General features: G+C 40.7%; 1 protein-coding gene and 1 non-coding gene across 4 annotated transcripts; one reads left to right on the top strand and one right to left on the bottom strand.

Moving 5' to 3' along the window:
* Nucleotides 1–11,308: 11,308 nt before the first annotated feature.
* LOC132509061 (U6 spliceosomal RNA) lies at nucleotides 11,309–11,413 on the bottom strand. The gene has a single exon (XR_009536881.1). It is a non-coding gene; the product is annotated as a U6 spliceosomal RNA (small nuclear RNA).
* Nucleotides 11,414–22,708: 11,295 nt separating this feature from the next.
* Nucleotides 22,709–119,139, top strand: KCTD12 (potassium channel tetramerization domain containing 12). 3 transcript variants are annotated; one of them, XR_009536864.1, is made up of 4 exons: nucleotides 22,709–23,869; nucleotides 116,408–116,655; nucleotides 117,532–117,677; nucleotides 119,079–119,139. XR_009536864.1 is itself a non-coding variant. In XM_060129638.1 (1 exon), the coding sequence occupies exon 1, from the start codon at nucleotides 22,911–22,913 to the stop codon at nucleotides 23,889–23,891; it is 981 nt and encodes a 326-aa protein (XP_059985621.1). In that variant the 5' UTR covers nucleotides 22,709–22,910; the 3' UTR covers nucleotides 23,892–24,839. The 3 variants fall into 3 exon arrangements, 1 of the variants encoding a protein (XP_059985621.1); XR_009536865.1 differs by lacking the exon at nucleotides 119,079–119,139 and adding an exon at nucleotides 117,784–117,841; XM_060129638.1 differs by lacking the exons at nucleotides 116,408–116,655; nucleotides 117,532–117,677; nucleotides 119,079–119,139 and having other exon boundaries at nucleotides 22,709–24,839.
* The last annotated feature ends 2,757 nt before the right edge of the window (nucleotides 119,140–121,896 follow it).

Below are 121,896 nucleotides of genomic sequence, written 5' to 3'. Positions count from 1 at the left end.
TAATCAGTTGAGTATGGCAAGGGAGATGGGATATTGCTCCCATGTTTATATTACATTGTATGGCAAGGGTGAAGGAATTTTGCACATGTAATTAAGGTCCCTCATCAGTTGTCTTTTAATTTGTCAAAAGGGAGATTATTCCAGGTAGGCCTGACCTAATCATGTGAGCCCTTTAAAAGAAGGCCTATGCCTTCCCTGCACTCAGAGACCACAACCAGCAGAGAGACTTTTCCTTTGTTGCTGGCCTTGAAGAAGTAATGCTCCAGGAATTTTACAGCTACAAGGCAATAAATTCTGCCAAAAACCTAAGGGATTTTTCCCTTGTTTTCAGAAGGGAATGCAGCCAAGCCAACACCTTGATTTCAGTCTTGTGAGAACAGCCCCAACTAAGACATAACCAGACTCCTGACCCATGGGAATTGTGAGATAATCAGTGTGTGTTGTTTAAAGCTTTTAAGTTTGGGCTAATTTCTTATGCAGCATAGAACACTAATACATTGATGTCCATGTTGTTACTGTAACCTCCAGGCTTCTTTTACATGAGCAAGAATTAAATTTCTTCCTTCTTTAAGCCATTGTGATTTTAGATTTTCATTAGGCATCTTAACCTAAATTTAACTGATTCATTGAGCAATGAGGAAGGACTTATGGAAGATCAATCATTTGTGGTTGACCTTGAAAAATGAATACAGTTTTAGAAGGTGGAAACTGGGTGGCTGGACGTAGAAAATCATTTTCATGGGACAGAATGAATAAAGTAGAGTAGTAGGTATTTTGAAGAAAAAAAGAGTAATTCAGTTTCACTAGATTGAGTGAGGTGAGGATAGAAAGGTAGATTAGAGCCAAGTCACAAATCCAAATGAGCTTGGGGATTATTTTTCAAGCACTGGAGAACATGGAGATTCTCTGACCAAGGTAGTAACATGATCAGAGCTATGACTTATTTTCATTTAGTTATTTATTATTTGTTTATTTATTTATTTATTATTTTAAAAATAGAAGTATGTTTATTTACAACAGTGTGTTAGTTTCAGTTGTACAGCAGAGTGATTCAGTTATACAAATATGTACGTATATTCTTTTTCAGATTCTCTTCCGTTACAGATTATTACAAGATAGTGAATATAGTTCCCTGCACTATACAGTAAATCCTTGTTGTTTTTTTATTTTATATATAGTAGTGTGTATCTGTTAATCACAAACTCCAAATTTTTCCACTTCCTGCCCTTTCCCCTTTGGTAACTGTAAGTTTATTTTCTATGTCTGTGACTCTGTTTCTGTTTTGTAAATAAGTTCATTTGCATCGTTTTTTTTATATTCTACATATAAGTGATATCATAGGATATTTATCTTTCTCTGTCTGACTTACTTCACTTAGTATGATAATCTCTAGGCCTATCCATGTGGCTTCAAATGGCAATATTTCATTCTCTTTTATGGCTGAGCAATATGCCATACAATGTAATATAAACATGGGAGCTGAGTAATATTCCACTCTATGTATGTGTATGTATATATGTGTATGTACATATATAATATCTTCTTTATCCATTCAACCGTTTTTCAATTAATTAATTAATTAATTAAAAAATTTTATTGGAGTATAGTTGGTTTACAATGTTGTGTTAGTTTCAGGTGTATAGCAAAGTGATTCAGTTATACATATACATATATTCATCCTTTTTCAGATTCTTTACCCATACACATTATTATAGAATATTGAATAGAGTTCCCTATGCTATACAGTAGGTCCTTGTGTTGGTTATCTATTTTATATATAGCAGTGTATGTATGTTAATCCTAAGCTCCTAATTTATCCTTCCCACCGATGTTTCCCCTTTGATAACCAGAATTTTGTTTCTGAAATCTGTGAGTCTGTTTCTGTTTTGTTAATAAGATCATTTGTATCATTTTTAAAATTTAGATTCCACATATGAGTGATATCATATGATATTTGTCTGTCTTTGTCTGACTTACTTCACTTAGTGTGATAATCTCTAGGTCCATCCATGTTGCTACAAATGGCATAATTTTGTTCTTTTTTATGGCTGTGTAATATTCCATTGTATATATTTACCACATCTTCTTTATCCATTCCTCTGTTGATGAACATTTACGTTGCTTCCATGTCCTGGCTATTGTAAATAGTGCTACAATGAACATTGGAGTGCATGTATCTTTTTGAATTAGAGTTTTAGTCCTTTCTGGATATATGCCCAGGAGTGAGATTGCTGGATCATATGGTAGCTCTATATTTTGTTTTTAAAGGAACCTCCATACTGTTCTCCACAGTTATGCCTTATTTTTACAATGCAGTATGAGTCAGTTCTCTTCTTTTTTTTTTAACATATTTATTGGAGTATAATTGCTTTACATTGTTGTGTTAGTTTCTGCTGTATAACAGAGTGAATCAGCTATACATATACATATATCCCCATATCCCCTCCCTCTTGCATCTCCCTCCCACCCTCCGTATCCCACCCTTCTAGGTGGTCACAGAGCACTGAGCTGATCTCCCTGTGGTATGTGGCTGCTTCCCACTAGCTATCTATTTTACGTTTGGTAGTGTATATATGTCAATGCCACTCTCACTTTGTCCCAGCTTACCCTTCCCCCTCCCCTTGTCCTCAAGTCCATTCTCTACGTCTGTGTCTTTATTCCTGTCCTGCCCCTAGGTTCTTCAGAACCTTTTTTTTTTTTTTAGATTCCATATATATGTGTTAGCATACAGTATTTATTTTCCTCTTTCTGACTTACTTCACTCTGTATGACAGACTCTAGGTCCATCCACCTCACTACAAATAAATCAATTTTGTTTCTTTTCATGGTTGAGTAATATTCCATTGTATATATGTGCCACATCTTCTTTATCCATTCATCTGTTGATGGACACTTAGGTTGCTTCCATGTCCTGACTATTGTAAATAGTGCTGCAATGAACATTGTGGTACATGACTCTTTTTGAATTATGGTTTTCTCAGGGTATATGCCCAATAGTGGGATTGCTGGGTCATATGGTAGTTCTATTTTTAGTTTTTAAGGAACCTCCATACTATTCTCCATAGTGGCTGTATCAATTTACATTCCCACCAACAGTGCCAGAGGCTTCCCTTTTCTCCACACCCTCTCCAGCATTTATTGTTTGTAGATTTTCTGATGATGGCCATTCTGAGCGGTGTGAGGTGATAACTCATTGTAGTTTTGATTTGCATTTCTCTAATGATGAGTGTTGTTGAGCATCCTTTCGTGTGTTTGTTGGCAATCTGTATATCTTCTCTGGAGAAATGTCTATTTAGGTCTTCTGCCCACTTTTGGATTGCATTGTTTGTTTTTTTGATATTGAGCTGCATGTGCTGCTTGTGTATTTTGGAGATTAATCCTTTGTCAGTTGCTTCGTTTGCAAATATTTTTCTCTCATTCTGAGGTGTGTCTTTTCCTCTTGTTTATGGTTTCCTTTGCTGTGTAAAAGCTTTTAAGTTTAATTAGGTCCCATTTGTTTATTTTTGTTTTTATTTCCATTTCTCTAGGAGGTGGGTCAAAAAGGATCTTGCTGTGATTTATGTCATGGAGTGTTCTGCCTATGTTTTCCTCTAAGAGTTTGATACTGTCTGGCCTTACATTTAGGTCTTTAGTCCATTTTGAATAAATTTTTGTGTATGGTGTTCAGGAGTGTTTTAATTTCATTCTTTTACATATAGCTGTCCAGTATTCCCCACACCACTTATTGAAGAGGCTGTCTTTTCTCCATTGTATATTCTTGCCCCCTTTATCAAAGATAAGGTGACCATATGTGCGTGGGTTTATCTCTGGGATTTCTATACTGTTCCATTGATCTATATTCCTGTTTTTGTGCCAATACCATACTGTCTTGATTACTGTAGCTTTGTAGTATAGTCTGATGTCAGGGAGCCTGATTCCTCCAGCTCTGATTTTCTTTCTCAAGATTGCTTTGGCTATTCAGGGTCTTTTGTGTTTCCATACAAATTGTGAAATTTTTTGTTCTGGTTCTGTGAAATATGCTATTGTAAAAATGCTATTGTAATCTGATAGGGATTGCATTGCATCAGTAGATTGCTTTCTGTAGTACAGTGCTTTTAACAATGTTGATTCTTCCAGTCCAAGAACATGGTACATATGGTACATATCTCTCCATCTGTTTGTATCATGTTTAATTTCTTTCATCAGTGTCTTATAGTTTTCTGCATACAGGTCTTTTGTCTCCTTAGGTAGATTTATTCCCAGGTATTTTATTCTTTTTGTTGCAATGGTAAATGAGAGTGTTTCCTTAATTTCTCTTTCAGATTTTTCATCATTAGTGTATAGGAATGCAAGAGCTTTTTGTGCATTTATTTTTTATCCTGCTACTTTACCAAATTCATTGATTAGTTGTAGCAGTTTTCTGGTAACATCTTTAGGATTCTCTATGTGTAGTATCATGTCGTCTGCAAATAGTGACAATTTTACTTCATCTTTTCCGATTTGGATTCCTTTTATTTCTTTTTCTTCTCTGACTGCTGTGGCTAAAACTTCCAAAACTATGTTGAATAATAATGGTGAGAGTGGGCAACCTTGTCTTGTTCCTAATCTTAGTGGAAATGGTTTCAGTTTTTCACCATTGAGAGTGATGTTGGCTGTGGGTTTGTCATATATGGCCTTTCTTATGTTAAGGTAAGTTCCCTCTATGCCTACACTCATAAATTTTTTTATCATAAATGGGTGTTCAGTTTTGTTGAAAGCTTTTTCTGCATCTATTGAGATTATCATAAGGTTTTTATCCTTCAGTTTGTTAATATGGTGAATCACATTGACTGATTTGTGTATATTGAAGAATCCTTGCATTCCTGGGATAAACCCCACTTGATCATGGTGTATGATCCTTTTAATGTGCTGCTGGATTCTGTTTGCTAGTATTTTGTTGAGGATTTTTGCATCTATATTCATCAGTGATATTGATCTGTAATTTTCTTTTTTTATAGTATCTTTGTCTGGTTATAGTATCAGGGTGAGTGTGGCCTTGTAGAATGAATTTGGGAGTGTTCCTTCCTCTGCAATTTTTTGGAAGAGTATGAGAAGGATGGGTGTTAGCTCTTCTCTAACTGTTTGATAGAATTCACCTCTGAAGCCATCTGGCCCTGGACTTTTCTTTGTTGGAAGATTTTAACCACAGTTGCAATTTCATTACTTGTGATTGGTCTGTTCATATTTTCTATTTCTTCCTGGTTCAGTCTCGGAAGGTTGTGCTTTTCTAAGAATTTGTCCATTTCTTCCAGGTTGTCCATTTTACTGGAATAGAGTTGCTTGTAGTAGTCTCTTATGATGCTTTGTATTTCTGCGGTGTCCGTTGTAACATCTCCTTTTTCATTTCTAATTTTATTGATTTGAGTCCTCTCCCTCTTTTTCTTGATGAGTCTTGCTAATGTTTTATCAATTTTGTTTATCTTCTCGAAGAACCAGCTTTTAGTTTTATTGATCCTTGCTATCATTTCCTTCATTTCTTTTTCATTTATTTCTGATCTGATCTTTATGTTTTCTTTCCTTCAGCTAACTTTGGGGTTTTTTTCTTTCTTCTTTCTCTAATTGCTTTAGGTATAAGGTTAGGTTGTTTATTTGAAATTTTGTTTATTTTGCTTCTATGTTCTGGCTATAGTAAATAGTGCTACAGTGATCACTGGGGTGCATGTATCGTTTTGAATTAGAGTTTTAGTATTTTCTGGATAAATGCCCAGGAGTAGGATTGCTGGACCATATGGTAGCTCTATTTTTAGTTTTGTGTGTGTGTGTGTGTGGTATGCGGGCCTCTTTCTGCCGTGGCCTCTCCTGTTGTGGAGCACAGGCTCCGGACTCGCAGGCTCAGCGGCCATTGCTCACGGGCCCAGCTGCTCCACGGCATGTGGGATCCTCCGGGACCAGGGCATGAAGCCGCGTCCCCTGCATCGGCAGGCGGACTCCCAACCACTGCGCCACCAGGAAAGCCCCTCTATTTTTAGTTTTTAAAGGAGCCTCTATACTCTTTTCCATAGTTATGCCTTATTTTTATTTATTTATTTTTGCGGTACGCGGGCCTCTCACTGCTGTGTTCTCTCCCGTTGCGGAGCACAGGCTCCGGACGCACAGGCTCAGCGGCTATGGCTCATGGGCCCAGCCGCTCCGCAGCATGTGGGATCTTCCCGGACTGGGGCACGAACCCGTGTCCCCTGCATCGGCAGGCGGACTCTCAACCACTGCGCCACCAGGGAAGCCCTGTGCCTTATTTTTAAAATGCAGTATAAGTCAGTTATCTTTATTGCAGAAACTTATCTCAAAGTAAATTTTGTCTCAAAGAGATTTATGGGAAGGGAAACTGGGGGAGAGAAGCAGGAACAGGAAAGAGGAGCCACGGACATCAGCAACCACAACAAGAGACTCCTGTCCGGGTCTTTCTCCTCTCCTCTCCTCTCTATTTGACTTCATTCTCTGCTTTGCTAAGTTTCTTATGGCTGGAGCATCACCTCTTACAGCTGCCCATTAAAAGGGAAGGAGTGGACCTCTCTGCCTGCTGTGGTTCAAGACATCACTTCTGGAAGCTGCACTTTGATTGGACAATCTTGGAATAACTCCCAAAGGCCAAGGGGTGGGGTATGATGATTGGCCTGGCCTGTGTGTGTGTGCACGCCTGTGTGATGTCTGCTACTAGAAAAAGGAGTTTGGGGAATAAAAACAAAATAGGTGGGACTTCCCAAGTGGCGCAGTGGTTAAGAATCTGCCTGCCAGTGCAGGGGACACGGGTTCGAACCCTGGTCCAGCAAGATCCCATGTGCTGCGGAGCAACTAAGCCCATGTGCCACAACTACTGAGCCTGTGTGCTGCAACTACTGAAGCCCACGTGCTCCACAACAAGAGAAGCCACCACAGTGAGACGCCCACACACTGCAGCAAAGAGTAGCCCCCCTTCGCTGCAACTAGAGAAAGCCCGTGGGAGCAAGGAAGACCCAACACGGCCAAAAATAAAAATTAATTAATTAATTTAAAAAAGAAAAGATACAGAGTGAGCATCTTTAAAAAAATAGGTGTGATTTGAATTTCACAATTCTTTGTTTTTATGTCAGGGTCTCAAGGACAGATGACACATTCATATGATTACACTCCCACCAAGGGAATAAAATTTTAGTTGAGTTTCCATTTAATTTAGGAATTGAAGTATGCACAAATGCTTATTCATAATTTTTCCAATTATTTCTCCTTACCACTATCATTGTCAACCAAACTATAAGCTATATAATTAAAACTAGTTTCCACTATATAAGTTTTTAAGTGTTCAATTATTAATTTATTGTGTGTCCAAAGTGTGTGAAATACTGCATTATGTTTACAATATCCATCCCTGGAAGAAAAGAGAATTTCAGAGTAGCTATTTACAGGTACCTCCAAGTTCTCGAAATAATCTCACTGAAATACAACGCCTTGCTTAAGAAAGCAGCACTCTTTCGCTCAAATATGTTAGTAGACTTACATAAGTAATAATTAAATAAACTTTCAGATCATCTAAGAAATATACTATTTTAACCTGTACATTTTACTATATATGCTTTGGGTATCTGTGAAAAGTTTAGGGTCTTTTTCTAAATTCTTGGATATATTGATCATCTATACAGTTTATTTGAAAATATTCAAACACATTAAGTTGACTCAAATCTGTAACTGACATACATGACAAACACCATCTTGGGAATTAAAGATACCAGCATTTAAGATGCCTGAAATGTGTTTTTTTAAAATGTGGCTGAAATACTTCCTGGAAGACTTGCAGTCAGCTCCCCGGTGGGTGCAGCTGATACTTTTTACCACTAGGTGCTACTCTTCCTCCATCACATATGAATCTAGTCTCAAAAGAATGTTGTGCATGCAAAAGCAACAAACTTCTCTATCTCCTGGCTACTGTTTGAACCCAAGATACAGCTTTACCTCGAATACTTACTTATCGTCATAACCATTTGAGCACTCAGCACCGTAGACAGTGAAGTTTATTTCTGCTTTCTGTAGTATCATCCCACACCAGGTGTCAGAAAACTAAAGACGATCAATACCTCTAGTTGCTGTTAATTCTTCTTAATGGAAGGAAGCTACAGGGTTTAAAAAGATAGCTGACTTACCCATGACTTCTCCCTGAAAAGGTGATATATTGTAGTATCTAAACAATTTTACATGTGAGATGATTAAAAATAGAAAATTCTGAGCTATGAATTATGTATTATTAATCAACCAAAGGTATTATTATTGATATACTGTACATCCATGAAAGAGGGAAATGTATAGCATCTGTTTATAGTGTCCTGCTAAATATTTTGAGCTAGAAGGTAACTTTTTGTTTAACTTTCTTGGAAGCATCTCTCCCACCCTCTGCCTGTGAATGCACAGTGAACATTTTTGAAGATAAAGAGGACATAAACCACCCTCATATTTATGTCTACTAGGCCCTTTCGAGAAAAGGGTCATACGTTTTACCAAGGCATCTGATTTTAAATCCACCAATTCTAACTATTGAAATTTTAAAAATTTCTCTCCCCAATGGATAAAAAAGTATGAGGCAGGAAATAATTAGAAGCTAAATACACTGCTAAATACACTGAAATAATTAGAAACTAAATTAGAACGAGCCAACCCGGCAAATTAGATACTTGGAACATATTTATTCACTTCTTCCCTCAGATTCACCCATCCGGTTTAGTTGTTCATTCACTGTCTCATTCATTCATTTATTCATTGAACAAACTTTTAGTGGGCGAGCTCATATATTTCAGGTACAAAAATGAAGTAAAATGGCCTCTATTTTGTGGAGGCTTAAAGATTAGGGTGAAGTGGGGCTGGTAAGGAGGAGAAGGAGTCAGATTTGTAAACAGAAAAGTGGCACAGTGACAGCTCACGAGATCATCTTTTATTTGGGCATAACAACAAAATATGAATATAAGGGCCTTTTGGTGACTCTAACACATCTTGAGACTAAGTGGATGAAAATGTTTCACTGACTGGACAGATGTGTTGCTGGCCCTGCTGGTGGCCTGCTGTCCCATCGCCTGACAGTCCTTCAGGTGCTCCCACCTGCCCACCCCTGTTATGTCACTGCCCTGGATGAGGCCACATGACTAAGTTTTGGCTAAAGAGATTGATGTGAAAGTGTTGGACGGCACCTCTGGGACAGCTGAGCTGCCAGGTGTTGTCTGCCTTCCTCTCCGCCACCACCAGCACGTGCCAAGGTCAGGAGTGGTGAGATCTACTCCCATTGACTGTAATGGGATCAAGTTTTCAGCCAGACAAATAAAGAGAAACAACATAATGATCAAATCTAGCAATTCAACCTCTTTCATACAAGCAAGAGTGCAAGTCACCAACAAAGGTTATATTTGAAGGTCGAAAGAGAATTTAAGTGAAGGAAGTATTGATGAATCCAGGAGAAGCTGGAAAGGCTCTGCTCTCACGGACTCGAGCTGCGGGCTTCAGACACATGATGTGTAAAAAGGAGGCTAAAGAGATAATGAGAGACTGCAAAGGCGAGAGGTGGGGAACCATCTTCCCTTTATCCCCTCTTGGTTGGAAATCCCATTATATGCTCTGGTGGCTCCCTGAACTCCTCCTTTGAGGAGAAAAGAATATTGAAGAGTAATCCCGTGTCTTTTAGTGCTATTTTTAGCAGGCCCTACTCGTGACCTCATTTTCCTCCTTGCACAGGTTGGATTCATTCCATCATTTTAATCACTCCCTTGACTACACCTTCAACTCTCTCCCTGGGTAAATCCAACTCTTAGCTTCACCTGAGTAGCTGGAGGAAGAAAACATATGCCTTTTGATGGTGCTGTACAGGGTGCATTGTTATTGCCTTAACCTGCTGGTAGGGCAGAAAAAAAAAAAAAGAGTTACTCATTACTTCTCGGATTGAGTATCTGAAGGTTTGATCAGAATATTTAAATACCTAACACATATTAGTATATATTTAGCTTTCCTAAAGTGCTCTGACGAAGCATTCAGGGATAATCATTTGGTTGGTTAAAATTGCTGTATAACTCAGGAAAAATATTAAATAAAAAATACAGCTTATTTGAAACTTATCAAGTAAGTGGTTATTCCAATGTTTTTAAAAGATGTTCAGTTTTAAGGAGGTTGAATATGCATACATTATTTGATTTCTTTTTTTCTTAGTAAACTCTAGGTGGTATAAAGGAAAATTTAAATTAAGTCCAAGTTATTTTCTTCATCAGTTGAGTTCATTCATTCATTCAACCAATATTTATTGAGTGCACGTTATGAATGTAATAAACATAGAGTTGTTTATTTATTGTAAAATGAGTTTGTCCTCTGTCTGAATTCGCTGCTGAGGATAGGAATTCTGCCTGCCTTAGACAGAGCTGTAGACCCAGAACTCAACACAGTGCTTTATGTGTGATAGGCACTCAACAGCTACTTCCACTGCCCAAAACAGCATCCCTGAATACTTAGGTGGCATAGGATGGGTCAGTGTAACTTCTAGTTAGATGGCTAGAAGAGTCAGAAGGGTGATGAAGACTGTTTCAGGAAAAGGGATCAGATAATCCAAATATGTATAAAATTCTTAACCGTGGAAAAACTATCCCACTGTCCTTGGGATATATATTAAGGACACCTGGTTTTATATTAAATTGGGTAAGGTTAAGTTAAAATTCCAGATTATGACAGTGTCACTCATTGGAACTGTTCCTGAGATAAATGAAAGCTGTTTCTTTCTATTTTTAGTATCTCTATGGATGAGATATTTGTAAACAATTATGAATGCAGGGTGGTAGACCCTTTTAGGGCATGGACCAAGGGTAAATAATCAGAGGGCGGATGAACTTTTGACTGATTCATTTAAAAAAATTAATAGACTTTATTTCTTTTTTTCTGTTGTTCCATAATTTATTTAGCCGTTCTCCTATTGATGTACATTTATGAATTCCCCAACCCCTTGTGGTTTTGCTATTACAAACCAAGCTACAACAACTATCATTGTATGTATATCTTTTGCACATGGGCCAATATTTCTTCAAGCTGGGTTTCTGGAAGTGAAATTGCTGGGGTAAAGGGAATGCATTTTTTTAAATTGAAGTGTAGTTGATTTACAATGTTGTGTTAGTTTCTGGTGGACAGCAAAGTGATTCAGATACACACACACACACACACACACACACACACATATATTCTTTTTCATATTCTTTTCCATTATGGTTCATTACAGGATATTGAATATAGTTCCCTGTGTTATACAACAGGACCTTGTTGTTTATCTGTTTTATATATAGTAATCTGTATCTGCTAATCCCCCTCAGACATGGAATGCTTCACAAATTTGCGTGTCATCTTTGTTCAGGGGCCATGCTAATCTTCTCTGTGTTCTAAGTTTTAGTATGTGTGCTGCCGAAGTGAGCCCTAGAATTTATTTCTTAGAAAAATTTAAGTGTAAAGAAAAATTGAATAGAAAGTATAGGTCCCTGAAAATGGGAGACAAAGTTAGAAAGAAACAGCACCTGTTGTGCTCTGAAATTGTAGAATCTTAGAAATAGAAAGGAATAGAGATCACTTAGTACAGCTTCTTAACTCAAATCATGAATCCCTTCTCTGTTGCCTGTCTTTGGTGGGTCTATAGCTTAGATCTACGGTGGGAATAGGAAACCAGCTCTTGTTGAAGTGGCCTTTCCCATCAATGGGTGGCACTAGTTGTTCAAAAAGCTTTCCTTAAGCTAAACCTGAACTTTTCCTTTTAAGAACTTCTATCTGTAGGCTCTAGTTTTGCCCTTTCATTTTGTAAAGAATACAGCTGCCATGCTGCCTCTAATAGTACTCCCTTCTATGCTATTCTACTATATTCTAGGCTAAAAAAAAAACCACAAAAAAAACTCTTGACATTTTATATTTGTTATATGGTTTTTAGGTTCCTCACAACCTTGCTTACACTCTATGAAAATACATTCATGGCTATTAAAGTAACTCTTTTTCTTTACTTACTGTTATTATCATTTGCGATAAGAACACTTAACATAAGACCTACTGTTGTAGCAAAATTTTAACTATACAGTACAGTGTTGTGAACTATAGGCACTATGATGTGCTGTACTTCTCTAGGACATATTCATCATTTCATCATTCTATCAACTGAAATATTGTGTCATTTTACTAGTACCTCCCTGTTCCTCTCTTCTCCCAGCCCCTGGCAACCACATTCTGCTCTCTGCTTCTATGAGTTTGACTATTTTAGATTCCTTATATAAGTGATATTATGTAGTATTTGTCCTTCTGTGTCTGGATTATTTCGCATAGCCTAGTGTCCTCCAGACTCATCCATGTTGTCCCCCAAATGGCATGATTTCCTTCTTTTTTTTTAAGGCCGAATAATATTCCATTGTATGTATATATACCACCTTTTCTTAATCTATTTATCTGTCGATGAATAGATTTAGGCAATAAAAGCAAAAATAGACAAATGGGACTACATCAAAGTAAAAAACTACTGCACAGCAAAGGAAAAAGTCAACAAAATGAAAAGGCAACCAACAGAAATGGAGAGCATATTTGCAAACCATATATCTGATAAGAGGTTAATATCCAAAATATATGAGGAACTCCTTTACCTCAAGAGCAAAAAAACAAGTAACCCAACTAAAAAATGGGCAAAGGAATTGAATAGATATTTCTACAAAGAAGACATCCAGATGGACAAGAAATATATGAAAAGGTGCTCAACATCACTAATCATTAGAGACATGCAAATCAAGAACACAATAAAGTAACTTTAAAGAGTACGATGTCTACAATAAAACATACATAAATACCAGATGTAGTTTTACTATCAGTTATTGTGTTTTTATTATTGCATGCTCAGCTTTTCTCTGAAACATGGGAGATTTGACTTGAATAATTTCTAAGGTCCTTTCCAACTTTTAAAAGCTATTGTATTTGGGTGTGTGTGCATGTGTGTGTTACAGCCATGCCATCTTATTGGCTTCTTGAACTTGCAGCTGATGCAGAGTCCCAGATAATTTTTCACGTGAAGTTCTGCTAAGCTATATCTTAATCAGCTGCATAACTTTACATTTATCCTTATTATATCCTCTCTTGTTTGTTTCTCTTTGTTACTGAAACCCATGTGAATGATTTTGAATGTCAGTTCCCTATTTGTTGGATTGGTTAGCCCACCAAGATCCATGTCATCTATAAATATTTTTTAGCATGATTCCCACATATGCACTTAATTTTTTATTTTGATTCATTTAGTTTTTGTTTGTTTGTTTGTGTTTTGAGGTATGCGGGCCTCTCACTGTTGCGGCCTCTCCCATTGCAGAGCACAGGCTCCGGACGCACAGGCTCAGCGGCCATGGCCCCTGGGCCCAGCCAGTCCGCGGCATGTGGGATCTTCCCGGACAGGGGCACGAACCTGCGTCCCCTGCATCGGCAGGCGGACTCTCAACAACTGCGCCACCAGGGAAGCCCGATTCATTTAGTTTTGATTAACTTAGTTGTTGATAAATTAAAAGTTCAGTAGAAAAGGGCTAAAACAAAATCTTATTTCTAGCTTTTCTCTTCAGTTTGCCATTGTTCCATTCATCAACAGTCTTTGAATAGACCTGTCTTATCAACAATGTGTCCATCTAATTGAAACTATTATCTAGCTTACATTTCTCATTGTCCAAAAAGATATCATGAATGAGCTGGGAAATCCTTGCAAAAATATAATATACTGTGTCTACAGTATTACTACAGTTCATGAGATTAATAATGCTGTCCAAGAAGGGAAAGTATTTTGTCTGACCTGACTTACTCAGGGTGAGCTCATATTGTCTCCAGAAAGCAATTCTCGCTCTCTCTCTTTCTCTCTCCCTCTCTCTCTCTCTCTCTCTCTCTCTCCCTCTCTCTCTCCCCCTCTCTCTCAAAAGGTCAAAAACAGTCTATTTAATCATCCATTATGGAATTTTTATGGGGAGGAATGTTAGGTTTTCTAGTCTCTGTTTTCTGGGAACCATCTTTTCTCTCTTCTTGGAAAGCAGAACATTTGATTGTCTCATTCATGAGTAGGAAAGGTCAACCCTTTGACATGCTGTTCATATAGATGGAAGACATAGAAAGATCTGTAGGGGGTGGGAAAAGTGATTTTCGGAGGGAATTTGGGCATTGTCAGTTTAGTTACAAAATGCTTCCTTCCTCTGTGATCACTTCATGCCTTTTGAATAGAGGCATAATAAATGATACATAATAGATTAATAAATAATAGAGAATATCTTCATCAATGATTGAGCATTTATGTACCTTATGCAGTGTATCCAAAACACCTAGTTTATCTCTACTCATGGTACTATAAATACAGTAGAGGGTCTCCTCCACTCCCAAACTAATAAAGCTGAGAGTGGAACTACTATAGTTCCTCTGTTAAAAACAGCTTGGACTCCACAAGTCTGTCTGAAACTTAATCATAAGTACAGGGGGACTAAGAAGACTAAACCACAGATGCTCTTACACTAAACACGAGTATAGTATCAGTTTTTTATAGCTTATGAAGCGGTGGCTTCTTGCTGATGAATAGGCATCTTTCCTCAAAAGAAGCTCAGTCTCACTTCCAATAAAGCACTGCTTGGAAATCATGATGGTTAATGTTATGTGTCAGCTTAGCTAGATGATGGTGCCCAGCTGTCTGGTCAAACACTAGTCTAGATGTTGCTGCAATGGTATTTTGAAGACATGATTAATACTTACAATTAGGTAGCTTTAAGTAGATTATCCTTGATAATGCAGGTGGGCCTCATCCAGTCAACTGAAGGCCATAAGAACAAAAAACTGATGATTCTCAGAGAAGAAGGAATTCCACGTCAATGTAGCATAGAAATCCTGCCTGAGTTTCCATCTTCCCTGCCTGCCCTACAGATTTTAGACTTAAGACTGCAACTTCAACTCTTGCCTGAATTTGCAGCCAACTGGTTTGCCCTACAGACATAAGACTTACCAGCCTCCACAATTATGTGAGACAATTCTTTAAAATCAATCAACCTCTCTCTCTGTATATCTATCATTTCATAGATATAGATACAACTGTATATACAGACATCTATCCTATTTGTTCTGTTTCTTTTTTTTATTATTATTATTTTTTTTTTGCGGTACGCGGGCCTCTCACTGTCGTGGCCTCTCCTGTTGCGGAGCACAGGCTCCGGACGCACAGGCTCAGTGGCCATGGCTCACGGGCCCAGCTGCTCCATGGCATGCGGGACCCTCCTGGACCGGGGCACAAACCCGCATCCCCTGCATTGGCAGGCGGACTCCCAACCACTGCACCACCAGGGAGGCCCGGTTCTGCTTCTTTAGAGAATACTGAGTGACAAGGAAGGTAACTTCCCTCCCTATGATCTGCATATGTGACATGTGGAACTCCTGATGGCTCCTGCCATTACTGGCCACTCACTTTGATATTTCATACTTTCTTATAAATCATGGACCATCCATGACTTCCAGGAAGATCAGGCACATAGCAGCCACTTCATAAATACTTGAAGGGATGTTGAATACAACGTAAGGAGGAGCTAAACATCCCCTGCACTGTTGATATTCCTTCCAGTAATATCTGCTACAGTGATGCAGTCTGCATTTGTGTCTTCCTCCTGTGCCTCATCACAGCCTGGGAGATATGGGGAACCACCACAGTTGCCCTTGGGGATGGCATTCTTGCTGCTCCGCCCTCTTTAGTCTTGGATCTTCATCAGTTCCTGGAGGAAGTCACTCTCAGGATTCTGAGGACATCTGGAGTTTTTTAGGCCCCTCCTTACAGCACCTCTGCCCATTTCTACCTAGACTTTCTCTCCCAGGTGTTGCCAATGGCAGGCTGAGTTTTTAGTTAGAGATAAAACTAAGCTATGTTAGTAACTGTCACTTGAGATGCAAAGACTAGGATGAGAAATAAGCTCTGAAAAGGAGAGTCCCAAGCTATCTAGATTTTGATTACATCTTCCAACCAAAGAGCAAATTTGTGAGAAATGACTGACTCCTGGGAAGAGTGAGGAACTGCAGATGAAATGCTATTGACCCTGGTCCACTATAGATACTACTGAAGAGATGTCATCCAAGAAAAAGAAATAAAGCTAGGAGGAGAGCAAGGAAAGCACACTCAACAAGAAACTGTTTGGGTTACAGAAGTCAATGGAAACGGGGGAGTGGGAGGGTAGAGGCAGAAACTTATGTTTATGATGTGTCCGTTATGTGCTGGACAGTGTGAAATGAAATGCTTTATATCATCTCATTTAACTTCACAGGAGTCTGATGCAACAGGTGTTTTTGCTCCATTATAAGATAAAGATCTAAAGTTCAGAATATTTAAATAACTTCACCCAGTATCTTAGATTTTAAGGCCAGAAGAAGAACGTAGGTTCATCCAACTCCAATCTGTATGATTTTCTCATCTATACTTTACTGTAGGAAAAGAAACCTATCTTCTAAAAACAAATCCTATTATGTAATATAAATTTAAAGTTTAGCATAGTTTGAGGCCATTTCCCTACTGTGAAATATTATGCATATTTCTGGAAAGCAAACTGGGGAAAGGTGTTTTTCCCCCCCTTAATTATATCAAACAAATGATCTTACAATTACATAAGTAGTTGCCCATTATGTGAAAATGTTTATGTACATAGTTACATACATACACACAGTGAAATATGCAGACTTCCTGGAACCACATATTAAAATCTTTGAAGTTGAATCAGCCTTTCTTCTTTCTGAGTAACCTAAACTCAATGCCATTCAGCTGATTAGGGAATTCCAGGGATGAGATCTTTAAAACCCAATGTCAAAAGGTGATAGTCTAGTCTTTACTGACTGTCTGATAATCATTACTTTAGTTTCACACTCATGAAAACTGGCTTTGTCCTAATTATTCTCAGGCATGTGGGTGTGTCCTGCAGTGTGGTGCCCTGTATTACAGCCTTGTAAAAAGTGATCAACCCAAAATTTGGCATAGGTGTAAATTAATGAAATAATATTCTTGTGTAAACTAGCCCTGAAGAAAATTCCTAAACAGATATGCCGAAAGTGGTGGGTGATTCTGACATCTCTCAAATAAGCCTAGAGTCCCCAAGGTGATTATTCTGAGTGCCAGCCCTCATTGGGGGTATTAATGGAGCAGATTTGATAGGGCTGCTAAGGAGTTTGAAGAGCACTGAATGAGGAGTCAGGAAGCATCCATTTGCATCCCAGCACTGCATCCCAGCTACCCGAAAGGCACCATTTGCATTCTGGTGCTACCTGAGAGGCAATGTCAGTCACTAACCTTTCTGAGATTCTTTCTTCATTTGTGACACTGTTGAATAACATCCTCCAAAGTTGTGATCATCAAATGAACCTGACAATATGAAAGCCCTCAAAACAGCGAAGCACTAGAATACCATGTGATAACTCATTTATAATTATCCTCTAGGTTTAATATCACAATTTGAAACCAAAACCCTCAGATTCACATGAACCATCAGTGATGTTAATAATTAGCCTCTGTCAGAAATTCCAGAATCACCCATGTGCATGAGGGCCAGTTATTTTTGTGCTCAGTGTGACATCTAACGCCACAGTAGAATACATTTGTTCAATTTTACAAGCTCCAGAAGACCAGTAGATACTACTTGCTTTTGAATACTAGAACCTAGGTCTCAACAGTTTCCATGGACTCACTTTATCCTAGTCCACAGTAAATGAGATCAGAATGAAACTGAGTAAACATGCCACAAACCTGGTGCTTTGTAAACCATCATGGTATTTTAGAGAGCCAAAAGTAAAATCATATATTTATTGTGTGTAGGACAACAATGTGTCCATTCTGTCTGTGGGCTTAGTGTGTCCTTGGAGATTCTTACTTGAGGCAGGATTGTGCCATCGATAGAAGGAGAAATGAGAGCCAAGGATTTAACTCCTTCCTAATCCTAATTCTTTCACAGTAGCTACTTTGAGTTTCTGGTTACCAATCCTGTAGATCAGAAGTCCATGGACGTTAGAACACCATTCTTGTGCTTAGCAGGGCTAAATGGCTGCATTATCTTGGTCACATTACCTAACCTCTCTTTGCCTTGGGCTCATCATCTGTAAAGTGGGGAAAATCATAGAACCTATTTCTTTCCTACATATAAAGCATTCATAGAAGTGTTTTTATATACATAGTTACATACACACACACAGTATTTAAAAGCACAAATTTTAAAGTTAGACCGCCTGGGTTCAAATCCCAGCTCCACCACTCATTTGCTCTTCTAAAAATCAGGTAATAACAGTACCAACCCCATGGAGTTATCGTGAAGATTAAACGTGCTAAGACTCGTATAGTTCCATTAACTGGGCTGGCACATAGTAAGTGCTATATAAACGCTTGCTATCATATTATTACCTGTTTCCTGGAAAAGCTTCAGATACTGTTTATAAGGATATGGAAATAAAAATTTCCAACTCTTAGGTATAAAAATCATATAATAGTGATGTTGGAATTTACTTTCTAGACCTAGTATTTCGGCAATGTCCCTCACATAACATTTTCACTCTCTTTTTTAAAGATTAGTTATTGGCATATCTTTTACCAGATCTTCATTAAGATCATTTTACCCCCTGGTTCATTTAAGCTTAATGTTATTTAATCTCTCTGTATCTAATTCTTTTCTCTCCCTGAAAGCAAAAAGTCAATGATTTTTAAAGCCTGCATACAGATAAGATTCACACATATTGGGAGGAAGATGAATGAGCTAAACACTTGTTTGGGACAATTTCTGACTCTGTCTCTTCTCCCCTTTCCTCACAGCATTCATTTTAATGTTTCTGCCATTCATTTATTCATTCAGTATTTACTGAGTAGACTTGTCAAGCATGATAGACAGTAGAAAATACTGATTCTGACACTTGAATGGTGTTTTACAGCTTACAGACCGTTTTCACATATATTAAATTTATTCAGTCCTCAGAGGCACTCACTTCATTTCACCCCAGTTCTTCCTCCCCTTTTAACTTTATATTTCTCGTGGTCTTCCTCATTCTTTTCTTAAATCTTTCGTGTTCAGAATATTTACTACGTGCAGTGGAGGTAGGGTGGGAAGCTGATTGGAAGGCAATAGGTGGGGAAGAGATACAAATCAGATGAGAATGTAGGTCCAGAGATGTTTCCAATACCCTACACTTTAGGATAAAAGGACAGCTGTCTGTTATGGAGGAAAGTACACAGTCACTTGAAAAGAAACAATGACCATCAACGTATCCATCACTAGAAGCTGGATTGAGATGAGACACAGAGCTAGTGGCTTCCCAAATCCTCCCTTATCCTCTGACAATTAAGCATATTTAACCTATTGAAGAAGCTAAAGAGTTATGGCCCCTCCCTTCGTCTATAAACACTCAGGCCTTTAAGTCCCAGCATTAAAGTTCCCTATTTTATTTCCTCTTGAATTTCATGACACCAACCAGTAGGCAGGAAATAGAACATACAAAATTAACCAGAAAATTATTCCTTCAGTCTCACATCACCTGTTTCATTCATTATTATTCCTCTCATGCACAACTGAGACTTCTGTAAGGAAATCCTGATGGCTTCCTGCAGTAGACCAGCCTATGGAGGAGGAAAATGTTAAGTGATGGAGAATGAAGGTAGTGTCTAGGCCTGCAGTATGGCTCACATTTGAGCTTGTGCTGATCTCTTCAAGGGCACTCTGGAGAAGCAGATGATACAATAGACAGACTTCTACTGTGAGATGTACCCAAATCATTCCTAACCCAGACTCCTTTCACTTGCTTTGCCCTCTGACTGGAATGTTCTTCCTCCAGAACTTCTCATGGCTTTCTTGCTTATTATTCAGCTCAAATGCCACTTTCGTGGAGAGGCTCCCAGCCAGTCTATATAAACTAGTATCCCTGTACTCAGTCCCTCTATCTCATTTCATAATTTTATTTTCTTCATGGCATTTATCTCTACCTGAAGTAGACTTACTCATCTGTATATTTATTATCTGTCTCCCTCACAAGCCTGGAAGCTCCAAGAAAGCAGAGATTATTTTTTTTTAACATGTTGCCTAGAACATAGTAGTAGACCTTTAATAAATATTGGTGGAATAAACAAGTGGGAAACAGATATTTATCCAATGTCTATTATATGACAGTTCTGTTCTAGGCACTGGGGATGTGGTGATGAATCAAGCGAACCCAAATCTATGCTCTCTTGGACTTTCTATTCTAATGCAGGGAAACAAACAGTAAACAACTAAAGCAGGGAAGTGGATGCTGCTTGGGCGGAGTTGTGCTATATTCAATAGGGTGATCAAGGGAAGGTCTTGCTGCAGAGGCCTGAAGGTGAGAAGGGAGACACCTGAACAAGATGAGGACCATAAGAGGGGGAGGGGAAGTGAGTCTTTTAGCACAGGGAGCAGGGAGTGCAAAGGCCCTGAGCAAACAGTAGGGGGTGGGGGCAATGTGGTTAAAGCATGGAGCTCCTGGGAGAGTGGCAGGGGACGGGTCTAAGAGGTTCTGGTGGGACAGCTCCAATCTTGTAGAGTATTGTAAGCAATGAAAGTACTTCGGTTTTTACTTTTGGTGAGATGGGAAGCCAGTGAGGGGCTTTGGACACAGTGACATGATCTGACTTAGGTTATAATAGGATCTCTCTTTTTGTTCTGGTGATAAAAGACTGTAGGAGGCAAAGGTGGAAGCAGTTAGGAGGCCAGTGCAAGAGGTGATGGGTGGCTTGGTCCTGGGTGATGGCAGGAAGGTGGTGAAACATGTTAATAGCCTGGAAGAATTCTGAAGGCAGAACTGACAGGATTTGCTGATATGATGAACAAAGTAATGATACAAAAATATGTACGGAATTGATATGAAAAAGGCTTTTCTTGGATTTACAAAAAAAGAGACTGGTTTCTTTAGGGCTTTGACACTGATATTACAAGTAGTAGCCCAGCCGCCTAGAAATTCAGCTTTGGAACTTGGAACTTTTGTGTCAGCTATTATTTATACCAAAGAACAAACAAAAAAAGAGTGGTCAAATATATTCAGTATCACAATCTGTACTTGCAGTTAAGTGAGCTGGTCTTACTTGATCTTATTTCAGTACACTGACATGGATAACTGTTCAGCAGACATAAACATTTCAAAGTAAAAATGACACACATCCATGAGGAGACTGTAAAGCTCATCGGGTAGTTAAACAAAAGGTGAAACATTATTATCAAGAACAAAGATCTCGCCTGATTTATACTGATTGACAGTCTGTACTTCAAACCGATCTGATAACTGCTCAGACTTCTGACCCTTGCCTACCAGGCTACACGGAAAGCTCTTGTGGGGCCTATTCCGTCTTACATTATTCTTCTACCCGGCGCGGCCGAATGAATAGCTGGTGCACAACAAATAACCATTGACTTGATGATTGCTAAACATTCTTCACTACCCTCTCTTCCGTCCTCATTCTGCAGTGCTCAGGAAGCTATTTACCAAAGTCAGAGATTAGATAATCACTCACAGACGCGTAATGTCAGAATGTGTTGGGCGTTAGGGCACGTGGAAGGGGCCATCCGAAGCCCCACCCACCTGAGAAGTCAGGGAAGCTTTCGCGGCGGAGGAGACCTGGGTGCTGCATTGTGAAGGGCGAATACGAGTGCGAAGGGAGAGGACCGGAAGGGATCTAGAGCGGGCCTTCAAGTGTACAAGGACCCTTAGGCTAGAGGGTACTCGGAAAGGGCTGAACAGAGTGACCCAGGCCCGCGGGTGAGCCTGGACCTTTGGGAGGATAAAGACGCAGGGTTTGAAAGGTAGGTTTTCTAAATTATATTTGATCTTCAAACCCTCCGAGTTCCATAGCGCGATTCACCCGGGGCTGATAGGGCCGCGGACACGTAGCTTTCCCTTAGGCCTCACAGTACATGCCCCTTCAGCTTGGCCAAAAAGCGGGAGTGGGGGAAGGTCGCGTCCGCCACCGGGAGGGGAACACGCCCCGAAGTCATTCCTTGAACTCACCCAAGTTCCCCTTTTGCCATTTCCTCCAATTTTGAGGCCTCCCAACTAATGAGTTTGCCTTTTTACCCAGAAAATAAACTATGGGAGAGCGTTCTACAGCAGGATACCGAGGTTAGCTTTTTGTTTCTAGGGTTTTTACGAGGCTACTCGTACGCGCGAACAAAATCTAGCTGCCTCCAGGCCGGGGCGGCCCCACCGCCTCTCCAGATTTTTTGGGCTCTCTCTAGAACTTTCAGCAACGAGACGAGCCGCGTGTTTAAAGCGGCTAGTCTCCGGGGGCAGCCAGGCCCTTCCACTCCCCGGGTGGGGGGAGCCCGAAAGTTCACGTGCTCCTTCCACAGTCTCCGGCTGCAGTTAGGAGGAGAGGGGGCGCAGTGACTGCCCCTCCAAAGAAGGTTCGTCTTCCGAAGCGGCCAAGCCCAGGTTCTGTCCGCTTTGGAAGAGGAAGAAAGTTGGGCAGGAGCGGGAAGGGGCTAGAGCACCGGGCGAGGAGGCGGTAGGGAAGTCGGGGTGTCCCGGCGGCGCGCGAGCCGGGGTGGAGCCAGCAGCCGGCCGCGGCGTCAGCGTTTCAAATGCAGATCGATTCCCCGCCCCACCACCCCCTCCCGCCCTGGGAGCGAGGCTCCGCCGCTCCGCAGCCGCCCCCGCCTTCTGCGCGCCGCGGCGCCCGGCTCTACTTAAGCAGCGCGGTGGTCGCCACCCGGCACTCCCCTGAAGCGCGCGGGCGAGGCGGGAGGAGTGCAGCGGCGCTCGCGGGGGCGCACAGAGGCGCGCTCGCATCGTGCGCTCGGCTCCGCGCGGCTCTCGGTGGCAGCGGCGGGCCGGGGCGCAGGGCTGAACGAGCGTCCGAGAAAGGCGGCGGCGGCTGATCCGGCGCGCGGCCCGGCTCTCGGCCACTGCCCTAGCCCGGCCACCTCCTGGCCATGGCTCTGGCGGACAGCACTCGTGGACTACCCAACGGGGGTGGTGGCGGCGGCAGCGGCTCCTCGTCGTCTTCGGCTGAGCCGCCCCTCTTTCCCGACATCGTGGAGCTGAACGTGGGGGGCCAGGTGTATGTGACCCGGCGCTGCACGGTGGTATCGGTTCCCGACTCGTTGCTCTGGCGCATGTTCACGCAGCAGCAGCCGCAGGAGCTGGCCCGGGACAGCAAAGGCCGCTTCTTTCTAGACCGAGACGGCTTCCTCTTCCGCTACATCTTGGATTACCTGCGGGACTTGCAGCTCGTGCTGCCTGACTACTTCCCCGAGCGCAGCCGGCTGCAGCGCGAGGCCGAGTACTTCGAGCTGCCGGAGCTCGTGCGTCGCCTCGGGGAGCCCCAGCAGCCCGGCCCCGGGCCGCCGCCGCCGCACTCGCGGCGCGGGGTGCAGAAGGAGGGCTCGCTGGGCGACGAGCTGCTGCCGCTCGGCTACGCGGAGCCTGAGCAGCAGGAGGGCGCCTCGGCTGGGGCGCCGTCGCCCACCCTGGAGGTGGCTAGCCGCAGCCCGTCGGGGGGCGCGGCCGGCCCGCTGCTCACGCCGTCCCAGTCGTTGGACGGCAGCCGACGCTCGGGCTACATCACCATCGGCTACCGCGGCTCCTACACCATCGGGCGGGACGCGCAGGCGGACGCCAAGTTCCGGCGAGTGGCGCGCATCACCGTGTGCGGCAAGACATCGCTGGCCAAGGAGGTGTTCGGGGACACCCTGAACGAGAGCCGGGACCCCGACCGGCCTCCGGAGCGCTACACCTCGCGCTATTACCTCAAGTTCAACTTCCTGGAGCAGGCCTTCGACAAGCTGTCCGAGTCGGGCTTCCACATGGTGGCGTGCAGTTCCACGGGCACCTGCGCCTTCGCCAGCAGCACCGATCAGAACGAGGACAAGATCTGGACCAGCTACACCGAGTACGTCTTCTGCAGGGAGTGAACTCCCCACACCCTCTTGCGACTCCAGCGCGCCCATTCCCTCTCCTTCTTGCCGGGGAAAGGGCTATAGATTCCCCCTCCCACCCCACGTTCTCCCATTCCCCTGTTCCCCACCTGCGGTAGACCCACTGACCCCTCACTTTAGTACCTGCAGCCACAGATCCTCTCGGCTTCTTCGTCTTCTCTGGACCCCACTAAAAGAGAGCGCCCAGACGTACCTCTCCACCCCATGCTTCCTCTGCCCCCGGCCTCAAACCGCCCCTCCCCCGGATTGTCCTTCAGTCTGGATGTAGTGGGGCAGTGTGGCTACAAAGTCACCTAGTACCTGGGAATGACTGAATTGTTCCGAACCTAACTGGACCCTGTCCAGTGTATAGAAGATTCCTTGAAATCTTCTCAAGCCCTGATGACTCATTCGCGGTTTAAGAGAGAGAGTTGGTAGCAGTGTGTGGGAATAGTTTTGAAAGGTCATTTATTGCGTAGTCTTTTGACCCTCTTTAAAGGTGAAGTTTTAGGAGGCTGATTGGAAGACTCCAGAGCTGGAATTAGGATCCCGCGGAGGCCGTTCAGGGACTATAAATGAACAAAGTTTTGAAAAGTTACAGGTAGAAGTAGGAGAAGAATATGGTGATGGCATAATGAAGGAGCGTTTGGTTTCTGTGCAGATTTAAAGGTCTTCGCCTGTGGTTTATACTTGTAGAAAGTTCCCCTCCTGCCTGAAGAGGCACCCTTTCTCCTGGGCTCACCGCCAGAAGCCCTTGGTTCGACTGCTTGACATGGCACCCGTTATTGGCAGGAGGGGGAAAGAGAGAATGACAGCTCAGGTCGCCGAGCATTGCGGGAGGTCACCTGGCTGTGACTGTGAACGGAGCGGGGTAGTAATGCACGTCGTGGGTATTAAGAAAACCTGTATTATTGCAGTGACTGTCAGTAGGACCTTAGCTCTTAAGCCTTGCGGGGTGGGGTGGGGAGGGAGGAAGGAGGGTAGGAGGGGTGGGAAGGGAGGAGCGGATATACTCATTTATTATTTGAAAGTTGGAAGTTTGTACCGTCCGTCTGAGTACATGCACATTAACAAAATAGCACACGAAAACATGCAAAGCATTTTGTAAAGGTGAATCACAGATCTACTCTCACCTGGCAGTTTATTGAACTAACTGTTTTGCTGATACTTACATAACCTAACCAAAGAGTTACCCAGTAGGGTTTTAGTTTTTGAACTTCATTTTCTTGTTGATTATAAGTCCTGATTTTAAAATCTATTTCCTTGAACAAAATATGTTGATTTAGGTTACTTAGACTTAAGTTCTCTTATTAAAAATCCTAACTGTCTGCAAGCCCAGCCAATGTTGACTTCTGGGCAAACCTGAAAAATGCCACTTTGATGCAGGTTGTTTGAAGTTAAGGTGGAATCTTTTCGAATGACAGAGCTGCAGAGAATAAAATCGCCAAGGGCTGCCATCTGTAGACAGCTGTAAAGTGGAATATTTTTAAATGAAGGCAAATAAGTACTTAAAAGTGAGCTGAGCAATAAAATTGTGTTCCACGTAAATGCAACTGAAACAGAAGGAGACCTGGTTGCCTTATACCTTTACTCTAACATGGAATAAATCCCCACTGTATATCGTATCTACACTGTAAGTGAAGGGAAATGAATCCTTGTCTCTCATGCTGTGAGGCTCCTTTGGATATTCTGTGATGATGGAGAAGCCTGTCCTTTTTCATTTGTTTCAGCATCATTCTCTTGAAGTAGGTTTTTAAAAGATTTTGTAAGAGTCGTTTTCAGTGTTTAAATTAGCGCTATTTTTTCTTCTTTTTAAAAATGAATCTTGTACTGTATCTTACTATATGTCCATAACAGATGTTAAGAATTGGAACAGTTTTATTATTAGACTCACGTGATCCAATCTGTATATACCATATATAAACATTTTACATGAATCACTTAGTTTTTTAATTAATTTACTAATGCTATAAACGTTCCTGTCTTTACCCCCAGTAACTTGCATCAGATGGTATATATACTAAAGCAACATGTTTCAATGAGTTTCTTATATCCTTGTCTATTGGGAAATTGGGTTAGGAAAAAAATACATAAAGCTGAGTTTGCCCCATACTTTTTGCTTGGATATTAGTTGTATACTAATATGTCGATTAATTGTCTACATAAACCACGGTGCCTGTATTTTTAATCCACCAATTCTTTTTTTTTTTTTAATTGGGGAAGAGAAAGATTTGAGGTCTTTTGTTGGAGGTGCCTGTTTAGAAAAGTAAAGTTAGCTTTACAATTACAAAGACCGTAATTGTAAGGGAAGCAGAAACATTCAGGAAGTCACACTTGCTTATGTGTTGGGTGTATTCTCGGGCTAGGTAACACATCAGAACTTACCCCTGTTTCAAGCCTGAAGTGATTTGGGAATGTCACTCACTGGCCAAAAGTAAGTGTCACAGAGACTTCTGCACCCTATGTGGTATTCTGTTAGATTGTGCAACAAAAAGCACATAATTGAGAACATCTTGGGACAGATCAAAGCCACTGACGTATGGCAAGACTCAGAGATTTCTGATTTGCCTTGTTAAGTCTGCTCAGCTCCAGGAGTCACGGGAAATTGCTCAAGTTTTGTCTCTGCCACCCAAGTCTTAAAAGTTTTATCTTGTAAAACTTTGAGTTGAACTGTTTCACAGCTTTGTGCATGCACGTCTCACTCCTCCACACATCCTTGCTGCCCCGCAGTACTCCCTAACCCCTTTCATTATCTCAAGGACTGGGAATTGAATGGTTAGAGATGGTAAACCAACCTTTTTTCTATGATGACTATCCCCTCTAAAGTTGGAAGTTGATACATGACAAATTCTACCTTAGCCCAAAGTAAAGGCTGGGTAGGAAACTCATTTTTACATTGGGTGGATACTATAACTGAGATAAGATGACTTGGCCTCTGCACTTTTGGGTCCCTTATTCACCATGTGTTCTGAGCCACAGAAGGACCCTTAGTGGTCTACAAAGTGGGCTGGAGTGTTGGTTGTCATCTGTGAGCTTGGATGAGATATTGAGCGTCCATTTGAGTAAGCTCTCCAAAGACATTCAGTAACCTGGGAGGGTGTCATAAATTATTCAGAAATTATGACTGCATTAATCTGACTCAGTGTAGCATGCATTTACATATGTAATGGCTCTAATTACCATTTGGTTCATAAGTACAACTGAGTGACATTAGATTTTAATAACAAATTTAACTTTTTAAAAAAGAATGGTTGACAGTGGTGGTTAAAAAACAGGTACCATGTTCAGTGCTTTTGCACCAAGTGTTTGACATATTGTCTGTTTTTTAAAACATGTAGACTATGAACCATGTTCATTTTAGTTTTTCAAATTACGTGTTGTGGAAAATATTCCTTGAATGTGTGGGACTTAAATATTTTCCCTTTCAGTACGATTTTTATTCTTGTGTTTGATTTGGTTTTTGCATTGATAGCAAAGTGATAATTTATAATACTAGACAAAATTGTCTTCTCTTTCAAACCAGATCCATATATATATAAGGAGCCTGTTGCTTTTCTGGGGAAATGCATAATCTGTGAATTCTCAGACAAAATAGGCAACTGGCATGCTCATAACATATTCCAATTTTTATTGGAATTTTCCATGGAATGTTATTATTACATTAAAGCCATGTAAGGTGAGGCTTTGATAATTTTTTACTTTTTAAATTATGGTAAATTCTAATCTAATATTCAAAAACATTTTTGTACTCCACATGAAAAGTGATAAATGATAGTGCAGGCATTTAGAACAGTATTGACTGGAGGCATTGAATTCCTTAAGAATTTCTTTTATAATCTAAATCATAAATACTTTACTCAGTTGACTTAAATTTCAAAATTGTAAACTGAATATTTTTATTGTAAACCTACCAGAGTAAATAAATCCTGTGGAATTTTTTTCTGTTTTTCCTTATTATAACTCATTTAAAAGCTGAATTAGTTTTCTTAGATAACCTAAATCTATCTCTTGAGAAATAAATAAAATAGTCTTGTGTTTCCAGTGGCTATAGTACCTAAAATAGGCTTTCCTAGAGCCAGAAACATGCTATGTTGAAGTTAACTTTTCTTTGTCACAGTTTTGGATGATAAACATCTAAAAGTATTAATGTTTGAAGATTTCTATTCTCTACTGGGGCCCTTGAAACTAAGATGGAAGAAATTCAACCAGAATATTTACATTAGAGTATAAGCTCGTGTGGTAGGAAGCTGAACTAGTTGACCAAGAATTCTTGTCACCTTATACATTTTGTGATTTTTTTTCCAAGGTTTTTTTCTTTTTTTAATTCTAAATGTGTTTTGAGGTACGTGAACATTAATTGTAATGTAAACTATTATACAACTGTCTTTCTGACTTTATAGGCTGGTGAATTTTGCTATTAATATTGAATACAAATGATGACAATTCATTTATGACCACTCAAACAGCATTTGTGACATTTAATGACAAAGGTTAAAACATCCATTGTGGATATTAATTTTGAAGATGCAAATTACGCATTATTTAAATTTTTCTGGGCATCTGAAAAACTCTTACCTGAGAAACAATGTAAGATTCCCTCAGAGTTATCTGGGATTATGAAATTGTTGAAAATACTATATGCTCAGTGATACATATCACTGAGCCATTTTCTCAAAATTGAAGGAGAAAGGGAAAAAATCATTATACAATTATCAGGCTTTCTAATGAAACAGAAAGCCAAGAAAAAGAAAAATCCTTTTATATTTTAAGAACTGAGGAAGTTTTTTCAGACATGCCCAAACTTTAAGTGAGAATTTCTTCAACCATCTAAATGCTCTAGAGATTTTGGTTCTCTCTCTGTGTTCACAACCAGTTGTATAACAGAAATCCTCAATATTGCTTTCCTCCCTGCGTGTGAAGTAATGAATCATTGATTATGTGACTTGTGATGTATTCTATTAAACACTAAAGAATAAAACATTCACCCTTTAATTATTTGTCTTGGCTCTTTGGTATGGCTCAAACACTGGTCTAATTTCATTTCAGGGGTTCTCTGAACACTGGGAATGCTTCCTAAATTGTTGTAGGGCTAATGGCATCAGAAGGACTCCTCACTGGGTAATTGGCGAGGAGGGCCAGGAATGAATGGGCCCTTTCCCCAGAGTTTATTGTCAAAAACCCCTGTTGTCAAGGTGGTTTGGTCCTCAATGTGGAGTAAAAGTCCTTCACAAACATTTTCTTTGACCACAGTCTTGGCAACACATGTGAATTACTTTGAACATGGGGGATGTAGGTAGAGATGACCTCTTAAAGTTTGTGGGGAAAAGGAAATAGATGCTGCGAGATGGGCCTTAATAAAAAGTATAATGCATGAAGATAAAATTCTAAAGAATGTGGGGAGAGGCTCTGCATTTCGGATATAGGGGCTCTTTCCTGAACCATCCTCAGTCACTGATGTCCCCCATCTTGAGAGAAAGCATAGTGCCTCCCACGTTGAGAAATCACAGAAGTTGGAGCCCATCACCCCAGCCCCAGGCTGCTGGACTGTGGCCAGGAAGCAGTGAGTCAGGTGGGCAGTGAGGCAGGCTTTGCCCTTCCTCTTTGCTTTTGCCTTTACTTCCTCCAGATAGCTTTTGTTTTAGTTTTTGAAAAGTTTATGGTGAAAAATTTAAGCAATATAAGAGTGTGTACTGTAAAAAGTAAGTAGATCTCCACCCTCCAGTAACCCCTAGTTTTTCCCAGGGATAATCACTAGTGCATTTACAGAGACATTACATATAAATGAATGAATATATGAATGAATGAATACATAACTAATTCCCCTCTTTTTTTGTATTCAGTAGAATTTATGCCTATTCCTTGCCTTGCTTTCTTCTCTTAACCACTTATCCTGGAGCTCCTGCAATGCATGCTCGTACACGTAACAATGATCTATCTACCTCATCTTATTTAATGGCTACATGATACTGTGCATGAAATGCCATTGTCTAGATGTGCTGTCATTTATTTTACCAGTCTTTCTTTGATGGGCGTTTAAATTTCCAGGTTTTTAAAAAAATTTCTACTTCAAAGAGTGCTGTATTGAATATCTTTTTACATAAATGCAAACATATCTGAGTCTTTTTTGTATGAAGTGATGCCAAGAGAGAAAGCACCTGGAGGTACTTTTTTCTTCTTTAAGAACTATGGAAATAATAGGATTCATTGGAAGCTCTCAAGGGAATGTGGATGATGGTGGTGTGAAATAACTCTAGAATCATTAGGTATACAACTGTGAAGTTCTGCGTAGCTTTCATATTAAGGACAAGCCCCCCTCACACACACACACTAAAAACACACACACTTTTTTTTTTGATTTCTTTTTTAAAATATATATTTTTATATAGCAGATTCTTATTACTTATCTATTTTATACATGTTAGTGTATATATGTCAATTCCAATCTCCCAATTCATCCCCCCCCCCCACTGCTTTCCTGCCTTGGTGTCCATACATTTGTTCTCTTCATCTGTGTCTCAATTTCTGCCTTGCAAACTGGTTCATCTGTACCATTTTTCTAGATTCCACATACATGCGTTAATATATGATATTTCTTTTTCCCTTTCTGACTTACTTTGCTCTGTATGACAGTCCCTAGGTCCATCCACGTCTCTGCAAATGACCACTTTCGTTCCTTTTTATGGCTGAGTAATATTCCATTGTATATATGTACCACATCTTCTTTATCCATTCATCTGTCAATGGGCATTTAGGTTGCTTCCATGACCTGGCTATAGTAAATAGTGCTACAATGAACATTGGGGTGCATGTGTCTTTTTGAATTATGGTTTTCTCAGGGTATATGTCCAGTAGTAGGATTGCTGGGTCATATGGTAATTCTATTTTTAGTTTTTTAAGGAACCTCCATAGTGGCTGTATTGAACAATCCCACCAACAGGGCAAGACGGTTCCCTTTTCTCTACACCCTCTCCAGCATTTGTTGTTTGTAGATTTTCTAGTGATGCCCATTCTAACCGGCATGAGGTGGTACCTCATTGTACTTTTGATTTCCATTTCTCTAATAATTAGTTAGTGTTGTTGAGCAGCTTTTCATGTGCCTCTTGGCCATCTGTATGTCTTCTTTGGAGAAATGTCTATTTAGGTCTTCTACCCATTTTTTAATTGGGTTGTTTGTTTTTTTAGTATTGAGCTGAATGAGCTGTTTATATATTTGGGAGATTAATCCTCGCCCATTGATTCATTTGCAAATATTTTCTGCCATTCTGAGGGTTGTCTTTTCATCTTGTTTATGGCTTCCTTTGCTGTGCAAAAGCTTTTAAGTTTCATTAGGTCCCATTTGTTTTGTTTTCATTTCCATTACTCTAGGAGGTGGATCAAAAAAGATCTTGCTGTGATTTATGTCAAAGAGTGTTTTTCCTATGATTTCCTCTAAGAGAGTTTTATAGTGTCTGGTCTTACATTTAGGTCTTTAATCCATTTTGAGTTTATTTTCGTGTATAGTGTTAGGGAGTGTTCTAATTTCATTCTTTTACATGTAGCTGTCCAGTTTCCCCAGCACCACTTATTGAAGAGACTGTCTTTTGTCCATTGTATAGCCTTGCCTCCTTTGTCATAGATTAGTTAACCATAGGTGTGTGGGTTTATCTCTGGGCTTTCTATCTGGTTCCATTGATCTATATTTCTGTTTTTGTGCCAGTACCATATTGTCTTGATTACTGTAGCTTTGTAGTATAGTCTGAAGTCAGGGGGTCTGATTGTTCCAGCTCCATTTTTTTCCCTCAAGATTGCTTTGGCTATTCTGGGTCTTTTGTGTCTCCATACAAATTTTAAGATACTTTGTTCTAGTTCTGTAAAAAAATGCCATTGATAATTTGATAGGGATAGCATTGAATCGGTAGATTTCTTTGGGTAGTATAGTCATTTTCACAATATTGATTCTTCCAATCAAAGAATATGGTATATCTCTCCATCTGTTTGTGTCATCTTTGATTTCTTTAATCAGTGTCTTATAATTTTCTGAATATAGGTCTTTTACCTCCTTAGGTAGGTTTATTCCTAGGTATTTTATTCTTTTTGTTGCAGTGGTGAATGGGATTGTTTCCTTAATTTCTCTTTCTGATCTTTCATTGTTAGTGTATAGGACTGCACAAGATTTCTGTGCATTAACTTTGTATCCTTCAACTTTACCAAATGCATTGATTAGCTCTAGTAGTTTTCTGGTGGCATCTTTAGGATTATGTATGTATAGTATCATGTCATCTGCAAACAGTGACAGTTTTACTTCTTCCTTTCCTATTTGTGTTCCTTTTTTTTCTTTTTCTTCTCTGATTGCTGTGGCTAGCACTTCCAAAACCATGTTGAATAATAGTGGCAAGAGTGGACATCCTTGTCTTGTTCCTGATCTTAGAGGAAATGCTATCAGCTTTTCACCATTGAGAATGATGTTTGCTGTGAGTTTGTCATATATGGCCTTTACTATGTTGAGGTAGGTTCCCTCTATGCCCATTCTCTGGAGAGTTTTTATCATAAATGGGTGTTGAATTTCGTCAAAAGCTTTTTCTGCATCTATTGAGATTGATCATATGGTTTTTATTCTTCAGTTTGTTACTGTGGTGTATCACATTGATTAATTTGCATATACTGAAGAATCCTTGCAAGCCTGTGATAAATCCCACTTGATTATGGTGTGTGATCCTTTTAATGTGTTGTTGGTTTCTGTTTGCTAGTATTTTGTTGAGGATTTTTGCATCTATATTCATCAGTGATATTGGTCTGTAATTTTCTTTTTTTATAGTATCTTTGTCTGGTTGTGGTATCAGGGTGATGGTGGCCTTGTTGAATGAATTTGGGAGTGTTCCTTCCTCTGCAATTTTTTGGAAGAGTTTGAGAAGGATGGGTGTTAGCTCTTCTCTAAATGTTTGATAGAATTCACCTGTGAAGCCGTCTGGTCCTGAACTTCTCTTTGTTGTAAGATTTTTAATCACAGTTTCAATTTCATTACTTGTGATTGGTCTCTTCATACTTTCTATTTCTTCCTAGTTCAGTCTTGGAAGGTTATACCTTTCTGAGAATTTGTTTCTTCCAGGTTGTCCACTGTACTGTCATAGAGTTGCTTGTAGTAGTCTCTTAGGATGCTTTTTATGTCTGTGGTGTCGTATTTTTTTTTTCATTTCTAATTTTATTGATCTAAGTCCTCTCCCTCCTGATGAGTCTGGCTAATGGTTTATCAATTTTGTTTACCTTCTCAAAGAACCAGCGTTTAGTTTTATTGATCGATGCTATTGTCTACTTTGTTTCTGTTTCATTATTTTTGCTCTGATCTTTATGATTTCTTTCCTTCTACTAACTTTGGGTTTTGTTTGTTCTTCCTTCTCTAGTTCCTTTAGGTGTAAGGTTAGATTGTTTATTTGAGATGTTTGTTGTTTCTTGAGGTAGGCTTGTATAGCTATAAACTTCCCTATTACAGCTGCTTTTGCTGCATCCCATAGGTTTTGGATCGTCATGTTTCATTCTCATTTGTCTCTAGGTATTTTTTGATTTCCTCTTTGATTTCGTCAGTGATCTCTTGGTTATTTAGTAAGGTATTGTTTAGCCTCCATGTGTTTGTGTTTTTTTCGTTTTTTTCCCTGTAATTGATTTCTAATCTCATAGTGTTGTGGTCAGAAAAGATGCTTGATATGATTTCAATTTTCTTAAGTTTACTGAGGCTTGATTTGTGACCCAAGATGTGATCTATCCTGGAGAATGTTCTGTGCGCACTTGAGAAGAAAGTGTAATCTGCTGTTTTGGGATGGAATGTCCTATAAATATCAGTTAAATCTATCTGCTCTATTGTGTCATTTAAAGCTTGTGTTAAAGCTTGGGTCTAGTGGTGGGTAGAGCTGGCTGTTGCTCTGGTGTGCTGAGCTCAGTAAAACTTTAATCTGCTTGTTTGCTGATGGGTGAGGCTGGGTTCCCTCCCTGTTTGTTGTTTGGCCTGAGGCGAGCCAACACTGGAGCCTACCCGGGCTCTTTGGTAGTCTGCTCTAATGGCAGACTCTGGGCGTGCTCTCTCCAAGGAGTACTTCCCAGAAATTCTGCTGCCAGTGTCCTTGTCCTCACGGTGAGCCCCAGCTTCCCCCCGCCTCTGCAACACTAGCAGGTAGGTCTGGTTCAGTCTCCTATGGGGTCACTGCTCCTTCCTCTGGGTCCTGATGTGCACATTATTTTGTGTGTGCCCTCCAGGAGTGGAGTCCCTCTTTCCCCCAGTCCTGTGGAAGTCCTGTAATCAAATCCCGCCCGCCTTCAAAGTCTGCTTCTCTAGGAATTCCTCCTCCCGTTGCCGGACCCCCAGGTTGGGAAGCCTGACGTGGGGCTCGGAACCTTCACTCCAGTGGGTGGAATTCTGTGGTGTAAGTGTCCTCCAGTTTGTGAGTCACCCACCCAGCAGTTATGGGATTTGACTTTACTGTGAGTGTGCCGCTCCTACCATCTCATTGTGGCTTCTCCTTTGTCTTTGGATGTGGGGTATCTTTTTTGGTGAGTTCCAGTGTGTTCCTGTCAATGATTGTTCAGAGGTTAGTTGTGATTCCGGTGCTCTCACAAGAGGGAGTGAGCACACGTCCTTCTACTCCGCCATCTTGAACCAGTCTCCCCCTTTTTTCTATTTCTGAAGGTCCTCCCCTCTCTGTTTTTTTTTTTTTTTTTTTTTTTTTTTTTTTGTACATGGGCCTCTCACTGTTGTGGCCTCTCTGGTTGCAGAGCACAGGCTCCAGATGCGCAGGCTCAGCGGCCATGGCTCATGGGCCCAGCCTCTCCACGGCATGTGGGATCTTCCTGGACCGGGGCACGAACCTGTGTCCCCTGTATTGGCAGGCGGACTCTCAACCACTGTGCCACCAGGGAAGCCCCCCCACTCTGTTTTTATTCTAGTTTTTTTTCGTTAATTATGGCTGATGCTTGGTTTGTAAGAATGTAGTACGGAAGAGGAACTACAACGTATCCCATATTTCTTAACGAGGCACTTCTTGGGGGAGTTGGAAAAGGATGGGAAGCTATAAAGTGAATATGGGACACCTTCCTGGAACATCAGTTTAGCTAATTGAGGTGTGGATATATGAGTTGGGGAATTAAGTCGTTTCACTGGAAATTTACATGAATTTAAAAGACAAAAGTCCTAAACATTAAAGATATACTGAACTTGTAGAATTCCAGGGAGGAGTTCACCTTCATTTGTGGTTAAGAACTTGGTGGTGGAGGGGTGGGGTGGGGGGGTGGGAGGGAAGGGGACGCGGGAGGGAAGAGATGTGGGAGCATGTGTATGTGTATAACTCATTCGCTTTGTTGTAGGCAAGGGGCTAGCACGCCATGGTAGAGCAGTTATACTCCAGTGGAGATGTGAAAAAAAATATATATATGAGAAAGTAAATAAAAAACAACAACGCGTAAAAAAAAAAAAAAAACTTGGTGATGGGGTTGGTGGTGATGGGGTTGAAAACTGCTGGTATCTGCTGGGCTTGTATTTGATGGATAGTTTAGGGAAATATTAGTCTCTCAAGTTCTCCACTTCACTCTGCTCACAAAATAAGTTTCAAGGCCAATGCTCCTTTGGAGCCAGAAATCACCTCTCCTTCTACTCACAGATAAGAGTGGCCTATGGGGCTGAGTAAAAAAGAGGTATCAAGGGCCACTTTAAGCCATTAGCTTTTTTTTTTTTTTTTAATTTTTTTAATTATGCTTTATTATTTGACCTACATGCTATTTATGATTGTATTGATTAATTTTAAATTCTTTTCTTTTTTTTTTTTTTAAACCCCACATTTGTTTATTTATTTATTTTTCTGGCTGTGTTGGGTCTTCGTTTCTGTGCGAGGGCTGTCTCTAGTTGTGGCAAGCGGGGGCCACTCTTCATCGCGGTGCGCGGGCCTCTCACTATCGCGGCCTCTCTTGTCGCGGAGCACAGGCTCCAGACGCGCAGGCTCAGTAGTTGTGGCTCACGGGCACAGTTGCTCCACGGCATGTGGGATCTTCCCAGACCAGGGCTCGAACCCGTGTCCCCTGCATTAGCAGGCAGATTCTCAACCACTGCGCCACCAGGGAAGCCCAAGCCATTAGCTTTTAACTTGTCTCCTGCAACCTTTCTCCATGTACAACCACTCAGTCACTCATTCATTCAAAATCTCTTGAGTACCTACTATGTGCTGGACTGTGCCTGTCTGATATAGATACACGAATGAGTAAGCACTGAGAATTAGTAAGGGGGCTGAATGAATAATGACAAAATAAGTAGGAAGTGCAGTGCTGGGGTAGTCTGAGAAGTTATAGGAGTGAGAAAGGGGGATATCTAACTCCTGCCATAGACTTGCTAGAGGAGGAGACGCCAGAACTGAGGCTTAAAGGTAAAGAAGAGGAAGTGGAGGTGCCTTCTAAGCAGAGGCCAACTTAATGAGGAGAGACCTGGAGATAGTAAGAACCAGAAACTCATGGGAAAAAAAGCCCCCCGCCCCCCCAAAAAACCCACAGCCAAAAAAAAACTGAAAAAGCCCACCAACCAAACAAAAAACAGCTGAAGGGGCAATGAGAGCCTCACATACCATGTTGAAGGATTTGGATGTTAGTTATTAGGGATGAAGAGTTTTAAGCAAGTGTGGAATAATCAGAGGATTCCTTTTTGCAAAGACCCCTTGAGGTTCTGTGGGGGATGTGTTTGGTGGGCACAGCAAGTTAGAAACTACTTAGGCAGCTGTTTATGGGGTAAGGTTTATGTACATTAAGTCACATGCAGAGCACCTGGCTGCAGGGGTGGGCTAAGGTTTTGTTCACCTTTCTTCTCCCTTCAAACTTCTCAGGTCATGCAATTTTACATGAGATTTGGTTGCAATAATATTGGGAACACCGTGTTTGAATGAGAAACTCTCTTTTTCTGCTCATCCCTAGATCTCATCATCAAGAGACATATTAGGGAGTGTTGAGAGAGACATAATAAATTAGTTATTTAGTAGGTAGTTTATCAAGCACCTGCTGTAATGCGTCAAGAATGCTGAAATAGCAACTCATCTGTTCAACTTTCAACAATCATTAATTGAGCCCCTAATATATTTGAGACACAGGCATATCCTTTCAGGTGTGTTTTCCTTACCTTCAACAACAGAGAGCAAAATGGTGAACAGGTCAGTTAAAGGGCCTTTACCTCTGGAACTACCAAAAATCACAGAAAACTTAGCCATGTTAGGCCTTACACACTTTGCATGTTTGCACTTCCCCCCTATGATATTTAATATTGATATTAAATATCAATATTTAAATTGATATTTAAATATCAATATTTAAAAAATATTGATACATTTAATAGCTACTAAGAATGATACCCTGTGCGTGTTGCCCCCCCTCTTCCCACCCACCTGGTTTTTCAAAGTGGAAAAGATGAAGCACAGTAATGGCAGATTCTAAAATTTTGGGCTTCTCTTTTGTTATGGTAGCTGACATCAATTTCCCAAATTATTTACAAATTATTTCTCATGAATTCATTCTGTTACTTTCTGAGTGGGTGAGAAAGAATCCAAGGTAAGAGCAAGCCCTCATTTCTGTATATAAAAGGAAAGGGGAGTAGAAGTATTTTCTTATTTAGCCTTTATCTTTCTTCTTTGGAAAGCATTGAATAAAGTCACAGGTTAGAGTGAGAGGAATGTAAGGGAAATGAAACTAGGATTTTAGATTTCCTGGTGACGTGGGTTGCTTACTTCTACTTTATGGCGTGGTCTTAATATTCACTCACCTTTGACCTCTATCTGCCCATTCGTAGGAGGGGAAGAAAAGCATTTATTTCTTTATTTTTGTTTCAGGGCTCCATGCTGCCTAGCACATAATAGATCTTCAGTAAAAATTTGTTGAATAAATGAATGAATGCTTATGTTAATTTAGGTATTAAGGAGAAAAAGAACTAACTTAAAATTGCCCTTAACTTTTTTGGTAACACTACCAAGAATCAATTATCCCTCTGTGTACCTATATATGTGGTTTTTTGAGAAATTTCTAACTGTAGTTTTCATAAATAAATACATAAAAATGACTATCCTTCTCTTTGAATTGAAAGTCAGAGTTTATGATGAGACCTAAACTGGTTTGGGCATTTGTTTCTGAATAGTTATTAGGTGGCAGCTGCTCCAGAGCCCAAAATACTTGACAGCATTTCCATTTTATGATGGAAGTTAAGCTCACTGACAGCCATATTATGGGCTTTCCCCTAGGGCTGTCATTTGTCACACAGTTTTGAAAATCTTAACTGCAGAGTTTCAAGAGGTGCCTCTTAAGAGTTGTAGGAAAGAAATTTGACTTCCCTGAAATGCTAGAGTATACGGTTCCAAATGTTCAGCTGGTGAGAGTTGTGAGTTTTTTAAATGACAGTTTCAAGGACTTTTAAAAAATAAATGACCTGTACAATGATGCTCTGACCTTACAATAGCAGATATGTTTTTTTTTTCCTCTGCTCAGAACCATGTGTATTCAAAGTATAAATTCTCTCCCTGAGTTTATGTCAGAAACACAGCTGTAAGGTCAAAGTTTTATCCACGGGATCTGAGAGGGTTTCTTTTAAAACGTGAGCAAGAAAAAACAACAGTGCTAAGGACTGAATGTTTATGTCCTCCCAAAATTCATAAGTTGAAATCCCAACCCCCAATGTGATGGTGTTTGATGGTGGGGATTTTGGGAGGTGATTAGGTCATGAGGATGGAGCCGTTATGAATGAGGTTAGTGTCCTTATAAAAGAGACCCCAGAGAAAAGAATTTGGAAAAGAATAGATACATGTATATGTATAACTGAATTGTTTTGCTGTACACCTGAAACTAACACAACATTGTTAATCGACTATACTCCAATATAAAATAAAAAGTTAAAAAAAAGAGACCCCAGAGAGACACCTCGTTTCTCCCACCATGTGAAGACACATGAGAAGACAGGTGTCTAGAACCAGAAAGCAGCCCCTCATCAGACAACAAATCTGCCAGCTCCTTGATCTTGGACTTCTCAGCCTCCAGAACTGTGAGAAGCAAATGTTTGTTGTTTAAGCTAGCCAGTCTATGGTATTTTTGTTACAGCAGCCCAAACTGACTATGACAAAGTTTCACAACAGTGAAACTTCCTTATATTGTTGTTATATTTCTCCCCTGTAATGCATAGTCTTCTTCTACCCAGCATCTTAAAAGAATTCTCAAAAAAGCTTCATGTTTTTATCATCATGTAGTTTCATTCTAGGTTTGAGTCAATTTGGGGATAAGTGAGAAAAATCACTACTTTTATTTTAGTTTCTGGATCTAACAGGTGAAAAGAACCTTTGGGGCTTGCACATGTTAAGTCCGTGTAGGCTGTTGACAGGAAGATGGAGGATGGACAGGATTAGTCAGACATTGAGTAGTGAGAATGTTTGAAGCATGATTATGAAAGGCAAGAATTCTCTTTTTGTATAAGAAAGTTGAATTTACAAACCTATATAAATGCTGTCCTTCAAAACAACTTTTTGAACTACTGTTTTGGTAGACTTTACATTTATTTCAATAAGAGCTACAGGAAATTAACTTAAAATGACATTTAGCAGATTATTAGTAGACAGAAGGGAGGGAGTATCTCTTAAAAACTGTTGTCGGTATACATAGCTAGTGGGAAGCAGCCGCATAGCACAGGGAGATAAGCTCGGTGCTTTGTGACCACCTAGAGGGGTGGGATAGGGAGGGTGGGAGGGAGATGCGAGAGGGAAGATATATGGGGATATATGTATATGTATAACTGATTCACTTTGTTATGGAGCAGAAACTAACACACCATCGTAAAGCAATTATACTCCAATAAAGATGTTAAAAAACAAACAAACAAACAAAAAAAACTGTTGTCGGAGAAGATGAAAAAGTTCTGGAAGTGGATGGTGGTTATGGCTGCACAACAATGAATGCATGTAATGCCACAGAATTGTACACTTAAAATGGTTAATTTTATGTATAGTTTATCACAATAAAAATAATATGGGTTTAATAAAGATAATATAAAATATAGAAAACTATAAAGCAAATAAAAATTTTTATTTAACCCTACCAAAAAAGTTGACATTAAAATCACCTCCAATTGTGATGAAGAACTATGGAAGGTCACTTCTCTGGCTGTGTTATGCCAGTAATGTAATTCTCAAACATATTAGCAATTCTCCATTTGGAAGATTTATGAGTCACACAATAAAACCAGTCTAATAACTTTTAGTAACCTTTTAATTTCTGAAAATTTGAGAATATGTGTTTGTGTCAGTATGTGCTTAAATTTGTATTTCATGGATTTTCTATTTTTGCTGCTTCATTCCTCTCCATTAGCTCAAATAATTAAGATTTCTTACTCAAAGTGAATTGAAATGAAATTCCACCCAATCTGGAATTTCAAAGGGCTTTGCAAGAACATTATAATTCCTGTTCCACAAGTCAAAGGGAGGAATGAAGGTAAGTGTGTTCAGAGTCAGGAAGCACCTTAGCATTTCTAATGTTAAGAAAGGGTTTGGTCTACGTTCTGTCTATTAATATTTTCATTGTTATATAAATTAATTTAGTGTTTACAGGGGCTTATAGCGTAAGGCCAGTGTTTATGGAACAAAGGTATGTAATGGAGAAGTCACAGTTGTTCCTCTGCAACAGGAGGGTTAAGGATGAGTAACAGATGTGAGAATCTGTTTTAGCTGCTTTGAAGTTGGCATCATTTGGGAAGCTGAATCAAAGCTGAAGGTTGTCAACTCATGTGGAAGTAGATGCTTCAGAGTAATGGATTGTAAACTTGGGTGAAATTGAAACTGGGAAGGAAATACATACCATATGGCAGAGGAACCAACTCTATTGAAGTAGTTTGGGGGATTAGACATACAGACAGAGCAGTGGTTCTCAGTAGGATTTGGGATGGGGGGGGGCAGTTCTTCCCCCTCCCCAGGGATCATTTGGCAATGTCTTGAGACATTTTTGTTTTACAGGTTGGGGGAAGAGTGCTACTGGCATCTAGTGAGCAGAGAGGGGGATGCTGCTAAACATTCTGTTAGTATACAGGGCAGCCTCCCTAAACAAAGAATGATTTGCCCTTACATGTGATAGTTCTGAAGTTGAGAAGCCCTGTGACAGAAAGGAGAATGGCTAGGTGGACAAGGGACTGGCCAAGGTAAGACGTTTGGTCCACATGTAGAGCCAGGTGTTGAATGTTGCTGGGTTCCAAGAAGAAAAGGTTATGTGGATTGTCAGATTTGAGCTGGGCTTAAGTGAAGGAGGGAAATGGTGGGTGTGTAGTTAGACTCTTGCTAAGGTATTTTTGTAACCTTGGTGGGTGTTCCATTGGGAAGAGCCAGGAGAAGCCAGGACCTGGAAAAGAATTGATCGGAAAGTCATGCCAGGCTGTGTATCAAGTCTGGAGGAGAGCAACAGACGGCAAAAAGGAATGTCAAGAGGCCCTAGAAAGATGTAAAGGAGTGGGTAAATATGGTGGGTCTGGGTAGGTGAGTGTGGAAGAAAGTCTGGGAAGAAGTGGAAGGTAAAAAGGAACAGAAGCTAGCGAGGTGGAACAATGGTTCTCAAACCTTTTACACATTAGAGTCACCTAGAGAATTAAGAAAAATGCTGATGCCTTGGCCCCATCTCAGACCAGGGTGGGTTCTGGACTTCAGGTATGTTGACAGACATTTCCCAGATATTTCTAATGAGCAGCTAGGGCTGAGAACTGCTGTCCTAACAGGTCAGTAAAGTCAAGGAGGAGCAAACAGGGTGACTGACTAGAACAATACTCTGAAATAAGCTGCCATCTAAGATTAGGGGCTGCTTGTCCTGTGTTGCAGTGTTTTGCTACCTGTCCTTTGCAGGGGTCTGTGTGGGCTGTCGCTGAGGTGCGTGGGCCGGGAGCTTCAGGCTGGGTTTTGCTTATAATTTGATATAAGGAGTGAGCAGGCAGCAGGGGCTCACTCCTTACTAGTGACTAATGACTGAGCTTTGGGTTTAAACTTGCAGAGTCCCCTAATTACCTTGTGAAGGAAAGAAATCACTTAAAGTAAAAATAATATTATGGGGCTTCCCTGGTGGTGCAGTGGCTGAGAGTCTGCCTGCCGATGCAGGGGACACGGGTTCGTGCCCCGGTCTGGGAAGATCCCATATGCCGCTGAGCGGCTGGGCCCGTGAGCCATGGCCGCTGAGCCTGCGTGTCCGGAGCCTGTGCTCCGCAACGGGAGAGGCCACAACAGTGAGAGGCCCGCGTACCACAAAAAAAAATAAATTAAAAAAAAAGTAATAATAATATTATGTAAGTTACGTGGACAATTAAAAATTACTTCATATTCTACATATAAGAATGATGTTATAAAAAATAAAGATGTAGACTTAAAAAAAATGATGTTAGAAGAAATGAAAAGCCATCAAACTATGGATATCTTGGAGAAAGTTCATGATTTTCTCTACCAGTAGCTGATAAAGGCAGCCTGTTTTCTTACCTCGTTGCCCAAGGAAGGATGATGAACTGGCCAGAGGTTACCTCTAAGGGCCTCCTTTTCAGAAGGTTATCCCTTATCAGCCTTTTCCAGATCTGAGAAAACAGTCATTTCTAGTAGAAACGGAATATGAGTGAAAGCATTCTCTGTCTGCAGATTCTGGGGACATTTTCAAAGGGATTGAATAAGTGACTGGTGGTGAGAAGTCTGTTCCGTTTTCATTTGTCTCGAGCAGGGCCTGGTGGCAATTTAATATTCTTTATTATTATTTTACATGCGACTTCCTTCCTAGCTTATGGTTCCTGTCGGGACTGTGTATTATTACCCATTAGTCATTTTTCTTGGGTTGGCCTATGACGCTTCAGAGGAGGGCTGGTGTATTTCAGTCATTTTGCTTGCAATTTGATTTGTGTTCTCTAAAATCCCAATTTAGTTTCATCAGTACATTTCAACATACAACAGCTGGGCCCCTGGATGGACTCATTTACATACATTAGCAGCTGAAAGCTAAGCACCAGTGACCCAGAAGCTGGCCTGATATTTTCCCAGAGCCTCACCTGACATTTTTTGAGATAAACTCTTCCTCCCTATTTGTAAACTATCGGTGTCAGTGACAATATCCTGTGAACAGTTTAAAAAAAACTGTTGGTCTCCAGATAACTTTTAAGCTAAAACACTTTGATCAAAAACCTTAAAGGATAATCAGAGAACAGGTTTGGTCCTACTTTAGTATCGGGTAAGGATGTTGCCTTCTCCCATTACAATGATCTCTGTTATTAGACAAATGTTAGAGAAATTGGTTTCTTAATTGGTCAGTGGCTGCCTAAAGACAGATAATCCATTAATCCACAAACATCATTGTGACTGAGGCCTGGACATGACTCTGAACGCCTGACATCACACAGTCATGACATAAGGACATGGTGTGAGGCTTATGGACAACTCAGGGTTTTGTTTTGTTTTGTTTTACCATTTTCTTTGTCTAAATTTTGTTTAAATTTTTGAACTGTGGTCTTGGTCTGTGTGATACACTGAAAAATACCACCACCACCCCGAAAACAAGAGCTATCTCCTTCCTAATTCCTGGAACGTGTAATTGTGAAAAAAGTGTCTTTGCAGATGTTGATAGAGTTAAGGATTTTGAGATCAGGATTTTTGGTTATATGGGTGGTTCTTCAATGCCATCACAAGTGTGTTTATTAGAGAGGCAGCGGAAGATTGGAACACAGACAGAAGAGGAAGAGGCAGAGGTTGGAGTGATGGGGCCATAAGCCAAGGAATGCTGCAGCCACTAGAAGCTGGAAGAGGCAAGGAAAGGATTCTCCCCCAGAGCCTCTGGAGGGAGTATGGAGCTGCCAACACCGTAATTTCAGCCCAGTGAACCTGATTTTGGACATCTGGCCTCTGGACTATGAGAGAATAAATTTCTGTTGTTTTAAACCACCACATTTGTAGTAATTTGTTACAGCAGTCATAGGAAACTAATATAGTCTATAAGAGTCTATCCCATGGTTTTGGACAGGCAGCTTATTTTTTCTACTATGTCAATGTCAATGTATTTTTTCTAGAAATTGTTAATTTTCTTGATATTTTTCATTTGGTATCTTACTTAGGATCCATTCATTCTACTGAGTCCTTTCTATTTGGGCAACCAGAGACAAGCAGGGTAGAGGAGCTGTAGGATTAGTTGATCTGCTAAAGAAATCCCCAAACCTGGGGCAAAACATTTGTGAACAAGTAACCCAGAAGATTTATTATTCCAGGAAAGAGAGACAATATTCTCTGCTATATATTGAATGTTTATCATTTCAGCATTTTACTTTCCTTTCCAGTTTCCATTAGATGGATAGACCCACTGTATTTTATCAGTATAAAGTAGTGTTCTACCTTAGAACTGAAATTATACTCTATGGAATGGTTATTGGTATGAGTTACAGATTGTTATGATTCTGGACTGAAGTGGAGAAAATAGAACCAGGATGTCCTTGTCCTGTTTAGTCAATAGCAGAGTACTGTCAGACTTTGCTTCCTCTGCTGTGATATGACCATGATGCACTGGGGCTGGCTTATGAATTATGGGACACTGTAATACAGGTGTCACTGAGGATAATGTGGGCCCTTAGGGGAGCCTATTCATACATAAGATGTGATGCCCAGTGAAATGTTTCAGAAAAGCTAATGGGTTTTTGGTTTTAGCCAAAGGTCCTGGAGCTATGAATGAAACAAACTGCTGGAGATTTTTAAAATGTCCTTTGTAAAAGCACTTCATGAATTCTCCTATTAAAAAACCAGAGAGACATAATTCTTTTTTAATCATTGACCCCCTTATATGACAATAAGCACTTCTTAAAGGGAACAGTCAAAACTTTATAATAGGGTTGGAAAAACTGAAATGTCTATGTTTTGCAAAGAATTTTAATCATGCTATGTGTGCCTATGTGTTTACCAAAAGATATCAATAAGCAAGCATTTCTTGGAAGACTTAATATTATGACAAAATTGTTAAGTAAATTCTCAGTTAAACGTAAATTATTCTATTTTCCCAAGGACCTTCCTGTTGGAAATGGGTGAACTCTTTTTTTTTTTTAATTAACATCTTTATTGGAGTATAATTGCTTTGCAATGGTGTGCTAGTTTCTGCTGTATAAAAAAGTGAATCAGCTATATATATACATATATCCCCATATCTCCTCCCTCTTGCGTCTCTCTCCCACCCTCCCTATCCCATCCCTCTAGGTGTACACAGAGTACCAAGCTGATCTCCCTGTGCTATGTGGCTGCTTCCCACAAGCTATTTATTTTGCAATTGGTAGTGTATATATATCCATGCCACTCTCTCACTTTGTCTCAGCTTACCATTCCCCCTTCCTGTGTCCTCAAGTCCATTCTCTACCTCTGCATCTTTATCCTCTCCTGCCCCTAGGTGCTTCAGAACCACTTTTTTTTTTTTTTTTAGATTACATATGTATGTGTTAGCATACGGTATTTGTTTTTCACTTTCTGACTTACTTCACTCTGTAAAATAGTCTCTAGGTCCATCTACCTCACTACAAAAAACTCTATTTCATTTCTTTTTATGGCTGAGTAATATTCCATGGTATATATGTGCCACATCTTCTTTATCCATTCATCTGTCTATGGACACTTATGTTGCTTCCATGTCCTGACTGTTGTAAATAGTGCTGCAGTGAACATTGTGGTACATGACTCTTTTTGAATTATGGTTTTCTCTGGGTATATGCCCAGTAGTGGGATGGCTGGGTCGTATGATAGTTCTATTTTTAGTTTTTAAGGAACCTCCATACTGTTCTCCATAGTGGCTGTATCTATTTACATTCCCACCAACAGTGCAAGAGGGTTCCCTTCTCTCCACCCTCTCCAGCATTTATTGTTTGTAGATTTTCTGATGATGGCCATTCTGAGCGGTGTGAGGTGATACCTCATTGTAGTTTTGATTTGCATTTCTTTAATGATTAGTGATGTTGAGCATCCTTTCATGTGTTTGTTGGCAATCTGTATAACTTCTTTGGAGAATGTCGATTCAGGTCTTCTACCCATTTTTGGATTGGGTTGTTTGTTTTTTGCTATTGAGCTGCATGAGCTGCTTGTATATTTGGAGATTAATCCTTTGTCAGCTGCTTCATTTGCAAATATTTTCTCCCATTCTGAGGGTTGTCTTTTCGTCTTGTTTATGGTTTCCTTTGATGTGCAAAAGCTTTTAAGTTTCATTGGTCCCATTTGTTTATTTTTATTTTTATTTCCCTTTCTCTAGGAGGTGGGTCCAAAAGGATCTTGCTGAAATTTATGTCATAGAGTGTTCTGCCTATGTTTTCCTCTAAGAGTTTGATAGTGTCTGGCCTTACATTTAGGTCTTTAATGCATTTTGAGTTTATTTTTGTGTATGGTGTTAGGGAGTGTTCTAATTTTATCCTTTTACATGTAGCTGTCCAGTTTTCCCAGCACCAATTATTGAAGAGGCTATCATTTTTTCCATTGTATATTCTTGCCTCCTTTTTCAAAGATAAGGTGACTAGGGCTTCCCTGGTGGCACAGTGGTTGAGAGTCCGCCTGCTGATGCAGGGGACACGGGATCGTGCCCTGGTCTGGGAAGATCCCACATGCCGCACAGCGGCTGGGCCTGTGAGCCATGGTCACTGAGCCTGCGCGTCCAGAGCCTGTGCTCCGCAGTGGGAGAGGCCACAACAGTGAGAGGCCCGTGTACCGAAAAAAAAAAAAAGATAAGGTGACTATATGTGTGGGTTTATCTCTGGGCTTTCTATCCTGTTCCATTGATCTATATTTCTGTTTTTGTTCCAGTACCATACTGTCTTGATTACTGTAGCTTTGTACTAGATTCTGAAGTCTGGGAGCCTGATTCCTCCAGCTCCGTTGATTCTCCCAATCCAAGAACATGGTATATCTCTCCATCTGTTTGTATCATCTTTAATTTCTTTCATCAGTGTCTTATAGTTTTCTGTATACAGGTCTTTTGTCTCCTTTGGTAGGTTTATTCCTAGGTATTTTTTTCTTTTTGTTGCAATACTAAATGGGAGTGTTTCCTTAATTTCTCTTTCAGATTTTTCATCATCAATGCATAGGAATGCAAGAGATTTCTGTGCATTAATTTTGTATCCTGTTACTTTACCAAATTCATTGATTACCTGTAATAGTTTTCTGGTAGCATCTTTAAGATTCTCTATGTATAGTACCATGTCATCTGCAAACAGTGACAGTTTTGCTTCTTTTTTCCTGATTTGGATTTCTTTTATTTCTTTTTCATCATTGATTGCTGTGACTAAAACTTCCAAAACTATGTTGAGTAATAGTGGTGAGAGTGGGCAACCTTTTCTTGTTCCTGATCTTAGTGGAAATGGTTTCAGTTTTTCACCATTGAGAATGATATTGGCTTTGGGTTTGTCATATATGGTGTTTATTAGGTGGAGGTGAGTTCCCTCTATGCCTACTTTCTGGAGGGTTTTTATCATAATTGGGTGTGGAATTTTGGTGAAAGCTTTTTCTGCATCTGTTGAGGTGATCATATGGTTTTTATTCTTCAGCTTGTTAATATGGTTTATCACATTGGTTGATTTGCGTATATTGAAGAATCCTTGCCTTCCTTGCATAAACACCACTTGATCATAGTGTATGATCCTTTAGTGTGCTGTTGGACTCTATTTGCTAGTATTTTGTTGAGGATTTTTGCATCTACGTTCATCAGTGATACTGGCCTGTAGTTTTCTTTTTTTGTGGGATCTTTGTCTGATTTTGGTATCAGGGTGATGGTGGCCTCCTAGAATGAGTTTGGGAGTGTTCCTCCCTCTGCTATATTTTGGAAGAGTTTGAGAAGGGTAGGTGTTAGCTTTTCTCTAAATGTTTGATAGAATTCACCTGTGAAGCCATCTGGTCCTGGGCTTTTGTTTGTTGGAAGATTTTTAATCACAGTTTCAATTTCAGTGCTTGTGATTGGTCTGTTTATATTTTCTATTTCTTCCTGGTTCAGTCTTGGAATGTGCTTTTCTAAGAATTTGTCCATTTCTTCGAGGTTGTCCATATTATTGGCATATAGTTGCTTGTAGTAATTGATCATGATCCTTTGTATTTCTGCAGTGTCAGTTGTTAACCTCTCTATTTTCATTTCTAATTCTGTTGATTTGAGTCTTCTCCCTTTTTTTCATGATGAGTCTGGCTAATGGTTTATCAATTTTTGTCTATCTTCTCAAAGAACCAGATTTTAGTTTTATTGATGTTTTTAGTTTTTCCTTCATGTCTTTTTCATTTATTTCTGATCTGATGTTTATGATTTCTTTCCTTCTGCTAACTTCGGGGTTTTTTTGTTCTTTCTCTAATTGCTTTAAGTGTAAGCTTAGGTTGTTTATTTGAGGTGTTTCTTGTTTCTTGAGGTAGGATTGTGTTGCTATAAACGTCCCTTTCAGAACTGCTTTTGCTGCATCCCATAGGTTTTGGGTCATTGTGTTTTCATTGTCATTTGTTTCTAGGTATTTTTTGATTTCCTCTTTGATTTCTTCACTGATCTCTTGGTTGTTTAGTAGTGTATTGTTTAGCCTCCATATGTTTGTATTTTTTACACATTTTTACTGTAATTGATATCTAGTCTCATAGTGTTGTGGTAGGAAAAGATACTTGATATGATTTCAGTTTTCTTAAATATACTGAGGCTTGATTTGTGGCCCAAGATATGATCTATCCTGGAGAATGTTCCATGAGCACTTGAGAAAAAAGTGTATTCTGTTGTTGTTGGATGGAATGTCCTATAAATATCAATTAAGTCCATCTTGTTTAATGTATCATTTAAAGCTTGTGTTTCCTTATGTATTTTCATTTTGGCTGATCTGTGCATTGCTGAAAGGGGGTTGTTAAAGCCCCCTACTATGATTGTGTTACTGTCGATTTCCCCTTTTATGGCTGTTAGTATTTGCCTTATGTATTGAGGTTCTCCTGTGTTGGGTGCATAAATATTTACAATTGTTATATCTTCTTCTTGGATTGATCCCTTGATCATTATATTGTGTCCTTCTTTGCCTCTTGTAATAGTCTTTATTTTAAAGTCCATTTTGTCTGATATGAGAATTCCTACCCCTGCTTTCTTTTGATTTCCATTTACATGGACTATCTTTTTCTGTCCCCTCACTTTCAGTCTGTATGTGTCCCTAGGTCTGAAGTGGGTCTCTTATAGACAGCATATATACGGGTCTTGTTTTTATATCCATTCAGCCAGTCTGTGTCTTTTGGTTGGAGCATTTAATCCATTTACATTTAAGGTAATTATTGATATGTATGTTCCTATTACCATTTTCTTAATTGTTTTGGGTTTGTTTTTGTAGTTCTTTTCCTTCTCTTCTGTTTCCTGCCTAGAGAAGTTTCTTTAGCATTTGTTGTAAAGGTGATTTGGTGGTGCTGAATTCTCTTAGCTTTTGCTTGTCTGTAAAGGTTTTAATTTCTCCATCGAATATGAATGAGATTCTTGCTGGTTAGAGTAATCTTGGTTGTAGGTTTTACTTTCTCATCACTTTAAATATGTCCTGCCACTCCCTTCTGGCTTGCAGAGTTTCTGCTGAAACATCAGCTGTTAACCTTATGGGGATTCCCTGGTTTATTATTTGTTGTTTTTCCCTTGCTGCTTTTAATATTTTTTCTTTGTATTTAATTCTTAATAGTTTGATTAATATGTGTCTTGGCGTGTTTCTCCTTGATTTATCCTGCATGGGACTCTCTATGCTTCGTGGACTTGATTGATTATTTCCTTTCCCATGTTAGGGAAGTTTTCAACTATAATCTCTTTAAATATTTTCTCAGTCCCTTTTGTTTTCGTCTTCTGGGACCCCTATAATTCAAATATTGGTGTGTTGAATGTTGTCCCAGAGGTCTTTGTCCTCAATTCTTTTCATTCTTTTTTCTTTATTCTGCTCTGCAGTAGTTATTTCCACTATTTTATCTTCCAGGTCACTTATCCGTTTTTCTGCCTCATTTATTCTGCTATTGATTACTTCTAGAGAACTTTTAATTTCATTTGGTGTGTTGTTTATCATTGTTTGTTTGCTCTTTATTTCTTCTAGGTCCTTGTTAAACGTTTCTTGTATTTTCTCCATTCTATTTCCAAGATTTTTGATCATATTTACTATCATTACTCTGAATTCTTTTTTAGGTAGACTGCCTGTTTCCTCTTCAATTGTTTGGTCTGGTGGGTTTTTACCTTGCTCCTTCATCTGCTTTGTATTTCTCTGTCTTCTCATTTTGCTTAACTTACTGTTTTGGGGGTCTCCTTTTTGCAGACTGCAGATTCATAGTTCCTATTGTTTTTGGTGTCTGCCCCAGTGGGTAAGGTTTGTTCGGTGAGTTGTGTAGGCTTCCTGGTGGAGGGTACTGGTGTCTGTGTTCTGTTGGATGAAGCTGGATCTTGTCTTTGTAGTCATCAGGACCACATCTTGTGGTGTGTTTTGGGGTGTCTGAACTTATTATGATTTTAGGCAGCCTTTCTGCTATAGGGTGGGGTTGTTGTCCTGTCTTGCTAGTTGTTTGGCATAGGGTGTCCAGCACTGTAGCTTGCTGGTCATTGAGTGGAGCTGGGTCTTAGTGTTGAGATGGAGATGTCTTGGAGACCTTTTGCTGTTTGATATTATGTGGGGCTGGGAGGTCTCTGGTGGACCAATGTCCTGAACTCAGCTCTCCCACTGCAGAGGCTCAGGCCTGACACCAGGCTGGAGAACCAAGACCCTGTCAGCCACACAGCTCAGAAGAAAAGGGAAAAAAAATAGAAATCAAAATAAAATAAAGTTATTAAAACAAAGAATAAAAAAATTATTAAAAATAAAAATTAATTAAAAAAAGAAAGAAAGAAGAGAGCAACCAAACTGAAAAACAAATCCATCAATGGTAACAAGCACTAAAAACTATACTGAAAAATACAACAACAACAAAAATGGACAGGCAGAACCATAGGACTAGTGGTAAAAGCAAAGCTATACAGACAAAATCACACAAAGAAACATACACATACACACTCACAAAAAGAGAAAAAGGGAAAAATATATATATAAAGAGGATAGAAGCCAAATCAGTAAACAAATCTACCAAGGATAATAAGCTCTAAATACTAAACTAATATAAACATAAAGCCAGAAACAAATTAGATGCAGAAAGCAAACCCCAAGTCTACAGTTGCTCCCAAAGTCCACCGCCTCTATTTTGGGATGATTTGCTGTCTATTCAGGTATTTCACAGTCGCAGGGTACATCAAGTTGATTGTGGAGATTTAATCTGCTGCTCCTGAGGCTGCTGGGAGAGATTTCCCTTTCTCTTCCTTGTTCCCACATCTACTGGGGTTTACCTTTGGGTTTGGCTCTGCCTCTGCGTGTAGGTCACCTGAGGGCGTCTGTTCCCTGCCCAGACAGGGTGGGGGTAAAGTAGCAGCTGATTCGGGGGCTCTGGCTCACTCAGGCCTTGGTGAGGGAGGGGTATGGAATGCAGGGCGAGCCTGTGGCTGCAGAGGCTGGTGTGACGTTGCAACAGCCTGAGGTGCGCCGTGTGTTCTTCTGGGTAAGTTGTCCCTGGATCACGGGACCCTGGCCGTGGCGGGCTGCACAGGCTCCCGGGAGGGGAGGTGTGGAGAGTGACCTGTGCTTGCACACAGGCTTCTTGGTGGCTGCAGCAGCCGCCTTAGCGTTTCATGCCCGTCTGTGGTGTCCGCGCTGATAGCCACGGCTCGCACCCTTCTCTGGAGCTCGTTTAGGCGGTGCTGTGAATCCCCTCTCCTCGCGCACCCTGAAACAATGGTCTCTTGCCTCTTAGGCAGTTGCAGACTTTTTCCCGGACTCCCTCCTGGCTAGCTGTGGCGCACTAGCCCCCTTCAGGCTGTGTTCACGCCGCCAACCCCAGTCTTCTCACTGGGATCCGACCTCCGAAGCCTGAGCCTCAGCTCCCAGCCCCCACCCTCCAGGCGGGTGAGCAGATGAGCTTCTCAGGCTGGTGAGTGCTGGTCGGCACCGATCCTCCATGTGGGAATCTCTCCACTTTGCCCTCTGCACCCCTTTGCTGCACTCTCCTCTGTGGCTCTGAAGCCTACCCACCCCTTCCCCCTTCTCCATCAGTGAAGGGGCTTCCTAGTATATGGAAAGTTTTCCTCCTTCACAGCTCCCTCCCAGAGGGGCAAGTCGCATCCCTATTCTTTTGTCTCTGTGTTTTCTTTTTTCTTCTGCCCTACCCAGGTATATGGGGAGTTTCTTGCCTTTGGGGAGGTCTGAGGTCTTCTGCGAGCATTCAGTAGGTGTTCTGTAAGAGTTGCTCCACATGTAGATGTATTTTTGATGTAGTTGTGGGGAGAAAGGTGATCTCCACGTCTTACTCCTCTGCCATATTGAAGGTTCCCCCACCCCGCACCGAACTCTTCAAAGATAGATTTCAGTCAATGGTAGAGGAAATCTTTACTTAAAGATTAATTTTGTTTATGGACAAAATCTAGGAGTTTACACTTTTCAGATGCTCTCCCTCCCTTCCATAATTCAGTCCAGGGCACCTCAGTAGATACAGATTGATGTAAATAAGACATTGTTTTTCTTTTAAATGTTTTATCAAAGCTCTCATGAATTTTCACATTCAAAGCATTTGTGAGCCAGGTGGGCCTGAGATCAGATTGAGAGGGGAGAAGCTGTTCACTTTGGAATGGATCTAACAAAGACCAAGAATAAGTTAAATTTCACTCAGTTGGGAGGTGGGTTACGCATGTGTAATTTTTATTTGTAAAATAAACCTTTGATAAGTTAAAAGCTGAAGAATTATGGCAGGCTTTGCTCTGTAAGTGTCAGTCTGAGGATTGACCAGAGAGATGGCAAATGAATTAAGAATTTTCCTTTCCAGTGAAATCTCTTTTATCACAATTCCTTAGGAAATTTTACATTGTGCATATCAAAAAGAATAATTAATTTAATTGTCCACTTTCTGTTGATTATTATTTATCTATTTTTTATCTGAAAGAAAACACTGAGTTTTTTTTTTTTGCACAACTAACAATTTTGTTAAGTGAAACTATGGTGAAAGTAGATAGAATGTTTTTGTTATTCAAAATGTTCTAATCTATATAAGGAGTATGTTTTCTTTATCTGAGGCAATACACATTGACTTACCTATCTTAATATACTAAAAATATAAGAAGGTGGGTAGTGAAATGGTATCATCTAAAGTTGAAATTTGCTAAGTGATTAGTTGATTGAGTTGTGTAAGGGGATCAAAAAAATAGAAAAGTAGTTTTTTGAATCTGGAGTAAAATGTCTTTTATGTTTGGATAAGTTTGTGTGGAGGGAAGGGAAGGGGGATTCGGTTTGGGGAGGGTGAGAAATAAAAGTGTTTTAAAACTCAGACTTAAGTGTTTCCTTGCAACCATCCAATGGTCCTGCCTTTGCTACACACTGAGTCCTGCTACTCAAGTCTGATTTCACAGTTTTGAGTCCTCAACACTGGCACCTCCCAGCTCCCACACTTTATCAGAAGTCTTGCTGATCTAGGAATCAGGCTGCTGGAGCTGAGATTCTCGCCTGATTGTCAGCTAAAGAAGGTGTGATAGAGTAGAAAACAGGATTTCCACACAGGAGACCTGGTTTTGAATCCTAACACTTATTAACTCTGTGACCTTGGTAAGTTATCTCTTTTGTGCTTCAGTTTTCTCACTATAAAATGGAAGTACTGCACAGTTTTGTTTCAAGTATTACATAAAATAATGTATGTGAAAACATCTAAACGTGATTTGTAAGTAGTAGGGGCTCAGTCTTTTTCTTTCTTTCTTTCTATCTTTTTATTTTTTGTAAAGAGCACCTTATTCAGCCAGTCATCGAAGCACCTCCTCTGGGTGGTGGTCTAAACTGGTTCCCTGGAGATATTTCACAAATATTTTATTATTTTGAAATAACAATTGAGCGGAAGAATTAAGGACTTTGGATGTGCATACGCCTGCATGTACCTATATATGTATATGTGTATATATGTGTGTGTGTGTATATATATATTATATATTTTTGAGGGGACGTCTTGTCTTTTCCTTCCTTCTTTTTTCTGTATTTCTCAGACTGGACTAGTTCAAATGTGGACATTGGCATAGGGCTGCTAATGGGGCCCTGGACAAAGTTTTGAATTTTGTTTTGGTAGCAACTTTTAGGTATCCCTTCATATGTGAGCCCCACTTTTGCTTCTCACTGTTTTCCAATTCTGTCTCTAGGGATGACCAGCGTATCATGCTGCTTGTGGCAGTCAATGAGGCCAAAGATCTCAAAAACCCATTTCTGAAGACCTAGAACATGAATTAAGTTTGCATTTCCCAGGAGAAATTTCTCTGTGTAAAGAGGAGTGGGTTAGCCCATTTGGGAGGATAAGCAGGGTTGGGAAAGGCCTTCTCTACTTGTTCTCTTCCTCCTAAGTGCAGTCTCTTCCAGAATTTTCCAGTGGAAGCAAGGATTTGCAGATGTAGATAACAGACATGATTTATTTGACTTGCATAAAATTTAAAAAATGAATTAGCTGCAAAATTTTCAAATTCAGTAGATTTAGATTCAGGTTTCTCCTAGAAAGATCTGGCAACATCTGAACAGGGTAAGGATCAATGGATGACAAATAGCTGCCTTTGGAAGGGCAAGTGCTCCCCAGATCAGACAGTTCTCCCCTGCCTTGTGTAATTGCCTAAATTAGCTGTTTGGCCCTTGTAGACATTTGGATTTGTGACACCCACTCTACAATTAGCATTGCTTACCCACCTCTACCCGTCTTGCCCACATCTTCCCTCTTCCTGCCCTGGCATCCACCCACCCATATATGTTTTTCTAACAGAGCCCCTGAGCTCGGTAAAAACAAGAACTGGTTGTCAGAGAAAGAACAGTGTTTACCATGGCAAACCAATGATATTCAAAACCACAAACCATAATTCCAGAAATGCTAGTTCTGTTTCTTTTTTCTTATGAGAAGTGAATAATCTTATTTTGGAAGTTAAAGCTAGCTGTATTAATTTATTAAAAAATAGACTTTTAAGGCAAAAAAGCATCACTAGAGATAAAGATAACATGCTCAGTGCCTTTGAATGATGTAGCAGTATTAAAGTTGTATGCTCCAAACAATACAGTTTCAAATGTATAAAGCAAAATCAACAGAATTGTGAAGAGAAATAACTTTACAATCATAGTGGGATATGTAACAGAAGTAGTTAACAACAGAACTAGGTAACTAAGTAACAGGACTAGTTAACAACAGAATCAATAAGGAGAGAAAATTGTGAGCAGCATATTAACAAGTTTGATCTAATGGTCACATATATTAAATCCAAGAAGTGAAGAATACATTTCTTTTTAAGAACAGATGGATCATTTACAAAAATTGATGTATCCTGTGCCATAATGGAAGTCTAAACAAATTTAAAATAGTAAAATCATACACAACATGTTTTCTGACCACAAATGCAATTAGGTTAAAAGTCACTAAAAAAAAGATAAGTAGAAAAAAATAAATATATGTTAAAATTAAGAAACAAGGTTCTAAATAACCCATGGGTCAAAGAATAAATCATAATAGAAATTAGAAAATATTTAGAATCACACCTAAAAAAAGATACTATGTATAAAAACTGATGGGGTGCAACCAAAACTGTACACAGAGGAGAATTTTTAGCCCTAAATTTATATTTCAGAAAACTTTATGCTAATGCATTTGAAAATATAAATGAATTTCTAGAAAAATATAACTTCCAAAAACTGACTCAAGAAGAAATAAAAAGCCATCCTACAGAGAGCATTTAAGGTCCAGATAACTTTACCAGAAGTTTTACAAAATCTTCAAGAAACAACTATACAATACTATACAAACTTAGAGAATAGAAAAAGAGGAGGAATGTTTAGAATAAAAACTGCTTAGAATCAATATAAAAAAGACAGTCCCATAGAAAAAGAGGCAAAAGACTTGAACATCTTCACAAAAAGACCTTTTTTTTTTTGTATTTAAAAAAATTTTTAAACAGCTTTATTGGGATATAATTGATATGCAAAAAATAACTGGACATATTTAATGTATACAATTTGCTGATTTTGGAGATATGCATATACCTGTGAAAACATCACCACAATTAAGGCAATAAAATGTCCATTACCTCTAAAAGTTTCCTTCTGCTCCCACCCTCCTTTTTTGTGGTAAGAACACTTAGCATGAGATCTATCCTCTTCACAAATTTTTAAGTGTACAACATTGAATTGTTAATGATAGATACAATGTTGTACAGTAGGTCTCATGAAAAGATCCTCAACCTCAACTTCTCCTCTCCCCTGCCCTCCTCCTTTACCCCCTCCCTCTTGTCCAGGGACCCCAGTGGTCTTATTCATCAGCAAGTTCCCAGATCATAGAAAAGGGAACAGGATCTGGCTCATACTAGTCCTTCAATAATATTTATGTAAACTGCAAATAAATACATGTAGGTGACATCATCCAAGCAGAGGAGAGAAAGCTCAAAGAGAAAGTAAATGGAATAAGAGAAGTAGGCCAGAGGTGAGACTTTCCAGAACATTAACCTGCAGGAGGTGGTAGAGTTGAGGAGAAGGCCTGTGGAGTAGGCAGAATGTAGAAGGGAGGCCAGGAAAGAAGTACGTCAATAACAACCAGGATCCTGTGCCTGCAAGGGACTGAGCATCTAGCTAAGAGTGGCTAAACAATAGGGGCTTATTATCTCACATAATGGTCTGGAGGTAGGTAGTTCCAGGGTTGATTAATTCAGTATTTCTTCAGTGTCCAAGCTTTACATTGGCTTCTGGTGATTCTCCTGGTTTTCCCCTCATGGTCACAAAAAAGGCTGTCACAGGGCCAATTGGCAAAAACTGAGTTTAAAGACAAGAATTACACATCAGGAGGAACACATCCTCAGGTTCCATTGGCCAGGACCAACTCCCAAACCAAGTACAGCAAAGGGGAATGAGATTCCCTTGATTGGTCTAGGCCAACACGGTTCATCTCTTGGGGCTAGGATAGGGGATTACTTCCTCTGAGCATACTGCTGCCCTGAACACAGCTGGCAATGTGCTGGCAAAGAAGTAGGGGTGTGTTCATGGAAACTGGGGTAATGTCTACTGAGGAGACAACCAGCAGGGTATTCTGTCACAGGATTCAAGGAAAGAGATGTTCAAGGAAGGAGTCAGTTGGGTCATTTGTGACTGAGAGGTCATTCATATAAGACAAGGATTGAATGGGACTATTGGATTTCACAACAAAGAGAACATTGATGGTGGTGGTGAGAGCAATCGCTGTGGAGTTGGCAGAGGAAATTAGGTGGAAGAGACCCGGTTATGGTGAGTTAAAAAGTAAGTGGGGGATGAGAGGGTAGAGGTAGGGAGGGAAGGCAAATTGTCCAAGGGTCTTGGTTATGAGGTAGATGAGAGACAATGGAGCTGGCCCGGGTCTCTGTCCTGTTACTGGCTGGGAATCCTATTCATTATGCTCCCCAGCCAGGACTGTGTTGGCTGTGCCATTCCCCGCCTACGCATTTCAGGAGTTTTTGAATAATTCCCAGATCTGATAATGTTAGTTTATTATCCATTCCTCTGACCATTCTAGTTACTTTTCTTTGACCCTCCTTAGTGCCAACATTTCCTTCGTCGGATGTGGCAATAAGAACTGTGTATATGCTTTTGTTGAATTTAGAAATGACTCTTTTCTCATGGTAAAAATGGTATGTATTCATCATAAAAAAATGAAAAATAAAAAGATGCTGAAGGAAAAGTAAAAAAATATATAACCCTAATCCACAGAGATCATCAGAGATATTTTGCTGTTTCTCTTTTAGCTCTCCCCATCCACATTTGTATTTATTTTGTATAGTGAAATACTATCTTGCTTTATAACTTGTTTTTTTCCTTAGTATTATATGATGAGTTTCTCATCTCATGAAATGCTCTTGATAAATACAATTTTTTGACTGAAAAATATTCTATTGTTTGAATAGGTCATTTAACATTCTTCAGTTAATGAACATTTACATTGTTTCCAACTTTTGTTTGCTACATTGTGCCTGCCTATGACTTATTATCTTGGGATAGGTTTGTAACAGTGGGATGAGCGGTTCAAAAAGGGTAAGATAATTTTAAGGCTTTTGTCAGGGCAGCAATTTGGTTAAATGTAGGTGCTCTGGGTCATGCTTGAGTTTTAACTAGATTCTGCCATTTTCTAGGTATGTGACTTTGGGTAAGTGACTGACCCAAGTCTTAGTTTCCTAATCGTAAAATGAGGATCATAGTATCTACTTCCTGGGGTTTATAATAGGTTAAATAAAATAATTTGTGGAGAGGTTTTAGCACAATGTCTAACAATAAATATGAGCCTTTCTAGAAACGGTGCATCAATTTACAAGTCTAAACAGAACCTATTTTATTTTTAATCTGCTCTCTATAAAGTTTAGCATATGAGTTTTAAAAGAATCTAAAATGATGTATGGCTGATGTGTTCAAAGACATTTATCTTAATAAATTTGGGGTCAGTAAATCTTCAGCCTTTCTGTTTTTCCTTCAGGCCAAATATTTCAAGTTCAGAGGTGACATTGTGTTGGCTACAGAATGTCCTCTAGACACCTTCGCTGGGTGTCTATAGCTAGTGCATTCTGTGCATATTCTCTTACATCTGATGAAAGCATTTGAATTGATGTGAGCGGGCTTAGACTACTTATTCCTCAAAGGGCTTTCCCCACCTCTAACCTATCTTAGTTTCTATTATGTATTATGCCATCAAGACTAAACAAAGCTGTACATTGGCTGTGAATAAAAATAATGCTTAGATGGGTAAAAAAGCGCTGATACCAAATGTAACCTTTAGGCCTTCTGGAATCTCTCAGAACAGAGAAAAGACGATCTTAGAACCTTGCTGAATGCCAAAGGATTTTCCATAGCTAGTCAAGTGACCTTAGCTCTAATAGTATCTGACTTTTTCACTTTCTGCCCTGAGGCTCAGTTCCAGCTTGTGGAAGTTTTCTGACCCATGGATTTGCTATAGTGTGGCAGTCATGTAACCTGGAGTTCTAACTCTATAATAATGTTCTGGGGATTTGAGAATAATCTTTGGGAGGATAGAATCAAGTTAGTTTACCTGGCACTCTTATGTCCCAGAAATAGCTCCTACTGAATTTTTAGTTACCAAATGGAAACTTAAGTGTTATTTTTTCATATGTAAGCTGATTTCAATCTATTTTTTCCGTGTATGTTTTTCTCCTTTAATGATAACACAAAATTCAGATAATTAGAATGATTTTTTTAATGTGATTCCCCACCACCCGACCCCCCCGGAACTTTAATTTCTGTATCTCTACAAAGGGTTTTGCTGTGGTCTTCCAGAGCTGGCTCGTATTGGCTCATCTGGAACAATTATTAAATTTTCACAGATTGGTTGAGGTCATGTTGGTAGCTTGAAGTTGTCTGTGGTGTGGGTGTTTACACCATAGAAATCAGCAATGCTACAAATCAGGACATTCCACATGCTCCCCTCCCTGCCCCCGCCAAACTGGTTGGTAAACATTTACCAGCAGACTACCGCTTTTCAGACAGTTTTAAAGGAACTAGAAATTTTAACCTCTCAGACTAAAGTTCCATATCATATAGTTGAGGTAGAATAAAAAGTTTAGTTATCAGGTATTGCGCCTTCTACCAGTGGATGTTTGTGCAATGCTATCATTTATTAAAAAGATAGTCATTTAAAACATGACAGACAGATTGAATGTGGGAAGAAAGGAAACCACAAATAGAAGGCACACGTTACAGTAAATGTAGAAAAATAGACAACAGAGTTAAGAAACTAGAAAGCCAAAGGAAAAACTTCTTGAAGAGTGAAGGACAGGAAGAAGACTGTGCTAAGCAAAATTGACACTAAAATTGAATTTGAGAAGTACAGGGAGGTTAAAAAAGGCATCAGAATGAAATAGTTTTGAAAATGGTCAGCAATACCAACTTGGTGAAGTAATGTCTTCCACCCAAGGTGACATTTGCTGAAATGGAAAGTGGCACTAAAACCACCAGCCACTGAAAAACAACACATTTTGCCTTTGGCATGTTGGAACACATGTAGAGAATAGCATTATGGGTAAGGAACCATATATTTATTGTCCAAACTAGGACTTCCGTGAGTGAAAGGGGGCTCTGTTAATAATTACTTCTGAACAACAACATAAACCAGAGCCATAGAAGCAAACCAGAATGTATGAACACACTAATTACAGGCTCTACCACTGGCAACCCAGTTTCCAACCCAACTGGTTAAAAGAACTTGGCCGATAAATATTACAATGAAAAGGTTATAATAAATATTCCAAGAGGCTATAGTGATATTAATTGTTTTCCCATTATGAGAGGGTTAAAAAGTAAAAGGAGGTGATTCATAGTAATGTTGAATAAACAACAAAAAATATGTGAGGAACTGTGGAGCCCCATCTCCTTCTGTTGTCTCCTAACCTGGTGGAGGCAGCCCTAGGGTAACTGTTCTTGTTGTACTTGTCAGTGTTAAACACTGTGGGCCCAGACACTCTCCAATTTCCAGTTACTCATTAAGTCCTCTTCTTTATGCTGTTTCCTGTAATATTTCTAGCCTTTTTTCTTTGTTCTGCTTGAATGATTAAGCTACTCAGCACTCCCGACAGCTGGGTAGGAACCATGTGCGAGAATGGCTGCCCTGGAGAGAAGGGTTCATGAAACTCTATTGAGCTCCATGGTTTTCCTTCCTCAAACTTGCCATTGTTCATCATAGCTGTTTGTTTTGGTCAGCTTTCAGGACTCTTTCTCAGAGACTCGTATAGGATTTGTCTTGAAAATCCCCAATTTTCTGATTTTTGTGGCTTCCATAAAGGCTTTGCTGAATTACACACCCAACTTGTGCTCCAATATCTGGGCATACATTTCTCATGATATAATGGGGCTGCATTTGGCACTGCAAAGGTGATTTCATGCTCTGGGGCTTTGGCCGTATTTCACAGTGTATTCACTTTACTTTCCAGGAAATGGGTCGAACTTTAAAAATTCAGTATCAGAGGCAAGGGACTCAAACATTCTTTTTCTTGGAACTCTCTTCACAAGTATCTTCCTAGAAATCTTAAGGTCATTTTTCTGTAAGGAAATCTCTAGTAAGACTGTGTTCCCATTCCTTTCATCCTGAACATCAAGTGAGCATGTCAAATGGCATTGTGTAACAGACCTTTCTGTGATGATGGAAATGTTCTATATCTGGGCTGTCCAATATAATAGCCATTTTCTTTTTTTTCTTTCTTTTTTTTGTGGTACGCGGGCCTCACTGTTGTGGCCTCTCCCGTTGCGGAGCACAGGCTCCGGACGCGCAGGCTCAGTGGCCATGGCTCACGGGCCCAGCCGCTCCGCGGTATGTGGGATCTTCCTGGACCAGGGCACGAACCCGCGTCCCCTGCATCGGCAGGCGGACTCTCAACCACTGTGCCACCAGGGAAGCCCTAATAGCCATTTTCTATATGTGACTATTGAGTATTTGAAATGTGGCTAATATGACTGAAAACTAAATTTAAAATTTAAGTTCATTTAAATGTAAATAGCCACTTAGAGCGAGCGGCTACTGTATTGAGCAGTACAGCTCCATACCAACCCAGTGGCTCTAAGCTCTGTCTATTCAGTGATGCCCTTGTTGCAGTTCAGTTCAGCAATACTTCCCAAGCTAGGAGTGATCTTTAAGGGCCCACATTGATCTGAGATCATTTCAAAGTCTCACTGCAATTTCCCACAATATCAAGGAGTTGAAATCAAGAGCGGGCAGCTAGTCTATGGTGTAGCTGAATATTGCACTGGAATTTGGGCTATTCCTGGTCAAACCCCTTCTCCCTCAAAGATTATAAATATTTCTGAAGGCTCCCCAATCTAATGTAGGAATAAAAGAATAGGGCTCACGGTAGTACTATGAATACTGTGAGTACTGTTTATACTGTTCGTAACAACACTATGAATAACGTCATCGTCTCTGACTCAATTTTGTAACCAATGCAACTTCCAAGTCTCCTTTGCCCCTGGCAGTGACTGAGTACAGGTCAGAAGTGGTCTGCGCTGCAGCCGTTGATGGTGCAAATGATCCCTCCACAGGGCTGGGCAGAGATAGCGCCCACCCTAGTCATGATCCCATGGCTGGTCCCTTTTCTGCCGATGCCATTTTCCTTTTTTGTAGACATGTCATCATGTACTCACAGCTCCTTCCTTAACACTTTTTTAAACAACTTTATTAAGATGTAATTTGCATGCTATGCAATTTGCCAATTTATATTGTAAAATTCAATGGATTTTGTTTATTCACAGAGTTGGGCAACCATTACCACAATCAATTTTAGAACATTTTCATCATCCACAAAAGAAACCTTGTACCCATAAGTAGTTAATTCCCATTTCTCCTCATCATATCACTCCCAGTAGTAGGAACCAGTAATCTATTTTCTGTCATGACAGTTCTACCTATTTTGGAGGTTTCACATACGTGGAATCATACAGTATGCGGTCTTTTGTGAGTGACTTCTTTCACTTAGCATAAGTTTTAAGGGTTCATCAGCATTATAGCCTGTGTCAGCACTTCATTCCTTATTATTGCTGGATAATATTCCATTGTGTAGATATGCCACATTGTAGTTTTTCATTCATCAGCTGATGGACATTTGGATTCTTTCGATTTTTTGGCTATTATGAATAATGTTGCTTTGAACATTCATGTACAGGTTTGATATGGAAAGCTGTTTTAATTCCCTTGGGTGTATATCTAGGAGTGGATTATGGGCTCCTATGGTGACACTATGTTTAACATTTCAAGGAATAGACAAACTGTTTTCCAAAGCAGTAGAGTCCTAATGAGAACACCAAATCCTAACCACTAGACTACCAGGGATCATCGAGTCCTAATGATTTAAAAGCCAAATTGTCTACAGAAGAGAAAGCCTATGTGACAATCTCTCAGGACAGCCATCCTACACCTAATACTTCAGCCCATCCAAATGCATCATAATGATTTAGTGTGTTACATCTTTGCCGTTCCTGAAGTTACACGTTCTTCCCCGCCACCCAGTTTTACTGAGAACTAATTGAAATACATCACTGTATACGTTTAAGGCATACAGCATCATGGTTTGATTTACATATATTGTAAAATGATTATCACAATCGGTTGAGTTAATATCCGTCTTCTCATATAGATACAATAAAAAGAAAAGAAAGGAAAAAATATTTTCCTAGCGATGAGGACTCTCAGGATTTTCTCTCATAACAGTTTTCCTGTATATCATACAGCAGTGTTAACTACAGTCTTCGTATTGTACATTACATCTCTAGTACTTCCCTGTTTTGTAAGTGGAAGCTTGTACGTTTCTTCCACCCGTCCTCCAATTTCCCCTCCCCCGTCCTCTGCCTCTGGTAAACACAAGCGTCTGATCTCTTTTTCTGTGAATTTGACCTTTTTTCTTTTCGATCCCCCAGGTAAGTGAGATCATATGGCATGTGTCTTTCTCTGTCTGACTTCCCTCATTCAGCATAATGCCCTCCAGGTCCGTCCATGTTGTGGCAAATGGCAGGATTTCCTTGTTTTTGTAGCAGAATAATATTCCATTTATTACTTCTTTATCCATCCATCCATTGATGGACACTTTGTTTCCAGGCTTTGGCTATAGTGAATTATGTTGCTGTGAACATGGGGTGCAGATATCTTCTCAAGTTAGTGTTTTCATTTTCTCTGGGTATGTTCCCAGAAGTGAAATTGCTGGATCATGTGGTAGTTCTATTTTTCTTTAAGGGTCTTCCAAGGGAAATATTTTTATGGGAAGAAACAGTCTCAGGTGGCCATGCTAGGTATCCCATGACTCTGGTCCCCGGTTGTAGTTCATTGTTCCAGAGATGGGTACCTGCCCCAAAGGCAGCTGATTCCCAGGCTAAACAGAGCCCTATACCATCAGCTGGCTCCAAAAGATGAGCTGTGCCGACTCAATTCTCTCTGTCAGGAATGTGATCTGTGAATCGTAATGATAGAGAAGAGGCCAGCCATGGGAGCTGAAAGTAGAAGACTGCTTAGAGAAAAGCGATGGAGTAGCATTGCACCATGAGGATCACGACAAACCAAAGTCATGAGGAAGCAGAAGTGATGAGGAAGATGAAAAGACAGAAACTACGCGTAAGCAGGTAAGGCAGGGAACAGATAAACAGATCAGCATGTGAAGAGTCAATCTCCAGCTACTGGAGAATGATAGACACGGGAAGGAGTAGCAGAGCCACATTGATGGCAAAGCCATAGAATGAGAAGTACAAATTCCAGCTGCTGAGGCCCTCGGTAACTGGGCATCTAAATGGCCCTGGTCCCAGGAGCCTGATTCTGTCTTTCCTTTTCTGTGTGAGACAGGGCTGTTGGCTTCTCTTGGGTTACCTAGTATAGATCTGTATTAGGCAGGGTTTTCTAGAGAAACAGCATACGTATATATATAATATATATATATACGTATGCTGTTTCTCTAGAAAACATATTATATATAATATATAAATATTTAATTATTATGTATGTATAATATATAGTAAATAAACATGTATACTTTATATATTGTATGTATATTATATCTATATAGTATATATAGATATACATATAATATGTAATTTATATATATTTATATATGTAAAATATATAATATATATTTATGTATTATTATATTGCATACTATTCTATATCATATATGTGTGTATATATATAGAGAGAGAGAGAATGAGGGAGGGAAGGAGGGAGAGAAAGAAAGAGAGAGAGAGAGAAATAGGTTTATTTTTAGGAATTGGGTCGCGTGATTGTGGGAACTGGAAAATCTGAGATCCGAAATTCAGGTAAGAGTTGATGCTGCAGTCTTGAGTCTGAATGCCTCAGAGCATCAAGTTGGAAACTCAGGCAGGGTTTCTATGTCGCAATTTGGGGGAGAATTTCTTCCTCTTTGAGGAAACTCAGTCTTCTAAGGTCTTCAGCTGATTGGATGAGTCACACCCACACTATGGAGAGTAAACTGCTTTACTCAAAGTCTACTGATTTAATTGTTAATAACATGTAAAAAAATACCTTCACTGCAACATGTAGCCTGGTGTTTGACCAAACAAGTGGGTACCATAGACTAGCTAAGCTGACACATAAAATCAACCCTCCCAAAATCCTTACTAAAAATCTCCTCTTGCTTGAGGCAACTTTAACCTCTGCACGGTTCTCAAGTTTTATCAGCTAGTAAGGATTTGAAGAAGGATTTGAACCCAGAAATCTGACTCAAAACTTGAATTTTTAACCACTAAGAGCTTACATCATTTTGTCTTATATCTATCATTTACTAACTCATTTCTTTATTCAGGAATATTTATTGGAGACCTCTTAAGTGGTTGGCATGGTATACGCTTCTGGGGAGACAGTAAATAATTGAAATCCATAATACTATATTTATTAAATATAATAATGGAATATGATTAAATACAATGTCTTAGTTAATGCCTATGTTAAATATATTTTAAATATAATTAAAATAAAACAATATATTTAAAATATAAAATTAGATCTAATGTGATAATAGATGGGAGAGGAAGGCAAAATCAGAGGGGCAACTACTGTGGTTGGGAGGTAGGTTTAGGGAAAGTTTCTACTGGGCAAAATTGGATGTTGGATGTGAAAGACGAATCAGCATTAACTAGGTAGGGGGAGAGAGTGGAGAAGCACAGAGGCTGAGAGAAAAAAATGACATCACAGAAATGTTAGCTGGAGGTCTCCATTTAGGATTTAAGTGCTTTGAAATAATGATTTGCATGCCTTCCCTCCTTCCTTCTTTCCTTCCTTTCTCTTTCTCTCTCTTTTTCCTTCCTTTTATTTTTTCCTTTCTTTCTCTCTCCCCTAATTTCATCCCCCAGGCACTTAATTGAGGTCTTATATATCCTACACTCTTTATTAAAATTACTGAATGAATAAATGAGTGAATATATGACTAATTAGAAATATACGCTTCATCTTGATAACCAAATTCTTCCACAAGTCTAGTTGCTGCTTTCAGAGACCAAAAAAACTGAGATCACAGGTCTGAGCTGGTATGATAGTTTTTGTTCTTTCAAATAATTTTCCTTTGATGATGATATTTTAAATTATTGTTACCCCTCCCCCCTTTCTGCATAGATAATCAAGGATTGGTTGTGGCTATGAACTAGGTAGGCAGAGGAAGGGCCTGAAGACTGTGTTGAAACTTAGGCTCAAGCAATGGAATGTTGCAGTTGACTGGGGGGAATAGCTGCCACAAAGGGCTCCTTCTGGAAGCCAGCAATTAGGAAAGAGGAATCTCAGAGTTCAGTTTGAATAGAACCAATGGGCCATCTGGAGGGCCAAAAGGCAAGGCAGTGAATCGTGATGAATATTGCAAGAAACAGTGTGTGTGCATCACACGTGTATGAGCATACATGTAATGTGTTAGGAATGTCTCAGTTCATGAATGCTTTCTATTTAAAGGAGTGTTAATACAGAACAGAGACATGGGGAACTATTATCTTGGCTTAAATGGTTATCAAAATATTTTGATCTTTTAATTACATATTTTAAAATGTAGAAGGAACTGAGTAATTGTATTTAATTCAATGCACAGCTTAAAGGCAATCTGCTTGTAAAAATATTTACGTTTTTTTTCCCCATCCCGATAGCCTAGCCCATGTGACATTAAATAGATATGTATGCACTATTGGGTTTGTGCAGAATGATGAAAATAACTAGTCATAACTCCTAACTGTAACATTATAGTAAAGAATAGCCCACAGGTTCGTATGGGATTGAAAATTCTTTTCATATTGATATTCTTTAGGCTCTAGCTTGGCACTACTATTGGCTACTTATGAATAAGTTCTTTAGCTTTTCTGAGCCACGATATCTTCATCAGTAAAATAGGGGACCAGAGTAGTTGATCTTTCTAATTTGTAAAATGTTTTGTTCACCAGAGAGGTTCATATTTTAAAAAGCACTTTGAAAAGTGTAAGATTTCCTACAAAGATTCCTGCAAAGATTAGAAGTAGAGCTAACTTTCATTCATTCATTTATTTAATATATTGAGTGCATTACACTGCTGAAATATGTATAGTCATATATCGTATATGTATAACTATATTATATGCTCGTTCTGTGCTAATTGTTGAGGCCACATTGATGAAAAAGACAGATTTTTTTTTTCTGTGTGGTCTGTGTGGTCTCTTCGAAGTGGGTGAAGACAATTGGAAGATTCTTGTGAGTTTCTATGTTACCACTTAATGCGTATGTGATTTCCACTTAATAGGTGTGTGATTTCAGGTGTATAATGGATGATTATACAGGACTATATCATAGGATGGCTATGAGAATCAAATGTGGTAATTGTTGTAAAATGTATTAAGTGCTATACAATGTGACCCAACTATGAAATATCAAGTGGAGAGAGACAAGAAATTGGAAGAAGGTTGAACCATGGAAACTTCCCTAACCTGAGGACAGGGATAAGAGAAAACACAAAAGAGAGTAGAGTAGAAAATTGACAAAGAGAGAGGTAGAAAAGTGAGAGGAAGTAATACATGGGAAGTATTAATAAGCCACCTGCACTAAAAAGATTTTTCAGATTTTTACCTAGTTTAATATGTTAAATTCATATGTCTTATTCTAGCAATATTTCCTTCAAAATTTGGGTAAAATTGTGCATTTTTACTTTTAAAAAAAGTTACAGAAAGAAAAACATCTCTCTGATTCTTGTATAGAAATTCTAAATTATTTTCTTTCTAGCTTAAAGAAAGGTCAGTTATACAAAATCAGTCTGTATTTGCCCTTTATCCTGAGCCTGTCTTTTCAGCTACTTTGCTCAAAAAGATCTTTGCTTTGGACTTGGAGAAAGGGCAAATGGTGTTGCAGAAGAAAGATTCTATCCAGCTGACCATAAATTTCTGGCGGTGTGTGGGAGCACACATTCTGGCTAAGATCTGACACCAAAGCTTCAAATTTCTAAAGAACAGTTCTTGCTGGATGGTTTGACTATTTCACTGGTTTTGTTGAAGAAGACAGGCAAGATTAAATGCTTCATTGATGTAAGAACAAAGGTAAGTCAGGGGATCTGGCAAAGGTTGAGCAGTATATTTTTAAAGTGAATATGATAGCAATTTTTATGAGTCTGCTAGTCACACTTTGGTTGAAAATCTAATCTTTTTCAAAGACGAAAAGGATAAATGAATACCCTCTCGACAACATACAAGATGTTTAAAGGCAAAGCTATTTGATTATTTTTATTCTGACATGTTGAGAAACTGTCATTTTAATCAATACAATGAATTAGTATGGCGCTGTATTTGAAGCTTTTATAAAGTAAAAAAACTTGTTTGTGAGTGGTTTTGCTGAGATTTATCATTATCTCTCTTCTTTGGTCTCCAGTATTTTGGCTAATGCTTTATAGTCCTTCTCTTGATTTCAACTCTAATCGTTATCTACTTTGAGTCACTCATGAATCTCAAAATATTTTGCTGAATTTGAACGTTTGATATTTAGGGCAAATTTTAATGATCTGTCTTCTTCTGAAGTGACTAATTTTAAAGGAAAAAATGCCGAGTTATACTCACCCTTTCCATTCATGCATTATTTTGTGACAGATTTCTTCTGAGCATAAAGAATTTCTTCTTAGAGAAAGAACTTGGAAGAACACAGGCTCCAGGGCCAAAGCATCTACAAGTGGATTGTCTACAAGGGGAAGAGCTTATCTGAAATTTGAGCTGCAATCAAAAATAAAGGTAGGTAAAACCTTTGTACATTGTCACCGTAGGAAGGAAAAGCACAAATGAATACGTATTGCTTTGTATCTCTTTTTACATATCTTGCGAGAAAAAGATTTTCCTGGTCAAAGCATCTTTGCTAAATTTATCTCCGGAGGGACACTGCTGCTCTATCAAATCTTTGCAAGATTTTACCCTGGCGTTCCAAAAAGAAAAAGTACTCAGTATGATACGTTTTATTATTTTTTTTGAATAATTCCAGGTATAGGTCATAAAATACTTCGGTTAGCAAGTGTTCCAGACTTGAGTCTTGGAGATTAAGTTGTCAAATTGAAACAGAGAGGTTAGAGAATCCTTGTCTGGTTTAACTGTTATACTGGCATACTCATATGCTACCCAGAAACTGATTGATAGGATCTTTGTCACTTTGTCACTTTAGAAGAATAAAACAAAAAGTTTTTTTGTATGTGTGTGTTTCTTCTTTTTTTCCCTCATTATTTTGCCTAATTTACTACTTGTAATTTAAAAACAAAAACCGGTTTCAAACGTTAATATCAAAAGTTGACTTACCTGTTAAGGTGTATGAGCCCTCAGCAATGAAGTTATTAATCTTTAGAGCTTCTGTAGTTTCGATTAAAGGTCTCAGTCTCCATGTACAACATATGTAAGCAGGATGAATAAAAATTCATTCTCGACAAAGAGTAATAAACCCACCCCAAGTTTAAGAGAAGGAACTGCATAGAAAGACAAATACTAAAATAAATATGTTTAGTTAAAAATTAATTTCCTGTCAAGAATCCTGGTTCTACCAGAACTGTTTTTTTTTTTACTTAATATTTATTAGAGTATAGTTGTTTTACAATGTTGTGTTAGTTTCTGCTATACAGCAAAGTAAATCAGTTGTACATATACATATATCCCTTCTTTTTTAGATTTCCTTCCCATTTAGGTCACCACAGAGCACTGAGTAGAGTTCCCTGTGCTAAACAGTAGGTTCTCATTAGCTATCTATTTTATACATAGTAGTGTATATATGTAAATCCCAATCTCCCAATTCATCCTACCTCCTCTTCCCCACCTTGGTATCTGTAAGTTTGTTCTCTACATCTGTGTCTCTATTTCTGCTTTGCAAATAAGTTCATCTGTACCATTTTTCTAGATTCCACATATAAGCGATATTATACAATATTTGTTTTTCTCTTTCTGACTTACTTCACTCCCTATGACAGTCTCTAGGTCTATCCACATTTCTGCAAATGGCACTATTTCGTTCCTTTTTATGGCTGCATAATATTCCATTATATATATATATATATATATATATATATATATATATATATATATATATATACCGCATCTTCTTTATCCGTTCCTCCGTTGATGGACATTTAGGTGGTTTCCATGTCCTGGCTATTGTAAATAGTGCTGCAATGAACACTGGGGTGCATGTATCTTTTTTTTTTTTTTTTTTTTTTTTTTTTTTTTTTTTTTTGCGGTACACGGGCCTCTCACTGTTGTGGTGTCTCCCGTTGCGGAGCACAGGCTCCAGACGCACAGGCTCAGCGGCCATGGCTCACGGGCCCAGCTGCTCCGCGGCATGTGGGATCTTCCCGGACCGGGGCACGAACCTGTGTCCCCTGCATTGGCAGGCAGACTCTCAACCACTGTGCCACCAGGGAAGCCCTGCATGTATCTCTTTGAATTATGGTTTTCTCCAGGTATATGCCCAGGAGTGGGGTTGCTGAGTCATATGGTATTTCTATTTTTAGTTTTTTAAGGAACCTCCATACTGTTCTCCATAGTGGCTGTACCAATTTACATTCCCACCAACAGTGTAGGAGGGTTCCCTCTTCTCCACATCCTCTCCAGAATTCATTGTTTGTAGATTTTTTGATGATGGCCATTCTGACCAGTGTGAGGTGATACCTCATTGCAGTTTTGATTTGCATTTCTCTAATAATTTGTGATGCTGAGCAGCTTTTCACGTGCCTCTTAACCATCTGTATGTCTTTGGAGAAATGTCTATGTAGGTCTTCCATCCATTTTCCATTGTGTTGTTTGTTTGTTTTTTATATTGAGCTGCATGAGCTGTTCGTACATTTTGCAGATTAATCCCTTGTCAGTTGCTTCGTTTGCAAATGTTTTCTCCCATTCTGAGGGTTGCTTTTTCATTTTGTTTATGGTTTACTTTGCTGTGCAAAAGCTTTTAAGTTTAACTAGGTCCCATTTGTTTATTTTTGGTTTTCTTTTCATTACTCTAGGAGGTGGGTCAGAAAAGATCTTGCTGCGATTTATGTCATAGAGTGTTCTGCCTATGTTTTCCTCTAAGAGCTTTATAGTGTCCGGCCTTACATTTAGGTCTTTAATCCATTTTGAGTTTACTTTTGTGTATGGTGTTAGGAAGAGTCCCACTCTCCATGGTAAATTAGTCAGTGGTGACAGTGGTCTGACCTTAGCAGAGGAAGTGGATAATGTCGGTTACTCTTCTCCCATAGTCTCAGTTGGATGTTGCATAAGGTATAGAACTTGAGGATGTCTGGTGGTCTGAGATATCAATGAGCAAGATGAACAGAATTTCACTTCGTAGAAGAAATAAGAAAACCCAAAAGTCAGTCATAGTTTGCTCAATCTTTTCTTTCCCCAACCTAATAGTTTTCTGAGTTTTTATGAACTTAGTGTATGAGTAATAATCAGAAAAATACTTGGGGATTATTTGTTGAGAAGCTTTTACTTTAACCCAAACTGCAGAGGACTTTTTCCTTGGATCAAGCACTGGGGCCTCAAAGCAATGTCATTTAATATGCCATTTTTAGTAGACTTTCATCTGAACAAGTTGGAACTTTTAAAATGAAATTAGCCCTCCAATTTCATTATTATTTAATTATTTATCTAAGGAATCAGGGCCAAGAGAACTTTACCTTTTGCTTTTACATGACTGAGTTTTTACTTTTGGTTTGATATTAGAACTTCAGTGCTTCAAGTACATCTTCTTTGAACTGATGTACTGAAACGGGACGGCATTCCAAGGAAATTGATGGCTGGTACTAGGGAGGCTACAGGTGATTGGAATTTTCCCATGGCAGTCACTTTTATATAACATTCTACAGTTTTGCTTTAGTTCCTATCCACTGTCCTAACTAGAATCAGTCTCATTTCCTTTCTTCCACCATTTTCTTTTTGGTTATAGGTATCAAGAATTTTAATGATTTGTAAATAGTTTTCTAAACTAATGAAATAAATATGTGTCAAATGCATGTTTTTACATTTTATGTTTTAATAATTAATCCCCCTGAGTTCATTTTCTTGCCATGCTAAATGCAATTCTAGAATGGATTCTATTTCATTAGTGTTGAAATATAGATCTTTGAAATCTCATGCTGTGGTACCATATCGCTTGACTGGTACTATTACTGCCAAGGAACCATGTTTCATAACTTTTCTTAGTGAAGTTAAATTTGATTTGTGAAATTAACCAGAACATTTAAACCAAGAACTCTTATCTCCCCTTTCTCAATCTTAGAAATGGAAAAGGTAAGACAAGCCAGGTTTCTGTTTTTTGTCCTGTGTCTAATTTATTGTCCTAAATGAGCCAATGCTCCCACCATCCTAAAGAGGCTCCACTTGGGCACTTGGCTTCAGTCCTTCCGTGGATCCTCAGGCTGTCTTGTATCCTGGATGACTTCAACACCCGCCCAAATGACACAGGCTTCTCCGGGCTTTGAGTTACTCATCACCAATAGCTTCTACTATAGCCCCTCTTCATCATGTCCTTCTGTTTGCATACTCAGCATGTTTTCATCACCAGTGTCTTCAGCGGCACTGAAATTTTATATCCAGACCTTGGTCTCTTGACATAGCCTCTGGCAAGTTTCATTCATCTTTGTCCCATCAGGCTCTCCAGACTCTAGATTCTTGTTTTCTCTGTTACCCACTTTCTATATTTGTTTCCCAAGCCATTTAGATTTTACGTTCCATCACTTCTGTCTCTCTTTGACAGTATCAACTCTTTTGTCCCATGTTCTTCTTTCACACCTGCTTAGCAAAATCCCAAGCCTGGCTGAATTCAAACCATCAGTCTTCCGCACCTGAGTTATGCTGATTAAAAAATCTCCCCATGGGTAGATTGGTGCTGCCAAAGGTTTGGATTCTTGGTATATCTTGGCCTTGACTACTTGCCATTCCCAGGAACATGCCATGTATCTTCAGCTATTTGAGATGTCTTTTATTCCTCAGAAAAAGGAGTTGTGACTTTCTTTATGCATGGGTTTGCATATTTCTTCTTCAAGTTTTTCTTTAGTATCAGTAGTTCAAATTGTGGTGTTGAAAGATCCAGGGTAGATTTTGGTTCCGTCTCCAATGTGGTGGGAGATCCATGGGCAGTAATACTGACATTGAAAGTCTAATGGGAGGTACCTGGTGGTATGTGGAGGTTTTTCTGATTTATGGCTGGATCCCAGGTAATAACTGAATAACAGGGATCTGCAAATGGGCTGGGAAAGTTCTCAGAGCCTCAGTTAAGTGTCCAGGCTTAGGGAAGAGCTTCAACCCCAGTAAGGGGACAGGAAGGCTCAGTCAGAATCTGAGCAGGAAGGCCATGCACAGTGTGCTCAGTGGTTGGGTAGAATTAGCTCAGTTCTGTTTCCCAGGGCTCACCCAAGCACATGAGATACTAGTTATCTTACCACAGAATTGGTTTAAGACCTTACCAACTGCCTCCTTTGTCAGGACTGGTTTTGAGACATGGATGGAGCTGAGAGTACAGGTGAGTGGGCTGGTGAAACTCTAGGGGTGACAGTGTTGGAGTGTCATTAGAGATGAGGCAAGAGAGGTGAACTGGACTCAGCCTGTAGAAGGCTTAGCCTAAGGGCCTTACCTTGTAGAGAACCCTGGAGGACAGTGACCCAATTGTGGAACCAAATTAAGTGGAAACTGAACAAATAGGAGAGGGTCAGTTGTAATGTTTTTTTCACAGTATTATTTCATTCATATAAAAGGCATGGGAGGGAAATTTTAAGCCAAGAATTAACTCTTGGTTTGCCCTTTGAGGACTGTACACTTTTAGGAGATTTTAGACCTGGTCATAGTTTTTGGGTCTGTGGCCTCCCAGCTCTCTCTTCTGCATGCTAATCTTCTGGTTGCAGTACACTGCAGGAAAATAAACTAATTTTAGTATTAGCCTAATCAAAGTACAGGAAGTCGGATCTGCTTTAATAACATAATATGGTAGAATCCAAAGCTTAATATATGTTTCCTGCTGTAGACAGCTATAATATGCTAATAGATAGTTACCAAAAATATCAATTGAAGGATAGTTATTTGCTTTACAAAATTTGATCATAAGATTCCTATAAAAAAATGAATTTCCTCTAGAGAATTTAAAATCTGATTTGGTGTACTACTGTGATTCCATTTGCATGCACATTTATCCTGATTAATAATCAAGTGAGACTTAATAGGGATAAATACACATTATTGAGTTTAGGCTTAAAAATGTCATTGTAAGGATGGAGCTGAGTGCTCTGGCTTTTCAGCAGATCAAGAGGCTAGTTTTAAGTATAAGGCAATAGCATGACACAGATGCCAGAAAACTGGAGCGCCATCTGAGCCTCAGCTAATAGAAATCAAGGTCCAGAATGAGAGTGGCAGATAGGCCGCCACGTGAATCACATCCCGGTACTTCCCGCCCAACTTTCCTGGGGAACCGAACAAACTTGCTGTCTGTAGAGGCCAGTGTCCTAGATGGTGAGGGAACTGGAACCCCATCAAAGTCTCAGAGGATGAACACATAGAGGATGCTTGGCTTGAGGAAGAGAAGGTGATGGTGGTTCCTTAAAAATTGTGATGGTTTGCCATGTGGAAGCAGACTTGGATTTATTTGTTATAGGTTCAGATTTAGAATTCAAGGTGGGAATTACAGGGAGGTATTTTCCAGTTTCCTCTTCCTCAGGTCAGAGTGTGTCAAGGATTGTTTTTTAATTTTTTATACAATTTTAAAAGGTTACACTCCATTTAAAAATATTGGCTATATTTCTCATGTTGTACAATATGTCCTTGTAGCCTATCTTGCACCCAACGGCTTTTATCTCCCACTCCCCCACTCCTATTCTGCCCCTCACCAGCTCCCTGCTGGTGACCACTAGTTTGTTCTCTATATCTGCAAGTCCACTTCATTTTTGTTATATTCACTAGTTTGTTGTATTTTTTAGATTCCACATATAAATTATATCATACAGTGTCTTTCTCTGTCAGACTTATTTCACTGTGCATAATACCCTCCAAGACCATCCATACTGCTGCAAAATGGCAAAATTTCATTCTTTTTTATGGCTGGGTAGTAGTCTATTGTGTATATATACCACATCTTCTTTGTCCATTCATCTGTTAATAGATACTTAGGTTGTTTCCATATCTTGGCAATTGTAAATAATGCTGCTATGAACATTGGGACCCGTGTGTCTTTTCGAATTAGTGTTTTTGTTTTTTTCAGATATATACCCAGGAGCGGAATTGCTGGGTCATGCTTTTGGTTTTGGTTTTGGTTCTTAGAGGATTCTTGAGTGAGAGAAGAGGTTAGACTGGAGGCTTCCATAGCTCTTCCACTGACTGATTAGTTTAAATTTATCCCATCAGGCATCAGGTAAGCTACACAGCTGTTATTATTTGTTATTTATACTTAAGTACCACTTAAGTATTATATGTTTGGGAACTGTTCTAAAACTGTAAAAATATCAATTCATTTCACTTATTTTAACAACCCTGCAACGTAGCTATTACCTGCATTTTATAGATGTGGATCCTGAGGCTCAGAGATATTCAGTTACTTGCACAAAGTAACACAGCAAGAGCCAGATCCACACCTAGGCTGTCTGCCTCTTTGTTTTAGGAATATGTGTCTTGAGGATTACATTATGCCTGAATTATGTATGTGGTGACTCCATTCTCAGTGTATTATTGAGCTACTGCCTGAAAATGACTTTTATCTTCATTATTATTATGATTTAAAGTTTTTCTGAGTTGGGAAGAGTTTCTGATTCACTTTGCTGCACATATGTTATGTTTTGCTAGAAAAACAAATAGAAATACTGTTTTGTGTTCCCTGTGGTATAAATCATTTTCAAATAGTAATTTGGATGATACTTTATCAGCTCAGGTCTCTCTTATTTGTAAATTATAGTAAATTTTAAAAATGACATCCCTCACAATTGCTTCTCTTCACAACCCATGTGATTTCTTTACAATCACAGGATCTTATATTATACCTCCATGACTTGGAAGAACTGTTTTTTTTTTTTTCCAAATGTTAACTCCCTGGCAGGGGTTATCTCAGTACTGGAGGGTATATGGTTTATTAAACACAGAATGGTCTTTGCTGTTCCTTTGGCTCACAACCTCCAAAGCCTCATCTGTTAGCAGACAGCTGTAACAGTCTTCCCACTGTTTATGTTTAGCTCATAAAGCAGAAAATATGACAGGTTCTGTGTCTTTCAAAATGTCTCCCCCCAAATGCTAGTTAATCCCCTGGCTTTCAAAGGTCAACAAAAGTTATGTCTGCTGGCAGCAAGAATATAGGTTTTCTTTTCCATTCTTATGTAGATGTTATTTATTGACACTATTGTTTATCCAAGATGACTATAATTTTTCATATGATATTAAACAGACAAACCTTTGTTTCCAAATTGTGAACTAAGTTGATGAAGAAGAAAATATCAATCACCAAGTCCAAGTTACAGTTTTTTCTTTTTTGTTGAAATGGTTGAATAATTTTAGAGCTGAAGAAGTACTATCTGAAATAAGTCCATAGACAATTTAAAAATATTTTAATAATGTAATTATTTCAGTGAACAGTTTGATTGTCTAAACAACAATAATACAGTATGACAATTGGAAACACTATTTGCAAGCTGTGTAGCTTTTACCAGTTTTATCATTTATACAGCTGCAACTAGACTTCGTTACTGAACCGGAAGGGACTGAGGAGTGATTGGGCAGGTGGGCTTTTTGAGAACCACTGGGGACAAGAAAAATTGGCCACAATAATAAAACTGATAAGGTGGAGAGAGACAAGTGATGGGAAGATGTCTGCCCCCATTACCAGGTGACACTGAAGAGAAAACGTATGAGCTTGGTGTCAAGGGGAATAAGTAGCACCAGTGTAGGGATGCTGGTCACCCAGAGTGTGGCTTCCTGGAGGGCAAGAAATGAAAAGCCTGCAGCATGAGCAGCTGAAGTGGGATCAGCACCTGGGAGCAGAAAGATGGAATGGGGAAGACCTAGAAGGAAGGGCTCCCTGGATCTCCAGGATGCAACTAATGCAGGGCAAGTTGGAACACTGAACGCAGAAGCACAAGCACCAAGGACCTAGTTTTATCCTAGGAAAAGAAATCAGGCATCAGTGAGAATGACTGCTGCAGACTGAGATCTCTCGGGTCGTCTCATGAGCAACGTGGAGTCTATAAATGTATCAGTCAGGAATGCTTTTGGCTGCATGCATTAGAAAACCTGAATACAAAGTCTTAATTGTAAAGGGGTTTACTTTTCATATATGATGAAAAATCTGAGGGCGGGTAGCTGTTGGCACTGGTTGAAGGGGGGTCAGCAAGGTTAGCATTGAGGTCTCTGATTCTTTGGGGGCTTCCTTCATAGGCTGGCGATCATTTCAGTAGGAAGAGGGGAAAATGCTTTTCCTGCTGCACTGTGTCATGTGCACATTGCAAGCTGGAAGAGGACCTAGGGAAGAGACTGGAAATGGGGTTGGGTCATTCAACCAACAATGTCTGCCACAACATATTTTCTGCTAGCTAATCTTTGTAATATCATCTCTTGAGAAGAGTTATTTTTGTTTTCTCTTGTATTTCAAACATCCCAAGAAGTGCTAGAAAAGAAGAGGACATGTGAATGTGAAAATACCCTGTGACATTCCATGAAACTATTTCTGAGAATTGAGATTAATGGATTGTGGTACCTTATAATGATGATGATGATGATGATGTTGATGATAATACTAATAATAGCTAGCACATATAACTTCTTATGTGCCAAGCTCTGATTTAAATGCTGTGTATAAATTACTGTTAAAAATCTTATCAACTACATTAGAGATAGGAACTAGCATTATTATTCCCATTTTACATACTGGATAACAGACCTCTGAACGATTAAATGACCTATCAAAAGCTAGTATAGTATACTATACTATACTAGTATAGTATAAGTGGGGAAACCAAGAACTACACTCTGCAGTCTGGCCCCAGGGCCCATGCCCTTCATCCCTGGTCTACTTGATTTTTTAATTTTTATTTTTTTTTAACTATCACACTTACCTCTTTAATATTATTCTCAATTTTATCATCACTGTTATTTTTTCCTGATGATTGCTTAATTCTGTGGTCCTGAAAAGGCTAAAATTGTAAATATGAACATTTGCCCATCGCCAAAAAGTAAAATCACTGCTAGGAAAATAATACCTGCACGGGTTAGATGGGAAGATGAAATGCTGAATCCAGATACAGTGAAACTGGCAAAAGATGGCTGAGTTAGTTTAGTTTCATCCATTTTGAGAAGTCTGGCCCAGATTAGGAGCTCTTAGAGGAAGCAGTGTGCAAGGTGCAGTTTGGAGACATGACGTATTTAAAAGGCAGGCAGTTGAATGATTCCAGCTCATATATACCATTGGGTATAATGTATCTAGTCATCTGCCTGAACCAAACAGAATTATTTCCTGCTGGTATTTTTCTTCTGTGTTAATGGTTTTGAACATCCAGAGTAAACAATTTATTTTTTATACTGAGGCAAAATTTCACAAAATGCCAACATTCAAATCAACCAGCGTCTTACCTCTCAAAATTGAGTAAAAATCTGTGTGTGTATGTGTGTATCAATAAGTGTAAAGCAAATAATTGAACTGTTTGGTTGCAAATGAGAAAACTCAGTAAAAAATTTAAATTAAAATACTAAGAATAAAGACATAATAATCGCATACATTTGCCTGACATGGTGAGCTATAATTGGAGAAAAATATAGTTTGCTGGAAAGAGAAGTTAGCTAGAAGTGAGAAGAAGCAGGCTCCCATTCTATGGCCCTTTTAATGCTCCTTTCACTTCACTATCTTAATAAGACTGTGGTATTTGTCCTGCGGTATGGTTTAGTGCCTTCAGAAGGACAGATCCATGTTATAGGTCCATAGTTTTGTTGGCCATTTAAAATCAGAAAATAGAATCTTGGCTGGAAGGGATTTATCTCAGAGGTCTTGTCCTCCAATATCCATCTGCAGAGATGATTCATGAAATGTTTGAATTAGTATCTAAGTAGCCATGTTGATGAGGATTCTATGGCTTTAATGTAGTTGGTTCGTCTAGAATCAAAGCTGTTCTAATTTTGCTTATTAGATCTTGGAAGCTGCATGAAGTCTTTTCAAGCCTAGACATTTTCCATTTGCCTTTTGGATAAAGTCCCAAGTCTTTTGCCTCCAAGCTTATCAACTAGCAAGTGGCCACTGCCTCTGTAGAGAAAACCTCATCATTTCTGGCCTCTTACTATGCAGAGCTTTCTAGGCTCCTTCCATGTACCATGTTGTCAGTGTCCTCTTCCCTCTCCTTACATACTTCTCCTTACCTGGAATATCACTCTTCATCTTTCAGTTGGCTAATTCCTTTGTCATCTCTAAGTCTCAACTCAAGTATCACCACCTCCAGAAAGTCCACAATCTTTTTTTTTTTTTCGCGGTACGCGGGCCTCTCACTGTTGTGGCCTCTCCCGTTGCGGAGCACAGGCTCCGGACATGCAGGCTCATTAGCCACGGCTCACGGGCCTGGCCGCTCCGTGGCATGTGGGATCTTCCCGGACCAGGGCACGAACCCGTGTCCCCTGCATCGGCAGGTGGACTCTCAACCACTGCGCCACCAGGGAAGCCACAGAAAGTCCACAATCTTGATTGCTTCAGGTTGAGTTAGGCAGCCCTTCCTTGTGTTCCCATAATGCCCTGTGTACGTGTACTGTAGTACTGTATGTTCCACATTGTGTTAGAATGATCTGTTTATGCCTCTTCCCACTAGGACTGTGAGCACATTGACAGTAAGGACATGTCTTAGCCATCTTTGTATTTCTATGACCTGCTATAAGACACATTGTTAAATTCTAATAATACTTATGGACTTGATGAAAGGATAGAGAAAAACACCTGCCACGGTGTATGGGGTCATTCTATCCAGGAGTGGAATGGAATGAGTTTTGAGACTGCCTGTATCTGACACAATTTTGGTCAGAAGCCCTGTATGCTTTTCTTTGCACATCATAGGCTGGGCTTGGCTGTCATTGTATTTTGGTCCGTGACAGCTGCTGGTAGCTAAGGGATTTTATTTGTTTAGTTGTCCTTAGCGACAATAATATGAGATGTTTCTACTTACAGTGTTAGTTGATACCTGATATTATGTTGTCTTATTTTTATTTTTGATATTTATTTTCTCCAGTTATTTAAAAATAGTTCAGTATCTGTACAGTACATTATTGTGCAACTTCTGGGTTCAGCATATTGGAAGGTTTAATACCAGCAAAACTTAGAGGTTGTATATTTTTTACTAGGTTTCTAGACTCAGATTTATAGGTTTTTCAGATTATATAGTTTGCCATCAGAGATCCAAGTCAAAGCCAAACACCAAATATTTGTTGAATCTATTATATGCAAAGTCCCATGACAGGTGCAAAAACATGTAAGTGATAGACTAGCAGGAGACACAAAGCAGAAGTACTTGGAAAATTAAGGGCAGAATAAGGGTTAAATAACAGAACAAGCACAGCTACGATGCTGGATGAAAGTGTAGCTAGACAGGTTCTGTAAAATTAGAGGCAGGTAAGAGCCCTTGGGCTATGGAGAAGGTTTTGGAGTTGAGAGACTCAACTGGGGCATTGAGAAATACGAGTGCTGCCTTTAGGCAAAAAGAAGGGGAGGGGGCTTTGCAGATGGTGGGGAGGAGGCCTGAGAGGCCTGGAACCTGGGGCAGTGTGGTTTGGCGGAAGCAGAGCATTCATGGGGGGCTAAGACCACAAAGGGAGAGCCCTGAAAGAAGCCGCTCTAACAAAAAGGCTGATAAAAGTGGCTTACTGGAGGGTGTGTCTCAAACGTGAATGTAGCTGTGGGTTCTCCTGAGGCTCTAGTTAAAAATGTAGATTTTGATTCAGTTGGTCTGGGGTGGGGGCTGTAGATTCTGCATTTCTACCATTCTGCTACTCCATGGACCTCACAGCAACAGATTGGAGGACTAAGTGAAAAGTTGTGAAGATTTAATTGGAAAAATGGTAAATGATATTCTCATTGTATATTACATAACCCGACTATTTCAGGCTTTTACATAGCACTTTGGAGGCGTGAAAGCGTTATGTCCAAAGGTGCATAATATTCAACCAGGGAGTCACATAGACAAAGTTTACATTCAACAGGTAACACAGTTTTATGGAGCTGTCCTGAAAGAGAAAAAAATTGGTTGGTTTTTATAAAATATCATTATAAAATATGTATTTTACTGAGCGTTAGACAAATGTAAGAATCTAGAGGAATGACTTGTTTAAATTAAATCGGAATAACTTTTTCAGTATTTGTCTCAGCCGTCATAATTGAGCAAGAAATTGTGTTTTGCATTTGCAAATGGGCTCGGTACTCTGCTTGTCTTGGGTTTAGACCCTTGATTCAGAACCCTGACTCACCTTTGAACCACCTGCAGAGCTAAAAAAAATACTGCTCTACGCCGGACCAATGAAATCAGAACCTCTGGGGCTGGTGCCTGAGGGTTAGTCATTTTGAAAGGCTTCTAAGAGATTCAGATGTGCATCCAGGATTGAGATCTACTGGGTTATCTGACCAGATTGTCTAACACTGAATTAAGACGCTGGCACTGGGGGGGGTTTGACTAATAGACTGTGGGCCTGGCAGGATTAAAATGGGAGTCAGTGCTGAGAGTCAGTCCGTGCTCCAAGAGGCGGAATCCCCGGGATCCCCCTCTGTAGGGTTCTAGGAGTTCACGGGGAACGCTGTGAACAGACAGGGTGGTGTCAGAGGTGTGCTAGGATGGGGAGCCCTGGTAGCTAGGGAAGCGAGCAAGGTAAGCAGAGGCGTGGGTGTGGGAGCAGTTGCTAGGGACCAAGGCGAAAGCATCCTGCCAGTTGGTGCCTGCTATCTCCAGGGCATGGGACTGCTTTCACCGGGCAAGCTGCAGCACAAAGTCTTCAAACTGCCATCCTGGGTAGGTGGTTCAAAGCACAAAGCCCTTTGATGTGGACGGGCAACGTGAAGATGCAGAACAAAGAGATGCTTCCAAGGGAGTCTACAGAGTGTAAGAGGGTGCAAGACAGAGAGAAGGGGACCACCCACACAAACCTCACGTACTTTCTAAGCCTCCTTAGCGGTGCTGCGGTGAAATGCCCCGCTCAGTGCCCGAGGCTGTGCCAGTACATGGCTATTCATAAAGCACGGATCCTGGTGACCAGATTCTTGACCTGTGTTTGTATCAGATTTGAGCTGATGGTGTAAGGCTCTTGCCCGAAGCTGTTCCTTAGGGTTTTTTTTTTTTTTTTTACATCTTTATTGGAGTATAACTGCTTTACAAAGGTGTGTTAGTTTCTGCTTTATAACAAAGTGAATCAGTTATACATATACATATGTTCCCATATCTCTTCCGTCTTGCGTCTCCCTCCCTCCCACCCTGAGCTTCCTCTTGGAATATGCCAAGCTCAGTGATTTTGGTACCGAAACAAGTCTTTCAAAACAAGGTGAAACTCAATGGCTTGGCTTAATTCTTCGGTTTTTAGATGTAAAAATCTTATTTCATATAAGAAATAAGTTGTTCTTATTTTTCAAGGATTTATGGTGGCAAACTTTTAACAATATTCACATCTACCAGCAGCCATACCATGAAGTGAACTCGAGGACCCAGCCCGAATCTCAGGCTGCGTCTGCATGTGCCGTAGTGATGCTGACTCGGGCCCTATTGAAATTAGAGGGAGACAGTTGCTACGGAGCAGATTTGACATCTTGGCTCCCCTCTGGGTTCCCGAGTAGAACAAACAAACAGGCAGAATGGTAAAGAAAAGCACTTTCAAGCTGTGGAGGAGTTAGGCACACGTAAATTATTATCTGTTCTCAGTGTGAGCCCGAAATAGGCACAGGGGAGACTATTCTTATCCTCGGCAAAAGGCTCTGGATTGTAAAATGTGTTCTTCGCAGGAGATTCATCTGAGCACTCCTCATATGAGACCCTAGCTCTGACATCTTGTAGGGCAGGAGGAAAAGATCCCAGATGATGGTTTGGTGGAAGGATTGTGGCCAGGAGCTGAGCTGCAGCTGTCCCCTCCTTCCCTTGCCTTGGACCTTGGATGTGTAGGAGGCCTCACGAGGGCTGGGCAGGATCCCAAGCACGGGCTTGCTGGGAGTGGGGTGTGGGAGTAGGGGGCTGGGGGGATGGGCTGGGAGTGGAACACAGACTTCAGTAGGGGAGGCCAGTTTTGATAAAAAAACATTTTAAGGATGGGAAGAAAAATAGGTGAGGCTTTGTCAAACCATCAGCTTCTTACTTTGCAATTAAACTCAGTAGTTCCTTCGTTGTGAGATCTTGGCTAAATTTTTGTGTTTTTAGGAAAATCTCCTACAGATGGGAAGAACGTAGCCATTTAAAACAGTTATTCAGCAAAATGTTTCAAAGTTAGGATTGATCGCTTTTTTTAGAGACTAGTGCTTCCACCAGGCAGCCCAGACAAAGCCGCCCGCAGAGGACATCTGTCGTCTCTACTCTCCCTCCTGCTTTTTATTCAGGCGTTCCCGATTCTTCTTATTAAAATATGTTACCTGGGAAAAGGTATGAATGACTGATAAGAGTTTAAAATGTTCTCTGTCCGGGAATCACTTTTAACAGGAATCCAAACCTTAGGCCACAGGTTAATTCCAAATCTGACTGAGGGGGACTCTAGCTGTGCTGCCTCCCTGTCCCACGAACAGAAAACCTTCTCAAAGGGCAGTTGGGGGTAGTGAGACTTATTCATGCTGTGTGTTTAAATGCCAGAGTCTTTGCAGATTATCGGCCACCTTCCTTTCCATTCTTGTGCTGGTGGTGGTCTCCCTTTTTTCTTCCTTGGCATCTTCAGGCCTTTGGGAGACTGGGATCTCTCATGGAACAAGTCTAGCAACTCCTCTCTACCTAAGTGAGGTCATGCAGCCCTGAGACCCCTTGAGGAAGGAGTCTCTGTGGGGCTTCCGAGAGGCTGTAAACCCCTGAAACTGCCCACAAATATGTTCCCTTATTTTTCGAAGAAGAGGATTGATTAGATTCCTTAGATTCTCAAAAGGCTAAGCAATACCCCCATACCTCCTGCTACCTCCGCCAGCATCCCAGATGCTCCAGGATGGCATTTCAGGCAGCAGGTAGCAGGTGGAAGAAACTAGCTGAGGTCTCTGGGGTCTTCTTGGTGCACAGCTCACATGGGTCGGTGGTCAGGTCCTACCGGTACCTACCAACACACAGTCCTCCATTAAACATCCTTACAGGCTTATTATCTGTCGAGTATAGACTCAGCATTAATACAGCGAGCATCTTAATTGAGCCTCCCAGCAGGCCTGGGAGTCCCAAGATTGAGGTCTGAATTATGTAGCACTCTTTCAGTTGCAAGTTAGTTTAAACAGAGGAGACGATTTATTGGCTCACAAAAATGGGGTATTTGGGGGGAGGAACTAGATTTTAGGGATGATTCAGCTAATAGCGTTAGGAATTGCTTTCCCTCTCAAAGATAAAGGTTGCTGCCTAGACTGCCAATTTTCTTTCTGCTAGTTTAGAAGCCACAATGTAGTCTTTAATCCCTCCCTCCCTTCCTTCCGTCCTCCCTTCTTTCCCTCCTTCTTTCCTTCCCTCCCTCTCTCCATCTCTTCCTCTTTTTGTTCTGATCTGATAGCTCTAGCACAAGTCCTAGAGAACTCTCTCATCAACATTGTGCTATCCCTGATTTCTTTGCCGGGGCAAGGGGAATGAGGTATTGTGACTGGTTAAGTTTGGGTGACGTGCCCACTTCTGGAGTTGAAGGGAGTTGGTCCACTTTGCTTGAATTGCATGGACTAAGAATGGGAAAAAGGTAGTTTCACAAAGGGGAACTAGTGCTGTCACCAAAAGGAAAGGGAAGGGATGCTGGGCAGGCGAAAGCACTGGCTGTCTACCATGATGTCCTTCTAATTCAGGTACCTTCAGCGTCTGAGAGATGGATGGGATCTTAGAACATCTTATAGTTGAGAAATTTATGATTCCCTGAACTTGTATGAATAAAAGAGTCTGACGCATATATAAATGTGCCTAGTTTCAGGGAGAGGATCCATGGCTTCTACCAGCTTCTCAGATAAGAACCACTGAATTAAGAACCCGTCACTTTTTTCAGATGAGGAAGTGAGGGCTCAGAAACTCTCGATGTCTTGGCTTTGGAGACACTGTATCCAGCTTTATCCACACCCCCCTGGGTTTTCTAGCAGGACACTGGCCTCTGGATACTGTGTTAAAAACAGGCTTCTCTGGTCAAATACATTTGGGAAACGCTATGCGCAGTGTCTACCTCTGGAGATTCACAATACATTGAGGCATATTACAGGCTCTGAGAAATCTTATTCTAAAGAAGTACATTTAACTGTATTTAACCCAAAAACCTATTTGAATCCTTTTTCTTTTCCTGAGCCACCAGTAACACACTTAGGGAAACTGTGTTGCAGCACCTTGCCTCTCCTTTAGGCTGGATGCTATGCTGTGGGTCCTGGTTGGGAATCTGGGGTACCTACTTTCCAGTGCCGGGTGCTCCCTGTTAATCTGGTTCAGTTTCAGAGATTTCGGGACACAGTCACTCTCTAAGGTATGGAGGCTGCTCACCACCGCACTCTCCTGCATTCTATCACCCCTCTCTGGCCACAGCAGGGCCGAGAGGCAAAGGCCTCTGGCTCAACCCTGCAGGAAAAGGAGGACCACAGTTCAGTGCCAGGCCCTCAGCGGGCCCTGGTCAGTGCCGTGGGCCTGGGGCGTGGGCAGTGTCCATAGGTTGTTCTGTACACTCTCGGATGGTGAGACAAGCTGGTCTGCTCTATTTCCCTTTCAGCCCACCCTGCACTTCCTCCACCACTTCTTTTACCCTTCCCCTCATTCACATCACCCCATGGGGCCTTCCTGTTCAGAGTTCCTAGATCTTTTTCCTCTCCCATTACCTGTGTGTTTAATCAGTCGTAATAACAACAACAACAACAATAATAATAATCATGAGCTTACTATATGTCAGGAACTGTTCTAAGCATTTTAGAGGTATTAATCATTAACTCTTCACAACGACATGATGTGCTAGGTGCTATTCTGTCTCCACTTTATAGAGGCAGATGCAGATTGCATTTTACATCCAGGGATTTGCACGGCTCTGAGGACATAGCAGAGAACAAAACGAACGTATGTCTATGGTTGGACTTATTCCCTTGGGACAGCTGACTAAGGTGACCACCAGGGAATACAACACCCAGTGCTCGTGAAAATCTTAATGGGCACCAAGGACACAGTGTATCCCTCCCGGGAAGTGTTCTGCTTTTATCAAATGTCTTGGGAAGATAAGATGTCTTTAACTTAAGAACGACCCTAATGACGGGAGTTTTAGACCTGAGGGGAGTGTTGGGGAGACGATTTTTCACGGGGAAGTCTTTATTTCCCGCTTGAAGCACACCTGCACGTGGCTGCCTAAGCGGAGCTGCCTCCTCCAGACCATCCAGCTTTTCCCTTTCTACTGGGATTTATAGAGCAGGAGAAGCAGGGGTGCCTATACTGGGACACAGAGAGAGGCAGTGCGTACATGTCAATTTTTGCTAAGACTTTAGGCCTATGACAAAACTTAGGGACCCCGCTCCGTTAGCTGGTTTTCCTTGGCTTGGGCCAGTTCGAGTGTACATTTATGTCTCTGTTCACACACATGTGCACAGTCTATGCTTCTTCCCTTATGGTCCTCTTGTTCCACAGGGGAGCACAGTGTCCCAATATGAACCCTACCCCTGCAATTCATACAAAGGAGTTAGTGGCAAAATGCATTACCCTTCCCTAAAGTTCTTTTTTATTTTCTTTTTAACATCTTTATTAGAGTATAATTGCTTTACAATCGTGTGTTAGTTTCTGCTTTATAACAAAGTGAATCAGTTATACATATACATGTGTTCCCATATCTCTTCCCTCTTGCATCGCCCTCCCTATCCCACCCCTCCAGGCGGTCACAAAGCACCGAGCTGATCTCCCTGTGCTATGTGGCTGCTTCCCACTACCTATCTGTTTTACATTTGGTAGTGTATATATGTCCATGCCACTCTCTCACTTTGTCCCAGCTTACCCTTCCCCCTCCCCGTATCCTCAAGTCCATTCTCTAGTAGGTCTGCGTCTTTATTCCTGTCTTGCCCCTAGGTTCTTCATGACCTTTTTTTTTTTTTTTAAGATTCCATATATATGTGTTAGCATACGGTATTTGTTTTTCTCTTTCTGACTTACTTCACTCTGTATGACAGACTCTAGGTCCATCCACCTCACTACAAATAAGTCAGTTTCGTTTCTTTTTATGGCTGAGTAATATTGCACTGTATATATGTGCTACATCTTCTTTATCCATTCATCTGTCGATGGACACTTAGGTTGCTTCCATGTCCTGGCTATTGTAAATAGAGCTGCAATGAACAGTTTGGTATATGACTCTTTTTAAATTATGGTTTTCTCAGGAAATATGCTCAGTAGTGGGATTGCTGGGTCATATGGTAGTTCTATTTTTAGTTTTTCAAGGAACCTCCATACTGTTCTCCATAGTGGCTGTATCAATTTACATTCCCATTATTCAACATAGTTTCAGAAGTTTTAGCCACAGCAATCAGAGAAGAAAAAGAAATAAAAGGAATCCAAATCAGAAAAGAAGTAAAGCTGTCACTGTTTGCAGATGACATGATACTATACATAGAGAATCCTAAAGATGCTACCAGAAAACTACTAGAGCTAATCAATGAATTTGGTAAAGTGGCAGGATACAAAATTAATGCACAGAAATCTCTTGCATTCCTATACACTAATGATGAAAAATCTGAAAGTGAAATTAAGAAAACACTCCCATTTACCATTGCAACAAAAAGAGTAAAATACCGAGGAATAAACCTACCTAAGGAGACAAAAGACCTGTGTGCAGAAAATTATAAGACATTAATGAAAGAAATTAAAGATGATACAAATAGATGGAGAGATATACCATGTTCTTGGATTGGAAGAATCAACATTGTGAAAATGACTCTACTACCCAAAGCAATCTACAGATTCAGTGCAATCCCTATGAAACTACCACTGGCATTTTTCACAGAACTAGAACAAAAAATTTCACAATTTGTATGGAAACACAAAAGACCCCGAATAGCCAAAGCAATCTTGAGAAAGAAAAACGGAGCTGGAGGAATCAGGTTCCCGGACTTCAGACTATTCTACAAAGCTACAGTAATCAAGACAGTATGGTACTGGCACAAAGACAGAAATATAGATCAATGGAACAGGTTAGGAAGCCCAGAGATAAACCCATGCACCTATGGTCACCTTATCTTTGATAAAGGAGCCAAGAATATACAGTGGATAAAAGACAGCCTTTCAATAAGTGGTGCTGGGAAAACTGGACAGCTATATGTAAAAGAATGAAATTAGAACACTCCCTAACACCATACACAAAAATAAACTCAAAATGGATTAAAGACCTAAATGTAAGGCCAGACACTATAAAATCTTAGAGGAAAACATAGGCAGAACACTGTATGACATAAATCACAGCAAGATCCTTTTTGACCCACCTCCTAGAGAAATGGAAATAAAAACAAAAATAAACAAATGGGACCTAATGAAACTTAAAAGCTTTTGCACAGCAAAGGAAGCCATAAACAAGATGAAAAGACAACCCTCAGAATGGGAGAAAATATTTGCAAATGAAGCAACTGACAAATGATTAATCCCTAAAGTTCTTACATTTCAGTTAAGAACTTGGGCTTAGACATAGGACTGTGAAGGGCTTCCCTTTAGGTGAACTAAAATGTCCTTCTTACCTCTGGGCCTTTTTTTTTTTTTTTTTTTTTGGCGATATGCGGGCCTCTCACTGTTGTGGCCTCTCCCGTTGCGGAGCACAGGCTCCGGATGTGCAGACCCAGCGGCCATGGCTCACGGGCCTAGCCGCTCTGCGGCATGTGGGATCTTCCCGGACCGGGGCATGAACCCATGTCCCCTGCATCGGCAGGTGGACTCTCAACCACTGTGCCACCAGGGAAGCGCCTCTGGGCCATTTTTTATAGATTGCACCTGTTTAGCAGAGTATACAGATTTTAATACAGCTGATAGATAGTTATGGGTCTTTGGTTAAGGAATCAGATTAAGAAAGAGGAAAAAGGAAAAGTATCTGGTGAGTTCAGGGCTGGTAATGAGAGGCAGGGCCTGGAGCAGGTAGAGACCAGGAGAGGCTGGAGGGAGCAAGGCTGAGGACAGCCATCGATGCCCAGTGCCCAGAATGAGGGAAGCCGAGAAGAGTTAGGAGTTTTTTAAGTTATGGACTTACTTATGCTTTACCTCGATGGGTGTATTTTGTAAGCCCATATTCCAGAATCTGTGATAAAGCACAAGTTATACTCTAAAGAGCTAATTGATAATTCACTATGGAGGAAGGGAACTAGGCTGCAACCTCTAGGCAAAAAACTAAAGAGGGGGGCATTCTGCCCCCCTCCCAAAAAAAAGGTATGTAGAAGTCCCAGCCCCCAGTACCTCAGAATGTGACCTTATTTAGAAAGAGAGTCTTCAGAGAGTTAATCAGGTTAAAATGAGGTCATTAGTATGGGCCCTAATCCAACATGACAAATATCCTTATAAAAAGGGGAAATTTGGACACAGAGACAGACATGCACGGAGGAAAGACCACGTGAAGTGACACAGGGAAAATGTCACATGAAGATGGCGACAGAGGTTGGAATTATGCTGCCACAAGCCCAGTCCGGGACTACCTGCAACTGGAAAGAGCAGGGAAGGATCCTTCCTCTACGGGTTTCAGAGGAGGCGTGGTCAAGCTTCACCTTGATTTTAGACTTCTTGCCTACAGAACTGTGAGACAATAAGCTTCTGTTGTTCTAAATTACTACATTTGTGGTATTTTTTTGTGGCTGCCCTAGGAAACTAATATCAGGGGAGAAGGTAATTACATTTGCTAAGGCTTCCTATGTGCCAGGCACTGTGAAAAGGATATCATAGTCAGTGGTCATCTTTATCTTCATGGCAACCTTGGGAGGCAGGCATTGTTATGATACTGAGGTTAGATAATTGCTCAAGGCTATATAATTAGTGCTCAGTAGACCCCAGGGTTTCAAACAAAAGCCAGGTCCTCTCACCACACTGCAGTTCTCAGTTCCCTGGGCAGTGGCAATGGAATTGATGGTTAACCTGGGAAGTTTTCAGTTTGCGGCCACACTGGGAATTTGGTCTGAGACTTTTACTTCTTAGTCATCACAAAGCTCACTAGTCTCTCCTATATTCATCTGAAATTGTCATCCTCTGCTCTGTTACACTAGTTGGAAAATTTTGATTTGAGGAATACAATGATGAACTATTATTATCATGGGTCTCTCTACTAGCTTTGTTATTCTTTGTACTAACATCGAAACTTCTAGAGTCCTTATTTCAGTTGTAGGAAAGGCTAACCTGGGACGGAAAGACCTAAGATCATCAACCTCATTATCTTCATCAAAAATAATCGGTCTACTGTATTGAGTCTGCTTCTTTTCTGGGAAAGGTACACAGCAAATTAAATAGGCATGCCCCTCATTTGCATACACATTTCAGTGAATTAAGAACCTTTAAATTCCACAAACACTTTAAAGTAGACTAAAGAAAGCATACACACAATAAAGTAGTAAAATCTAAATTTAAAAATAATAGAGGGCTTCCCTGGTGGCGCAGTGGTTGAGAGTCCGCCTGCCGATGCAGGGGACATGGGTTCGTGCCCCGGTCCAGGAAGATCCCACATGCCGTGGAGCGGCTGGGCCCGTGAGCCATGGCCGCTGAGCCTGTGCATCCGGAGCCTGTGCTCCACAACGGGAGAGGCCACAATAGTGAGAGGCCCGCGTATCGCAAAAAATATATATATAATAATAATAATAAAACCATGGTGTAAAACATTTTTGGGTAGATGTCAGGGTAGGAAGAAAACATAAAATGCACATGTGCTAAGCCTCTCAGTTTGGAACTGATCAGGAGAGAGAAACACAGTCATTTGAACATGGCAAGTTTAATGTAAAGAATTATTGACTGTAACAGGGAATTGAAGCAACAAAGGAGTTGCCTGGGAGGAAGTCAAGAGAACTCTGTAGAATATGGGAATAGCAGAGATGTGGAGCAGACACTATTCCAAGGGCTGAGATAGAGTGGGAGGAGGACTCCCCCGGGGCTGAGACCCAGTCCCGGTTGGCACGGCTGTGGCTGACTGGTTAGCAGAGCAGTCACTGTGATGCTGTGCTGTAGAATTATCTAGAAATTTGCCCCAGGAACTTGCTGGCAATCTGCCCTCCAGGGTGTTGAAGTAAGCTGTTCACTGGGAGGTGAACACACAGGGAGGCACCTGACCGGAGAAACTCTGACTCTGCTATAAGTCATCCCAGAGGCATGCTGGGGAAGCTGCTGGCTGCCGGGCGATATTGACCACCGTGCCTTGCAGGAGCCCCTGGGGCCTGGGGAAGCTGCTTCTGCTGCAGGTGCTGGGTGCTGGGGAAGCCATGTGTGCTGTCAGAGGACCCTAGAGAAGCTGTGCACCCTGCAGGAGCCTGGAGAGCAAGCACCAGACCAGGAAACAAAATCCTTTCATCCTGAACTGTCTCTCCAGAGCCGACTGCTGATAAAGGTTAATAGGGCCAGCTGACAAAGGAAAAACATTTAAAGGGCCCATGCCCATTTTCACAGAGCAGACACAAAAAGGATGCATTTAGAGCTGAGAAGCAATAAATTGTTAACTGGCCTACTGAGTCATAAATGGCTTCAATTCTAGTTGTATCTAAAATAGATAAATATGATTGGCCTGAAATTGGTCCTGAGTTTCCTGGTGGCCAAGGTAAAATGAAAAACATGATCACTTTTCATTGTTTGTAAGACAAATGATTTTGAGGCAAAACTTTTTGTAGAACAAAAGTTTAGAGACATTTTCTCATGTGGTACCTGCTTCCAGAAAACACCGGAAGAGGGATGGCACAACATTCCCATAGTAAATGGATTTTCTATAATTTTATATTTTCCCCCAATGAAAGCTGAAAGCATAACATATTATGGAAATCTTACTTTTTAATCGGACACTGATGTTTAGAAGCTTACCATCCTGTGTAGGAAACACTGAGGTAGGAAAAATAAAGTCAACTATATTTCTGATGAGAGAAGAGAGTCAAGCACCTAGCAAGAGATTACCAATAATACTCTCCTTGGATGAACAGAGCATAATAGAACGAGAAAGAAGAAGGCAAAAAAGGGTTTTTGACTTGGGCCACTAGAAAATGTTAACCTTCCCATTAACTCTTGTTATAAATATTTGAATTAGGGTTTGATTTCTAGGGTGTAGATACCCACTCTTAGTATTTTCTTGAAAACTGAGGCTTTTGGAGTTTATTCTCAGACATACCTCAGATAGAATGATTAGCATACCATTAACTTGAAGAGGTGAGGGCAAGTTTGGTTTCTTCATAGACACTTTTGAATGTATGAGATGTTTCTACATGAATCTCTGTGCCACAAAGAGGCAGATGTTTCTCTCACCTGTTTTATCTGACTTGACTCTTTAGGAAGGGTGAGAGGAAGCTCAGCATGTGCTGCTCTCTGAAGGAGAGATAAATAAATATCTCTCAATATTTATTTATCATATTTATTTATCAAATAAAATTAGAAGCAGAGAAATATTGGTAAGGTTTCTTCTGTTGAACCATTCTCCATGTTAAAACAAACTGTTTTGTGAAATTTTTCTTTAAAATTCTTAGAATATACTCTTTCTGTAGACACCATGATTAAGTTTGCAATATGAAAAAGGGTATCTTGGTCACTAGCCAGTGGTGAAGAGCACTGCCCCTGGAACTGGCTTGTCTGGGTTCAGTGCTGCGTCTGTCCCTTACATGCTGTGTGACCCCGGTTGAGTTTTCCACAGGCTCCCCATCTGTAAAATGGAAATAATGTCACTTACTTGATGGAGTTGCCGTAAGGATTTGTGAGCTCTCAGAATACCTAACACCTAATCAGCACTATTCCGATAAATGTTGGGCCAATGTTTGCAGATTAATGAGAGATGCTGAGGTGTTATCTCTGTTTCTGCCAGCGTGCTTGCTGGGGAAGAGGCCACTGCTGACTTCTTCCGCCCTGTGTTCTACTTAAGAAAATGCACAAGTGTCAGCATGCAGAGCAGGGCCATGCTAAGAAGCAAGGGTAGACATTGTCACTTTGATAAGTAAAAACTCTGTGGAGTAAAGTAAATTTAAAGTCACATATCTTTATGGACTGCCTGCAATGAAGAAGCCTCATGTGAAATGCTATGGGTGTTCCAAGAAATCTAACAAGAGCTTCTGCCATTAAGGGCTTTAGTGGCTGATTGGGGAGATAAGATGTATAAATAAATAAAAAAGAAAAGACACAAAGAAGAGTTTGAGACAATGATAGAAGTAACGTCACATGGTACATGATCTACTGACAATGGAGTATGAGGTAATAGTTACCCCTGGAGTTTTTTTTAATTAATTTTTATTGGAGTATAGTGGATTTACAATGTTGTGTTAGTTTCTGCTGTACATCAAAGTGAATCAATTATACATATATCCACTCTTTTTTAGATTCTTTTCCCATATAGGTCATTACAGAGTACTGAGTAGAGTTCCCTGTGCTGTACAGTAGGTTCTTATTATTTATCTAGTTTATGTATAGCAGTGTGTATATGTCAGTCCCAATCTCCCAATTTATCCCTCCCCTTCCTCCCTGGTAACCACAGATTTGTTTTCTACATACCACTGGAGTTTGAGGAGAAGTCCTTCCTATTAGGGAAATTATGGAGGGTGGTGGATGTGGAACCAGAGCTGTGTGTTGAGGGATATACGGTTCGGGTAGGCTGAGCGGATGGTGGCTGGCCCTGTAGGGATATGAAACGAGGTGAAAACACGTGCTGGGTCCCAGGATGGGCAGCAGGAGCCCACCAGTATGGCTGTGGGAGGGTAGAGAATTTTGGAAGGTAAGTGGAGACGCTGGAAAGGCAGACCGGGAGCCTGTTGTGGACGACTTTGAATGGTGGTCTAAGGACTTTGCTCTTTTCCCTGAAGGTTGTGGGTACTTTTGGTACTAGTAAGCGTTTTTGAGTCTACACAATTGGCCTTTCTTAATTTCTTAGCAAGGATAGAATCTCATTTTCTAGGTAGCAAAGCTTTATGTGAGACACTGCTGAGGAGTAATAGAAGTAGGAGGGCATTTTGGTGGCCGCAGTGCCCCCGGGCACATGTTCCATTCTTTTTGAGTGCTCAACATTCATAAGTAGGACCTATGAACATTGTGCCCATGAGTGGAGAATTCCCCAATGAAGAGACCTACCAGTCCCCCCGGCCCTTACCCAGCATCCCTCCAGTTAGGGCACAGGCATGTGACATGGGTCCCACCAGTCAGACTTTGAACTGGAAGCCAGTGAAGCCAGGGATGGTGTGAGGTGCATCTTGGCTAGTGTTGTGGGAAGAGCATCCAGTGTCTGGAGACGGTTGCCGCAGCGAGGCGAGGGGAGCCTGGTGTGCCCACACTGGCGGCGCTGGTTGTGGTCGCCTAGGTCTCTGTAACCACCGGGCTGATTCAATGTGACTTGGGGCATTTTCTGGGCAGCTTAGCCCCCAAGCCTACTGAGGGGCTTTTCTAAATTCTCTGTAAGTGAATTAATCTCTTTTAATCATATTTTTTTCTGCTTAAACTCTTTAGAACTGCTTTTGGATTACCTTAAAGGAAACTAACACGGCAAGTGGCTCAGGGGGCAGAGGGGTCCAGGCACTCTGAGTATCCTCACCGTAGAGAAGAGCCACACTTCTGCATCCTTTATCTGAACATCCTGTGCTCTCTCTGTCCTCTTCCCCTGACCTTCTGAACAATTTATAGACCCAGATGCCTTGATCTATAAATCCATCTAGGTGATGTATAGGCTTTTTGGTGCCTTGGGTTAGCTGTCTTTGCCACCTTTATAAGCATAATTGATCACACTGATTTCGTATTATCTTATTTGACACACTTGATGCACTGCCTTGAACACATAGGATGTGGAGCCCAAACTCTGAACTCAGGCTTCCTGATGACTTGGAACTTCTAGAGTGATAAAATTGATAGAGTGAGTGGACAGATGTGCAGGAAGGAAGATGGAAGTGGAGAGAAGGACAGGGTGTCTGCAGTCATTTAGTGCCTGAAGCAGAGTAGAAAGCGAGAAGGGTGTCACGATCAGGGGTCAGAAGCATGAGCAAAAGAAGAGGGGGAAAGCAGGTACCAAAGGCACACCCAGGCTTGCCTCCTGCCCCCCCCTCCGTTTATCCGGTTTGTTGTTAACACAGAGAACACGTACCCCCCAGGGCCAGCCCCTTGTAGCACCCTCCTGACAAAGACTCCGTTTGCTTCTCACCTGGGTTTTCCTTCTCACTCCATCTCCTGGCAGAAGTCTTTGAGGGAAAGAGAGGCCATCAAGCTACTTTCACCATAACAAGTTAACTTTTATTTTTACAAAGCAGACGCTCAGTTTTTAAAGGGGCCAAAGCACAGGGCCAGCGTCTGGGGTTTAAGAAGCTACAGACTCCTGGGCTTTGTGGCCTTTGGTGGGATCAGCTGGCTGGGAATGGCTGCTTGGAGAGGAAGTTCCTGTGTGGAGTCTGAGAAGTTGCCCTAAGCAGACTCTGGGAGGAAAACAATTAGGGAGAGCCCTGGACCCAGCCCACCAGCCACATGGCTGGGCTAGGAGAAGTCGGGAGCTGTACTGACTTCATTAGGGGTCTGGAGGCAGAGAGGTGGACTCAAAGCATGAGACCACATGGTCACGTGGAGTAGCCCTGTTTACCTTTTTCTCCCTGTCAGATATATCCTCTGAATAATATATTTTTGGGAATTCCCTGGCAGTCCAGTAGTTAGGACTCTGAGCTTCACTGCTGGGGACACAGGTTCGATCCCTGGTTGGGGAATTAAGATCCCACATGCCATGCGGCGCATTGTGGTAAAATATGTACAAGGTACACTTTACCATTTGAACCATTTTTAGCTGTGTGTTAGTGGCGTTAAGTATATTCACATTATTGTGCAGTCATCACCACCATCCATTGCTAGAACTTTTTCTTCTGCCCAGAGTGACACTCTGCACCCATTAAAGCTTATCTCTCCATTTCCCCCTCCTCCCGGCCCCCGGTGAATACCAGTCATTCTACTTTCTGGCTCTGTGAGTTTGACTACTCTGGTTACCTCATATAAGTGGAACTGTAGAGTGTTTGCATTTCGGTGACTGCCTTGTTTCCCTTAGCATAATGCTGTCAAGGTTCATCCATGTTGTACCATGTGTCAGAATTTCTTTACTTTTGAACACCAAATAATATTCCAGTGTATGCATATACCACATTTTGTTTATCCCTTCTTCTGCTGATGGGCATTTTGGTTGTCTCCACTTTTTGGCTATTGTGAATAGTGCTGCTATGAACTTGAGAATGAAGAGAGCTGGTTGAGTCCCTGCTTTCAGTTCTTTTGGGTATATACCCAGAAATGGAATTGCTAGATTTAATTAATTCTATATTTAATTTTTTGAGGAAACACAATAATGTTTCTAAATAATATTTGTAATGAACTTTCTTTTTTTTTTTTTTTTTTTTTTTTGGCTGTGCTGCACAGCTTGTGGGATCTCAGTTTCCCTCCCAGGTATTGAACCCGGGCCCCAGCAGTGAAAGTACCAAGTCCTAACCACTGGGCCACCAGGGAATTCCCTGTAATAAACTTTTTTTATTAAGGGAAATTTTAAATACACAAAATAGAAAGAATAGCATAATGAATCCTCATGTACACAACATTTGGTTTTGAAGATTATTTAGGATGATTGTTTGATGTGCAGGTTGGATCACTTTAGCGATTCAGAAAACATGTGTTGAGCAGTTGAGCATCCAATGATGAATCAGGCATGATTCCTATCAGCTGCGGTACCTCTGGGTGCTGGTGATGAAAATGTGCAGCTCCAATGCCCTGCTCTGGGAGCATGGCTAATTGACAGCCCCAGTTGCTGCCCCCACCCCCCCGGATCTACTATCATGTTTGCACTGAGTACACACTTTTGGTGGGCTGCTACCAGCATGGTGAGGGCATTATTTCAGGACTCCTCCAACAGTGTATTTGACTTGAGGACTTTCCACCAACCTGGCTGGATCTTTTGTAGAACTGCTCTGTGATCTGAGGCTCTTTCCACCCAATTTTCCTTCCTGGCCCCTCTTCTTTCACGAGTGTCAGAATTACATCTCTCTCTGAAGTCTCTTCTTACTTTCTCCAGCTTACCCTCCCCTTACTTACCCTCCCCTTACTCTTTCACAGGTGTTTCCCCAGTAAATCTCTTAAATGTCCAATCATGTCTGCTTCTCGGCAGACCTAAGCCAAGACACTTGGGTTTTGGGATTTAAATAATATGGCCTTGAGCCTTTCACTGCACATATGCTGGGAAGCCCAACCTCATGAGCAAGATTTCTGCAAATTCCCGAAGGTATATATTTTCATTTAGGCTCCAAGCTGTAAGCCTCTGAACTCCTACATTCACTTCTATCTCATTTCTGTGGTTCCCCTCTTCCCTCTACTTCATCTCAACTCCTGCCTGGAACTCGGCTTCGTTTCCTTGATTTGGTCCCAAACCACTTAACACAAGCCCTTTGTGGGTGTATCAGGCTTTACCCAAGTGTTAGGTCTTTCTCACGTCTCATAAATACAAACAATTTGAACTTAAAGATGACCCATTCCTGTTTTAAATGTCCTTCAGCTCCTGTCACCAGGAGTCTCTCACTGGCCACCTTTTTCTTGCAAGCTGAAATCTTTTTCATGTTGTTTGACTGCCTTTGCCCCATTTACCCGACTTATTCTTCCCTTCTCACCCTGATGCCCAAATGTATGTGTCCCTCTCATGCACAGGAACTAGATCTCTTTCTTTTTCTCGTTACAGTCAGAGTCTTTGGGACTCATCTTTCCTGCCAAAATTGACCTGTCAAGGTATTTTTCGTAAATGAAGACAATTTCCTATCTAAGTCTGCTTCTGATATCAGCTCTCAAAATATGTGTTTTTCATGAAAAATTCTAGAAGATAATGTAGGAAAAAAGCTCCTTGACATGGGTCTTGGCAATGATTTTTTTTTTTTTGGATATGACACCTAAAGCACTACATCAAACTAAAAAGCTTCTGTACAGATATTTTTCCAAAGAAGATATATGAATGACTAACAGGTACCTGAAAACATGCTCAACATCACTAGTCATTAGGGAAATGCAAATCAGGATCCCAGTGAGATATCACCTCACAACTGTTAGAATGATCCCCCAAAAGACAAGAGATAACAAATGCTGACAAGGGTGTGGAGAAAAAGGAACCCTTGTGCACGGTTGGTGGAATTGTAAATTGGTACAGCCATTATGGAAAACAGTATGGAAGATCCTCAAAAAATTAAAAATAGAACTACCATATGATCCAGCAATCCCACTTCTGGGAACATATCCAAGGGAGATGAAAACACTAACTCGAAAAGATACCTGCACCCCTGTGTTCATAGCAGCTTTATTTATAATAGCTAAGACATGGAAACAACCTAAATGTCTGTTGATTGATGAATAGATAAAGAAGTTGTGATATATATATATATATACACACACACACACAAACACATACATATAATGCAATATTAATGGAATGTATATATATATAGGAATATTAATGGAATATGTGTATATATACATATATATAAACATATATGTATAATGGAATATTATTCAGCCATAAAAAATGAGGAAATCCTACCATTTGTGACAACATACAGGGATGGACCTTGAAGGCATTATGCTAAGTGAAATAAGTCAGATAAAGACAAACCCATGTAAGTTCATTTATATTTTGAATCTAAAATAAGAAAAAAAAACCCAAATTCATAGAAAAAAAGATCAGATATGTGTTTACCAGAGATGGGGGATAAGGGGAGGGGGACTTGCAGGAAGATAGTCAAAGTACTTGCAGTTATAAGATAAATAAGTACTAGGAATGTAACATACAGCATGATTAATATAATTAACGCTGCTCTATGTTATATATGAAAGTTTTTAGGCGAGTAAATCTTAAGATTTCTCATCACAAGGAAAAGGTATTTTTGGTTTTGTTTCTATATGAGATGACAGATGTTCACTAAACCTATTGTGGTAATCCTTTCACAGTATAAGTCGAACCTTTATTCTGTACATTTGAAACTCATACCATCACGTATAAAAATTATATCTCAATAAGACTGAAAAAAAATTTTTAAATGTGTTTTTCAGCTCCACTACACATGAATATAGATAGATAAATAAAGTCAAAAGTGCAGTAGGTGCTGTAATAGAAGTGTCTACTGGGTAGAGTGAGCCACAAAGGAGGGGATGTTTGATTTGAACTGGAGGTGGGTGGCGTGGAATATACTAGAAGCAGGAAGCTCAGCTAGGATCCTACTCATTGCAAGTGACCTGGGGAGGGTGGGTGTAGGAGCTGGAGAGGAGTAGAAGTGGAGGTTGTAAGGAAGGCACTGATCTGAAAAAAAAGATTCTTCTCATCGGAAAAGCTGCTGCTATGTAGCATTTATTATGTGCCAGACACTGTTCCAAGCGCTTTCCATACAACTCAAGGAACCCACATAACGGGAGGTGTTACTAGCCCCTCTTTCCACAGGAGGAGAATGAGGCAGAGAGTGAGTGACTGAGCAACTGGTCAAGGCGATAGCGCTAGTGAGTGGTAGAGTCAGGATCTGGGCTTGGGCTGGCTGCAGACTGTGCGCTTTCCCCTGCGGCTCTGAGGCCACGTGGCAGGTCTGCTCACTGTTTGCATGTGGGTGTGTGGGTGTCCGAGAGAAGGAAGGCTCAGAGTTCATCATCTTAGCAACTGGCATGCTCATCTTTCCAACTGACCTCAAGTGCAGAGACAGTGGTATCATTACTAATGCTTGCTCTAATATAAAAGACAACATTCGGTATTTCTAGTAAGCCAAGGCCATTTATTTAAGCAAATGCAAAGAATGACATGAGTGTTATTTATCTGTTCCAGTACCATATGCAAGAAATGATGGGTATTTCTGAATTTAATTGTCATGCATCTTTCAGTGCCCCCCATCCCATACAGCTCATAACTCACACAGTCTTTGCCCTTCTGAACTGTAATAAAATGCCTTCACCATAGTGTGTCATCTTTACCTGCAGTTAAAACGGAATAAGGATCTATGAGTTAAAAAACACATTTTAATTCTTTTCCAGTTCTAATCTCCATGAACTGTAGAATAAAATAACAAAACGGACTAGAGATGGTTGAAATATGAATCTGTGGGTTAATTTCTGTGTCCTATTTCTAAAGTAAGCCAGAAAGTATTCATATTAAAGATTTGATTTCCAAAAAAAATGTACATCTTCTTAACAGATTACAAACCATTGACGTATAATTGTTTATATGTCTAAAATTATTTTAAAAGTAAAAAAAGACTTCCAGTTTATAAACTTCCTGTGCTGTTCCTTCAAAGCCTTATTTATTCTCCCTGAAAGCACTCAGCAAACCACGGATGCAATAAAAAGCAAATGTCCTAAATGCAAGATGGAATCAGGGCAATGGCTCTTAGTCTGGGGTGTGTGATGTATGGACTCAAGGCATAACATAAGCTATTGTATTCTTTATTTACAGTCACTTAATTGCTTTAGAAGCTAAAGGTAATTTTTGACTGATGTAGAATACCTGGGGGAACAGTTTTGGAGCATTTTAAAAGCTATTCACAGCCAGGGTCTGAGTGTCTTCTTTGGGAGGATGCCCCATCCTGGCTCAAGAGTGTCCCCACCATTCTTATCCCTATTATTTCTGCTCTCATTTTATACTCAGACCACAGCTATGGCTGTTAACCGTTTGTGGGTGAGGCTCCGTGCTATCACACTGACTCTGCTTCGTGGGCTCGGTCATGGGATGCAGAGCCTTCTGGGAGAAGACCCCAACATGCAGCTGGCTCACCAGGGGGACCGGCTCTCTCCTCCGGCATCCCCCCCGTTGAGTCATGCTCAGCATGTTATCAGGCAAACCAGTAATCCATGCACCAATGTGAAGGTTTGTTGATTTCTTTCTCCAGCCTGTCTGTTTGGCTGTGAGCTTGATGACTCAGACACAGTTGGCTCCCTGTTATGGGAGCAGGTGATGCTTCCGTGTGCTGACAGGCACTCTTCCTGAAGCAGTTGCCTTCCACAGCCTCTGAGCCTCTTCTGCCCCTTCATTCAGTGCCCTGGGAGAGGGGAGACCCTAACCAGTATTTGGTACCACCAGAGAAAACCAGTTCACAGAGACTGTGCTTCCCGTGTCCACTGAGTCCCCTACTGCAACTTGTTGGGAAATCTCAAGAGATAATTCTGGTAAAGCACTCTGGATGCTTTTTACAGACCAGAACCTCACAGGCCTTTATCCCGTCGTCATCATCATCATCAATCATCATTATCACCGCTCTCTCCAGTTAGAGAGCAAACATTTATTAAAGACCTAATTCTAAGTGATTTTCTATTTGATACTGAATCAAAAATTAAACAGTCTAGATTCCTTCTGTCTAGGATTGTAACCTCAGGTAAACCCATCAGTATGGCCACAAGTGTATAGGTATTAGCGAAAGATGAAACCAGCCTGCTGGCAGCCAGCATGGGGAGAACACTTACAAAGTAGACCCCTGATTGGCATATCAAGAGCTTTTAGGTATCTCAAAGAAAACGAGGTAGTTCGCCTTTCTCCGGTTAGCATTCAGTGGAATGGTGAGAGTAGAGTTGACCTTTGCTGAGTCTTAGTGGTCCAGGAGAGTGTGGGATGGGTGGTGGGTGAGTGTACTGGGGGTTCTATGTGCTCAGCTTTATGGAGAGCAGGATTGAACTGATTGTGAGATGCGGCCAGCTGCACCTGAGGTGGGTGGAAAGAGCCCGGCTTCCAGGTCCAGGCCTGGTTTTGAGTCACCACCCTGTTACCTGTTAGCTGTACAATCCAGGGCAAATCATGCAACCAGACATTCTCAGCCTCATTTTATTCATCTGTAAAACGGGAATAAGAACATGTACTCTGTCTGATGTATTTGAGGTCACTGGCATGGACCACAAAGAGTGATTACTGTTATCTCTGTACATAAGAAGGGACAAAACAAGCAATATCATCTGGAGGACCCACATGAAAAATCCTGGAGGCTTGGATTTCAGTATGAATACACGTTTCCTAAAGATGGCATGAGCCCCGGCTTAAAATCTAGCTTTTGTGCTGCATGTCGATCCACAATCTAAAGAAGAAGAAACTGTGCTTTTATTTTTAGACTCTCAAAGCCCCGTTTTACAATGAGTTAATGGGACGGTTTCTGCCACAGGCAGGGGAATTCACGTGCTTTCACACTGGCTTTTGAACAGCGCCCGTGGAGGTAGTAGGGCAGGGGCCTCTGCAGTTGTGGGTTAGCTGAAAGCCCTCCATGCTCCATCTCTGCATTTTGTCTGCTAAGGCTGAACCACAGCTTCCCTTTTCTAGGTTTCCGCATGTTTCCACAGTAGCTGCAGGCTGCCCAGCCTGCAAGAAAGAGGCCTTGGGAGGCAGAGGGCTCTTTCTCTGTGCCTGGGGACAGAGCTGAGTTCTGTTCCCCTGCATCCAGAGATGGCACCACTCAATAAGGACAGGTCTTTGGAGGAGCCAGTCAGATACCTCGTGAGCACTGTGGGCACAACAGATGAAAACTGCACAATTTCTGATTCAGAAAACCCTTGATGGACGTTCTCAAATTTTTCCACTCCAGGACCTTCTTTTTTTTTTTTTTTTTTTTTAGATGTTGGGGGTAGGAGTTTATTAATTAATTAATTTTATTTTTGCTGTATTGGGTCTTCGTTTCTGTGCGAGGGCTTTCTCTAGTTGTGGCAAGCGGGGTCCACTCTTCATCGCGGTGCGCGGGCCTCTCACTATCGCGGCTTCTCTTGTTGCGGAGCACAGGCTCCAGACGCGCAGGCTCAGTAGTTGTGGCTCACGGGCCTAGTTGCTCCGTGGCATGTGGGATCCTCCCAGACCAGGGCTTGAACCCGTGTCCCCTGCATTAGCAGGCAGACTCTCAACCGCTGCGCCACCAGGGAAGCCCCCAGGACCCTCTTTACCTTCTTCTCTTCTCATCCCTTGCACCAGGAGACTGAGAGGAGGAGTAGATGGGGAGTCATCGGGAGCCTCGAGTTCTAGTCCTGGCTCTGCCTTTGTGTAACTGTGGGTTCCCAGTGCCCCACCAAGGTAGTGTTTGCATCAGTAAAGGATGAAGGTGGACGGAGATTCCTTTCTGTTGAAATTGAACCCTAAGGACACTTAGAACCTCCCGCAAATCCCCCCTCTGCTGCCACGGTGGCCCACATTCCTGTTGCACAGAACCAGGGCTCTGCTTGAGTCTCTGCTCCCCTGACCCAGCCCAGAGCCTGGCTGTTTGCCACCCACCTTCTGTGTGGAGCAGAGGGTGCTGAGAGGAGTCAGAGCCTGTTGCAAACCCCTGTTGGTTAGGATGGGGCAGCGGAAAGTTGGCGCTCATTTCTATTTGCCTGAAGGAAATTGAGCCGGGTTGCTGGGAGCCAGAAACCATCCAATAAGCACGATTTCCAGGACAGGAGTCAGGGGGCTCTACTCCCGGAAAATTCCACTGCTCTGCTTCAGGATTTTTGCATGAAACCTCTCAACACTTGAGTGCTTAGCTAAAGCTTGGCGCTGTTCCTCAGCCGCTGGCCTTCCTGTTGGACTGGCCAGGCTGCCAAAAGTGGTTCATTGTGTTTTGAGGCAGTGAGGTTTGGTTCAACCTATGATCTAATTCTCACACTTTCCTCCTCACAAGTCCACACTTGAACCACAAATCTGGTGCCTGAGATGGGGCTGAAGAGGCCGAAATGAAAGCTGGGTCAACACGGTGATGGAAGAATGGATTAGGAGACGTGTTATAAGAAACATCTCATTAATGTGGCAACTTCATTATCTGGATATTCCAGATGAAACCTCTAGAATGGCTTGCTCCCTTGAATATAGATACAGCTAAAGACACTGAGGACATTTTGTGCCCCATGTTCTCTGCCTGCTGCCTAGCGAAATACTTAACGGAGATAAACATGCAAAGTATGGCCTGTAAAAAACTTTTCTAAATGGTTTCTTAGAAACGGTTGCCATCCACGGCCCTTCCCATGTGAAACGGCAGATGGAGTCGCATATTCCCCGCGGGAGTAAGGACATGTGTAGAGATTTCCTTCTTACTCCAGTGCATTTGTTACTGAGACAGAGGAAGGATCATGGAACTTGATGCCTTTGCTCATTACTGCTCAAGACTCGGTTCAGCCCAAATTGCTTCTGTTAGAGAAGTGAACTTAGATGGTTCCTTTAACGAGGCAGGAAGGGGAAATTCCATTTTCTGCCTGGGCTCAAGGCAGCCTGCCCGAGGGCTGAGAGGTCCGGATGTGGTGCCCGCCACCGACTTGGATTCAAGCGGAACAGAGTCAGCAGACCTGGAAGCTCAACCCTAACTTGGAAACAGATGCCATTAAAGCAGAACAGAATCCACTCTGAACAAGCTGCCGCCACAGCTTGCATGGCCACCATCTGCGGTGGTAATGTCCCCGCCATCGTATCTCCCTGCTTCTTCTGGTACCCTTCCCATATGAGTAGTGCCGCCTGGTTTGGGAGGCTGTAAGCTATAAATAATGGTGTTAGCGTCTGCGCTCGAGTCTGGAGCAGAATTCTCTACTCTAGGATTGGTCCCAGCAAAGGGAGAAGTAGGTGGTTGTCTTCATCTGCCCTCCCCCTCGTTTCTTTCCTCCCTCTTGTCAGTTCTGTCCTCCCAATTCCCACCCTCTCTCATCATCTGCGGCTTGCTTGCCTTGCCGACTGCACCTAAGAGGCCAGCTTGGAGCAATGAACTTCTGCGTCCTGATCCAGTGGAGTTTGCACTTTGAAAGAGAGCCCCGGGGAGAGAGCAGTGCTTATTCCTGAAGAATGGACTTTCGAACAGTGGCTTAGCAGGTGCCCCGCTTACTAGCTCCTGGGCCAATGAGATTCTTCTATACAAAGCTGCCTCTAGATGCCTGTCCTTCAGATCAGACCACCTAGGTCATTTGCTATGCAATCGGGGGTAGGGTTGGCACTGACACTAATTAATTTTAATCCTGCCTTCAGAGTAGCGGCACCCAAGAACGGGAACTCTCGGCATTCAGCTGATTGCCCTGGGGACAGTTTCTTCAGACATTTCTGTAGTTTAATTCAGCCTCTGTTTTTAGCACAGGGCTCAGACGTTGTACTAACTATAGGGCATTGGGTGTCTTAGCTCAGCTTGCTATAACAAAATACCACAGATTGTGTGGCTTAAACAATAGACATTTATTTCTTATCATTCTGGAGGCTGGAAGTCCAAGATCAAGGTGCTGGCTGATTTGGTTCCTGGTAAGGGCTCAATGCCTGTCTTGCAGACAGCTGCCTTCTTGTAGTGTTATGTCGTCACAGAGCAGAGAGAGAAAGAGAGGGAGAGGGAGCAGGTCAGGGGGAGGGGGAGTCTCTCTTTGGTCTCTTCTTATAAGGGCACTAATCCTATCATGAGGATGGGCAGTGATCCCACCCTCATGACCTCATCTAAACCTAATCATCTCCCAAAAGCTCCACCTCCAAAGACCATCACATTGAGGGTTAGAGCTTTGACAAATGAGTTCTGGGGGACACATTCAATCCATAACACTGGGCAAATCACATAACAGCTCTGGACCTCAGTTTCTTTATCTGCGAAACGCAGATAATGATAGGACCTACTCATAGGGTGGTTTTAGGGACTGAATGAGATGGTGTGTGCAAAACACCTGAAACATGGTAAAGATGTAGTCACTGGTAGCTCTTTTTCTTCCATCTTAGCAATGTTTTCCAGCTCAAGTACCTTAGAATCATAAAAATTTAGAGCAGAAAGAAACCCTGGAAATGATCTCATCTAGCTCTCTCACTTCTTAGATAAGGAACTGAGAATGAAAGTGTGAAAAACAGGCTTCCCAGAGCTTTAGTGGCTGCACAAGGTCAAGAACCCAGGTATTCTGAATCCCAGTCTATTGTTATTTCAACAACTTCCTTGTGCCTCAGGTACCGGTTGTTATTTTAGTTACAAAACCTGCCATTTCAGACTTCCTTTGGCAAGGAATTTGTGCTTATTAAGTAATTTTAATAAAAAGAATATTTGTGTCTTAGAAGAAAGTTGAATACCTGAGGATTTGCAGATGCGACCATCAAATGAATAGCACTTGCATCATAAACAGGCCAAATATATTCTTCTCTAAGGAAACATAACACTAGTTCTTCTAAGCAGAGGTGACAACTTGAATAAAAACATCACATTGTCAGGCTTCCCTGGTGGTGCAGTGGTTGAGAGTCCGCCTGCTGATGCAGGGCACACGGGTTCGTGCCCTGGTCCGGGAAGATCCCACATGCCGCAGAGCGGCTGTGCCCATGAGCCATGGCCGCTGAGCCTGCGCGTCCGGAGCCTGTGCTCCGCAACGGAAGAGGCCACAGCAGTGAGAGGCCTGCGTACCACACACAAAAAAATCACATTGTCCTTGAGATCGTCTATTGGCAATATTAACCTTAGAAATAAGACATTTCACATACAATCAACATGAGGCTCAAGAACCTTGTGTGACCTTATCAATGTTATGAAGAATGAGAAAGCGTATGACATCCAGGTTTAGGTGGGGGAGTAAAGGACAGGTGAGTGTGGGATGCAGGGAATCAAGAGAGGTCAACTTTGGCATTGACATTTCAGGCTGTCTCCTGGGAAGGCAAAAGGTACCCATCTTCCCCGACTTGATGCACGGACTCCTGGAGACAGGTGTGTTCCTGTTGTGCTGATGAATGGACCAGAAGTGGTTCACTCATGGACTCAGGCTAGCTCCAAGGCTAGGCTCACAAAGTGAACTTCTGCTTTCAGTCTGCGTTCCGTGTTGTATTCATAATTGCAGAGGCTGGGCTGGCTTGAGGAGACAGGCATGAAGATCCTGAATGCTACATGGCTCAGCATAAAGGCACGTGCTGGCCTTTTTGTTTATCCCTCAATCTCCCATGAGCTTAAATCCTCAAGAGATGAATTCACTTGTGTGTGCTAACAGCGTGAAATATCAGAGCCTCCAAAGGGGAGGACTTGGAGAAAGCACCAAGGGAATATAACTTTGTGGGGTCATTTGGCCCTAAGCCTGGCAGCTCTCCTGGCGACACATCTAACCTTCTTTCAAGCTTCGTTTGATGTAATCAGGGCAATTATTTATATGCATACAGTGTAATTGAACTACATTTCTTCCAGCTACGTCAAAGCTTAACTTCATCCTATTTTCCTCATTTCAGCTCTTGCTCTACCTTCTCCTCCCAATTCCTGTTTTTCATTTCAGAGGCTGCTTACGGGTCTACTCATTGTTGAAACAATCTGAGAAAGTGCAATGGGGCTTATCACCTGCTAGTCTTTCTTGTGTGTGATACAGTCTTGTCCTGGACAAAATGAAATGCTTTATTACCCTATATTCTAAGGGATGAGTCATTTCTGGGTGTGTTTCCAGGAAACAGTCAATTTAATAATAAAAGTATTTGTCTTTATGTAATATGTAATATAAGAATATTTGTCTTAATATTTTACTTTATGGTCGTGCCTCATGCAGGGAGAGGATATGACACAGGATATCCTACCAGATGAGGGGAAAGAATGCAAACCATGAGAGTGCTGATAACAAAGATAACAGAAGATGGCTTTTTTGATAATAACAACCATAATAGTATCCTTCTATATATGTATATCATTTCACATCTATTATGGTGTTTGACCTTCATGACAACTTTGTGAGGCCACTGGGAAGGCTACATTGTCTGCCTTATTTATGCAAGTGGGAACTGGAGAATGCTTAGTTTTGAATGAGTGTTCTGTTTGTGGTGGGCAGTGCTGCCACATACGTAGTACAGGAGGTTTTGAAAATTCAGGCTACTACTGATTTGGAACCTAGATTCTCTCACAGACCCATCTGCGATATAACGGTCACTGCCTCCTACCAATGCCCATAACCAGAATCACATCATCTACCTACCAGCGAGAAATTAGTTTATTAATTACTATTGTTGAGTGCCTGTTATATGCAGGTCCCCCTCCTGGATTCTAGAGAAAGATTTATAGACACGATGCTTGCTTTGGAGGTCACAGTTGGTGAGAATATTAATACTAAGGAGAGCTTCCTTTCACTGAAGTAATCAGCACTGTTCTAGATTTGGAGTTACAGAGATAAATTAGACATAATCCACATCTTCTAGGAACTCATGCTTGATGTTGAAGATAGAAGGATGAATAAGATATTGTTCCTATACTTAAAGGGTACAATCAAGTAAATGCTAATAGATATAAATAATAATACCTTCTAGTCATTGAGGATCTACTGTGTACCAGGCACTGTCCTAAATGCTTTGATTCTACCCCTTAAACATTATGCTTTGCAACTCTATTCTAATATTTAATTGGGGCTAGTGATCCCAGTTACAGAGAAGGGTTTGGGGTCAGGGAGATTAAGTGAGCTGATGTTGATCACCTGGGCAGAATGTTATGGAAAAGGGATCAAGCTCAGTCTGACTCTAAAGCTTACCCTGTTTCTTCTGTACAATAATATAGAAGCCTGTTGTTTAGTAAAGTTTTATCACCAGTAAGGAACAAGTTCTCTTATATCAGCTGTATTGTTTCAGAAGCTCTAGTGATAGACAGTATAGGAAAGCACACAGGCCCCATGATGGGCAGCTCAGAAAGAAGGTGCATATTAATTAAGGTAGATTCATTGCTGTAACAAACAAATCTGAGTAAAGAATGTAGAATGGCTCAAATACAATAGAAGTTTACTTCTCACTTATGTAACACCCTAAAGGGTTTGATTGGAGGCTCCTAGTGGTGATTCAGAGACCCAGGCTCCTTCTATCTTGTGGCTCTGCTGTCCTCCCCATGTGGCTTCCAAAGTGGTTGTATTTGTTGCATCAGACTAGTGGATGGAGAAAGAACACGGATTACTGTGCATGGGAGTTTCATGGGCCAGACCTGTGAGTGTCACTCAGCCCTCACAATCCACCAATTAGAATTCAATTTTGTGGCTATAACTAACTATGAGGGAGCTGGAAAGGGAGGTCCAGCTGTGTGCCCAGGAAAGAAGAGGGAAATGACTACCAGTCACTGCCACAAGATGGTCTTGCTGCACCTCAGTACCAAAAAGCATAAGTAACTCGGCAGCACCACTGTGTCCCATGAAAGAGAACATGCTATTTTGGTTATAGCCCCAGCATAGTGGCCCAGGAGTTCTGGCTGGAGGATTTTGTGGAGAAAAGTAGGGAAGAGGTTTCTGAAGGAGAGAGACGGAAAGGTGAGCACAGGAGAGATTCAGCACCACTCACATTTCTAGAGTCCTCCTCTCATCTACAAATTTACGCACTCTTATTGGCATTTAATCGGTGATGTTTCTGCATCTGACCCAGCATCTCAGTGGGGCATGGGAAGTGTCTTCTTGAGTAGATTGCTGTGGACTGTACAGAGTGATGGAAGGCCACTGGGACCTGGGCTCTCATTTTACGACCTAACGTTCACTTGGCCTTTCAGGATCAGACACACAGGACTCGGCAGTCAGCAGGTTAGGGTGGCAGAGGGATGAAGAAGTTGATCATTGGAGCAAAAACAGAACACATTATTTTTCCTTTTCCCCAGATCTCTTTCCCTCATTTCTCTTCACTGAACATGAATTTTCTCTGAGAAAATAATTGTGCAGATCTCATACCTCATGGATTCATCATCCAAGTTATGGAAAATGTCATCTAGGGACATGCTGTACAGAAGCTCCATGGGGAGAAGAGTTACAGCACCAGCCCCTGGGCACAGCCAGGAAAGGGTGACATTATTTGGGTCCCTTTTGCTTCTCCTTTCATTATGTGTCCCAGAAAGGTTCCTTCCTCTCTCTCAACTGGAAAAGTATCTGATGAAAGAATCTCTATAAGTTCTTAGCTGTTACGTGGGGGTGGGTATTGCATTGTGTCGAGCAGCTCTTCACACATCTTCAGAACAAATCCCCAGTGACAGGATTTCTTGCTCCTCAGTGACCTGCTGGGGCTTAGAGCCTGGGCAGAGTCTTCTAGGTGCTCTCCAGAAGCTACAAATGTCTTGAGATTCATATTCTTGAGATCAGTTTTTGTTTTTTTCCAGTGACATTTGGTGATTTTATCTGAGCCCTGAGTTGGGTTTATTTTCCTATATACATGGAACAAATCACTGAATAAACGTGAAAAGGTTCTCTGCTACCCCAAATCATTTCCTTTATAGGTCTGAAATTCTCATCTGTAGACAATGTACTGAGTTAAGCACCTGGTAAATTATGATTATTCAGTGGAAGTGGTGCTAGAGTTGGAGCATTTGATCTACACTCAACAATGAATCTAGAGGTTCTTAACATTTTTGTGTTCTAGGCATTAACAGATTGACAGCACACTGCAAGAGACTGAGGGTCTCCCAACAGCACAACAAGCAAGCAACAATTACAGTGCAATTGCTGTCGCAGTGTAGTGATGCTTCAAGGTGTCCAGGAAAGCCTTCCCCTTTCTCACACTGCTCACTAGTTTGCTCCAGTGGTGTTCATTTTGGTGGACTTATTGCTTGCCCTTCTCTCATATACTTACAAGGCAAAATTCTTGTGTTCTAGTGAGCAGTCTTTATTTGGATCCAGATAGATTATGTTCCTCACCTCTTATTCACAGCAAATTGTCTTCTACTCTATAAAATTTAAATTAAAATATGACAGTACATCCATGTAAGGCCCACAGTGACTGAGAACCAGTTCAAGAAAGGGTTGAATAGACAAAGAGGAACACGGAATAGCTAAGCAGTAGCACAAGGCTACTTTGTACTATAGAGGGTGTTGTGGGTTGATTGTGTCTCCTAAAAAGATATGTTGAAGTCTTAACCCGCAGTACCTGTGAATGTGACCTTATTTGGGAATAGAGCCTCTGCCAATGTAATCAAGTAAAGATGAGATCATCCTGGATTATGGTGGGGCCTTAATTCAATGACTGGTGTCCTTATAAGAGGAAGCAGGTTTGTACACAGGGACACAGAGACATACAGGGCGAGTGCCATGTGGCTGCAAGCCAAGGAACGCCGAGGAATGGCAGCAAGCACCAGGAGACAGGAGAGAGGCAAGGAACGGATTCTCCCTTGGAGGCTCCAGAAGGAACCAGCCCTGCCAGCACCTTGATTTCAGACTTCTAGACTCCAGAGCTGCGAAAGAAAAATATTCTGTTGCTTTAAGCTACTCAGTTCGTTATGCTTTGTTATGACAGCCCTATAGGAAACTAACACTTAGGGTAATATTGAAATGTCTTCTCCTATGCTGCAGGTGTGCCTGGTATTCGTGGAAACCCTGGAAATGCCTGCTGGTGGGAAAATGATTTTGGTGTAATACTGCTCCCTCTTAGAGCTAAGACAACCAGCCCTCTCTTTCTCTCCCTCCCTTCCCTCCTTCCTTCTCTATTTGTCCTAGAATCTTAAAGGTCACTCACTGGTAAAAGCATCACAATGATACATGTACTTTCTTTAAAAAAGTGTGTTGACAGGGGCCTATGTTTTTCTCTTTCTTTTTCAAATGCTGAAATTTTTAGTGAGCCCTTTCTTGTCAATACTGCAGGGCTTCAATCAAATAGCACTTGAAGTCTTTCAAAGGCCTACAAGACTGAAAAAGATTCCAGCCTGTTCGAATGGGGAATAATAGGTTTCACACACCCTCCTGATTCCTATAAATATCTCCTTTCCCTTGCTGGCTAGAGCTCTGAAAGAGAAGGGGACCTGGGCCCAGAGGAGGTGCGGGGGGCTTGGCAGTACAGGGCAGCACGAAGGAGAGGAACTGGTATTTTGTGGATTCTGTCGGTTTACTGATTATCCCAGAACCATCTGTTGAATCCAGGGTGCCTGTTAAAGTCACCCCAGCAGTCCCACTGTTGCCTTTGATATTTACAATTGAGCAGGTTGAGGTAAACCCAGTCCAATTAATAAGCATGTGGTACTTTAATCAAATAAGGATTAAGGGCAAGCAAAGACAATAATAGTACCTTTACTGATTTCTGGGAGATAATTAAATCAGACTTACAGCACAGGGAGAGAAAGGGTATTATAAGTTTATAAAAGAGAAGATCTTAAATTCTGCAACATTAAGTTAATGCTCTGCATCAACAAAGTGAAGAAATCCCCTCTTTGCTGGGTGATGTAGGGGAATCAGGACAGTAAGTAGCTATTAAAAGAGATAGCAAGGGTGAACAATGAAATACCCTCAGCCATTTGAGTATAATAATCTACAAATATATTGAATAGTTGGATGAAATGTTCTTTAAACTTGCTGCATAAAGTACAAAATTTTTCAACACCGGGAGATGACTCATTTCTTCACTATTGGAATTCTCACTGAAAAACCCTGTTGAGAATTTTAATTGATATTCCATTGGAGGTACTAATGAAACTTCAGAACATATTGCTAGGTATATGTGTGTGTGTATCATGCCTGAAAAAGATGTTTTCTCAGCTCTTGTCATTTCCCTGGAGAGAGCTCATGGTAGCCTTCCTGCTTGGAAATTCAACTTCCCTGGGTCCTCTACTCCTCGATCAACTGGATGCATCTATCCATATATACTAATTACCCCAAATGTAAATAATATATTTGATGTGTGTTCCTACTCAGTGTTTATTTCATCAGTAACTGTAATGGTCAGAGTCCTTGGGTTGCAGGCAACAGAAACTGACTTTGGGCAATTTAAGAAGGGAATCTCCTGGAAATTGACCAGGAGCTCAGCAAATCAATTGGAAGGCTGAGAACAGGGTTTGGCAATAGTCATTTCTTAAGGTTGCTCTGAAGGGCTCAGAATGTTTCCAGACAAGGAACAGCCATGTCAGGGAACCATAGCTGGAAAGAATGATTTCAAGCGTTTCCTCCAGCCCAGCGTCTCTCACATAAGACGTAAATCCTGGAAGACAGCAGCTGATTCCCTGGGCTTCTGACTCTTCTGAGAAAGTGTGAGGAATGCTGTTTTATTTGACTTTCCTAGTGGGAGGCAGGCACTGGATTTACTGTTCCACTAAAACAATACTACTGGAAAGATGTAATTCTCCAAAAGAAAATTGGTATTTTATAGAAAGGATAAGTGGATACTGAGCTGCCAAAAATAGTAAACACACATGCACACAACTATCTACTGAAATAGTTTATACCTATGTATTTATATTTGATTGATTTTACATATATGCATTTGTGTATATACACAGATATTTGCCACTTTTTAACGGTACCTTGCAATGGTAGTGCTTAATTAATACTTCACAATCAAAGTTTTACAGATTTGATGTAGATTTTTGAAGGCTATGAAACACTCCTTTGATGATTCTCTTCTGGAAATAATTTTCCCTAATCTGAATGACTTCTTTAGGGTCTAGCAGAGAAGGAATGAGGGTAAAATGTATTGAATCAAAAGCACATCTGTAGATTTATGGGGTGCTTCAGTAGTGACTTGGAGGTGAACAGATCGTTAATTTGATAACTGTTGAAAAGGTAGATGGAAACACATAGAGAGAGAGGGGTTGAAATTACTGGACCACTGGCTTTTTAACATATGCAGGAAAGGGATCAAAAGCATGGAGGGGTATGGCTTATGATACAAAGCAGGTGGTTGGAAAGGAAGAGGAGAACGAATATGTAATCATCTAGTCTAGGTCATTTTTAAGACTTGTGAAGCTAAACTAAAATTTATCAGATATTATACTTGACGAGTATATCCTTTGTCTTGATTTTGTTCCCATAAGAAGGAGTTAGTTGTTGTTTAGCTATATTTATGGGTAAACATCTTCATCAAATTCAATATAGATACTAAAATTTTATGTAATTAAAAAAGTAGGGTTATCACATTAAATTTATAGACAAATACAGTTGAGTTCTCTTTTTAAAAAAAGTGCTTGCTATTAAGTGATATTCTAGCATTTTGAAAACACTGACATCTGTGATCAAAAATCCTGTCTAAGTTGTTATGTTTTGAATCAATTTTTTTTTTTTTTTTTTTTTTTTTTTTTTTGCGGTACACAGGCCTCTCACTGTTGTGGCCTCTCCCATTGCGGAGCACAGGCTCCGGACACTCAGGCTCAGCGGCCATGGCTCACGGGACCAGCCGCTCCGCAGCATGTGGGATCTTCCCAGACCGGGGCACGAACCCACGTCCCCTGCATCGGCAGGTGGACTCTCAACCACTGCGCCACCAGGGAAGCTCCTGAATTGAGGTTTTGTCAGTGTCTTGACCTGTAAGCACTGATACACATTGTCTGCAAACTAAGTGTTTTCAGTAGAAGCGAGTAGGAATTAACTACTAGTAGAAGTTACTAATAGAGTTAAATATTATTTATTTGGGTGAACCAAAAAAAAATGTGCTTTTCTCTATGTAATTTCCTTTTAAATCCAGTAAAGTTGTGGCTTTATTTTTTCACAATTCTGCCATGCTGGTGTTCAGTTGAGGTTAGTCTCTTTTGTTTTCCTTGGCTCTCCAGTGGTGGGTATTACTTTATTCCCTCCAAGGCTAACTGTGTATGTAAGAATGACAGGATGGTCTCCACTGGAGACCAACTTTTGCTTTACTGATACGGGGCTCTATGAGCTTGTCAACCATATTAAGCCTAAAACAGGAAGTGGCAGGTAATGTATTTGGTTTCCAAGGTGAAAAGTAAACAGATTCCACATCACTATAATTTCCTTAATGAAAGAATCTTTAGCCATGGCTTTCACATATTTCGAGTAGTCTTAAAATCAGCAATGCATATATAGAAATGTGAGAAGCTCCAGCAAAATCTTAAGCAAGTGTTCTTAACATGGGATTTGTAGTTACCTGGGACCTACTGGAGGTCTGATGGAGAAACTGTTGGCCCAGAAGAAGTAGATCATAAGAGAGTGCTTGTACTAGAGAAAGATAAGGTGGGATAATATATTTGGGGGAGGGGTGGGCTGGGCTTCTTGCTCTCAGTTCCTTATATCATCCCACTCCCTCTGTGCTCCCTCTGACCCCTCCCAGATCCCTTAGAAATCTTCATCCATGGGGGTGGTTGCTATAGATGAACTTAAAGGCTTTTCTTCTATTATTCTTACAAAGTCTCCCTGGAGTAGGCTAATATTATCACCATTTTACAGATGAAGGAACATATGTCACGAGCCCACAGTTATAAAGAAAATGGCAAAGCAGAGATTAGAAAATTGTTCTGTGCTAAATTACCTAAAAATGATTCATGATATTCATGTGGTTAATCCCAGAGTAAGTGGTGTGAGGGTTCATAAATATCTGGAAAATTACACAGCCCCCCCAAGGATTTTTTTTTCTGAAAAAGTTTCAGTGAGAAAATTCCCAGTGATCTCAGAAAATGAGAAAGAAAAAATATGCCCTCCCCACACTGGTACATTAAAAAAAAATGTTTTCATACCTTAATCCAGAGAGGGTGGAACATTGGGTACTCCTGTCTTGAGACCCAGTATTTTGTAAGGTCCTATATACTTGCTGGAAATAGGTATCTAGAGTCAGGTTTCTGTAGCAAGGAACAGAAGGAGGCGTGGCCACTAGCAGGTGCTGAGATAACCTTGCAGTGTTCGTGCATTATCAGAGCATGTGATGGCTTCTCATCCCTGAAGCCAAGATTAGGGTTGGCTGCCGGGCAGTGCCCTGGGGATGTATCCTTCAGGACACATGTTTGCAACCTTCTTAGGATCCTTCTTCTCTTTTGACTTTTGCTTGTGTCACTTGTCAAAAATCTAGGGCAAGTAAAAGCAGAAGTTAATTTTGTTATATTAGATCTCAGAGAAGAGAGGCTATAATAAACACTGAAGACTACTACGATGAATACTTAGCATGGTATCCTGATTCAATGATTGATTTATTTCCTATTTTAACTCCATCTGGCACTTACGTGAGCTTCATCGAGTCATAAGTCTCCAAGCCTCAGTGATCTCATCTGTAAAATGGAGCCCTTCTTCCTGGGTCTTGACAGGGTGTTTTGAAGGTAAAGATAGGTAAGGGTACTATACACAGTAGAAGCTGGGTCTATACTGAATACTTCGGTCAGACCTACAATTATAACCCAGGTCTTTCAGACCAAGTCTGAATTCCGCCTTTTGGAGTTACATGTTAGAATTACCTATCTAAATAACAATGTAGAAATGTGCAGACAGAACACCTTGTGTTTGGAACTCAGATCTGTGGTTTTCATAGTTGGTCATTACTTCAATCTGTCCCAGTTTGTGTGGTTGCCACGGGATCACTGAAAAATGGTATCTCATGTTCTCTGTTTATAAAAGCATCACTTACCCACCTAGGGCTTAATAAATTGAAAGTTTTGTTGCTTAGAAAATAATCAGGTGTTGAGAAGCACAAATTGTACGATCATTTTCTGAAGGTTAATAGGCTTTTTCTCTTTCTGTTTTTTCCTCCACAGCATTACCATCTAACATGAGGTCACTTCTCCAGATGAAGGAGAGGTTGAAGTGTCACACCCAGCATGATCAGTTAGATGATGGAGAAAAGAGGCATTTGCTACCTGACCTTAATCTCCTGGGCAAGAATGACTGAATGGGGAAGGCCGAATACAGAGAGACTCAAAGGTGGAGGAAATCAGCAGAGTATCATTTAAAGAGACACAAAGCAGTATGAATGTTGACTCATGACAAAATGGACATCCTCAGGGTAAATGCTTATTGGGTTGTATACTGGTTCACTTATTTGTTTAATTCGGAGTGACTGCAAAATGAATATAAACACCTTTAACAAAAGCAGTGTGGTAGAAAAGGAAGCAGGTACAGTTTTCAAAACGTCTAGATTTTGTATCACTTAACTTGCTTAACCGAAGTGACAAGGAGAAAGATGATACAAAATATATGGGAGCTGCAGGATGTTCTATGAAGACAGAGGAGATATGACTAAGAAGGGAATATGATAGCCGACTTCCTCTATTTAAAGGCTTGTCATTGGAAGAAGGATTAGACATATTTTGGTAGGAATGGCAGAGTGGAGGTGTATAAGGACTCAGCTTTGACTTAGTGTAAGGAATGGCTTCCCGATATTTGGAACTTGACAATCATAGGAGCAGCCATGCTTAGCTTCCCATTTCTGGGTCGATGGATAACCATGGGTGTAGAGGGATTCTTGCATTAAACAAGATGACCTCAATCACCCCTTAATAGGCCTGTTCTGGAGCTTTAAATCACACTGGAGAGGTCTAAAATGATTCTGAAACTTCTTTAAGAGCAGAACTGAAGGAACTGCGGAGCTGCTCAGGCTTTGATAGTTAGTCCTTCTCGGCAGCGTGCATGTATGTTGCAGGCCTGGGAATGGTTGCTGGTCTGCTTCAGTTATGGACAGCTGTTGTTAGCCAAGGGATGTACTGGATTAGTCGTCCCTAGTAACAATCATATGAGATGTTTCTGGATTATTAGGTGATATCTTTTATGTTTACTCTTTCAGTTTTATATTTATTTTTCTTTTCCATTCAAGCACAACTTAATGTAAAAGCATTGTGGTTGGGAATCTGCTTCTCAAAATAAACCACTTATTTTTTTCTAGAATCCATTTTGTTGTTTGTATTTGTGGAGTTCAATTGTGAGACATCAATTTATCGTACCTGTGGAAAACTAGCAGAAGGTCCAGAGAAAAGCCATGGAAATGATGAAGAACTAGGAAAATGGAATTCAACCATGTATCCTGGAGAGGTAAGGTCGAGGATAACATTTACACTTGTTTGCATGCCTATTTTCCTAGCACAGATGCTCAGATACCTATGTGTTGATCAACTTATGTACAATTGTGGTCTTCTAGTTTATGGAGGCTACTGTAGAGGATGTTTTCTACTGAGACACGGGCATGATCAAGATGGTTACATAGTAGGTACACTAAATTTAACAAATATTTATTGGATTAACTTGAATTCAATGTTAGTTTCAGTATAAGCGTCACACTGATAGTGAAGGTCATTAAACTTTAAAATGTGTTCCCAAGGAACACCGTGGCATCTTCATTTGAGAACATCTTTTAAATTGGTTAGCTAATTATCTGTTTAGAATAAAAGCAGAGGAGCAATTCTGAGCACTTCATAAGGGCTCATACAGTTCTTGTTTTCACTTGTGCGCTTTGCTTGTGTGTAAGCACTAACTCTATAACTCAGGGGTAAAATAACGCATATGTATGACGACTAGGTAGAAAGAATCTTCTCATTTGAAATCTTGATTTTTCTCTAATCACAAAGTATGTGATAGTCCTACTTCTGCACTATCAAATTTTCTAATTAAAATAATTATCACATATATGCCTAAGAGTGCCCAACATGTATTGCAAACCTATTGTCCCTAGGAAAAATTGATCCTGGGGAAGAGGAGATAGAATAAAACTTTGACTTAAAAAAAAAAAGGTAACTACGTGGAGGACATATTGTTTCAGAACAAATAGTGCCAATGGGAATTAAGAGGTTCAAGCTGGAGTATATTATAATTATACTGTTGGAGGAACTCTCTGTGTTTTTCTGGCTGATGAGTACTGTAGTAGACGCTTGGTGTTCACCTCTCCAGCATCCGTTATCCCCCAGGAAGTTTACATGACACTGATCCTACTTATACCCCAGGTATGTAATCAGATGGTTCTGATTGGCTTAGTCTAATCTGAATATTTCAGTCTCCCTGTCCATAAGGGAAGAGCATGTAACACAATCAGGCCAGTGAGAATGTGGATTCCAGAAAAAGGCTTCTTTTCCTCTGAATGGTGTGGTGAGGCGATGTAAAGGCTGACACTACTGCAGCCATTTTGCTACTAGGAGGGAGAGCCAAGATCCTGTCAAGATGAAGCTGACTAGCTCTTTGTTCTTCAGTTTCCTCATCTTTAAAATGGATATGATAATAGCACCTTTGTCTGGGTTTGTTGTGAAATTAAATTGTTTAACTTACACATAAGATGCTTAGAATAGGAAGCACCAATAAATGATAGTTTTTATTAGTAGATAGAGTGTATTTCCTCTACTTAACAAAAGCATCATTTCCCCTCCCTGAGCCTAATGTAATAATTTTTAGGGCCTTAGCTGTCTGGCTAATTGTATTTAATTCCTTATGTTTTTCCCCTCTTAGGTGAGCTCTATACTTAAGTGATCTCTGCACAGAGTTGGTTTTGCCAGTAATAAATTGTCCGTGTCAGCATTTAAATAATGAAACCTTAAGGGCTGGTCCCTAAGTGCCATCTCTGGACTTCTAGTACCTGCAAAATACCTGATCCTTCCTCTCGAGCCCAAAGCTCTGTCCGGGTTTTGCAGAGAAGCGAGAGTTGTGATGCTGTTTCCTAACAGTGCCCACAGGCAGGATGTGTTGTCAAATGGGAACTAACCTGGGGCATCTGTTGAGCTCAGTTAAGAGTCTGAGCTAATAAGGGTGGCATATGCCTGTGTCTGGGAGGCCAAGAATTGTGCACGCAGAGGCTTCTGTGCTGTTCTTGCTGTCCTAGTAACATTTCTTCCTCTAATATCCATGTTTATTTGCTTATTATTTTAAAGATAAGATTTAGCAGAGATAGAGAATAATGGTCAGCATCAATTCTAGAAGCTATAAATAATGGACTTTTCTTTGAAAAGCAACTATTCCATTTTAGTAAGAAATTTGTCAAGTTTTTAGTTAAATTTGACAGAACAAAGACTTGTGATATTTATAGATATTCTTGTGGTGTTTTGCGAGAGACAGACAGGAACTATGTAAAGATATGTACTTTTAAAAGGTCTAAAATAGGTTACCTATAAGTAGAGGCGTGGGTGGGCAGAGGGTGAGACTTGAAGGAGAACTTCCAGTTTTTACTCTATGTATATCTGTATGGTTTGAATTTTATTTTACAGTGAATTTATGTATTGCTTGTATAATTTTCAGAGTTTAGCTTTAAAATGTCAATAATCCCATCCAAGTTAAGGGTTATATTTTCTATGACTAATTGTTCAGATCAGGTTATTGTAATCATTCCAGGTGTTTATACTTGAGTCACCTGATGATTCAGATGAATTCAGACTATTAAACTTAAATATTAAACTTAAATATTAACTCCTTATTTATGTTTGGAATATTACATAATTTAATGTTTCTCAAAGACTACCTTGCCTATCTCTTTTTTGAGCCCCCGCCCCAAATTTGGGCTGTATTTACATCTGCAATGAACATTTTGCCTGAGAGATTTGTTCTGAGATAAAGCAGCATGCTGGATCTCCTGCATATTTATGACTCTTGGCTTTCACCACTCCTGGTTGCGTGAGAATCATTTGCTCTGTGAACAGAACTTTGCAGTAACCTCACACTCGTGGCGATTAGAGCATTCTGTTGCCATTGGATCTAGCAGCTCATGGAAAGTAGAAATTTCGAGTGAGATGGGCCCAATCTTTCCGTTCATATATGGGGAGAGTTTGGCCCAGGATGCTCAGGGGTTTCCAAGGCCCTGATTACTCTTGGGGTCAGGTTGGGGACCAGGATCCAGGTCTTCTGGTTCCTTCTGCTTCCTGACACATGATGCGCTGAGTCACCCAGAAGTCAGCCTGCTGGCCTCATTTGCATCCCGGATGCCGGAAACAAAGTTGAACCATGTGGGCCTTGGGAAATCCAGACGATAGGAAGTGAAGTTAGTGGAGTAGAATGTGGTATAAATAAACAATAACATGCAGGTTTAAACTGAGGACTATCTTACCTCTGTGTAGCAGTCTGAAAAGATTATTTCTTTTCTGCTTATGAAAATAATACATGCTCAATTTAGTAAATTTTTGAAAGCATAAAGAAGAAAATCAAAAGTACTCTTAACCACTTTGCCAAGAAATGATCAAGATTAATATTTTGGAATCACACACACATATATATGCATAATCAAATCAGATCGTGTTGCATATATAATTTTGTATCTGGGTGTTTTCATTTAATATTATATGATGAGCACTTTCCCATGTCATCGAATGTTCTGCATCAGTATGGTTTTTAAACGGCTAAATAATAGTTTCAGGTGGTTCTTGTTTTAAGTGATGAACCATCAGAACTGGATGATGTGGAATAAATCCTGGTATATTAAAAGAAAGGGGTGCTAAGGTTTGGTGCTACGATCTGAGGTGTCAGCGTGCAAGGAACAGTGACAGCAGCAGCTGAAAGCTGTCAGTCCTTTGCAGGCAGCAACATGAGGGTGTTTAGTGGCAGGTGACAGGAAGTCAATTCAAAGACACACATTTAAGACAATGTAATAGCTTTTTATTTTGTCCTCCCCCTCAGCATACATTTGTAACGCAAAGCACTACTTAGGCCAAACACTGGTCAGTCTAGGCTCCCGCAAGATAACGCCCTCATCTTGGAAGTGACTCAGATTCAAAACTGACTCTTCAGAATTCAGGTGCCAATAGTCCGGCCCACTTTGTCCTCTTTAGACATCCGGCCTTTAGACCATGTCGCTGTTCATTACTCTGCCACCAGAAACAGAGCAATTAAAGGCGGAAGGGGTAAAATGTCAAGCAGTCCACTTTGTTCCATGTTAATTGGTTTTGCTAAAAGGATGTTGAAGGATGAGGTAAAGTATTTGAAGGCCTTGCCTTCATTTGCTTCATGTGTTCCCTGTTGCCATGGATAACTGGGAACTTGCAGAGTGGCAAGGACCAACATAACCTGAAAGATGAAAGTCAAATCCAGCATCGAGGTTGGTTCATCACTTGGGGCTGTGGAGCCCTGCGTGATTCGAGAGGGCTCCTCTTCTGAAAAGTCCTGGAAGAATGGGGCTGGGACAGAGATGAAACCCAGCCTCCCTCTAGTGCTCTGGCTGCGGTAATGCCTTTCCTTCCCTCTTTCCTCATTTCCCCAGATTTCTAGTATATTTGATCATTAAAGAAGTGAATCATACCTCTGTTCTAATGAGTTAAACAGAATTCAGGTAGGGAGCACAGTACTT

This window comes from Lagenorhynchus albirostris, chromosome 18 (genome assembly GCF_949774975.1).
Source record: "Lagenorhynchus albirostris chromosome 18, mLagAlb1.1, whole genome shotgun sequence".
Lineage (NCBI taxonomy): Eukaryota > Metazoa > Chordata > Mammalia > Artiodactyla > Delphinidae > Lagenorhynchus > Lagenorhynchus albirostris.
The sequence above is the reverse complement of the archived record's forward strand: the minus strand, read 5'-3'. Positions and strand labels throughout refer to the sequence as shown.

Excerpts from the sequence above, each read along its gene's own strand:
- KCTD12 (XM_060129638.1), top strand. The coding sequence starts at position 22,911 with ATGGCTCTGGCGGACAGCACTCGTGGACTACCCAACGGGGGTGGTGGC.